The sequence below is a fragment of the Crotalus tigris genome, unplaced genomic scaffold, assembly GCF_016545835.1.
Source record: "Crotalus tigris isolate CLP2741 ecotype Arizona unplaced genomic scaffold, ASM1654583v1 scf7180000018057.1800818, whole genome shotgun sequence".
NCBI classification, from domain to species: Eukaryota; Metazoa; Chordata; class Lepidosauria; order Squamata; family Viperidae; genus Crotalus; species Crotalus tigris.
In genome coordinates, this window is record NW_024096800.1 from 390,323 (window position 1) to 532,055 (window position 141,733).

The following is a 141,733-nucleotide window of genomic DNA, read 5'->3' on the forward strand; positions in this document are numbered from 1 at the left end:
GCCAATGTGGAGTAGTAATTAAGGAGCAGGGATGCCCCATTTTTAGGTTTCTCTCTCAACATGGAGGATCCACTCAATGTGACACCCAGTATAAACTAAATAATACATTACAAGGTATGTAAACAATAACCTTTCAGAAATAATTGAACTGCAACTCCCAGCAGAGTCAACAACAAACTATGGCAGTTGAGGGTGTTTGAAGTGGTTATTCAGCAACTTCTGAAAGGATGCCGGTTCTTTATCTTCTAGTATGCAACAAGGAAGGAAGGAAGGAAGGAAGGAAGGAAGGAAGGAAGGAAGGAAGGAAGGAAGGAAGGAAGGAAGGAAGGAAGGAAAGAAGGAAGGAAGGAAGGAAGGAAGGAAGGAAGGATTTTATGAACAAATTCAATGTTAAAAGGGGGTGTTTTTTTAAAAAAAATGTTTATTATATTTTTAAAAGAAATATGAAAACACATCTTGTTCACCTTTCTCACAGCCAGAAAAGCTAGGTGAAGGCCTACTTTTTAAAATAAATCTTAAAAAGTAGATTGAAAATTACATCATCGTATTACTTTGATTCTCTGCCCCCTGTCTATAAAGACATGATAGCTGAGTAGAAGCTATCCGTAAACAGGAGCAGTCTATCTCTAGATTCCAAATGCTGGTAATAGGCAGCTGGCATGAGGACTGATTGTTGGGGAACTTCCACAGAGTTCCCAACCTGTTCTTTGCATGTTTGTTCTAAATTAGATGGTAATTCTATCGGATCCGGCTGCCCTTCTTTTACTTTCTCAAATTATATTAATTGGCATTTCACAAGTTAAGGAAATGAAACTTAAATATCAGACACCGTGGACAACAAACAGAATAAGGCTATTGCAATGGTGACCTATTTATGGACTTTTCCAGAGATCTTTGAATGGTAATCATTATGAAGAGTGTGTTGGATGGCATATAGCTGTGGTGGTGAACCTATGGCACGCGTGCCACAGGTGGCATGCAGAGCCCTCTCTGTGGGCACGCACGCCATTGCCCCAGTCATAGGCCTTCAGCTGGGTTTTATAAAACCTTTTCACTTTAGGCCTCCACAAAAAAAAAGGTTCAATCAATCAATTTCAACTTCTGACAGGAAAAAAAAGATCCCGCAAAGTTGGAATTGATTGATTGAACTTTTTAGTCTCACCCAGTCTGCCGTTACCACCGTAGCCACGCCCACTCAATGGGCCACACCCACCCAATGGACCACGCCCACCCAGCACCCGACGATACATAAGTGGGTTTTGGGTTGCCGTTTGGGCACTTGGTCTCTAAAAGGTTCGCCATCACTGGCATATAGGCTTTTCTCTGATTTGGGAGAGAAACTTTCTTTTTGGCACAGCGATACTTGGCCTTGACCTTGTAAACCAATTCAACTGTTCAGGCTCATATATCAGAAACACTACATGTGACCATGAGAGACATGGTGACTGAGGAATTCTGGGAGTTGAAGTTCAACCCTCTTAAAGTTATTGCAGGCCTTTCTCCCGGCATTCACTATCTGCCCTTTCCATAACTGGAATTTGGAAGACCTCCAGCCTGAAATGGTGGCTTTCTGCAAGCAAGGATTTTCTCATTTATCAGGAGCTACCCTGCACAGTTCAGAGGCTTTTAAGGCCACCTAGAGGCAAGAACCTCAGACTGAGATCTGCAAAGCCTTCCAGATTTGAAACCAGAGCAAACACTGTTTTGTTAGGATGGCACAGGCCAGTACCAGTAGACACTGACTATGTAAACATAGTCTCTATGTAAACTAGCCAAGATGGGTTATCACTCGCGAGAATATTGCACAGACTAGAAGTAAACTTTCGGATATGGCAGAAAAAAAGAACGAGAAGATCTGAAGTCTGAGTCAGATGTCTCTAAGGTTCGAACTCAGAATTTCATGAATGACAGACAGACACTGTCCGTGGAAAGCTTCTGCCAAGTGCAATCCTCAGTCTCAGGAAAAATTGTAGCATTCAGGCAAAAGTCACCCTTGTGCAGGACAGGGAATACAGGCCCAGCGATGGCCCTTCCTGTTGTCAGTAATAGACTCTGTCTCCTTCAACTGAGTTGGGCTTTCTGCTCAGCAGAAACTTCTTTAGGGTCAGCGTTGATCTGAGTTAGCAGTGGGCTCTCTTTTCCAGGGCTGTGGGTGCTGTGGAAGTCGTTCAGTTGGCTACGGATAGGGACACCCTTGCTCCGCAGACTGGCTCCCTTGGAGATGAGATGGGCGTATCCTTCCTTGTGGGAAAAGGCATAGCTGGAATGCCTCAGGAGCGAATTCCTACTGTTGTGAGATGTCAGCTCCACCGTGGATTGCTTCTTCTGGATCTCCTGGACTTGAAACATCTGAAAGGAAAAAAAGAAGGAAGGTGGATCGGCATAAAACTTATGTACCAGTCTTCCTGATTCTGCGATCCTCCCTCTGGGATGAACTATAGCACCCATACGCCCTCAAAACTGAGCATCTCACTCCGTCAGGACATTTCCAAGTTGGAAAGGGTCTACTTATTAATGTTAGTACTTTCTGGGAATGCAGATTTTGATGTGGCCAAAATAGAACATTCTCTCTACAACAAAGTTATGAGCAGGTTTTTGGGGGAACCCAAAGATTTATCCTAGCAAATAAATTTTCCTTGGAGTCCAGATCAGCCTAGTAACCAGGGATGTCTGCAAGCAGGGGCTCAAAGTAAATCAGATAGCAGTCATAACTACGTGGCCAAAGCCCCACCCTTTTGTATATGTGTCACATGGTGTCAGGTGCAAGCAACCAGAGCCGCTGGTAATTAGCTAAAGTAAGCAACTCTATTCTCTCTGCATAACTTACAAGAATCTCCCAAGAGTGCTTGCCTCCCCCTAGGAATGACCAGATAAGGCTTCATGGATCTTGGTGGATGTCAAACTTATGTCTTTTGTGGCTGCACAAGGATGCTAAGCTAAGCCCACATTTGACCCCTCTCCTTCCAACCTAGTTGGCAGCTTCCCAACATATGGATGTGGTTATCACCTTGACTTTTTTTTGAGCCCCTCCCTGCAAACACATCTCCTGTTGACTTTCTGGACTGTGACAATTTCTCTGTAATAGTATCATAGTGGTTTTCCATTGATGTCTTCCAAATGTTTTCAAACTCCCCAGTCTAATGTACAACTCTGGGGTTTCCTTGTATTATTACTCAGATCAACCTATCTCCAGAAGCGGTGAATGCTCCAACACTGGAAGTTTTTAAGAAAAGATTGGACAGCCATTTGTCTGAAATGGTATAGGGTTTCCTGCCTGAGCAGGAGGTTGGACTAGATGACCTCCAAGGTCCCTTCCAACTTTATTATTATTATTATTATCGAGCATCGCACAGTCAGCCAGATGTTCAGACTGGATTTGGCATTTTGTCTACCTATCGAGTCCTTACCCAGGACCTGGGATAGGCAGATGTGGATGTTTGACGGTATTACAGATATCGTCGCAGGATGGAAGCAGTTCCTAGTAAGGCCGCCTTTTGCAGTTGACTAATAGCGAATTTGTCAATGCCAATGGTGTTCAAGTGGTGCTCCAGTTGTTTTGGGATTGCACCCAAAGAGCCTATTACTATTGGTACTACCCTTGCTTGCTTCTGCCACAGTCTTTCTATTTCTATTTGTAGGTCTTTGTATTTTGTTATCTTCTCCAGTTCTTTCTCGTCTATTCTGCTGTCTCCAGGCACTGTCACATCCACTATCCAGACTTTTTTGTCTTTCTTATCGACAGTTGTTAAGTCTGGGGTGTTATGTTGCAGGTGCTTGTCTGTTTGAATTCTGAAGTCCCAGAGCAGTTTAATTTTATAATTTTCTATGACTTTCTCTATTTTATAATCCCACCATTTTTTGCTTACAGGCAAATGATATTTTTTGCAGACCTTACAATGCACCATTGTTGCTACTTTGTCATGATGATGATGATGATGATGATGATCCGACTTTGCATAGAGTTTTGAGATCAGTCAAAGTTTATTTGATGCTGCTACTTCCTGCACCTTACAGATAACCCTTAACTTACAATCACAATTGGAACCAGAATTTTGTTGCTAAGCAATGTGGTTGTTACATGAGTGTTTCCTGATATTACAACTCTTCTTGCTCTACAGATAGTCCCCGACTTACAACATTTATTTAGCGATTGTTCAAAGTTACAATGATAATGAAAAAAAGTGACTTATGACCGTTTTTCATACTACAACTATTGCAGCACCCCTCTGGTCCCATGATCAAACTTCAGATGCTTGGCAACTGGCACGTACTTATGACTGTTGCAGTGTCCCCGGGGTTATGTAATCACCTTTTCTGAACTTCTGACAAGCAAAGTTAATGGGGAAGCTAGATTCACTTAACAACCTGTTACTAACTTAACAACTGCAGTGATTCACTTAAGAACTGTGGCAAGTAAGGTCGTAAAATGGGGCAAAACTCACTAAACTTGCTTCTTGCTTAGAAATGGAAATTCTGGGCTCAACTCTGGTTGTAAGTTGAGGACTATCTATAGTCGCTAAGTGACTTCCCCTATTAACTTTGCTTGTTGGAAGCCTCCCTGAGAAGCTCATAAATGGTGACCATATGACTCTAGGATGTGGCAACCATTTTATATACATGCCGGTTGCCAAGCAACCAAATTCTGATCATGTGACTATAAGGCTGCTGCAATGGTTGTAAATGCACTGGTCACAAGTCACTTTTTTCAGCACTGTCAAATGGTTAAGATAAGAGATAAGATAACCTTTATTGTCATTTTTTTTTTTACTGTGGGCACAACGGCACACATCAAAAATGAAATTTAGTTGCCCGCTCTCAAAGTGAAATATACATGACACACACCTAAACATGCTATGAACAACATATGTATAGACCCACACCCCTACATATATGTAGCAAATAAATATTAAATACTGTCCATCTTGAATATATAACGGAAGGAGGAAGCTTGAGGGAGCTTGAGAGTTGTTAAACAAATGGTTGTAAGTCAAGAACTACCGTACCTATGCAGTAGTACAAAAGTACAAAAGTATAAAACACACAGCAGGGAAGGCTGGGGAACCTCTAAAAATGGGAACACCAAAATCTTTGTGGATTGGAAAGAAAGAATTTTTCTTGTCCAATGTAGGTTGGGATGTAGGTGAATGAAAAAAGGGAATAGGGATGCAAAGGAATATTTACATTTTATTTATTATGTCTGTCTGTCTGTCTGTCTGTCTGTCTGTCTGTCTATCTATCTATCTATCTATCTATCTATCTATCTATCTATCTATCTATCTATCTATCTATCTATCTATCTATCTATCTATCTTCCATCACATTTATACGGCTGCCCATCTTGCCAGAAATGATACTGGGCAGCATACAATAATCAAATAAAACAACAATACATAAAAAACCTCATTATAAAAAATATAAAACAAGTATGATTAAAAGTGAAACATATTATTAAAGATTAAAACTTATTCTGTCAAGGCAGTGGTGGGATTCAGTCAGTTTGCACCACTTCAGCAGAACCGGGTAGCTAATTTTTGTGTTGCCCAGGCCCAGAATGGACTTCCGGAAGCACCATCCACACAGAAGGTTATCTGATTTTCTCTACTACTAAAACAATGTTTCTCACTTTGGCAACTTTAAGATGTGTGGACTTCAATTTCCAGAATTCCCCAGCCAGCTGGGGAACTCTGGGAGTTGAAGTCCACACATCTTAAAGTTACTACAGCTGAGAAATGCTGCACCAAAGTGAAAAGACCTCCAACTTTTACCCAATTAGCCAACTTTTGCCTAAAATCCAGAAAAATCAAGGCTAGATTTGCACAGTGTCCCTAACTGGTTACTGACATTATCTAGCTTCTGAGTTCACATAATACACAAAATCAGAATCAAACCAGAACAGCATCATCCAACACACTAATCATTAAAAAGCCTGCCTTTTAAGCCAATTCATCAAGCCAAAGTCCCTCATCTGTGACTCTCCTTCCATCATTCCTGGCAACTGGACCAGTCTCTTCTGATGCTTGCTGAACTTGCAAGGGTGGACTCACCTCTGACATAGTTGGAGGGCTGATGGTACTATACACAAAACGGACTGCAAGAGAGGGGATGATGTTCACCACAATACATAGCAAGATGACAAGCACAGCAGTTGGGTCAGTCAGAGCATTCCTGGTGGCCCCTGGAAGAGAAAGGAGGATGCTGTGAGGAGGCCAATTCACACAACTTGCTAAACCTTCAACTTGAGTTTGCATAACAGTGTGCTGTGCAAATGAAGAGGTAGTCCTCGGCTTACAACTATAATTGAGCCCAAAATTTCCATTGTCAAGCCAGAACAATTATCAGTTTTGCCTCACTGAGTGACCTTTCCTGCTACAGTTGTTAAGTGAATCATTGCAGTTGTTAAGATAGTAAAGCATTTGTTAAGTGAATCTGGCTTCCTCATTGATTTTGCTGGTCAGAAGGTTCCCAAAGGGGATCACATAACTGTAACTGTCATAAACACATCCCAGTTGCCAAGCATCTGAATTTTGATCATGTGACCATGGGGATGCTGCAATGGATATTAAGTGGGAAAATCAGCCATGTCACTTTTTTCAGTGTCCTTGTAACTTCAAATGGTCATAGAACAAATGGTTGTGAGTTAAGGACTACCTGCATGCTGTTTTAGGGACCAATCTGATGACAATAAGACAGAGAATAGATTAATCACAATAGACCACAAAGGGTCCAGCATTTGTTCTGGCTTCTAGAATGAACCAACCAACCTCTTTCTTAGGTTGCCATCCCTTTTTAATAGGAACATTATGGTTTTAAGGCAGGAGAAGTTGGGAGAAAGTAAATAAGGGATCCAATTTATTTTACTCATTCTCTTTCTTTTAACATCTTGGGACCAGATTGTAAATATGGCCCAAGACCTCCCAGGAGTCAATCAAGCTTACAGCTTAGATCTGCATATGCAAGAGAAGACTCCTAATAGTTACATCTGGAGTTAACTTACCAGGATAGGGGAACATCTGGGGAGAGATATTGAAGGCTTGGAAGCTTTGAGTGATGTACGTGAGAAGACAATAAAGCCCCAGACTGATCAAGATGGCCAGGAAAGAGACGAGGGTCCAGAATTTCATCTCCAGCATCATCTATGCAAGGAAGGAAGGAAGGAAGGAAGGAAGGAAGGAAGGAAGGAAGGAAGGAAGGAAGGAAGGAAGGAAGGAAGGAAGGAAGAAAAAAAGACACTGTCAGAATTGCGCTGCGGCTAGGACAAATGATGGATTTGGGGGGAAGAGGGGTAAAGCCTGGACCAATCACCCTCTCTCACCCCAACCCACCTCACAGGGTGGTTGTTGTGGGGAAAATAGGAGGAGGAAGTGTGTTGGATACATTCGCCTCCTTGAGTTATTTGTAAAAATGATAAAGGCAGGAAACAAACAAACAAACAAACAAATAAACAAACTAGTAGAGGAGAATGGAAAGACCCAAAAGTGTTTTTTCCACCTCTCTCAGGAGGCAACTGGACTTTCTTGTGTTTCTTTTGAAGACGTTTCGCTTCTCATCTAAGAAGCTTCTTCAGCTCTGACTGGCTGGCTGAGGAATTCTGGGAGTTGAAGTCCACAAATCATAAAAGGGCCAAGTTTGAAGACCCCTGCTTTAGAGATTCCTTGAAACTAGGGTCACCTGAGTAGTGCCAATGTGTGTGGAGCCTTCTTGGCTCTAGTTAGAGCTGAAGAAGTTTCTTGGATGAGAAGCGAAACATCTTCAAAAGAAACACAAGAAAGTTCAGTTGCCTCCTGAGAGAGAGGGGGGGAGGGGTACATTGCACTAATAATGTTACTTAGTTGGGTAATGAAGTCTGTGCAAGAAAACAACCAAGCACCAAATTTGAGCTACAAATATTCTCTTCTATTGATATGTAAAACTTGCCATCAGTAAAATGGCTAGGAGCCACTTCCTGTGGGCATAGAAAATAGGACTAGAAATCATAGGTACATCTATCTAGATTTTGTATAAATACAGTGATACCTTGGTACTCATCATTCATTGGTTCTGGGAGGCACAATGAGTACCAAACAAATTTTTCCCATAAGGAATGATGTAGTGAGTCATAAAGCAGCTAACACCGACAGGTTTGATCATCTTAGTTGCTCTTCTCTGAACTTTTTCCAAAATTTCAACATATTTTTTGTAGAGATTTTGGAAAAAGTTCAGAGAAGAGCAACTAAGATGCTCAGAAGCTTGGAGATTAAAACATATGAAGAACGGCTGCGGGACTTGGGTTTGGCTAGTCTTAAAAAAAAGAAGAAATAGGGGCAACATGATAGCAGTAGTCCAGTATTTAAGGGGCTGCCACATAGAAGAGGGGGTTAAATTATTCTCCAAAGCAATAGAGGGCAGGACAAGAAACAATGGTTGGAAACTAATCAAAGAGAGAAGAAACCTGGAATTAAGGAGAAGCTTCCTAACAGTGAGAACAATTAACTGGTGGAACAGCTTGCAGTCATTTATCTGAAATGGTATACTGTAGGTTCTCCTGCTTGAGCAGGGAGCTGGACTAGAAGACCTCCAAGGTCCCTTCCAGCTCTGTTCTATTCTAAAGTTCTAGCTGCTGCATTGAGTACCAAACAAACAACGTGTACCAGCACATTCATATCAGAATGTGTTGAATATCAAATCTGATGAGTTTCAAAGCAGTGGAATATCAAGATACCACTGTATATAGAAAAACTTCCTGATAAGAATTGTAGAACAATGGAATTCTCTGAAGAATTTTAAAAAGAGGCTGGACATCTCAAGGATGCTTCAGTTGATTTTCTGATAGATTTCAGAGGGTTGGAGTAGATGATTCGTGTAGTCCCTTCCAACTCCAAAATTCTACGCTTCTATGGATTATCAAACATCAGCTTTGCCTTAGCGTCCATATTGCCAGGACTGTATACTTTTTAAGCTAGAGAATGGGCAGGTACACATTTTTTCTTTAAAAAATTGGAAGACAAACATAAGATCCAGAATAAAAATTTTTGGGAAAAAGCAAATTGGATAAGATTGAACAAAGGGGATTAAATTTTTTTTAAAGCTTTCTTAACTTTATGTTTTTTAAAAAAGCACCCTGATGTGCTTATAGTAGAGACAGGATATTTCTAGAAGGGTTTCTTCCCTTTCTCAGCACTTCCTGGAATGACCATGCACAATCCTGAGCCAGCTCTTTATTCATCTGATTTTGTGCCAACTCTGGGCTATCTCTGGGCAGTATCTTTAGGGATGCTTATGGAGGCATCAGCTCCTAAATCTACTCCCAGAGGAATTCATGGAGAAATTCTACTGCACTCAACCTTCCCACCACCACACAAACCTACTCACCTCGGCCATAACTGTCAAGATGGCAGAGGTTGCAACGATCATGCCAAAGGACTGATAATCACCAGTGACCCGGGTGCCTGATCTGTCCCCCATGGCCCACATGGTGATGTAGAAGTTGGCCAAAGAGACAAAGGATCCATGGATGAACGACACAAAGAATATTCCAAAATTGAAGAAGAGGTCTTTTTGACCTGCCTTGTACAGCTCAGGGAACTGCAGACTTTTCTTGTCATTCATATCCTAATGGGAGAAAGAGCAAAGGCAATCAGGAACCAGGGAAAAGGCTACTTGGAACAGTGGAACTAACTGTGCTATTTGAGGTTCTGGCTAAGTGGGATATTTCTTGGTTGTCTTTAAATCAGGGATGCACATTTTCATTTTTATTTTGCATTAGGGAAGTAAAAGATATTTACAAACATATCAGTGAGCATTGATTTAATTTACAGTGTAAAACAGGGGTCCCCAACCCTCAGTCCATGGACCAGTACTGGGCTGCAGCATGCCAGCAACCGGGCCACACAAACAAGCAAAGCCGCATCCGCAAGATGCAGGCAGCACACAAAACCATGCCCCTTCTGGTCCGCGGACAAACCTCTCTCCACAGAACCGGTCCCTGGTGCCCAAAAGGTTGGGGACCTCTGGTGTAAAACACTGCACAATGCAAAGATACTTACCTGTTCAAAAAAGCCCAAACATAGGACTGGGATCGAGGTGTAGACAACATTATAAAGAGCGAGGAACCAGCTCTCCAACAGAGGCTGAATGGAAAGAGAAAAAAAGAGAGAGAACATTAAAGAGATATCTTGAAATCCATGCCCAGGACTATCATTTTCTTTCTCAGCACATTCTATATGAAAGCATTATCCAGAATCAGAACAGAAAAAAAAATCTTTAAAATCTGAACACAGCTACAATTACGCTTCTAAAGTGAACCAGTTTTATTTGCACTTTGTTCTTCTTCCATTCTTTCAACCATTCTGAAATATCTATTTATTTAGCACACTCCCTGGGCTAAAATATTTCAGTGCAGTGCACAGAAAATATATTTTAAAAGAAAAAGGGAAATTCATATCTTATCATATCCTAAATACGATATTTGAGAGTGGACACCTAAATTCTTAACTTAGGACCCTAATGGATTCTGCCCATAATGGTTGTAAATCTTGAGGGTTGTGCAGTAGATCATCATTTGATCAACCTGATTTTATGACTTTTCTGTGGCAATTGTTAAGTGAGTCACCATAGTTATTAAGTGAAACCTTGGTCATTAAATGAACCTATTGTTTGCTATGAGGCATTTTTTCCAAAAACTGGAACTAAACATAAGTTTTTGGCAAAAAGGTCGTAAACCACGGTCACATGATTGTGGGACACGGCAAACAGGCTGGTTGCTGAACACCTGAAATGTGTTCATGTGACACTGAGGGCCATCAGAACTTTGGAACCAGGTTGCAAGAACCTTTTGTGGGATCCCCTGTAACTTTGAATGGTCACTAAGCAACCAGTTTTAAGTCAGGGAGCACCTGTAAGCTGTCGAGAGTCATGAATGTAAGATGGGCTGCTAATAAATTAAAAGCATCCCATATATAGTCCCCAACTTTTCCGGCTCAGCAGACCAGCAATGGTAGCAGCTGAGGGGGGGGGGGGAGAAGCTGGTTTTGTACGGGCATCCACTGCTTGCACAAATGGATTTTCGTGTGCTTGCTCACTCGCCTGATGCTTGTACAGACCAGTTCCCAATGGGCCGAGGACCGGTTCCCAACGCACTGTGGACCGTTACCAGGCCACAGACTGGGGGTTGGGGACCCCTGCTATATATGATACGTGCAAAGATATAAATGGGAAAAGGAAGTCTAAGGACCTTGATTTCAAGAAATGCCTCTCCTAATCGGAATGGATCTGCATCCTAGGACAAATTGCTGGGTGTCTTCAGCTTTTGTGCAATTGGGAGGCAGCTTTTCAATTGCTGTGCTTATCTTGTGGAACAACCTCTCTGTGGAAATTATGCTTGAAGATGCTAAAATGTGAATTATCTTGGAGGGCTTAGATGAAGGAGTGGACATCATACATCACTGGTAGATGTTTTGCTTTTAGGAGCTCTTGCTGATTCACTTTAACCAAACTGGGGCTGTTTGCACTGGATTATTAATGTATGCTTATAAACTGCAGAGAGTCTGTTAGATTGTATGTGTGTGTGTGTGTGTGGGGGGGGGGTTATCAATAGAAGGAAGGAGAATGAAAAAACCCACATCGGTGCATTGTATTCACAAAAATTCCTAAAGTTGGGTGGCTTTTCTGGGAAGGCAATATGCCAGGAAACACCAATTATTTCAGAGAAAGCCCACAGTCCTTGTGAATAATCACTAGTAGTCAATCTACAAATTACAGGATAAACAGATAAGATTCCCTGTGTTGATTTTCATGGCCAACTAATCAAGGCAAGGGCTTTGTAGGTATGTGTGAGTAACAACAACAATTCAGCTACTAGTGAAGATGTAGCTATGTTTGCATCTGCATAAGGAGACAATCTGAAAAAAATCCTGCCAGAAGCCCTGCAAACCATGGTTGCCTCTGGGCATCAAGGAGGAAGCTGTTTTTATGCCAGCACACTTTGCAGTGTATCTTTAAATGCTTTGCCCAGCCTTGCTCTCCAGTGCAGCTGATCCATCATTACAATATGCACCATGCTTTGTACACACAAATGCCACAATGTTTCCTTCCTTCTGTTTAACTGTGCCTCTGCCTTGCCCTTTCCCCATAATAGTGACTGATATAAGCATGCACAGCATCAGGCCCCAAGAACCAAGAAATACACACGGAATTACTTCTGAGCAGTTTTGTTTATTGTTCCTCTCCTATAGACATACCCCTTGCCAAACTAAAGCAACTATTTGCAGTACAAAAAATATACTCTGAGAATTTCTAGGCAGGAGCTTTCTTAACTCTCTTTCTCCTAACCAAACTGTCTAAGTCAAACATGTCAAACTTGCGATGTCACGTGACATCGCGCAACGTATCGGGACGGTTTTGCCATTGCTGGCAATGGGATGGGCACGGCTTCCAGATGACGCGTCTGGCCCGTGGGCCGGCAGTTTGACACCCCTGATCTAAGCTTTGCTGCCTCTTTGAAGCAAAGGTAAAATACATTCGTGTATCATGGTTGTTTTAAGGCCATGGTGTGAGTTCAGAAGAAATTTATGCTGAGAACCTTGTCACATCACCAGGACCAGATGGATTACACCCCAAGGTTCTCAAGGAACAGGCAGATGTGATCTCAGAACAACCAAACCATATTTTTCAAAGACCCTGGAACACTGGAGAACTACCAGGGGACTGGAAAAGGGCTGATGTGGTTCCCATCTTCAAAAAAAAAAAAGGGGGGGGGGAATGGATCCAGGAAACTACAGACTTATCAGCCTGACATCAATACCCGGGAAGATTCTGGAAAAGATAATCAAGCAACGAATCTGTGAGCACCTAGAGACAAGCAAAGTCACAAGCCGAAGCCAACATAGGTTTGTCAAGAACAGATCGTGCTAGGCCAGTGGTTCTCAACCTGTGGGTTGGGACCCCATTTGGGGTTGAACGACCATTTCACGGGGGTCACCAAACAATGCAGTCTGCCATTTCCCCCCCCCCCCCTTTTCCTTAGCTGTGGTACTCCCTTTTATTCTACTGGCTTTTGAAAGCCAATAGAATAGACTCTCTTGAATAGAGTCTAATTCTATTGGCTTTCAAAAGCCACTAGGAATTGTCCAGGCTGTCTCTGCCCTGTTGAGCCCGCCAAAAGTCCCATTCTGCAAACGGTGCTGCACCAGTTGAGTAGTCCTCGACTTACGACCGGTTGAGTAGTCCTCGACTTACAACCGGTTGGGGGTCGCAGCATTAGAAAGGTTGAGAACCACTGTGCTAGACAAATCTTACTGCATTCTTTGCAATGTGACAAAATTACTAAACCAGAGAAATGCTATGGATGGACATGTCCGGTATAAAACAAGCAACCGGATCCACTCGTGAATGGTTCATGTCAGCAACTTTATTGTGTTCTACCTATATTACAAGAATCTCCCCAGGTTGCTTGTTTTCCCTTGGGAACAAACTGATGAGTTTTCATGGAAATTAAGGGAGGGTTAGGCTTATGCCTCTTGTAGCTGTGCAAGGATTCATGCCTACCTCCCTGCTTGACTCCTCCTCCCTGCCTGGCTGGGAGCTTCCCAACATCGCATGAGCTCAGAAATGAAAGTCAGACTGAAAATATTAGAATTGGGGATTTGGGGTGGGGTAGGGAAATTAACACCCACCTGTGCCGTGAAGCCTGTATAGAAAGCAAACCAGATTTGCACCATCATGCCAGCAAATGTCTTGAAGAAGAAGTAGCGGAGAAATTTGGCGATCCGGAGGTAGGACCACTTGCCATGGACAAAGAGGAGCCTCTGAAGGTAGTGGAACTGAGCCAGTGCATAATCACTGCATTGCACTGCTTGCATGCCTTCTTGCCCACTGATTCCAACCCCTATGTCCGCAGCTGGAGAGATTGCGAGGAAGGGCTAATATTAGATCACATTTCAATTTTGACCAGCAATTATTTGTTATTTAACAGAATAACAGAGTTGGAAGGGACCTTGGAGACCTTCTAGTCCAACCCCCTGCTCAGGCAGGAAATCCTACACCATTTCAAACAAATGGTTGTTCAATCTCTTTAAAACTTCCAGTGTTGGAGCATTCACAACTTCTGGAGGCAGTTTGTTCCACTGATTAATTGTTCTAACTGTCAGGAAATTACTCCTTAGTTCTAGATTGCTTCTCCCTTTGATTAATTTCCATCCATTGCTTCCTGTTCTTCTGTCAGGTGCTTTGGAGAATAGGTTGACCCCCCTCTTCTTTGTGGCAACCCCTGAGATATTAGAAGACTGCTATCATGTCACCCCCTCGTCATTCTCTTCATTAAACTAGACATACCAAATTCCACCACCATCTGTCCCAATGAAGCAGGTAGATAACCCTGTGAGGGTGACGTTGAAGTCAACTTTGGCCAACTCTTAACCATCCTCAGCAAGAAATCTGTTTAGATTTCTTGTAAGGGATAGTTCTCCCTTTCTTGATGCTTGGAAATTTTAAAAAAAAAAGAGCTAAAGATAGTGTCAATCAAATTCAAGTTGAAGGAGTCCCAACTTCCAAACCTAACCTATAAGCCAGGGATTTCTTTAGTCTTCCATCCAAATACTAACCAAAATTATGTATGGCTTTTCAAGACTGGTCCTGAGGACTTTAAAAGAAAAGCAGGAGGTATACAAAAATAAAAAAGGATTGTTAGAAAAAGAGGGGAAAGGGGGGGACCTTCCATGATCTCACACTCTCTTGCTTTGGCTCCATTTATTATGTGACTTCTGAAAGGTAAAAGTCTTTATCATCATCATCATCATCATCATCATCATAGAAGAGAAAGAACTGGAGAAGATAACAAAATACAAAGACCTACAAATAGAAATAGAAAGACTGTGGCAAAAGCAAGCGAGGGTAGTACCAATAGTGATAGGCTCCTTGGGTGCAATCCCAAAACAACTGGAGCACCACTTGAACACCATTGGCATTGACAAATTCATTATTAGTCAATTGCAAAAGGCGGCCTAAACTAGGAACTGCTTCCATCCTGCGATGATATCTGTAATACCATCAAACATCCACATCTGCCTATCCCAGGTCCTGGGTAAGGACTTGATAGGTAGACAAAATGCCAAATCCAGTCTGAACATCTGGCTCACTGTGTGATGATCCATAATAATAATAATAATAAAGTTGGAAGGGACTTTTGAGGTCATCTAGTTCAACCCTCCTGCTCAGGCAGGAAACCCTATACCATTTCAGACAAATGGCTGTCCAGTCTCTTCTTAAAAACTTCCAGTGTTGGAGCATTCACTACTTCTGGAGGCAGCTAAGGAAAAGGGGGAAAAAATGGTGGACTGCATTGTTTGGCGACCCCCGTGAAATGGTCATTCAACCTCAAATGGGGTCCCGACCCACAGGTTGAGAACCACTGTTTTAAAGAAACTTAGTTGCGTGGAATTCATCCACCTTAGAAGCTTTTCTAAAGAAAAAATCTCTCTCAATGTACCAAAAGGTAATAGTTACAAAAAGGTTGCTAAAATATCCTAAATCTAACATGTCCTCAACCCCAAATGTCCAAACTCTCTCTAGCACACTTTCTTTTCTTTCCCACCTGTAAGACCAATCTAGCTCTTCCTCCACAGGAACGGAAGTCCCTGTGTGTATAAAAGTTAAACTTATATTTCCATGGTGACAGTTCTACTGTGCCCTGGACAAGCTCCAAGCCCTCTGCTTTACCCAGACAAATCTAATCAACTGCAAATTTAAGCCCACCTTCTCCACTGTGGCAGCATTCAAATGTTTTGGACTATAATTTTGTGAGCTATAATTAGCATAGACAACAGTCTGTGGCTAGTCCTGAGGAAAGCCAGTTTAAGATCATAACCTGGCTACTCAAGGCTATATCTCTGAGACCAAAAAGGGCAGGAGACTCACTTTTAATCATGTTGACATCATTGGCCCCATCTCCAATGGCCAAGGAGATAGCGTTCTTGTGTCTCTTCACCATTTGCACAATGAGGGCTTTCTGCTTGGGTGTGACCCTGCAGCAGATCACAGCTTGGCAGGTGGTGGCCAGTTCCACAAACGCTTTTTCAATGAGTCTCCTGTGGTCCTTGCTGGTGTCCGCAGTCCGAAAGCACAGGTACTCCAAAAGGCCTTCCTTCTTCTTTGCTTTCTTGTCCTCCTCCGTGTGAAAGATTTTCTCCTGGGGACAGATGAAGCCCAGACTTACAACCCAGGGGTCTGATTTCCTTAACAAGGATTATAGGTGTCCTACCTTACTCATTAGAGCACTCAATGAACCCTTAATTAAAAAATAGGCTTTTGCCCACCTTGATAGAAACCTCTTCTTCTGAATGTCTCCTATCAATGTGCAGGAAAGTATCCCATATTCTATAAACAAAAACTGGGTACAGGTAGTCCTCGACTTACCACAGTTCATTCAGGGACTGTTCAAAGTTACAACCGCCCTGAAAAAAATGACTTTTCAATTACCGTTTTTCACACTTAACAACCATTGCAGCATCACCATGGTCACGTGATCCGAATTAGAACACATGGCAACTGACTCATATGTATGACGGTTGCAGTGTCCCAGTGTCCTGTGACCAGCTCACTAACAGTCAATGGGGAAGCCAGACTCGCTTAACAACCGTGTGTGTTTACCTTAACAGTTGCATCGATTCACTTAACAACTGTGACAGGAAAGGTCAGCAAATGGGGCAAAAGTCACTTAACAAAGCTCTGAGTTAGCCACCTAAATTTGGGGCTCAGTTTTGGTCGTAAGTCAAGGACTACCTGTACTACAGAGGAGAGGGACCCATTAAAAAATGTTATCTTACCAGGAAATCCCCAGTGACCACCAAGGCTTTTTTGCCGTGCATTGCAGATGCTTGATAAGAAAGAAAAGAGTTGACGTCGCAAAGGGCTTCACCACTGCCAGTCAAACTGTTGCTGCTGCACCAGGCTGGTTCAAGAATCTCACTGCAAAATAAGATGGGGGAAGAAACGAGAGCAGGTCTCTTTTAACCCAGAAGCACAAGGCCTCAGACAGCTTGAAATCACAAGCGTTGACCCACTTCCCCAAGTTGCACCTGCAACATCTAAGCCTCCCATTCCACAGTTGGGAAAGCTACAGGATGAGGGCAAAGATTCGTTCTCCGAGTTTGTGGGTTGGTTTCCAAACGTGTCGTTACCAGGCTAGGTAACATCTTCAGCGGTGTTTAGGGGGTGTCGGTGTTCTGTTTACAAGGGCTTCAGGTTGAGTAAGGGTCTCGTGATGGGTCTTGTGATGGGTCAGGTATGAGTTATCAGTGAGGGGCTTGTGATGAGTCTTGTGATGGGGGAGGTTACATTAGGTCAGGGTCATTGGGTGGTGAACTGCTAGTGGGAGGGGGCCTTGCATGGGTTGGTTGAGGGTCGGTGCTGCCTCTGGTTGGCTGTGTGGTTCATTTGGATTCTGAGGGGTTCCTAGGCTGGTTGTAGGTCAGTGATGGCAAACCTATGGCACGCGTGCCAGAAGCGGCATTCAGAGCCCTCTCTGTTGGCACGCACACCACCGCTGCCAGCAGCAGGTCCATTAGGGCGCCATCGCTGCCCAGAGCAGGAGCCCTGCCCAGCACAAAGGAGGCGAAGTGGCCAACTAGAAGCTTGAGTAGAGGTGGTAGAGCAGAGGTCACCAACCATTGTCGATTGGTGGACTGAAAGAAAAGGGAGGGGAAGCATTTTACGCACTGCAAATGGGGTTGGGCTAGTGCCCGCGTAATACTCATTAGCCCTATCCCGTTCTTGCATGGTGCAGCGCCTTGTATCTGCACCTCGTGGCGTGGCGGCGGCCGTTTTTGTGCCTTGCAGCACGGTGGCCCATTTTTGCGCCCTGGTTTTTGCATGCCAGAGGCAGCACTCAGAGGCACCTCCCTGCCCCCCCCCCGAGGGCACCACAATGCTGATGCGGGCCTGGCACTTTGCGATAAATAAGTGGGTTTTGGGTTGTGGTTTGGGCGCTCGGTCTCTAAAAGATTCGCCATCATTGTTGTAGGTCAATGTGTCTGTTGAAACAGAACAACACGGACACTGACATCCCCTAAATACTGAAGAGGTTACTAGCCTGGTAACGAAACGTTCAGAAACCAAACCACAAGCTCGGAGAACGAACCTTCACCCTCATCCTACACCTGAGCTACAGATATTCGGCACTATTGCAAATCTACAGGATGTTCATGGAAAGTTTAATTTCTGAGTCCGAGATAAAGACAAAGGAAAGCTGAAGTTCAGGAACAGAGTCTGCATTTGCTCTGTACGCAGACATCCTTCCTACAAGATAGAGAGATGGACTATGAAAAGCTAGTGGGCCCCACAAAGAATTTCATAGCAAAAGAACAAATGAAATACAGGTAGTCCTTGACTTACAACAGTTCATTTGATGACCATTCAAAGTTACAATGGCACTGAAAAAAAGTGACTTATTTTTTCCACACTGACGACTGTTATAGTATCTCCATAGTCACGTGATCAAAATTCGGACTTTTGGCAAACAGATCATATTTATTTATTTATTTATTTAATTTTATTTATATGCCGCCCAATCCCAAAGGACTCAGGGCGGCGTACAAAATTAAAACAATCATCTAACAATAAAACAATAAAATAATACAATCATACCGCGAGTCCGATCATATCCCGCCCCCCCCCCCCCGGGGACATCAGCCCCAGGCCTGCCGGAACAGGAGAGTTTTAACGGCTTTCTTAAAGGCCGGCAGGGTGGGAGTAGTTCGAACTTCGGGGGGAAGTTGATTCCACCAGGTCGGAGCCACCACAGAAAAGGCCCTTCCCCGAGGGCCCGCCAGCCGACATTGTCTGGCCGACAGGACCTGAAGGAGGCCCAATCTATGGGACCTCACCGGTCTCTGGGAACTGTGCAGCAGTATGCGGTCCTGTAAGTATTTATGACTTTTGCAGTATCCCGGGGTCGTGTGATTACCTTTTGTGACCTTCTGACAAGAAAAGTCGACGAGGAAGCCAGATTTATTTAACAACTGTGTTACTAACTTAACAACTGCAGTGATTCCCTTAACAACTGTGGCACGAGAGGTCGTAAAATGGAGCAAAAATCACTTAACAAATGTTTCACTTAGCAACAAAAATTTAGTGCTCAATTGTGGTTGTAATCGAGAACTACCTGTACTGTATTAGGCAGTTGAAGTTGCCTCTCCAGATGTCAATGTTATTTGGGTGAATGTGATGATAGAACGAAAGGGAAGGTTCAAGATCAGTCCCTGATATTTTCAGATATAGTTGGTCTCAGCTTATAACCATTCAGTGACTATTTGAAGTTACAAAGCACAGAAAAAAAGTGACTTACACCTGATTCTCGCACTTACAACCATCACAGCGGTTAACAAAGCAGCATGTATTTATGATGGGATGCAGGGTTACAGGGTCATGTGTTCACCTTTGCCAACCTTCCCAGCCAGCTTCTGACATGCAAGGTCAATGAGGTAAGCTGCATTTGCTTAATGACCGCTTGGTTCACTTAACAACTAGTGATTTGCTTAACAACACTGGCAAAAAAAGTAGTAAAATTGGGCTTCACTCAGTTAACAACTGCCTTGCTTAGCAATGGAAACTCTGGCCCCAGTTATAATAATAATAATAAAGTTGGAAAAAACCTTGGAGGTCATCTAGTCCAACCCCCTGCTTAGGCAGGACACCCTATACCACTTCAGACAAATGGCAATCCAGTCTCTTCTTAAAAACTTCCAGTGTTGGAGCATTCACAGCTTCTGGAGGCAGGTGGTTCCACTGATTAATTGTCATAAGTTGAGGGTTACCTGTATTATGGGATCATGCAGTTTTGGCGGGAAAACTTCTGCATGAACTATTCAACAAACACAGTAATATGGGTGACAGGGATTAAGTACCCAATGATTTGAGCATAAGGGAGAGCTAGTTTGGTGTGATGGGCTAGAAACAGGGCTACTACAAGTTTTAGTTCTCCCCTTGACTCCAATTGGCTTCAGTGGACTTAGATCTAAACTTGATCTGGGGGTTTCAAACAACACCTGATTATTTTTCAATTTGAGTCACTTCCTTTCCCTTGCCCAACCACAGACAACCAAAGACACCTGTCGTATCTCCTTACCTGATTTCGCTCTCCTCCAGAATGGTCATGTCCTCGGAAAGGAGGTGGCAAGCAAACCCAATATTGACAGCAGTTTCTGCAAATCAATAACGAAGACCAGAAATGGGATTAAAAGCTGGAGTGTGACACATTCTCTTCTATTTTTACTTCCATCCCTGAGATAAGTTTTTTTTAAAGACTGTAGGTAGTCCTCAACTTATGACCACAATGGAGTCTATTGCTCCATTTCTATTGCTAAGGAAGACTGTTGTTAGGTGAGTTTTGGCCCACTTTACGACCTATCTTGCCACAGTTGTTAAATGAATCACTGCAGTTGTTAAGTTAATAACACAATTGTTAAATGAATCTGGCTTCCCCATTGACTTTGCTTGTCAGAAAGCTACGAAAGGGAATCACATGACTCCGGGGACACTGCAACCGTCATAAATATATGCCAGTTGCCAAGCTCCCGAATTCTGATCACGTGTCCACGGGGATGCAAGTGTGAAAAATGTTCTTAAGTCACTTTTTTCAGTGCTGTTGTAACTTTGAATGATCTCTAAATGAATGGTTGTTAGTCAAGGACTACCTGTAACTTAAAACAAATGATTTTGCAATACACATACTTGCCTAATATCAAGTCTCTCATACTATTAAACGAGATCAGGAAAGCTGCACAGAATTCCACAAAAACAGCAATAACTTCTTTGCATCGATTTAAAGCTCTTCAGAAGTACATAAAGAGTCTTGGGATCTAACAGGAGTTTCCTGACTCCGAGTTAGTGGTTGGTTCACTATCTAATCTCTTTCAAAGATCTGAAATTCTTCTTCCCAGATTTCTCTCCACCTGGGCTAAGTTGCTGTTTATGAAGTAAGCTGTTAATGGCCTCACTCCGAGTGTCTCAATTATTGAGGCCTCTCTCTCTTTTCCACTCCTTTCCCAGCCTCCACAACCTTTCATATATGAATTGTTTGCTTCTTAAACATCTTTTTTTTTTGCAGTCCAATTTATTCAGAAAAGATGAACATACAAGTAATCCTTGACTTACGACCACAACTGAACCCAAAATTTAGGTTGCTAAGCAAGACAGTTTTTAAGTGAATTTTGCCCTATATTAGATCTTTCTTTCCACAGTTGCTAAGTGAATCAGTGCAGTCGTTAAGTTAGTAACAAGGTTGTTAAGTGATTCCAGCTCCCCCGTTGAGTTTGCTCGCCAAAGGTGATCACATGATCCCGGGAACACAGCGACTGTCATAAATATGATTTAGTTGCTTAGTGTCTGAATTTTGATCCCATGACCATGGGGATGCTGCAACGGTCGTAAGTGTGAAAAATGGTTATAAGTCACTTTTTTCAGTGCTGTTCTAAGTTTGGATGGTCACTAAATGAACCGTTGTGAGTCAAGGCCTACCTGTATATCTGAAAATATGGATATCTCTATCAAAATGTGTTAAGGGCACAATGAGTAATGCCTTTCAGTTTGTTTATACCAGGGGTCTTCAAACTTGGCCCTTTTATGACTTGTGGACTTGTGGACACGTGCCTGGCTGAGGAATTCTGGAAGTTGAAGTCCACAAATCATAAAAGGGCCAAGTTTGAAGACCCCTGGTTTATACAGTTAATTTTTCAGATTCTGTGGGCATGTCTCTTGAAGCAGAATGAAATCATCTGGATGCCTGGAAATAATTTTTTCCCCAGAAAAGAATGTCATTTCTGAAGGATTCTCCAGGACTAAAAAAAATGCATGAGTTGGCTGATGTACCTTGCTTATCTCCAGTTAGCACCCACACTTTGATGTCCCCCCTTTTGAGAAGATGAATGGTCTCAGGGACTCCATCTTGTAATTTGTCCTCTATGGCTGTAGCACCCAGAAGCTGAAAGAACAAAACAAGAGTCGATTGAAAACTTCACAATCCAAACGTAACAGTACAAATTTCATAGTACAGTACAGGTAGGCTTTGCCTTATGACCCCCACTGAGCCCAACATTTCAAAATACAGCCATCGGTGTAGTGATTGTTCAAAGTTACAACATGACTGAAAAAAGCAACTGATGACCATTATTCACACTTACAACCATGGCAGCACCCCTGTGGTCATGTGATCCAAATTTGGATGCTTGGCATCTGACATGCATTTATGATAGTTGCACTGTTGATCCCCTTTTGCAAACTCCTGAGAAGCAAAGTCAATGGGGAAGCCAGATTCACTTAACAACCATATTACTGACCTAACAACTGCAGTGATTCACTTAACAGCTATGGCAAGAAAGGCTGTAAAATGGAGGAAAAACTCAGTGAACAACTGTCTTGCTTAGCATTGGAAATTTTGGGGTCAGTTGTGGACGTAAGTTGAGGACAACCTGTAAAGCTCTTTTCAGCCCAATCAATATCAGATAATGTCAACTCTCAGGAATGGAACAATATCCAAGATCTCATGTTGACTCGGCTGTCAGTCCAGACCAAAACCAACATTTACCTTGAGATTCTGCTCAATTTCCTCATATACTGTGTCCAACCCTTGGGCCCGGCCCTGTAATAAGATGCTCGCTGCATGGTGTTTCTTCTTCCACAGAGTGTACTCCTTTTTATCCAACTCTTTCATAGCCAGGCATAAAGTCCTTAAGGTTTCTGCTGCAAAGCTCTGAGGGAGAGGACAAGTGTGGGTTTCTAAGGAGGTAGCATTTGCTATGAATTTGTGTGTCCATTTATGGCATAATAATAATAATAATAATAATAATAATAATAATAATAATAATAATGATAACAACAACAACAACAGTAGTAGTAGTAGTAGTAATAATAATAATAATAATAATAATAATAATAATAATAAGTGCTGCCTATGCAAAGAAGCTGAAGAAACAGTGGACCACCTGGTAAACTGTTGCAAGAAGATTGCACAGACTGACTACAAGCAGCGGCATGACAAAGAAGCAACAATGGTGCATTGGAAGATCTGCAAAAAATATCATTTGCCTGTAAGCAAAAACTGGTGGGATCATAAAATAGAGAAAGTCATAGAAAATGATAAAATTAAACTGCTCTGGGACTTCAGAATTCAAACAGACAAGCACCTGCAACATAACACCCCTTTTTTGTCGATAAGAAAGACAAAAAAGTCTGGATAGTGGACGTGGCAGTGCCTGGAGACAGCAGAATAGACGAGAAAGAACTGGAGAAGATAAAAAAATACAAAGACCTACAAATAGAAATAGAAAGACCGTGGCAAAAGCAAGCAAGGGTAGTACCAATAGTGATAGGCTCCTTGGGTGCAATCCCAAAACAACTGGAGCACCACTTGAACACCATTGGCATTGACAAATTCACTATTAGTCAATTGCAAAAGGCTGCCTTACTAGGAACTGCTTCCATCCTGCGACGATATCTGTAATACCATCAAACATCCACATCTGCCTATCCCAGGTTCTGGGTAAGGACTCGATAGGTAGACAAAATGCCAAATCCAGTCTGAACATCTGGCTGACTGTGCGATGATCAATAATAATAATAATAATAAAGTTGGAAGGGACCTTGGAGGTCATCAAGTCCAACCCCCTGCTCAGGCAAGTAACCCTATACCATTTCGGACAAATGGCTGTCCAGTCTCTTCTTAAAAACTTCCAGTGTTGGAGCATTCACCGCTTCTGGAGGCAGGTTGTTCCACTGGTTAATCAGGAAGCTTCTCCTTAGTTCTAGGTTGCTTCTCTCTTTGGTTAGTTTCCATCCATTGCTTCTTGTCCTGCCTTGACTCCCTCTTCTTTGTGGCAGCCCCTGAGATATTGGAATACTGCTATCACGTCACCCCCTCGTCTTTCTCTTCATTAAACTAAACATATCCAATTCCAGCAACCGTTCCTTATATGTTTTAGCCTCCAGTCCCCTAATCATTTTCTCATCCAAACTCTCCTCCAGGAACTTCAGCAGTGTACATTGCAGAAGAACAAAATAACAGAGTTGGAAGGGACCTTGGAGGTCTTCTAGTCCAACCCCCTACTCAAGCAGGAAACCCTATATCATTTCAGACAAATGGTTGTCCAATCTCCTCTTAGCTCAGGATTTTCCCACAAGGTCCCTGGGCGAAGAGTGATTGGCTCAAAATTAAATAGAGATGTTAGGTGGTGTTGATTGTAATTAAAGCCATCAAGATGACAGCTGAACAGCAAGACGGAAGCCCCACCCCCTTTAACACACGCCGATACACCTAAAAATGGGGTGGAGCTTCAGCTAGATCAGTTGTCTTCAAACTTGGTCCTTTTATGACATGTGGACTTCCACTCCCGGAATTCCTCAGTCAGGCATGCTGGCTGAGGAATTCTGGGAGTTGAAGTCCACAAGTCATAAAAGGGCCAAGTTTGAAGACCCCTGAGCTAGATAACCATGACCCCCATCCTGGCTTTTCTACAATACAAAACTTACATCCAGTGCCTTGATGGTGGAACCTTTGTTGGTCTGGTCACTGTGGAGTCTTTCTAGGATCACAGAATCTGCCCCTTTGGTATAAAGCTTGATGCAGCCTTCAGGGTCTTGCACTGAGAAAAAGTGATAAGGATATTTATGCAACCCTGCATTTATCTGTTAGTTGGTTTGCTTGCTTGCTTGTTAGATTCACATTCCAGCTTCCCTCCAAGAAAGCACTTGGTTCTTAGGATAGGTTGACCCAAGTTATACATAAGCTTTCATGGTTGAAGTCAAACCTGGGTCTTTCTGCTCCTAGACCACTGATGGTAAACATTTTGGGCTCAATGTGTCAAAAATTCAAAAAATGCTTAACTTGATTCTGCTGGGATGTCACACAACCTGCCCATCTCCAACAAAAAAGCAACAATTCTCTATCTCCCCACCAGTCAGTTAGAACTGAAGAAGCTTCTGGGATGAGAAGCGAAATGTTTTCAAAGCAAAAACCAAGGAAGTCCATTTGCCTATTGGAAAAAAAGCTGGAATATCTCCCAGCTTATTTTGTCTTAAAACGATTAAGTTAAATTTAATTTTAATTTATCCCAATTCAGCAGCAGGTAAGGAGTGAATATGGAAGCACAGACAAAAAAAAAACAACAATCCTTATCTGCTGCCTTCACTTTTCCTCTGCCAATTTTGGCTCTGATTTTAAGGCAGTTTTGTTTCTCACCAGATTTACTTAGTTGCATTAATTTATACACCACCACTTCCTATGGTTCGAAGCTGCTTTCAATAAAATAGATGGGTCTGCCTAATCCTCCTTAAGAAGAAATTCTCCACTTTTTTTTTTTTTAAAAAAAATTCTTTCCAATCCTGCACATTTGCCCAAATCCCCATTAGAGAAACTACCTTGCAGCTCAACAAATATGCACAGAAATAGTATCAGAAGAGTTCATACTTACCTAAAATAGACATTCGTTTTCTTACACTGTTGAAATCTAGCAATGCCAACACCTTGTAAGTCCGTTGTATGCCCAGCTCACTTATTGTGATGCTATCTTGACTGCGGGAGAGAAAGACATATCCCAGATTTCTGGCAGCTGTTACCAGGGCTTCTTCATCTGGCGAAGCAGCTTGGTAAACAAGCTCACCTTAGAACAAAAAGATTAGACCATAATCAAAAGAGTGTCCCAGAAGTTTAATGAAAAGGACGAGGGGGGAATGTGATAGCAGTGTTCCAATATCTCAGGAGTTGCCACAAAGAAGAGGGAGTCAAGCTATTCTCCAAAGCACCTGAAGGCAGGACAAGAAGCAACGGATGGAAACTAATCAAGGAGAGAAGCAACCTAGAACTAAGGAGAAACTTCCTGACAGTTAGAAAAATTAACCAGTGGAACAACCTGCCTCTAGAAGCGGTGAATGCTCCAACACTGGACATTTTTAAGAAGAGACTGGACAGCCATTTGTACGAAATGGTATAGGGTTTCCTGCCTGAGCAGGGGGTTGGACTAGATGACCTCAAAGGTCCCTTCCAACTCTGTTATTTTGTTCTTTTGCAATGTACACTGCTGAAGTTCCTGGAAGAGAGTTTGGATGAGAAGATGATTAGGGGACTGGAGGCTAAAATATATAAGGAATGGTTGCTGGAATTGGGTATGTCTAGTTTAACCAAGAGAAGGACAATGGGGGGACATGATAGCGATCTTCCAATATCTCAGGGGCTGCCACAAAGAAGAGAAAGAATCAAGCTATTCTCCAAAGCACCTGGAGGCAGGACAAGAAGCAACGGATGGAAACTAATCAAGGAGAGAACCAACCTAGATCTAAGGAGAAATTTCCTAACAGTGAGAAAAATTAGAAAAATTACAAAAAAAAAATTACAATTAAAATAACAGAAAAATCTTGTCTTCAGAAGTTGTGGATACTCCATCACTGGAGGTTTTTAAGAAAAGATTGGACAACACTTTGTCTGGAATGGTATTAGGGTTTCCTGCTTGAGCAGGGGCTGGACTAGAAGACCTCCAAGATCCCTTCCAACTCCCTTGTTCTATTACTCTGTTATTCTGTTAAATGCAGTGCAGATTAGGAATCTGAACATTTTTTTTCCAAACATCTTAAGTTCAATTTTGGGAACTTCTGCACAGAAAAAAGTCTTTGTGTTAACATTTGTACAGATTTTAATGTAAATGATGGATTTAAAACAAAGACATTTTTGTTGGCAAACACACCAAAATCTATCATTACAAGTAGTCCTCGAATTACAACTGCAATTGGGATCAGAATTTATGTTGCTAAACAAGGGACAGTTGTTAAGTGAGTTATGCCCAGTTTTATGTTATTTTTTTTGGCATGGTTGTTAAGCAAATCTCTGCAGTTGTGAATTGAATCATGTGGTCATTAAGCAAACCTAGCTTTCCCCATCGACTTTATTTATTGGAAGAGAGCTGGGAAAGTCGCAAATGGCAATCACATGGACCCTGAGATCCTACAATGATCATAAATATATTCATGTTGCCAAGCATCCGAATTTTGATCATGGGGGTGCTGCAAAATAGTCATAAATGCAAGGACCAGTCGTAAGTCACTGTTTTCAGCACTGTGATTAACTTTGAACAGTCTGTTGTAATTGAGAATTGTCTGTACTGCATTCCAATTACATTTGCCTAATGTAAGTTTTGCAAATCTATAGGCAATCCATTCCCAATGGTTTCGGAGCAGCTTATAAACCAGATAAACTTATGAAACGCAGGTATTAAAAGCATATCACTGTTACTGACCAATGGAGCTGGCTGGAGCGCTTGAGAACTGGAGCCCAAACCACATTGAAGGTCTCTTCTGAATCTTATGTGAAATGCCAAAAACTGCTCCATGGATTAATGCAAATATTTGCGCTGGTGATATAACACCGTTAGATGCTCTCCACAGCTGTTTTTTTTTTTTTTTGCGTTGAAAATGGATGACAGTGCAAATCATTAGTGATGCTTCTAGAGCAGACACAGATGTTGAACCCAAATGTTTAAGAGAATTCCATTTTGGAATTTTTCACGCTTATGTTCGCTGCAGCATCCCCATGGCCATGTGATCCAAATTCAGTCACTTGGCAACTGACCTATCTTTATCCCAGAGTCATGTGATCACCTTTTGCAACCTTCTGACGAGCAAAGTCAATGAGGAAGCCAGATTCACTTAACAGCCCTGTTACTAATTTAACAATTGCAGTGATTCACTTAACAACCGTGGCAAGTAAGGTCATAAAACGGGGCAAAAATCACTTAACAAATATCTCACTTAGAAACAAAAATCTGGGGCTCAATTGTGGTCATAAGTCAAGGACTACCTGTATTATCCTGGCACACGTATATTTGCCTTCCTTCGTGAAATCAATCAATCAGTCATCCTACTGCTTCCTGGGGGATCTTGGGTAATCTTCTGCTTTAGATGGGTATAAGCAAGAGAGCTGATTTCACCAGCACCTATTTACTACACCTCCCCTTTCTGTGCTCACTACAATACAGCAGAAAATATGGAGAAACTATTGGCTTGCCATTGTAACAAATGAAGTGTACTTGAAATATTTTGACCTTGTAAAACATTTTAAGTCTTAGAGCAGTGGTTCTCAACCTTTTTAATGCCGTGACCCCCAACCGGTCGTAAGTCGAGGACTACTCAACCAGTCGTAAGTCGAGGACTACTCAACTGGTGCAGCACCTTTTGCAGACTGGGACTTTTGGCGGGCTCAGCAGGGCAGAGACAGCCTGGACAATTCCTACTGGCTTTTGAAAGCCAATAGAATAGACTCTCTTCAAAAGCCAATAGAATAAAAGGGAGTAGCACAGCTAAGGAAAAGGGGGAAAAAAATGGCAGACTGCATTGTTTGGCAACCCCTGTGAAATGGTCGTTCGACCCCAAATGGGGTCCCGACCCACAGGTTGAGAACCACTGTCTTAGAGGGAAAAGAGGTCTGGGCTAGCAACCTCTTTTCAAGGAAACCCACTTGAAGTTTATACTAGCATCTTTAGATATCCTAGCTTTTATTCTTCCTGACTTTCAAAAACTCGAGTGTATTTTTTTATTATTATTATTTCTGCCGTGGCTGTTCTTAGGCTATTAACGATCGCCAGGAATAGTTGTTTTTATTATTGCTCCTTTATAGTGTCTTGTAAACCATTTCACAAATGTTTAGTTGAAAGGCAATAAAAACCCTCACAGGATTAGACCGAACATAAAAAGTGTGTATGTGTTGTGGGGGGTGATCAGGAAGCCATCTATGCTTCTCTTGGAGCCTTTGATAATAGAATAAATAAATAGAAGCCACCTATGATTCTTCAGATGCTGTGATGTGTCCATAACGACTCTGATCAGAATGTGCAAGCCTTAGTATCCTCTGCAATGTTTCATGAAAGTGAAAGTTGGACTTTGAAGAAGCAGGATAGGAAGAGTATTGACGCTTTTGAACTTTGGTGTTGTGTAAGGCTCCTGAGAATTTTGTGGACAGCCAAGAAAATAAACAAATGCTCGTTGAATGAATCTCTCTCAAGACACGAATGGCCAGGTTCAAATGATCCTACTTGGAATACATTATGTGAAGGCTCAGCTGTCTGTAGAAGGCTTTAATGCTGAGATAGGTGGACCGTGAATATTACATCTACATCAGTGTTTCTCAACCTTGACAATTTTAAGGCATGTGGACTTCAACTCCCAGAATTCCACAGCCAGCAATGCTGGCTGTGGAATTCTGGGAGTTGAAGTCCACATGGCTTAAAATTGTCAAGGTTGAGAAACACTGATCTACATGGAGGGAAGCATGCAGTGGGGTACTCCAAGACTCTGTCATAGGTCCTATCCTCTTCAACATCTTCATAAACACCCAAAAAGTGTGTTTTCAAAAGGAAACTGGGCTTTATTTTTCCTTGAGGACATTTTGCTTCTCATCCAAGAAGCTTCTTCCGTTCAGAACTGAAGCAGTTTTGGGACAACCATGACCTGGGTGACTGAGAATCTCATTCATAAATGACTTAGATGAGGGGATACAACTCATCAAATTTGCAGATGACACCAAGCTGTGGAGAATAGTTAACACTTTAAGATAGGCTTAAGATTCAGAAAGATCTTGACAGAGTTGAACACTGGACCCTGTCTAACAAAATGTAATTCAGAGGTGAGAAAAATAATGTTTTAAACTTAGACAAGAAAAACCAAATGCACAGGTATAGAATAGGTGATGCCTTGCTCAACAGTAATAACTGGAGAAGGATTTAGAGGTCCTGGTGGATAATAACTTAAGTTGCAGGAATTGGGTGTGTCTATTTATTGAAAAGGAGGACTAGAGATGACATGATAGTAATATTCTAATATTTAAGGGGCTGCCACAAAGAAGAGGGTGGGGTCAAGCTATTCTCCAAAGCACCTGAAGGCAGGACAAGAAGCAATGGATGGAAAATAATCAAGGAGAGAAGCAATCTAGAATTAAGGAGAACTTTTCTGACAGTTAGAACAAATAATCAGTGGAACAACCTGCTTCCAGAAGTTGTGGATGCTCCAGCACTTGAGGTTTTAAAGAAGAGATTGGACAACCACTTTCTGAAATGGTATAGGGCCTCCTGCTTGAGCAGGGGGTTGGACTAGAAGACCTCCAAGGTCGCTTCCAACTCTGTTATTCTGTTACATATGAGTCAGCAGTATGTTGCAACCACTAAAAAAGCCAATGGAGTCCTAGGCTGCATGAACAGCGATACAGCATCAAGATCATGGAAGTGTTAATCCTTGAAGGCAAGGCAAGAACCACTGGATGGAAGATCAAAACTTGAACGAAGGAAGAATTTCCTGATTGTGAGAGTTATTAAGCTTTGGCTCCTGAAGTTGAGGGGGTTCCATCACTGGAGGTTTTCAAGAAAAGATTGGACAACCATTTATCCAAAATGGTAGGAGGACTCTGGGCTGGGAGTTGGACAAGAAGACCTTCATGATCCCTTCCAACCCTTTGATTCTAAACTTCACAATAGCATATTCTGTTACTTTGAAGTTTGATTTCTGCTGGTGCAGAGGTGTTATAATGACATGCCATAAATACTGTTTTGACACAGGTACAATAACCATATCTGTTGCCAACACTTGTTTTGTTTCTCAAAAATTGTATTTTTTTCAGCATTGATGATGGGATGTCAGATTAGCACCAGCATTGTTTGTAACTTGGGGAGGCACCCTCTTTTGTCATCCTTCAGCTGCACAGGTAATCAGATTAGAAAGAAAAAGGGAGGCTCAAGTGTCATTGAATTAATTGAAGTTCAAAAGAAGATTTTAATATCTTCATATCTAATGTCAAGCAATACCAGCAGTGGCAATGAAATGCTTCAAGCAAATCAGATGGTTCAGATGCCAACACAACAACCAAAACAGGGGATATCTTTTTCAGTGAAATGGGTTCTGCCTCTCGCCAGTATGCTCAAAAGACCTACAGCTGGCCTGTCTGAGTAATGTTAGAAAGATTAGGCATTGCATTGGTTATCAGAGGCAATTGGCATCTTGGAAAAGTGGCAAATATATGTCCGAAGTCTTTCTGGGACGTAGTTTAGATCAGGGGTCTTCAAACTTGGCACGCTGGCTGAGGAATTCTGGGAGCTGAAGTTCACAAGTCAGAAAAGGGCCAAGTTTGAAGACCCCTGGCTGAGACATTCCAGTCCTTCCAGTTTCCATCTGAACTTTCTGTTTGAGTGCAGGCTGTCTCTCTGCTGAGGTCAACTTAAACCTTTTCCTGAAGATCACAGCAGAACCTGAAGCCCACATAAACTCTATTCTTTGGGGTGCAAGAGGACTCAGTATCCAAAGACGAGAGCCAGTTTGGTCTAGTGCAGCGGTTCTCAACCTATGGGTCACAACCCCATTTGGGGTCGAACGACCATTTTACGGGGGTCGCCAAACAACGTGATCCGCATTTTTCCCCCTCAGGGGGCGCCGCCGTGCACGCGCACCACGCATGGGGGGGCCGCCGCACATGCGCACCGCGCCGGCATGCACGGCGCGTCCGTGTGATGGGGGTCGCCGTCACACAAAGGTTGAGAACTGCTGGTCTAGTGGTTAAGGCACCAGGCTAGAAAGCGAGAGACCATGAGTTCAAGTCCTGCCTTAGCCATGAAAACAAGCTGGGTGATTTTGGCTCAGTCTCTTCCTTTGAGCCCAACCCACTTCACAAGATCGTTGTTGTGGGGAAAATAAGAGGAGGAAGGTGTGTTGGATATGTTCGCCTCTTTGAGTTATTTGTAAAAACAGTAAAGGCGGGATACAAATTTTAACCCCCCCCACAAGTGCTAGAGATAAGCTTTTCTGTTACCTCCAGTCCCAGCCTGGTCTAGCTTCGTTCATGATCAATTCCTACAAAACTGAGATGACTAAAAGTAGAATCAACTATTAAGTCTACTCACTTTCTTTCTCCTCCACCATGACGGTGTGACACAGGGCAAGTAACCGCATGTATTCCCTCAGAATCGGGTCCTGGTCACGCCGGATGGTATCCAAAAGCAACTGATCACGAAATTCCAGTTTCTTGTCTATGTATTTGTTCCAGCTCAAATCCTTGGGGAAAAGACAAACAAGGATTAGCAATGAGCTTGGAAACCACCAGGATAATTTCCCCATTTATAATGGTTGGCTCTGACTGTGTAAATCAGGGGTAGTCAACCTTGGCTCTTTTATGACTCGTGGACTTCAACTCCTAGAATTCCTAAGCCAGCCACGCTGAGGGAAAAGGGAGAGGTTTCCATGCTGGCTCAGGAATTCTGGGAGTTAAAGTCCACGAGTCATAAAAGAGCCAAGGTTGCCTACCCCTGGTGTAAACCCACATCTTGGGAGTGTCTATGGAGATTTTCAATCATCCAGGTCATCATGGTTGTCCCAAAGATGCTTTTTCCAAAAGACAACTGGACTTTCTTGGTGTTTTTTTTTCCTTTGAAAACATTTCACTTCTCATCCAAGAAGCTTCTTCAGTTCAGAACTTCAGAAGAAGAACTGGAGAAGCTTCTTGGATGAGAAGTGAAACATTTTCAAAGAAAAAGCCAAGAAAGTCCAGTTGCCTCTTGGAAAAAGGACCTTTGGAACCACATCTTGGGAAGGAGGGAAAAATCATAGAGTACAGGGATGGGTGGGGCACTTTCTTTGCCTGAAGCTCACTTACTTGTCAGAGGTTCCCAGAACATAGGAACAGCACTGGACGGATTTTATCAAAAACTATATACAAAAATATTAGATCTAAACTTTCAAATTCTTTGTATAATGGGAGACTTTAATGCAATAGTAAACTATAAAATTTTGGACTATAAAAGTGCTCAGTTTTGAAAGCTTTCACTTCCTATAGCCTTTTGTTTACACCAGGGGTAGGCAACCTTGGCTCTTTTATGACTCGTGGACTTCAACTCCCAGAATTCCTGAGGCAGCATGGCTCAGCTTGGAAATCTCTCCCTTTCCCCTCAGCATGGCTGGCTCAGGAATTCTGGGAGTTGAAGTCCACAAGTCATAAAAGAGCCAAGATTGCCTACCTCTGGTTTACACCCTTATTCTGGGGCGCGGAGGGATATAAACTGAACAATAATTGTAAAGGTGAAATTTTGCCACTGAGCTTTAGGAATGTCAAATTGGGCTTTACAGGATAGGAGAGAGCACAAACAGGGCTTGGGAAATCACAGGTGACCCACAATCACAGGTTGCCTGCTTATGTTTTATTGGCCACCACTGCTGCACCCTGGTTCAATAAGCTCCATCTCATATTTAAAGCTCACTCTCAAAGCTGGGAATGGGGAACTGTCACTTTCCAGATGTTGCTGAATTACAGGTAATTCTGGACTTACGACTATAACTGAGGCCAGAATTTCTGTGGGTAAGCAAGGTGATAACTGAGACATACCCAATTTTATGATCTTTGTTTGTCATGTCATTTATTAAGCAAATTCCTGGAGTTATTCAGTGAATCGTGGTCTTTAAGCAAATCGGGCTTCCCCCATCAACTTTGCTTGTCAGAAACCATCAGGAAGGTTGCAGATAATGATCACATGACCTTGGGAGGCTGCAACCATTATAAATACATGTTGGTTGCCAAGTGCCCGAATTTTGATCACGTGACTGTGGGGATGCTGAGATGATTGTAAGTGCAAGGTCCAGTTGTAAGTTGCTGTTTTCACTGCCACTGAAACTTTGAATGCTCACTAAACAAATGGTTGTAAGTCAAGGACTACCTGTATTATTATTAATAATATTATTATTAATAATAATATTATTAATAATAATAATATTAATAAAGTTGGGAGGGACCTTGGAGGTCTTCTAGTCTAACCCCCCTGCTCAGGCAGGAAACCCTATACCATTTCAGAGAATTCCGTACTCAATATCCATGGTTCTTCATTTCATAGACTCCTGGTCAGGAACTGTAGTTCAACAATATCTCCAGGATACAGAATTTTTTTCTCCAACGCTCATAAAAGCAGACGGATCAATTTAAAATCATAAATCACTAACCTATACTGGGTTATCTAATGTCATTCTTTTAAAGGGGGATTAATGAACATTTTGAAGAAAAATGATTTCTATTATTATGTTTATCCCTGCAAATTCTTTACACAAGTCTCTACCAGATGTTAATTCAACCCCACTGATCTCAAAAGAACAGTATGAGCTTGTGCACAGAGGTTTCTCAGGTGAACTGCAACTCCCAGAATTCCCTGACTGGCTAGGGAATTCTGGGAGTTGAAGTTCACAAGTCTTAAAGTTTTCAGGGTTGTGAAACCCTGTTGTGCATCCACAATAAAGAATCTTCAGCCTGGTACATCCAATTTCCTTGTAATGCTTAAATGACTGGGAATGATGAGTTTCTGGAAGACATTTGATTGAGAAAATTCTTTTTCTTCTATAAATGCAGTGGTACAATCCTGCCACCAGCTGGTGGGAGATTCATTTGATTCCTAGTGTGCAATCCCCTTTCATATGGCCACAAGAACAGGCAGATCTACAGCAGGAACATGCGACGTACCATTGAGCTGCATTCACTCTTGTTGCTTGATCCTACAAATTGTTGAAAAGAGAATATTAAGGAAACAATGCTTGGAAGTTAAGCACATGCACAACCCTAGGATAGCTAATGTGCATGTAGTTCAAGGAACCCTGATTTCTAAGGGAGATTGTAAATTGCGCATTGCCAGTTCAAACCTGATGTTTCTACTAAATTCCTTCATAGACAAAATATTCCTCGTGGTAGAAAATGTGGAAGGAGCGAGTTTATATTTGCCTGGGAACAGCTACCTTTCCATCTCCTTTGTGTGTCATGCAAAACATGCTTCTTTAAAGCTTTTGCTTTGTTTTGGCTTTCAGGTAGTTTCTCTTAATAAATATTTTTATTTTGCAAGTTAGCAAAAATGTATTTCGCAAGTTAAACTGAATTTAAATATTCAGATTTAAACTGCTAAGTATGGGCCCCCTTGCTGTATTGGCAGTAGCTCCTTTAAGGAATCACTCCTTTTTCTGCATGCACATGATAGCTGGGTGGTTTGAGGTTTTTCAGGGAATCTACACCAACCATAATAAACCCTGTGAAAAGAATAACTGCTTTAGGGATTTGTCAACAGTTATAGCCAAATACGATACATAGGAGATCAAGCAATCAAACCAGCCACTTGATGGGTTCCATCCCACTCTGGGTTCCCCAAGCCTGTTGGCAAAATCAGGTCTTCAGAGCCTTGCAAAAGAGTATCAAAGTGGGCACCGGTCTCATTTGCAAAATTGTGCTCAATTTTATGACATTTTTTGCCACAATTGTTAAGTGAATCACCCTGATTGTTAAGTAAATCACACTTAAATTAAGCCACGAACTTTGCTTGTCATAAGCCAGCTGGTAAGGGTTCAAATAGTGATCACGTGACCCTGGGATGCTGCAACCATCAAAAATACTTATATGCTAGTTGCCAAGCACCCAAATTTTGATCACAGGATTGTGGGAATGTTCATTGGTCGTAAGTCTGAGGACCTATTATAAGTCAGTTTTTCACTGTCATGGGACCTTCGAACACTCACTAAAATGAATGATTGTAAGTCAAGGACTACTCGTTCATGTAAACAAGAATCTATCGGCAAGATACATTTTCATTTGAATTCTCCAACTAATTCAAGTGTTTGCAAATTTCAGCCTCCTAAAATGACTGGTGCATTTGCCTGTGTTCATTTCCAAGTCAACCTTACCATAGATGGCTCCATTGATACAACATTTTTTGAAAGTCATGATGTTCTGAGTCAAAGTGCCTGTTTTGTCTGAGAAGATATATTCGATCTGCCCCAACTGGTCATTCAGACTTGTGCTCCGAGCTTTGGCAGGTGTGTCTTTCTCTGCATAATACATCTCGGTGTCCCAGTTGATGAAACAGCTGTTGACCAGATAGATAAATTCAAACCTAGGGAAGAAGGACATGGATGATCAGGAAGGCTGATGAGATGCCCCACTCTTTTTTCCCTGGACAAGGAAATCTAGCCAGCAGATTTGGGTGCAAAGAGTCCTGATTCAACCCTTCAAATCTCCAGGAATGCTGGGGAAGATTCGCATTTCAAACCCTGGAGAACTAAGGCTAGTCACAATGAATCAAAGCTGAGAAACTTTAGCTATAGGGCTGTCCATATGGCTTGTCAGCCTCTTCAAGTTCACACGTCCCAGTTATTTATCTATTTCCACAATTTAATTGGGCAGTTTGGGAATGGGAGACCACAAGATGTCAAGTTTCAATCTCCCTTCTGGGATTTTCAAGGTAGTGGGACACCCATTAAGTAGAAGTGTTGGAAATAAACAATAGGCATGGCTAATGTTATTGCGTATCTTGTGTAGAGATGGGAGACAGAGAGTGAAGATTCAGATGTTCTCAGGCTGTATAATTCTCTTGTTAATCTTCTCCCACTCTTACCTGGTGTCAATTATTAATTTCAAAACACATCTGTTTACACTACTGTATAACAATAAAAGAAAATATTCCTTAATTGTGGAGGTTAAAATTTTATATTAACTATATAATTATATAGTAAATATATATTATTACTTTAAAATGGTTGTGCTGACTAAGTAAACTTCTAGTTTAAACCACAGCATATGCTTCTTCATTACAATCAGAAATAAATCGCCTCTTAGAGTGTGCAGAAATGGATAGATTGACTTTAAAGATAAAAGAGAAAGAAGCCAGTGTATTTTAGAACATGGATAATTTTTACCAATGGCTAGAAAAAACGAGTTAGAGAGAAAGGAATGTGATATGTAATTTTGAATATATACTAGCAAGAAGAAGACCATCGAGTGATTAACATATTGTTTATTATAATTAACTATTACTCATTGTTTTTAAACACATGAACCCAGACATTATGCTGTTTGCTAAATATTGAGAATGTTATTTGAAAAAACCCCAACTCCAATCCCAACCCTAATCCCAACCCCAATCCCGACCCCACTTTATTCCTAATCCTATAAAAACTATATATATGAAATTACCTTTGCAGGCAAAATTTTATGAGCTTATTATGTTCTTACCTGAGATCCCACAGAACCCAAACTTTCATGATATTTGGCCCATTGAGAGATTTGGACAATTAAGAATGTATTTATATTTGTGGGATCTTTGTAACTGCCATTTAGGACAATCTTGTTATTTTGGGGTACCATGTGACTGCCTCTTCCATAAACTGAATGTCTCCAGAAGTTGTGAGTGTTCCATCACTGGAGTTTTTTTAAAGAAGAGATTGCACGACGATTTGTCTGAAATGGTATTACGGTTTCCTGCTTAAGCAAGAGGTTGGACTAGAAGACCTCCAGAGTCCCTTCCAACTTTATTACTCTGTTGTTTTGTTAAATCATTGAATCAAAGGAATATAAAGGTAGTCCTTGACTTATACTCATTTGTTTGGCAACCATTCAAAGTTACAGTGGCACTGAAAAAGGTGACTTAGAACTGATCTTCGCACATACAATTGTCACACCATCCCCATGGTCATGTGATCAAAATTCAGGTGCTTGGCAGCCGGCAAATATTGATGATGGTTGCTGCATCCTGATGTCATATGAATGCCATTTGTAACTTTCCCAGGGGGCTTCTGACAATGTGAGAAGCAGGATTCGTTTAACAACAATGTGATTCGCTTAACAACCGCAGTGACGCACTCAATAATTATGGCAAAAAAGGTTATAAAATTGGGTAAGACTCATTTAACAACTGCCTTGCTTAGCAATGGAAATTCTCATCCCAATTGTGGTGGTAAGTCAAGGACTACCTGTATACTATTATCAGAAACATTTTCAACTACAAATCAATTCTGCAGCACAAAGTCCAGCCCCACCACTTTCCAGCTGAGGTGGACCTCAATGCCACTGCCCAGCAGAAATAGAACCTCAGCCAATAAGATACTGCAGTTTTCCACGAAAAGGATTTCCATGAAAGATCCCATTATCTGACTAAAAATCAAAGCCAATCCATTGCTCCACAGTGGACCAATCAAATTCAAGCAGGAAACAGGTGGGAACTTATGGATTTTTAGGATGGCTGAGCTGCAGTTGTTCGCAACAATTCCACCAAGAGATGCATCTCTGTATCATTCAGAGGATTAAAGGCGCTCTAGAGCAGAGTTGGGGAACATTGGCCCTTTTATGACTTGTAGACTTCAACTCCCAGGAATCCTGGGAGTTGAAGTCCACAAGTCATAAAAGGGCCATGTTCCCCACTCCTGCTCTAGAGTAAGAAAAGATAAGAGTTGAAACCTACGTGATGAGCATGGACATGGGGATGACCAGGCTGAGGAGGATAAGGAATCCCCAAAATGCAAAAAAGGCATAACTGAGTGCACCGGTATGGCTGTAGAAGGCAGAAAGGTAGCTGTGTTCCTGGAAGAACTTGGTGGCCCATAACCCTGAGCCAATGGCAAGGCCGAAGGAGGTCAGAAGAAGAGTGACTGTGATCTATGGAAACAAGGAACAATAAGGATGGAATTAGCTTAGTTTGAAGAAGGGTTGTGAAGGAAAAAATCAGGACCCAGCTTCACATCTCCAAGGAAAAGTGGGGGGAAATTCCTCCTAAATCAAAAAAGCGGATGCCAGGCCCTTCTCAATCTAATGCTCTCGATGCATTCAGTACAATGCAAAGTCCACAGAAAGTGGCTGGTGTAGAATCTGATCTACACAAGTAATCCTTAACTTAAAACCATCCCTTAATTTAAAGAAACTACTGTCACTTATAATGTTCTAAGATAGGTAGGTCTGTTAAACTTAGTTTAATCTAGATTTAATCAAGCTTGGGAATTCCTTACGCCTTGGGTAGGCAACCTTGGCTCTTTTATGACTCGTGGACTTCAACTCCCAGAATTCCTGAGCCAGCGTGGCTCAGCTTGGAAACCTCTCCCTTTCCCCTCAGCATGGCTGGCTCAGGAATTCTGGGAGTTGAAGTCCACGAGTCATAAAAGAGCCAAGGTTGCCTACCCCTGCATTTAGGGGTAATTTGAAGTTGCAATGACACTGAAAAAAGTGATTTATGACCAGTCCTCACACTTAACAATTGTTGCAGTGTCCCCACAGTCATGTGATCAAAATGTGGGCACTTGGCAACCCAGCATGTACTTAATGACAGTTGCAGCATCCCGGGGTCACGTGATCACCTCTTGCAACTTTCCCAGGGAGCTTCCCACAAGCAAACTCGATGCAGAGATCAGATTTGCTTAACAGCTGCAGCAATTCATTTAACAACCGTGGGAAAAAAGGTCGTAAGATCAGGTGCAACTCACTTAACAACTGCCTTCCTTGGCAATGGAAAAATCTAACCCCAATTGTGCTTGTGAATCAAGGACTACCATGAAGAACCTCAAGGCTTGTGAAAATAGTTTTGTAGATTCAGTTCTCAGGGAAGTGACAAGCAGATGTTGCATAACAAAACTGAATGTTTCTAACCTGTGAGAAAGTAGCATGGCATTTGCAGGAGTGGGGGGGGGGTGTGTGTCAAATAAAGCAAAATGGTGGCTTTGGCCATACAATTGGAACCCTATCCCTTCTATACAGGTATCAATGTCACACTCATGTGCAAAGCAGTGAAGCTTTGCTGCTGCCACCTTGCTATTTTTGACCCCAGCCCAGCCCGTATGTTTGCTGCTCCAAGTAGAATCATCTCCCCTTTCTTATATCCCTCTTGTTCCTCCTGGCCTTAGAAACCTTGAACAGTAGAGAGCTTTTACCAGGAGCACGAGACGATCCATCAGATGGCAGAGTTTTGTTTTTTTTAACTTGATCTTTCCACAGTTTTTCATGATTTTGGTATCGAAACCTGGAAAAGAGACATTTGAGATGGTTGGATTTTAAAGCAAAATAAGCACAGCTGCCACTGTGGGAGAAACCAGTCACCAAATGCCTGTAGGTTTGAAATGCAAACTGGGTTGGCTCAGCGTTCTGGGTCACCTCAGATTAAGGTTTGATGTTTGAGGGCAGATGGGCATAGGCGGAAACAGGCTGCCTTCAATTTCCATTATGAAATAATGCTGAGAGCTGGCATATTATTTGATCTTGAGTGCTTGGTGCTTGGTTCCTTTACTTATCTAGCTGTTTTTAATTTAAAAACTCTTAAAACAGTTTCAAACCTGGTCGCAAGCCTCGCATCTCAACCTCAGGTGTGGGCACAGCTGTTTCAAGTGAAGCAAAACAGATCCTATTTATGATTATCCTGAGCCTGAAAAAGCATGAACTGGTATGGTCAGTTTCTCTTAAGGTTTCCTGCCTGAGTTCATTTGGAAGAATGGTTAAAAGATTATGGAGAAATCTAGATTGGAGAAGAAAGGATTAGGGCAATGTTTCCCAACGTTGAGAAGTTTAAGACAGTGGTGGGATTCAAATGTGTGAACAACCGGTTCTCTGTGTGGATGCCGCTTCCGGAAGTGCATTCTGGGCCTGGGCAACAAAAAATTAGCTACCGATTCTGCCGAAGTGGTGCGAACTGGCTGAATCCCACCACTGGTTTAAGATGTATGGACTTCAACTCCCAGAATTCCCCAGCCAGCATGGCTGGCTGGGGAATTCTGGGAATTGAAGTCCATGCTTCATAAAATGCCCAAGGTTGAAAAACCCTGGATTAGAGACAATAGAACAACCTGCCTCCAGAAGCGGTGAATGCTCCAACACTGGAAGTTTTTAAGAAGACATTTGTCTGAAATGGTTTAGGGTTTCCTGCCTGAGCAGGGGGTTGGACTAGATGACCTCCAAGGTCCCTTCCAACTTTATTATTATTATTACATAAATCTGGGCAATCCATCTCCAGTTAAGATGGCAAGTGGCTTCTGTGGCACCTGATTCTCCCTTCAGATGTCTCTGACCAGATGCTGAAGAGAAGAGAATTTTGTTTCCTGTTTCTCTAGATAGCAGGAAAAGAGATATTTACAGAGAAGCAGGAAATACTTCTTAATGGATGATTGAATACTCTGCCTTGGGAGGGAGGGAGATGATAGATAGATAGATAGATAGATAGATAGATAGATAGATAGATAGATAGGTAGGTAGGTAGGTAGGTAGGTAGGTAGGTAGGTAGGTAGGTAGGTAGGTAGGTAGGTAGATAGATAGATAGATAGATAGATAGATAGATAGATAGATAGATAGATAGATAGATAGATAATAGATAATAGATAGAGATAGATAGATAGATAGATAGATAGATAGATAATAGATAGATAGATAGATAGATAGAGATAGATAGATAGATAGATAATAGATAGATAGATAATAGATAGATAGATAGATAGATACATAGATAGATAGATAAATAGATAGATAGATAAATAGATAGATAGATAGACAGACAGACAGACAGACAGACGGATGGTTGCCATGCACAGCAGGGTTGGCCTAGATGACCTCAGAGGTCCTTTCCAACCCTGATTCCATGGAAGGCAAGTTTGATCTTTCTCACTCACCTGCATAAATAACAAGGCCGTAGCAAACCTCTGTGTTACGTATTCTGCAGCCACGCAACAGGATTTTCTCATAGTCAAGAGGGTATTTCTCTCCCTGCCATTCTAAGATGCCGACAAAGTTGTGCAACCGGCTGTTTGGCTCTTCGCAGACCACCTCACCTGGACAATTGAAAGAAGAGATGGGAACCTGGTTCACCTATTTCTCCTCTCCTCCCCCCCCAAAATATCCTTTTTTCCCTGCAACCTCACATCTCTTTTAGCATTTATCTTAAAATGGTGCTTTTATTCCAACCGGAGTTATATATCAATATATATATTTATATACTTATATACTTATTTATGTACTTATTTATGTAATTTTTATTTTTATTATTTTTATTTTTATTTATCAAGCACATTTCCTTCCATGAAATGTATCTCTAAAGATATGTAGGGTCAAGAATACGCATATAGTTAGAGAAAATGACTAAAAAACATATAGATTTTAAGCCAGAATTATTTTTGCTAGGCATAATCGTAGGAAATTATGAGAAAGAGTGTATATATCTAATTTTACATGATCACACATTGCTCCTAGAAGCACGAAGCCAAAAACACCAGCCTGAAGATGACGAATGGGACTTCGTCGAAACGTCGCCAAGACACTTCCAATTTTATGCGGGAGAAAACCCGAATAACCAAAGACCTACATACAAACACCCGTGAAAACATCAGAAAACAAATATATATATAGATATTTATATATATAATATAAATATATATATAAAAATATAAATATATTAATATAAATATATTAAGATATGTATAAAATCAAAACTTAAATAGCAAAGGAAAGAGGATTCAATTACAGCATTCTTCAAATCATGTAAAACCCCAGTAGAACCAGGCTAATAATAAATGAAATTACCAATCCTGTGGAACCATTTCTGAAAACGAAAAGAAAGGATTGTGAGAAACACTCACCGTCAAAGGCAGCCATGTTCTCCATGCAGGTCAGCTGCTGATGTGTTATCAGGAGAGCTTGTCTGTATTTCAGATTGGTCTCTCTGAAAAAAGCAAAGTGGAATCAGCTTCAAAACTGGAAAATGAGTGACGCTTTTTTATTGTACTTTGGTACAGGTAGTCCTCGACTTAAGCAGTTTGTTTAGTGATGGTTCGAAGTTACCACAGCACTGAAAATAGTGCCATATGACCATTTTTCACACTTATGAACGTTGCAGCATTCCCATGGTCATGTGATTTACATTCAGATGCTTGGCAACTGACTCACATTTATGACGGTTGCAGTGTCCCAGCGTCATGTGACCCCCTTTCGCGACCTTCTGACAAGCAAAGTCAATGGGGAAGCCAGATTCACTTAACAACTGTGTTACTAGTTGAACAACTGCAGTGATCCGCTTAACAAATGTGGCAAGAAAAGTTGTAAAATGGGGCAAAACTCAGTTAACAAATTTCTCACTTAGCAACATAAATGTTGGGCTCCGTCATGGTCGTAAGTTGAGGACTACCTTTATTGTATTGTATTGTTTCAATTTAAATTGAATGGAGAACATTTCTTAAAGGAAAGCTGGGACGGGAATAGGAGCTACTTTCTTTGGATTCCTATAAGTAGTCCTTGACTTACAACCATTTATTTAGTGCTCAGAGTTATCATGGCACTGAAAAAAGGAACTTACAACCAGTGGTGGGATTCAAATATGCGAACAACCAGTTTTCTGTGTTGATGCCGCTTGTGGAAGACCGCTCTTGGCCTGGGCAACAAAAAATTAGCTACCGGTTCTGCCGAACTGATGCAAACCGGCTGAATCCCACCACTGCTTACAACCAGTCATCACACTTTTGACAGTTGCAGCATCCCCACAATCACATGATGAAAAGATGGCCACTTGGCAACCAGCATGGATTTGTGATACATGGGATTGGGTCATGGGATGGCCATTTTTGGCCCTCCCAGCCAGTGTCTGAGAAGGAAAGTCAATGGGAGGAGCTGGAATCACTTAAAGATTGAGTGATTCACTTAACAACTGCACTAATTCACTTAACAACCATGATGAAACAGGTCATAAAATTAGACATGACTCACTCAACAGCCACCTTGCATAGCAGTGGAAATGTTGGCCTCAACTGTGCTTTAAGTCAAGGACTACCTGTATTCATGTTTCACAAATAAACCAATGCCATTTCATCAAAATTAATTTATTTAAATTAATAAATTGAACGTGTTGCTCTACTGGGACTTAACCGGAGCATGACTCCTGCCAAAATTATTTCCTACATTGTCTTCATTTATCCCTATGCCAGGAATGAAATAAGACTAAGCTAGGCTAGGCTAGGCTAGGCTAGGCTAGGCTAGGCTAGACTAGACTAGACTAGACTAGACTAGAATAGAATAGAATAGAATAGAATAGAATAGAATAGAATAGAATAGAATAGAATAGAATAGAATAGAAATTGGAATGAAAGAACAGAACAGAACTGAACAGAATAGAATAGAATAGAAATTGGAATGAAAGAGTAGAATAGAATAGAATAGAATAGAATAGAATAGAATAGAATAGAATAGAATAGAATAGAATAGAATAGAATAGGAAGGGACCTTGGAGGTCTGCTAGTCCAGCCCCCCATTTAAGCAGGAGAATCTACACCATCTCAGACAGGTGATTGTCCAGTCTCTTCTTAAAGATCTCCAGTGATGGGGTGCCCACAATTTCTGGGGGTAGGCTGTTCCACTAGTTGATATACAGCCCTGATATCAAAATATTTTTTTTTTGCCCTTATTCTACCACTATTCAAGAGCACCTTTGACATGTGAAAAACCTATATCAGTGTTTCCTATATCAGGAACTTTAAGATGTATGGACTTCAATTCCCAGAATTCCCCAGCCAGTATTTGAGGAAAGTTCATGTTCTATGTATAATGACAGAGCAAATAATAACAATAACAATAATAATAACAAGCAAAGACATTACCCATCGATGTCCATAGTCTCCACGTAGCAGAGGCTATTTGGTTCTGAACTGGAGAGTAAGAGGAGGTCAGCCTGGGGAAAAAAGCAGAGAGCTTTATTGATAGATCCAGATATAGCCAGCAACTACCAATCCATCTTTTGAAAATGTTGGTGTTTGTCACACAATCACATTTATACAGTATTATCCAGTACTTTGTTTCAAAGCTTAGTAAATATAAGACTTTGTAAAAACATGTTTTATAGAAGCATCGTCTTTATTACATCTCCAGCAAAATGCTGTCCTTGACCATCCTTTTTCTATATGGGCATGATGGAGTCTAATAAAGCTTTAAAAAAGTTCTCTTAAATTACATACCTAGTACAGGTAGTCTCGACTTACAACATTGCTTAGTGACTGTTTAAAGTTATGACGGATTCCCCCAGAAGTACTTATGACACAGTTACAAAGTTTTGATGCAACCCACTCCCCGCTCCCTTATGGATGTAAGTCGAGAGCTACCTATTCATGGAATATGACAACTGGACAATGTAAATGGATTCACCACGCCCTTAACCACATGATTCACTTAACGACTGCAATGATTCACTTAATGACTCTACTAAAACTTGTAATAAAATCAGGTCTCACTTAACTAAATTCCAGTTTCAGTTGTGATCGTAAGTCGAGGATTACCATCAGTTCAATTGTCCACAATTCTCCAAAGACAGAGATTTTAATTTTGTAATTTTGCATAATGCAGTTTTAAGAAGCCATTTCCCCCAATGCAGGGGTGGGCAACCTTGGCTCTTTTATGACTCGTGGACTTCAACTCCCAGAATTCCTGAGCCAGCATGGCTCAGCTTGGAAACCTCCCTTTCCCCTCAGCATGGCTGGCTCAGGAATTCTGGGAGTTGAAGTCCACGAGTCATAAAAGAGCCAAGGCTGCCTACCCCTGGCCTAATGCTTGTGATATGTTGGTGTGAGTTACCTTGAGATCAGATGGGCAGCCTATACTTTTTATAAATAAATAAATGGCTTCCATACAATTTTTCGCTCATATACTTTTTTAAAACAAGGGTGAACTGCAGGACAAGGGTGAAATTCAGAAAAGTGAGAATATTAAATGATTCCAAAATTATAGTTCATGAATTTGTAGAAAATAAAAAATTTGGTAAATTGAGATTGAAATACGAGAGCCACTTTGGTGTGATGGTTAAGATGCTGGCCTAGAAACTGGAAAACTGTGACTTCTAGTCCCATTTTAGGCATGAAAACTGACCGGGTGACCCTGGGCCAATTACCAGGAGACAGGAAGTTCTAGTCCTACTTGAGGCATAAAAGCCAGCTACATGGCTTTGAGCCAATTCCTCTCTCTCAGCCCAACCCACCTCATACTGTTGTTGGGGGGATAATAGGAGGAGGAAGGAATATTAATGTCATGGTTCCGACAGATGAAACTCTTCAAAAGAACTTTGAGGCATTGTTTACCTTAAAGAATCTTTTATTCGAGTAGCATAATATTGGCATTACATAATCAAAGCCAAAAACTTAATTCCCCTCACCTGGGCACATAGTATCAAAGCACAATTCCCTCCTCCAATTAACAGTCATAAATCACATTCCTCAATTATGACCAACCATCCTCCTTTAGGGAGGACAGTCCTCCTTTTCTAAGTTCTGTCCTCCCTCAAAAAGTGTCCTCCTACATGTCCTCCTTTTCGATATTTGAAGACTAATCTGCAGGGCATTTTTTTTCCCTCATAGAACGCTCAGAACGACGTTCCGGCACCTTTTTTTGATGTTTTTTTTTCAACTTTTGCATGAGCTGTGCTACTCCCACTATTGGCTTTCGAAAGCCAATAGGAATTGCTGCTGAGTGCGCCAAAACACCCGGCTGGCAAACTTTGCACATGCAAGTTGTCTGTATTATTGTTGCAATGAATAAAATGTTTCTTTTATTTACGATATTTTTTCTTCAATTTATTTGTGTCCTCCTTTTCATTGTAAAAAGGTTGGTCACCTTATCAATTAGCTTGAAGCATGGGCTTCCTCTCCAGTCCCCCAATTCTTTATCAGCTCTGGGCTCAATAACCTTGATTATCATGCTGAGTTTAGTGTTGTTATGTCTAGCCAGACTCTCATTCACATCCCCCCCCCCCAGCATCATCTAACTCTAAAAGCGAAAGGGGAAAAAATGGCTACATTTCCACCTGTTGTCAATACAAAACATCCAATGTTAGCAGCGTTGACAATTACAATATGTAATTCACTGTGAATTACTAATAAAATAATAGGCAAACAAAACTCAAATAAATAAAATAAATATTGTTTTCCATTGCCTTCTTTGGGGAAGTTTTTTTTTTTTCAAAGTAGATTATAGCTATCTAGAATGCAGCCCTGGGTGGAGTTCATGATTCCAGGTCTAGTTATACACGAAACAGCATCACTGTGCAAATGAAGGGGAAGCATGTTAAAACCTGCCCTTTTCCACCAACAATTTCACATAAGCCTCTGCATGACAAAAAGACATTCACTTCCAACCCTTAGATCCAATCTAAAGAGGGAGATCTGCAAACACAAAAGTTTTCAAAACTCTGGCCTTCTGTTCTGAACTGAAAGGGAGCTGTCAAAATTAGAAGAGGCAGAAGCTTCTTTTAGGATCGCAATATTTTGACTGCGCTTGAAATAATCTGGCCAAAAACATTTCATTTGTTCAGTATGTAAAGGAAATTTGGCACCTGCTTCTAATCCTCATCTTTCATTTCAACCTAGATAACTTGCTGGAAAAGGAAAAAAAAAAAAAAGTCCTGATAGAAGCTGAACCATGATTATGTCTCTTGAGAATTTAAATTTTATTCAGTGGCAGCCTTGATTAAGACAAGAAAAGACAAATTCTTACCGGTACAATGCTATCCTTGTGAAGGCAAACAATATCACCCACTTGAATATCAGACCATTTCTTTTTGCAGAAACTAGGAATATGGGAAAAACAATAGTTAAGAAAAGTTTGGTCTAGTGGTAAAATCACCAGTTCAAGTCCTCCCTTAGCCATGAAAATCAGCTGGGTGACTTTGGGCCAATCTCAACCCCAGCCCACCCCACAGGGTTGTTGTGGGGAAAATAGGAGGAGGAAGCTATGTTGGATATGTTCGCCACTTTGAGTTATTTGTGAAAAGGTGGGATACAAGTTAATAAATAAATAAAAATAAAATAAATAAATCCACTTTGTGGGACCAATGGAAAGGCTGGAGCACTTGTGTCAATAAACTAAAAAGCTCAGGAAAGAAAGAAGGTGAATTTGTAGTGAATTCCATCACTCTCAAGAACGACTGGAGAAATGGCAAAATTGATTGCTTTGATTAAAGAAAAGTCTTTATCCAGCTTCATTTCTACCTGGAAGCCTGGATTTTTTGACTGAACCTGAAAAAAAATGAGACATGGGTCTTGATGATTAAATATGTTTATGATGATAGACATACTCTTTGTTATGGTTTATTGTAGTTCAAAGGGTCCTTGATTTACAGGTTTTTATCTGTATCAAAGAAAGTCAGAAGATCCTTTTTTATAGCTTTTTGTTGTTGCTTGCACACTGCAATTTTTTTTGTTATTCCTTTCCCCCTTTTTGACTTTTTTTCCTTTGTATTTTATATATTTTTTAATTTAATAAAGTTTTAAAACTGGGAAAAGTTTGAAAAGTGTTGTTGGAGAATGTTTCCCCCCCCCAGAAGAAATTTATTCCAAGTTGCCCTCATGTGAGCTTTCCTTAGTTTAGTTGCAAATAAATGAAGTGACAGATGTTCTTTGCACACGCCTCTAGACACTGTAGGTCAACATTCGACACCAAGTTCATTTTTTGCAAGCAAGCATTTTGAGCATGAATTGTGATATTGTGGGAGATAAATGCTCACAGATTTCCATTCTCCCTGTTTCTTGTGGTTTCCTTGGGCATTTGCTGCCTGATGATTCAGCGCCATTGGAAAAAATAATAATAATCAAATCAGTCAAGCCATCTACCCTATGAGCCCTGCTGGTGCAGTGATTAGAATGCAGTATTGCAGGCTAACTCTGCCCACTGCCAGGAGTTCGATTCTGACCGGCTCTAGTTTGACTCAGCTTTCCATTCTTCCGAGGTCAATAAAATGAAGACCCAGATTGTTGGGGGCAATATGTTGACTTTGTAAATCACTTAGAAATGGTTGTAAAACACTGTGAAATGGTAGATAAGTCTAAGTGCTATTGTTAATGCTATCTTCTTTGGGTGATTCCAGCCAATTGCCAGTCGAGTAGAAGATGACATCCCAAATTTATCATGGCTACCTGTTCTAATATGGATCTTTTGGCAATGCCATAAAGGTCTCCATATTTGTCCAAGAGTTGATATTCCATTCTAGGGAGCCCATTACTATTAATAACTTTCAGGAAGAATATATGTATTTAGAAAGCGTGAGTTATCCCCCTGTTCTCCAACTTTATTCTCTTACTTAAAAACATAGTACTTTTCAAAAGAAGTAAACAAGTTTCTGAAAACATCTTCCAGGCTGGCTTACCTTCCACCTGTCAAGATCTCACAAGGTCGGTTGTTGATTTCCCCATCACTTCGGTGTCGTGCCTGAGAAACAAAAAGGAATGAATGAAAAGCATTGATACACTGAGCTTCTGTTCATCTAATCCAGGATTTCTCAAACTCATCCAAGAATCCATGCCAAGTTTGAGAAATGCTGCTTTAATCCAATATTAAAAATTGCCAGCCCTCTGACCAGAAATTCTTATCTCACATTCCATCAAATCTGGAATGTGAAATATTAAATGTGGAATGTGAAATACTTCCATCAAATCATGAAAAATTTATACAAACCATGCATACAGGAAATGGGCTTTTGCAATGCTAGGTAAGTCCCTGGTCTTCTTTTGCCTTTTCTGGATGAAAATAATTCTGTGCTGTAAGATGTGGTTCATTTGGCTTTGGTCAACCCAAGAATCCCAGGGCATAAAGAATAGAGTTAACTGCTATATTTTAATACTGGAGTTCTCCAGCTGAGCAAGGATAAAATAATTGTAAAGCATCCTGCTTGCTTTGCTTTGCTCTTTTCTTGCCCTGGGCTTCTTTAAACACAGGTGACACCTAACTATATGGTGCAACACCAAAAATGCAGGTAGACTCTTCTGAAGGTAGGCCGTCCTTATTGCATACAGTCAAAAACTGTAAGGCTATGGCAGGGGTAAGCAACCTTGGCTCTTTTATGACTCATGGACTTCAACTCCCAGAATTCCATGTTGGCTCAGGAATTCTGGGAGTTGAAGTCCATGAGTCATAAAAGAGCCAAGGTTGCCTACCCCTGGGCTATGAGAAGGAGCCCTTAAAACCTTCAGTCTGAATCCTGGTGACTTAGGGGCTTAAAACAAATTTCTCCTGTTCTAGTTATGCTCAAATAAGAAGTAAAGAGAAATGAACCAGAATCCTTGCCTTCACCCAGGCAGTTTATTACAGTAGTTTCCTCTATAGTTCCACTTCAAAATAACACACAGCAGGCCTTAAGGCAGGGGTGTCAAACTGCCGCCCCGCGGGCCGGTTTCATCATACCAGAGCCACACCCACCCCACTGCCGGCAATGGAGAAAAAGCTCCGATATGTTGCGCGACATCACGTGACGTCACGAGTTTGACATGTCTGCCTTAGGGGTTTGTCATTGATTAAAAACACCAACAACCTTAATTTCCCTGGATGATATAGAGCCAATGAGGGATCTTAGAATAAAGAATGACCTGTTTGCTACTTCAGTGTTTTTCAATCTTGGCAACTTTAAGACGTGTGGACCTTAACTCCCAGAATTTGGCAGCCCACGCATTGTCCCAAAGGTGCTTTTTCAAAAGGCAACTGGACTTTGTGTTTCCTTGACGATGTTTCGCTTCTCATCTTATCATTCTGAGTGCTAACGACCAGATGACTGCAAGGAATATAAATCCTTCCATCCTCACCAGTCAGAACTGAAGAAGCTTCTTGATGAGAAGCAAAATGTCTTCAAGGAAAAACAAAGTCCAGTTGCCTTTGGGAAAACCATGACCTGAGTGACTGAGAATCTCCATAGACATTCAGCCCCTGTGTTGAAGCTGGAGTTGAAGATGAAGTCCATAGATCTTAAAGTTGTCAAACTGGAAGAACACCGGTCTAGACTGCTGAGTTGTCTTCCCCCATCCCCCAAGTGACTCTGATAAACTCATCTGCTACAGAGTCATCCTCTTATCCTCCTCTAGGAGATTACAGCCAGTCATCCAGTTAGACTGATGCCTTTGCAGGTGCTGAAAACAAATACTTACAACATCATCAATTAAATCACGGATGCCTCTGATGGAGAGCAGGATAGCGAGGGGAAAGAGAAGTGAAAACCAAGGCAGTGTGGAGATCTGTGGGAAGGTCTGTAATAGAAGGCAAAGCAGAAACTTTTCTTATTACAAAGGAGGCTTAAAGAGAGAACTTTGCATTAGTATCTTCAGTGGGAACAAGGCATCCCTGCCCCTTTGGGGAAAGCAGAACCAAAACAGGGCATATGCACAACAGCTCATTTAGCAACCGTTCAGAGTTACAACAGCATTGAAAAAAGTAACTTGTGACCATTTTTCACACTTATGACTGTTGCCGCGTCTCCATGGTCATGTGATCAACATTCAGATGCTTGACAACTGGTTCACATTTATGACAGTTGCAGTGTATCGGGGTCATGTGATCCTCTTTTGCAACCTTCTGAGAAGCAAAGTCAATGGGAAAACCAGATTCACTTAACTATCTTGTTACTAACTTAACAATTTCAGTGATTCGCTTAAGAGCTGTGGCAGGAAAGATCATAAAATGGGGCAAAATTCATTTAACAAACGTTTTGCTTAGCAACAGAAATTTTGCGCTCAACTGAGGTCGTAAATCGAGGACTACCTGTTATCTTGTTGTACAAGCAGGGCCAGACAATTAGGCAAAGCAGAGGCCTTGAAGTTCCCAAGCACAGTAGACTCTTAGCCCAAAGTAGATCTGAAGGTAGATCTGATAAGATTAATTAGAATCCTACCCACATTGATGTAGAAGTTTGTTCTACTTAGATCTATATATTATGGTACCCAAGCAGGGTAGGGAGGCGGGCAAGGAACAGGAAACAAGGAAGTTTGAAAAAGTTACCACTACAAGGATCCTTTGTCTTCAAAATTAAATATACAAACTCTTTATGCCAGCTTCTATTTTGTTTGCTCTGTAATTTACAAGCCGTAATACATTATAAGAATCTTTATTTCCAAGAAACAAAGTTGAGTCACCCTTGAAAAATACCTTGGCAACTCATGAGACATGACAAAACAATAAATGCAATTTTCCTTGTATCCTGATAGAATAGGATTAATTAAAGGTGAGGAAAAAATAGAAGCCAATTTTAGTAACAGAATAACAGAGTTGGAACGGGTCTTGGAGGTCTTCTAGTCCAACCCCCTGCTCAAGCAATGGACCCTATACCATTTCAGACAAATGCTTGTCCAATCTCTTCTTAAAAACCTCCAATGATGGAATATTGTTAGACAGTGTCAAGCTTCAGAGTTTAGTGACCATGGTCTAGACAACAATCCTAATTACTAAACTCTGAAGCTCAATCCTGCCCAATAAATATAAGCCATGAAAGCCTACACAAGAATATTGTTCATCTTCTTCAAACCCCCATTAACCTCAAATTTCAGTCTGGTGAGCATCAATGCCATCAAGCCACACGGAAGCCTTACTTCCAGCTTCCAGATCTTCAAGTTCATACTCCTCAGTTTTGGTGGCAAAATGGCCAAATTTGAATGGTGTAATGTCTCATGGGTTTTTTTATCTCCTACCAGGAGTGCTGTGGAAAATGTACCCAAAAAGTCAGGATGGCAAGTTTGCCCATGAGATTGAAGCTTTTGTAATGTTATGTGGAAATGTATCATGGTTCTGACAGATGAAACTCTTCAAATAACTTTGAGATACTTTTTACCTTAAAGGATCTTTATTTGAGTAGCATAATATTGGTACTTAGATAATCAAAGCCAAAAACTGAATTCCCCTCCCCTGGAAACAAAGTATCAAAGCAAATTCCCTCCTCCAATTTACAGTCATAAATCACATTACCCAATTAGCTTGAAGTGTGGGCTTCCTCTCCAGCCTCCAATTCTTTATCAGCTCTGATTTCAATAACCTTGATTCTCACACTAAGCTCAGTGTTTGTATGTCTAGCTGGATTCTCGTTCACATCCTCCCTCCCCAGCATCATCTAACTCTAAAAGGGAAAGGTAAAAAATGGCTACATTTCCATCTGTTGTCAATGCAAAAACATCCGGTGTTAGAAGACATCCAACCTTGGAAGACAGAGCAAAGAGGTACCACCAAGGGAATGTCAAGTAAAAGGCAACTTAGCCCTCAGCACAAATCTGGGTGGGGCAAGAAGCTCAGAAGAGACTCTCCCTAGTTTCGGGGTTGTAGAAGAGACAGGGGAAAAAATGTACCTGTAGACTTGTAAAATACACTTTTATACCTTTACTTAATTCTAATTAGACTTAGCTCATCTAGTTGTGTTTTCTGACTGGCCTACCTCATAAAGTTGACAGGTCTACCTCTTGTTCACATGCGTGATGCATGCTAACACAGGACAGGTCTTCAATCGTGTGATTGCAGCATCCATCTTGATTCTTTTGCCCCACCCCAAAGGATGCCATGTCAAAAAAAAAAAAAATAGGCAGGGAATAGAATCTCTTTAGAGAGCTGACAGGCTTTGGTACCTCAGAACAAATTATGTACATTTCTCTATAAAAAAGTAGAAAGGTCCTAATTTTGTTGCTAATCGAAAATGGAATAAAGACCCCTCTTACCTGCAAAAGTATTATTAACAAGAAATATACATTAGCCAACCGGTGAAATTGTTCATACAAGTTGAGAGGGAGAAAAGTGAAAACGTTGTATTTAGCCGTCTTAATGGCATTGTCCTGCAAATGATAAATCAGCAAAGATTCACATGAAACTTAATTTATTATCACATATAAATTTTCATAAATCAAAATCTACTTTGTGAAATCTGAAAAATGGAATATAATACATGTAGGCAGGTATTCTCGACCAAAACCAAGATATGTGATATTGTTGCTGTTTTTCCAGCAATAAACAGCAAAACAGTTTAAAAATGTGAAAAGGAAAGGAAAGGAAAGGAAAGGAAAGGAAAGGAAAAAAAACTAGCTAGTTTCTGGGAGGCTCACTAAACTTAAAACACAAACACAGAGACACACAAATACAGATGCAGAATATAAAGAGGATTTTAAATCCATGACATTTTGATTCTTCCCTCCCTCCTTCCTTTCCATGGCCTCCAATAAGACTTACTGCATATTTTCTCTTCTTCAAACACCATAAATGCTTCTTTTGAATTTGTGCGTGATAAGCCCGGTTATTAGCCTTAACCACCCAGGTAAAATCTGGAAGAAAAGGACAGAAAATACTGGCGACTGGTGGTACTCGGATGTTGCCATATCCTAAAGTGGTACAATGGGTGAAAAGGTTGAAAAGCCCTGGTATAAAGCTCCTACTTTGAGTAGGGGGTTGGACTAGAAGACCTCCAAGGTCCCTTCCCATCCCTATGATTCTATAATTCCATAGCTCTGGTCCACAGATGGGAGCTTATGTGAGGAACAGATCCACACACACCTTTCAGAGAGATAGCAACTCTCTGGGACAGTGTTTCCCAAACTTGACAATTTTAAGGCATGTGGACTTCAACTCCCAGAATTCCACAGCCAGCAATGCTGGCTATGGAATTCTGGGAGTTGAAGTCCACATGCCTTAAAATTGTCAAGGTTGAGAAACACTGCTCTAGGATCTTAGATGGGTGAGTGAGTCACATAAAATGAGACAGAACACAAAGGATTCCTTGTTATTGTTCACAGTACAAAAATGTTTGCCAATAAAGTCTGCCACCTCAAGTCCAGGGAGGAAATACCAAGGTTGCTAAAACCATATCTCAAAACACAATCAAGATTTTCAAGTTTCTGAGGTGTTTTCCCTCCACTTTGGATTAAATCAGCTGGAGATTAAACTAAAGCTGGGGACAAGCTTTAGCCTGGAAAATACAATTGCTTCAGTTATACACATTTCACGGTTCAAAAATCTTTATTTCCCCCCTCCCCCCCCAATATTCCCACCTGTGATTGGCCAAAGGTGATTCTACAAAACCCCACATGTACTTACCTGTTTTAGTCTCATCCTGGTAACCCCCGAGAGAATCCTGGCTTGGCATTTTGAAATCTAGAAAGCAAAAAGATCAAGTCATTTAACCTTCCTGCAATTTGCTAGCTTAGCCCTTGCTGGCTATGATCCCAAGAGAGTTTGGAAATGCTCCCAGGAGGATCTGTAGCATTTATGATTATGGTTCTAACTGATAGATGCACCTGTCCAGGATAATCTGCTCACTTCTTGTATATTCCATTGCAGCTGCAGTGCTTGTTTAGCCATTTTGTAATTTGCACTTATTTTCCAGGGACGGTGTAGCACTTACATCTTTCCCAACCTTGGTGCCTCCTAGATGTGTGGACTTCAACCCCCAGAATTCTCATCAAGGCCCAGGTTGCTGGGGAATTCTGGGGGTTGGAGTCCACAGATCAGAAATATGCCAGACCTGGAAAGGTTGAGCTGGAATGAATGAAGATAAAGTGAAGAGAGGAGGAAAGTGCATTGAATGAGGGGAGAGCTGGGTTCAGAGCCCCATTTACTCTTGACTCTCTCTGTGTGTGGTGGACACAGTCCTTATCGTTCAGCCTGATTGCTCTGGCTGAGAAAGCAGGGGAATCACATGCTTTGATTTCCTGGAGGTTGTTTATTTGTTTTTCCACAGGGATTGTCAAATGGCTTAGAGCAGTGGTGGCGAACCTATGCCACGGATGCCAGAGGGGGCAATCAGAGCCCTCTCTGTGGGCACGTGCACTGTCGCTCCAGTCCTAGGCCTTCAGCTGGGTTTTATAAAACCTTTTTGCTTGAGGCCTCCGCCGCAATGTACAAAAAAAAAGGTTCAATCAATCAGTCAATTTCAACTTCTCGCGGGAAAAAAAAAGATCTTGCAAAGTTGGAATTGATTGATTGAACTTTTTAGTCCCATCCAGTCTGCCCTTACCACCGCAGCCACGCCCACCCAATGGGCCACACCCACTCAATAGGCCACACCCAGCCAATGGGCCATACCCACCCGGCATCCGACAATGCATAAGTGGGCTTTGGGTTGCAGTTTGGGCACTCGGTCTCTAAAAGGTTCGCCCTCACTGGCTTAGAGGAATGAAGACTGGGTAAAGGCTTCTTAAGTAACACCAGATTTCAGGGTAAGAGGCAGTGGGGAACCAAGGATCAGTGGACAAGAAAACAGTTCACTTCCAAACTTTCTAGAGTTGCAAAAGTGTTGCAGCCTGGCCAGAGGAAAATCAGAGGGGTTTACCTGAGGATGTGTGATCATGAGGACAAACTATCAATGCAAGAGACTCTTTGGAAATACCCCCAGTCCTTCCCACATCAAAGGGTAGATTAGGAGTATAAAATGCACCAGCCTTCCTTCCCATGGGCTTAAACAGGCTCACCCTTCTTCTTATCTCTTTTCCACATCAGGAAACTTAGAAAAAGAAACCAGCACGCCAGTTCACCACAAGCATAGGAACGGCGTCAATGGCTAGTTTAATCCTGACTGCGCAATTGTCCTCGTTGGATGGAATAAGCTGCTGGCAGCATCACAAGCCTGCAAGGAGCTGGCCACCTGCCTGGGAAATTTGTATACAAAATAACCAGGCCTGCCTGGTTTGCTAGGATGCATTCAGACAACCCATAAGCTTCAAAGATGTGTTTGGAATATTATCTGTTCAGCTGCCTTCCCATCTGAACATGGCATTCATCCTTCTGGCCGGGATCTTGATTTAAGGAATGCTACCAGTGGTGCCATTCACGTGCTTACAAATGCCTGCAGGAAGTATTATGCTTGCCATAGTAGTAATGTGGTCATCCTTCATCTCAACATTTCTCAACCTTGGCAACTTGCAGATGTGTGGACTTCAACTCCCAGAATTTTAAATCAACTTGCTATTTAGGAGCATGTGCATGGAAAAATGTTTGTGAAGTAGGCCCTTAGAAACCTGAGTGGACTGGGAATTATCACTCCCAAAGCTAGAATAATAAGACCAAACAATGCAGAACAAAACCAGTTATGCAAACGATGTAAATATGCCTCATTATTACAGGACCCAAAAGTCAGCTATCTGAACAATTTAGCTTTATCACAACAGCCCAAGCTTCTAATTCTTATTGGCTGCCAAAGGGGGGGGGGAAGCAAAATTAAAAGCAATGCCACTGTTAAAAGCAGCACACACAGAAAAATAGCTGTTGTTTATAAAACTTCCTAGTTGTCATAAAGGCTTTTCTTAAGGTGACCAACTTTTTTACAATGAAAAGGAGGACACAAATAAATTGAAGAAAAAATATCGTAAATAAAAGAAACATTTTATTCATTGCAACAATAATACAGAATACACTATACTATGATAAGTGCGTAATAAAAAAACATTTGTAACAATAACATTTTATATTGTAATTATGCTTACATGCTGCGCCCCCGCCCGGAGCCATCCCGCCAGCACTGCTGCCCCACTGTTTAGAGCGGGCCCCGCAGCTCCCAAAGCACAGCTGTGCCGGCTCCAGCCCTGGGGGCAGCCCGCTATCAACACATCCCACCTGCAGCTGCTCTGCCAGCACCACCACCCACCCTGTGCAACCCCATGTAGAGCAGGCCCCACAGCTCCCACAGCACGGAGGGCAGCTGGCCACCGCTGCCCTTCACACCCCACCTGCAGCAGCCCTGCCGCCCCTGACTCTTGTGCCCGCAGCCATTATTGCCCTAGCAGGGCCGAAGATCAAGAGAAAGTTACCGTGGCGTCACCACTCCAGTCTCCTCCAGGTATCTTCGGAACTAACTAGGAGATGCTGTAGTTGGGTAGCAGGGAGGGGTGCAAAGTTCCTGCCAATTCGCCTTCGCTGCAGACAACTTACATGTGCAGGCTGGGTGTTTTGGCGTGCTCAGCAGCAATTCCTATTGGCTTTCAAAAGCCAATAGGAGTAGCATAGCTCATGCAAAAGTTGAAAAAAAAACATCAAAAAAAGGTGCCGGAACACCGTTCTGAGCGTTCTATGAGAAAAAAAAAGCCCTGCAGATTAGTCTTCAAATATTGAAAAGGAGGACATGTAGGAGGACACTTTTCGAGGGAGGACAGGGTCACCTTACTTTTCTGAGTACAGCAGGGAAACAGCTATAGTCTTGAAATCTTTAATCTGTGGCCTCTATTTCTATAGTCACTAGCAAAAAAAGATGCATGGCTGAAACAAAGGAGGAGGAGCAGATAAATGGGTTATAGATCATAGAATCATTGGGCTGGAAGGGACTTTAGAGGTCATTTAGTCCAACCCCCTGCTCAGGCAGGAGACTCTATACCAGATATGTCAAACTTGTGACATCACATGATGTCACGCAACGTATCTGGACTGTTTTGCCATTGCCGACAAAGGGATGGGCGCGGCTTCTATGTGACGCATCCAGCCCACGGGCTGGCAGTTTGACACCCCTGCTCTATACCATTCCAGACAAGTGGTTGTCCAATCTCCTCTTAAAAACCTCCAGTGTTGGAGCACCCACAAGTTCTGGAGGCAGATTGTTCCATTGATTAATTGTTCTCACTGTCAGGAAATTCCTCCTTAGTTCCAGGTTGCTTCTCTCTCCTTGCTTAAATTCCATCTATTGCTTCTTGACCTGCCCTCAGAAGCTCTGGAGAAGAGATTCGCCCCTCTCTTCTCTGTGACAACCTGAGGCCTACAACCGTTACGGAGCCTGCTCATCATCGGTCTCCTGCTCAAGCAGGGGGTTGGACTAGAAGACCTCTGAGGTCCCTTCCAGGTCTATTATTCTATGTTCTATAATCATGACTAATGACAGTCATGTGACTGATCAGCTTTTACAACCTTTTTTTGCAGTGGCTATTAAATGAATCCATGTCATTAAATGAACTAAAGGTTTGCTATAGGCAAAGTTTTTCTGAAAACCAGAAGCAAATGCCAGTTTTCAGCAAAATCATCATAAAACACAGTCACATGACTGCCAATTGATGTAAATGTGGTCTGGTTGCTGAGTGCTGCAAAGAGTGGGGGGTCTGGCTGCTGGAACTTTGAATCTGGGTCACAGGTACCCCCAGGTGAGTTATACTGTAAGTACCCTCAGGTAAGTCAGAACTTCAAAGAGTTGCTAAGCAACTGGTCTTTAAGTCAAAGTCTACCTGTAAGTATGCATCATATAAGTTTAACTCCTTTTAGCCTGTGGAACTCATTACCACAAGACCATGAAGATGGCTTCTTAGATGGCTTTAAACCAGAGCTGCCAATGTATGTTATGATGAGTGATTTTGCTGATTGGTCAGTTTGTTGCAGAGCCTGATGATGATCAGAGCTGAGAGGTCACCCAGTCCAAGGCAGGATTAGGACCTGGGTCTTCTCATTTCTATTCCAGGACTTTCACCTCTTCGCCATGGTGGCTTTCTCTGGAAGACCACAGTGAGAAATAAAATGCTGGATTAAGATGGGGTTGATAGGAGCATTCTTTGATTCTCGTGGAGAAAACCTATCATCTATGAGACCGTTAGGAATCAAAACCGACTCATTGGTAGATCATCATAATTGCCATCTTTAGGTTTCCATGAATAAGCTTGTGTCAATGCAAAAACATCCCATGTTAGAAGAAGGAAGAGAAGAAGGCAAGCAAAGTAATCCCTTATTTCTTCCTCCTGCACTTTCCTGCATAGCTTTCACTCATCAGCCAGTTAATTAAACCAACAAAAACAGATAATATTACAAACAGGCAGATACAAGTCTTTAAACTGTTAGCAAAAAAAAAAAAAAAAAGCACCTTTCAGCGCAGGATTTGCTGGAGACAAATCCAAGCCACATACCCAAAGCAGGCTTACCTACACATGCAACCCATGTGGAGGTTCCTAAACAATCAATTACAATGATCTTTCCATTAAAAAAAAATGCTGGTCTATTCGTCCATCAAACTGAAAGTCAGTAGTGAGGTTCATGATTCTGGATATTCCAAGAATCCTTGGAAGTTTGGCATTGAGACAAATCAGCCATCAATAGTCACATAGAGATAAACCACATTTACATACCATTCAAAACTAAGAAGGAAACAAAAAGACCAGAACGTATCTTCTCCAGCAAACAACATCCAGATAAGCAGAGATTAACACCGGACAAACAATCAAGCAGAAAACAATCAAGAAATCACCAAGAAGAAAACCACACTTGCACGGCAAGCTACTGAATGTAACAAGACCCACATTCATTGGCCCTGAAACATCTGAAAGCAAACAACCAAGCCCAGAGAGCATCAAGGGCTCCAAAGTTCAACCCTGAATTACATATATTCTCTTCTATTAAAAGCCAAATTTGGATTTTGGCACATGTTACTCTCACCCCTTTTTAAAGGGTGCCACATTGGGGAGAGTTCAGCTGGAGCAGTGGTTCTCAACCTTTCTAATGCCGCGACCCCATAATACAGTTCCCCATGTTGTGGTGACCCCCAACCACTTATACATCACCGGGTGCCAGGGGTGTGGCCAAAGAAAAGGGGGAAAACATGGCGGACAGCCTTGTTTGGCGACCCCCGTGAAATGGTCGTTCGACCCCAAATGGGGTCCCAACCCACAGGCTGAGAACCACTGAGCTGGAGGCTCATTCATGGGGAGCCTCTTGAGATCTGGATAGATTTTTTTATATATAAAAGATCAATATTATTTTGATTTTAATCTCAGGGATGAGACATTTCCCTTTTTTTTCTTATATCTATGTGCTTCTCTAAAGTTTGGATACAATTTGTCTTAATCATTGGCTGTTATCTTCAGGTTTTCTCCATCCTTGTTCTTCATTGCTATTACTGTTTTGTTTATTAATGTTATTCTTTGCATCAATTTATATGCCATCTTTTCTCTAAAGCCACCTGGAAATTAAGCCATATTTTTTTTTAAAAAAAAACAAACCCTTCTTTCAGTGATCTTATTATTCTGAAATAACACCAACAACTAAAGGTCAGTGGTTCTGAGATGTGGGAGGGAGAAGACCATGTTCTACAAAGAGTTCCATATCCTTAGAGTCCAGCATATGCATTTTAAGAAAGCAAAGTACAGACACTTCAAAAAAAAACAAGCACCCACACACACACTGGCACACCGTGACTTCTATCACGACAACATGCCTAATTCCATGCCAAGGAAATAAGGCATTTAAAAATTTGCCTTTGCAAAGCACCGGATGGATATCAAAGTAAATTATCAGGAAGAAACAGTTTGTGAACTTTCTCTGCCTACCAGAATGAACTGAGATCTTTTTGTAGTGGACTCTTGAAAGTCACTTTGTACCCCCAGCTGTCCCTGGAAAATCCTCAAAGTGCTGCTGCTTTTAGCCTTTGGATGGCCTTGCTCAAAGGACGATCGTTCTCACGCCATTTTATCAAACTGTCCAAGTGTATGTACTGTCTAAAGGGTGTAAACCCTTCGGGATATGGACTGGTCCTCTTGTACTTTCTAAAAGACCATTGCTATGGTGATACTTAAACAATAACAATTATTCAATTCATTATAACATCGAGATCTAAGCTCTGTAAATGAGAAACCAAGTAAGTAATATAATAATATCAACAGAAGCAAGAGCAATAAAACCACAAGGAATAACCTTGCTTCCTTCTTCCTTCCCTTCTCTTTCTTTTTTCCTTTCCTTTCCTTTTCCTTTCCTTTTTTTCCCAACCCCAGGAGTGAGTAGCTTCAAGGTACATAACTAATGCTATAAAAACATTGTGCACAGCCTCAAGTGGATGCTCATGAATGAAATGGTTCTGTTAGTGCGTAACTCAGTTTATAGGTATGAAAGCAGGATGCTTTGTGTTCTGCAGCTGCCCTTTTCATGCAGTTCTTGTCTACTGCACTTTCCAGCTTTGAAATGGGAAGCAACTCCTTGGAGACTGTTGCCTCCAGCAATGATTAACCAGGGGATGTAGAGGGAGACTACAAACAGTTTTAAGGAGACAGTTCTCTCTTCTGTTGTCCTAACACTTGATCCTCAGAGATCAACTGCCTCTGGACAGGGAGGCATATATACACATATAATGTTTTAATAATCACGAATAAATATGGAAATGAAGATTGCTTTTCTTAAATTTATGAGAAGTCCTGCTGAGCCATTATCCATCTAAAGTCCGAACCTGTTTCCAACAGGTGGCCTTTGTGAAGCTCACAAATAAAGCATCAAAACTAATTTGTCTTTATAGAAGGCTGTTTCTGCATGTGGAAGCTGCATGTGGTTATCAATGTGGTTATCAAAAACTCCACCGGATTAGACCAGGAACCCTTTCCTGAGCCAGCATGGCTCAGCTTGGAAATCTCTCCCTTTCCCCTCAGCATGGTTGGCTCAGGAATTCTGGGAGTTGAAGTTCACGAGTCATAAAAGAGCCAAGGTTGCCTACCCCTGACCTAGGAAAAAAGCCTGGTCTTGACGCCTATGGAGATTCTCAGTCATCCAGATGACGGTTGTCCCAAAGCTGGTTTTTCAAAAGACAAATGGACTTTTTTTGTTTTTGCTTGAAGTCATTTCACTTCTCATCCGAGAAGATTCTTCAGTACTGGTCTTGATGGCCTTCTGGTAAGCTAAAAGTTGAAGGGGGGGGGAGGCTGCTGGCTGATGTAGGGGGGAGGCTTTCAAGCTCCCACTCTGTGCAACATTTCTTTATAAAACCCTAGTAAGGCCACACCTTGAATACTGCAACCAATTTCGGTCACCATACTACAAAAAAGATGTTGAGACCTTGGAAAAAGTTCAGAGAAGAGCAACTAAAATGGTCAAAGGCCTGGAGATTAAAACATATGAAGAATGGCTGCAGGACTTGGGTTTAGCTAGTCTAAAGGAAAGAAGAAATAGGGGTGACATGATAGCAGTGTTCCAATATTTGAGGGGCTGCCACAAAGAAGAGGGCGTCAAACTATTCTCCAAAGCACCAGAGGGAAGGATGAGAAACAATGGTTGGAAACTGATCAAAGAGAAAAGCAATCTGGAATTAAGGAGAAACTTTCTAACAGTGAGGACAATCAACCAGTGGAACAGCTTGCCCTCAGAAATTGTGGCTGCTCCATCACTGGAGGTTTTTAAGAAGAGATTAGACAGTCATTTGTCTGAAATGGTATAGGTTCTCCTGCTTGAGCAGGGGGCTGGACTAGAAGACCTCCAAGGTACCTTCCAGATTCTATTCTATTCTATTCTATTCTATTCTATTCTATTCAAGGGAAGGGACCTGAACTTGCCTAATTTATCTAATCTGGTGGGGTGGGATAGGCATTTCAGGGAGAAATGTCCCTGCAAATAACCTGACCATGTCCTTCGTAGGGCTTTAAAGGTGATAATCAACATGTTGATTTGCACCTGGAAGTTAAAATTGGGAGCCAGTGTGGCTCATGCCACAAAGGTGCAACATGGGCAAACCTGGAAACACCCAATGCTGTGCACGCTGCTGCATTCTAGACCAGTTGTAGTTTCTGGGTAATCGTCAAGAGCAGCCCTGCCCAAAGCACTCTGCAGTAATCCAAATGTGAAGTGACCAAAGCATATGCAACTATTAATGGTTGATTTTTTTTTCCAAAAGAAAACCAGTGTGTTGGAGTAGTTGAGGTGTTGAAATAGAAATGGAGAATCGCAGGTTGTATCCTTTCTCGGCCATAAATGTTCATTGGGTGAATTCAGGTCAGTCACTCTGCCCCAACCCAACCAGTTAGAAATATAGAAATATTGACAACTGGTGGAAGAAAAAGATCTAGCAGTCTGCCTTTTGAATTTGTTTTTTGTTTTTTTTAATCTGTTTATTTTTGGTTCGGTTATTGGTTTTCATTTAGTTATTATTTTTAATTATTGTTTTTGTTTTATTTACTTTTATTCATTTTGGACACTAAGAACAGCTGATGGAAGAAGAATTGATGCCTCTGAACTGTGGTGCTGGGGTAAATTATTGCATATGCCACAGACAGCCAGAGCATCCAACAGCTGAATGATATAAAACCAGAAACATCACTAGAAGCCAAATTCACAAGACTACGTCTGATTTACTTTGGCCATGTCATGCGTGCAAATTCGTGGGAGAAGTCAGTGATGCTAGGAATGGTTAGTGCAACAAGAAGAAGGGGCAGGCAAAGAACTCGCTGGCTTGATACTGTCATAGCTGATGCAAAGATGAACATCCAGCCACTGAAAGACGCTGTGTTTGATAGAGTAGCATGGAGAGCATTTACCTAGAAAGTCATCAGACTTGGACATGACTGAACCATTAAAACTATTACTAATTTTTTAAATGTATTTTTAACTTTTTTAGAAGATGGGTATGTGTTTATCCCAAGCAAGTTTAAACTCCTATTAGTTCTAGTAATCTGTTAGACATCATATACATCATAGAATAACAGAGTTAGAAGGGACCTTGGAGGTCATCTAGTCCAATCTTCTGCTCAAGCAGGAGACCTTATACCATTTCAGACAAATGACTGCCCAGTCTCTTCTTGAAAGCCTCCAGTGATAGAGCATCTACAACCTTTGAAGGCAAGCATTTCCACTGGTTGATTGTTCTCACCATTAGGAAATTTCTCCTTGGTTCTAAGTTGCTTCTCTCTTTAATTACTTTCCATCCATTGTTTCTTGTCTTGTCTTCATGTGCTTTGGAGAATAGGTTGACCCCTTCTTCTTTATGGCAGCCCCTCAAATATTGGGACACTGTTCTCATGTCACCCCTAGTCCTTCTCCTTACTAGACTAGATATTCCCAATTCCTGCAACTGTTTTTCATTTGTTTTAGCCTCCAGCAACATACTTGTTGCTTTTCTTTGCACTCTTTCTAGACGAATCTCAACATCTTTTTTACATTGTGATGATCAAAACTGGATACAGTATATTAAGTGTGGTCTTACTAAGGCAGAGGTGTCAAACTACCAGCTTGCGGGCCGGATGCATCATAGCGAAACCGCGCCCACCCCATTGCCGGCAATGGTGAAAAAATCACGATACATCGCAACATGTCACGTGATGTGAGTTTGACACCCCTGTGCTAAGGCTTTGTAAGGGGGTACTAGTACTTCACGTGAGCCTGATTCTATTTCTCTATTAATGCAGCCTAGGCTTGTACTGGTAGTCCTCAACGTATGACCACAATTGACCCCAAAGTTTATGTTGCTGAGAAATTTAAGTGAGTTTTGCTCCATTTTGCGACTTTTCTTACCACATTTGTTAAGTGAACCACTGCAGTTGTTAAGTTAGTAACAAGGTTGTTAAGTGAATCTGGCTTCCCCATTGACTTTGCTTCTCAGAAGGTTGTAAAAGGCGATCACGTGACCTGCAACCGTCATAAATATGAAGCAGTTGTCAAACATCCAAATGTAAATCATGTGACCGTAGGGATTCAGCAATGGTCATAAGTGTGAAAAATGGTCAAGTATGAGACATTATATTTCTTTCTTGGACTCAAATTTCCTTTTCCTGACCATTACCTTGATTATACTTCCTGAAAGTGAGGACAATCAACCAGTAAAACAACCTACCCCCAGAAATCATGGGTGCTCCATCACTGCAGATTTTTAAGAAGAGACTAGACATTCACCTGTCTGAGATGGTATAGGTTTTCCTGTTCAAGCAGGGGGCTGGACTAGAAGACCTCCAAGGTCCCTTTCTATTCTATTCTATTCTATTCTATTCTATTCTATTCTATTCTATTCTATTCTATTCTATTCTATACACCTGTTCCTCCTGCTCCTTTAAGAGTATTATCAGAGCCCAGTGCATAGATTGTACCTGGTCTGGGAGTGTGACCATCAGATGAAATGATGATATCTTGTCACTACTCATATTTATCCAAAACCTCATATGTCCCCACCCCCCAGAGGTGAGGACATCTGCATTATGCAATTCTTCTTCAACAGAGGAAGAATGGATTAAATCCAATCATTTGCTCAATTCATTCTCCCTATTTTTCCACAGTGGGCAAAAGGATATTTCTGAAATGTTCATAATGAATGAATGAATGAATGAATGAATGAATGAATGAATGAATGAATGAATGAAGCATCTTTCTTCCTAGCATCTCCCAAGAACCTTTAATAGACTTTATCTTCATCCTCAGCATCTCAAAATGTTAAGACTCTACAAAGTGTGCAGAGAAGAACAACAAGAATGATTAGGAAGCTAAAACATATGAAAAACATTTGCAGGAATTGGGCATGTCTAATTTAATGAAAAACAGCCAAAAAAAGCTAATACAATCCTGGGTTGTATAAACAGTGGCATAGAATCAAGATCACGTGAAGTATTAGTACCACTTTATAAAACCTTAGTAAGACCACACGTGGAATACATATGAAGAACAGCTGTAGGACTTGGGTTTGGCTAGTCTAAAGAAAAGAAGAAATAGGGATGACATGATAGCAGTATTCCAGTATTTGAGGAGCTGCCACAAAGAAGAGGGCATCAAACTATTCTCCAAAGCACCAGAGGGAAAGAAAAGAAATAATGGTTGGAAACTGATCAAAGAAAGAAGCAACCTGGAATTAAGGAGAAACTTCCTAATAGTGAGGACAATTAACCAGTGGAACAGCTTGCCTTCAGAAATCATGAAAGAGACAATGATAAAATGGACAATGAATTTTGGATACACAATTGAATTAGATAGATGGCAGCAACTATGGGAAAGAAACTATAAATTGACAATGGCGACTGTGTATAAAGAAAATATGTACAAAATATTTTACTGATGGCACAGGTCTCCAGAAAGATTAGCTAAAATGTTTAAGGACAGGTCTATGAAATGTTGGAAATGTCATCAGATACCAGGTTCCTTCTACCATATGTGGTGGACGTATGTAGAAGCTACAACTTATTGGAATATAATTAGAACATGGATAGAAAAGATGATACAACAACGTATAGAACTAAGACCAGAAATATTCCTGTTGGGTATTCTACCAGGGAAATACAATAAAGAGAAAACATATTTAATTATTCATATAATTACAGCAGCCAGGATTGTGTTAGCACAAAATTGGAAAGCACTGAAAGCCCCCCCCCCCCAGAGGGAGAGGTGATTGGGAAAATACTGGAATGTGCAGAAATGAATAGACTAACAATGACAATTAAAGATAAGACAGAGTCAGACTACTATGAAATCTGGGGAACTTTTTATGATTGGCTGAAAAGAGAATATGGTTAAAAGATAGTTAACATCAATTTAGATGGAAGAAGAAGGAGCAGATAAGGAGGGAGACCCAGGCAACACAGTATTGAATAACTGGAGGTTGTATAAATATTTATAGAAGTATATACCAAGAAGGTTAGATAAATAGAAGTATTAATGTAAGAGAAAATTAATTTTATTGTATATAATACAGATAGGGAAATTTGGAGAGAGGAGTTGCTCGGACATTACCCCTGAATTGTATCTGAAGAGGGATGAGAGGGAAGAAAGGAGAGGAGAGAGAAAAGAGTAAAGGAGGGGAGAAGGAAGTAGGAAGGTTGGAGGAGAAAAGGAGAAGTGGGGAGAAAGGGGAGGAGAGTGGTGAAAGAAAGAGAAGAGGAAGAAGAGGGAAGTAGGGAAGAGAAGAAAGGGAGAAAGAAGGAGTGTGGATGCAGTGAAAGGGGAAATGGGCGAGCAACACCAAAAGTCATGTGTATGTATTTATTTCATTTTATTAAAAGTATCTTATATATGAATGTAAAAAGAATGTATGTTAACATCTGATAAATATCATGGTATATGTATGGGGAGAGTTTGGAAAAATAAAAAATAATTTAAAAAAAATCGTGGGTGCTCCATCACTAGAGGTTTTTAAGAGACTGGACAGTCACTTGTCTGAAATAGTATAGGTTCTCCTGCTTGAGCAGGGTGCTGGACTAGAAGACCTCCAAGGTCCCTTTCAGGTCTATTCTATTCTATTCTATTATACATGACATGACATGACATGACATGACATGACAGCAGTGTTCCAATATTGAGGGGCTGCCACAAAGAAGAGGGTGTCAATCTATTCTTCAAAGCCCCTGAAGACAAGACCAGAAGCAATGGATGGAAACTAATGAAGGAGAGAAGCTACCTAGAACTAACAAGAAATTTCCTGACAGAATGATTAACCAGTGGAACAACTTGCCTCCAGAACTTGTGGATGCTCCAACATTGGAGGTTTTTGTGAAGAGATTGGACAACCATTTGTCTGAAATGGTATAGGGTTTCTTCCTTGAGCAGGGGGTTGGACGAGAAGACCCTCAGAGTCCCTTCCAACTCTATTCTTCTGTTCTCTATGAACCTTTCAAATTACTTTTTCAAATGAGCTAAAAACAGTACGATAGTCAGTTCCCTGGGTCTATGATGCATTGTGTAAACAGGATCCCTTTCTCTTGCAGGCCATTCCTCTCATCAAATTGAACTATATACTTGTCTTTTCTCTCTCTTTCACCCCGAAAGAAAAGCCACTAAGCCTGAAACCTTACTCTAACTTCATAATCATTCAAACTGACTTCTTCAGCACTTTCTTCTCTTCTGCACCAGCTAACAGACTCCCTGGGCACAGCCTGCTTTCTATCTCTAAGATACCTTTAATGACAGCACCTCTGCATCTTCCTGTAGCACAACATGTTTCCCCTGTTACATCTTCAGCTGCCATTGAATTCTTAGGTAGAAGAAGCTTGGAGTCACCCAAACTGCTCTTCTCTTTCCCCTTGGGGCTCATTAGGGATAACAAGACAAATAGATAACATGCTGTGTGCATTGCTGGCAAGAAAAGGTCTCATGGCTTACCTGCCTATCTCCTTCCCTTCCTGCCAAGGGGAACGCTGTTGCCGTTCTCCAGATCTCCAGGATGCTTCTGATGACCTCAAGTGGCTTCCAAGCTGTGGCACAGAAGACCAGCTTTGCCAAGGCATAGAGGCTTTTAAAAAGCAGCACGAAGGGAGCAGGAAGTAACTCACTCCACCCAGTCTCCTGTTCTTGCTCTCTCTCTCTCTCTCTCTCTCCTGAAACCTGTCCCATGACAATACCTGCGAGTCTTGCTCACCTGTACCTGAGAAGCAAAATCTTTCCAACTCATGGCAAGCTTTTATGATATCCCCTTTCACTTCTTCCATGCTCAGCAGGCATTTTGCCAAGAAGAGGCTAAACACATCACTGTCATCCAACACCTTTTCTCCTCCCCCTCCCCTTTCTAGCTTTTCTTTGGCCCAAACCCAGTTTGATCAGTGGGTTGTACCCAAGGCAGAAGAACTGCATCATCTTAGTCATGCTTGACCTATCAGGCTCTTCACCACATTGTTGGCTTCTGTCCCGGACCAGTTCTGCTAAGAATCGTTTCTTCCCCTCCTCTGCAGGTGGATGGATGTCATCTGATTTTATATCATAATCTTCAAAGACTCCCAGGTAGGGCTAAACTTAATCTGGATCTGAATACAAACTATTTAATTTCACATATCTAAACCAAAGAAAAGATAAGAGCGTTTCAAGTTGGGAGTGATTCCTTAGAACTTCACAGGCTTCATGTAATTATTTTGACAATGGTTCAGAAGTGGTGGTGGGGGGGTTCCATTATCTTATTTTAGAAAGTTGCTTCAATTTCCCAATCTAAACTATTAGCGGTAATCCTTTTAGTGGTCTCCGAACAACTAATCAGGTCTGCACAAACTGGATTTGAGGTATCATTCAAAATTTGCAGTTTTCCAAAATTCATATTGCAGTTTTTATCTTTTTTTATTTTAAAATATGCTAGAGAAAAGACACCCCACCGATGCATATATCGAATGAAATACATGGATGAAAAGAATGTGCAAAGGTGGATTATATTGGGGGTACTGTTTGCAAAAAATCACATTTTGCATACTAGGCAAATTGACCCACAAAACTGCATGTATTTGAAAAAAACCATGTATCAACATACGTATCACCCTTTGCAAATTCTTGAATGCATTTGATCTATCCGCAAAAAATGAATTTAGAATGCAGTTCTGCCATGCCACTTTTGATCACTCCATGAAATTGTGGAGAGAAGGAATGCAGTGATTTATAACAGGAAAGTCATAAATACATGAGCAGCATGTAATTTCACCTTGTTTCTATTTTTTTTCATGGTGTGGAGGTGGGTGGAAACTTGAAAATCTAGAAGTTGAAGTTCAATTCATCCCAGAGAGAGTTGCTTTACGATACAGATTTTTTTTAAAAAAGAAGAAGCCACTCAGTTTACAGATGATTTTAGAATTTCTTTTATATGTGGGTGTGGTTTTATATGCAGCCCTCATGGATACAACAGTTAAAACAATCTTGGCAATGTTTTCTCGAGTTCCAGAATCCTCTGAGCCTCAGGCCTTTAGCTCCTGCCAGCCTGTTCACTGGGCAACTTGAAATAAGAACAGCAATTACACCGTAATCTTGCGTTTCCGGGTATTTCTTTGCGTGCACAGCATGCTTTCTAATTAGGAGGCAGCCTAAATCTAACTTATGTAAGCTGTCAATCATTCAATCTAAAGGTAGGAAAACCTGTTTGCATTAGCAGTTGAGTCATCACTTTTGGAGACACAGATAGTCTTCGAACGTACGACCGAAATTGGGAGCAAAATTTAAACTGCTAAGCAAGGTGACTGTTGCAGTTGTGCCCAGTTTTTACAACCTTTTTTTTGCCATGGTTGTTAAGTGAATTACTGTAGTTATTAAGTGAATCATATGATCATTTAATGAATCCAGCTTCGTCCATTGACTTTGCTTGTCAGAAGCAGATTGGGAAGATCACAGAGGGCAATCATAGGATCCCAGGATGCTGCGACCATTGTAAACACTTATTGGTTGCCAAATGCTCAAGTTTTGATCTCATGAGTGTAAGGATGCTGTGGCAATCATAATAATAATAATAGTAAAGTTGGAAGGGACCTTGGAGGTCATCTAGTCCAATCCCCTGCTTAGGGAGGAAACCCTATACCATTTCAGACAAATGGCTGTCCAGTGTGAGGACTGGTTGTAAATCACTTTTTTCAGCAGCATTGTACCTTGAAATGTTTGCTAAATGAATCATTGTAACGCAAGTTCTACTTGTATGTTTTTACCACCAATGGCAACAAGGAAACCCGACAGAACCACAACAGCTGAAAAGAAGCTTGTTCAATTCTACTTTCCCTAAAACATTCTGAAAAACACAGGCCTTTTTTTTAAAAAAAAAAAAAAAAGTACATTGTTCTTGGCAATATATCCATAATGTTAAAATACAAGAATAATGTTGATATGAACATCGATGTACATAGATTGAATTGTGAGAGTCGGAGAAGATCTCTTTGAGCGTTTAGTCCCAGTGCAATTATCAACAACAGATGTCTCCCTAGCTTTCCCTGAGTGACCAGAAGTTTAGTAAAATAACTCAGCAAACCCCCCTTGCCCCATGCAAAATATGTAGACTTTGAATTAAAATAATACATTCAGTGGAACTTGAGCCCATTCAAGCATAATCTGACTTATACTATTCTATCAACTTTACTAGGCATCCATAATGATTTTTCAATATTTCTGAGTTTGTTTGTTATTGGCCCAGAGGCCAGCCAAAACAGAGAAAATGAAAATTAGACTATAATCTTCTTCTAAAACAAATTGTGACAGAAACTGAGGATGAAGATGTTATGTCTGTCCTGAAATGTAACTGAACCAAACAAACAAAACAAAAAAAACCCCAATGATTTAAGCCACCATTCTCTTCAAATATCTCTCAATAGCATTTTCACCTGAACAGAATCTGTGAGAACAGGATATTTCAGCTGGAAGATCAAGATGGAGGTTCTATTGTCACAAAAGCTTCAGAAAATCCTACAACCTATAATGGTGGGGCCCAAGAAGGAATTTAGAATAGAATAGAGCTGGAAGGGACTTTGGAGGTCTTCTAGTCCAACCCTCTACTCAAGCAGGAGACAAATGGTTGTCCAATCTCTTCTTAAAAACCTCCAGTGTTAAACTACCTACAACTTCTGGAGGCAAGTCTTTCCATTGGTTAATTGTTCTCAGTGTTAGGAAGTTTCTCCTTAATTCCAGGTTGCTTCTCTCCTTGATTAGTTAGTTTCCAACCATTGTTTCTTGTCCTGCCCTCTGGTCCTTTGGAAAATAATTTGACCCCCCTCTTCTTTGTGGCAGCCCCTCATATCTATCGTGTCACCCCCTAGTCCTTCTTTTCTCTAGACTAGCAAAACCCAAATCCTCGAAAGTTCTTCATATGTTTTCATCTCCAGGCTTTTAATCATCTTTGTTGCTCTTCTCTACACTTTTTCCAAAGTCTCAACATCTTTTTTGTAGTGTGGTTACCAAAACTGTATGTAGTATTCCAGATATGGTTTTACTAAGGTTTTATAAAGTGGTACTAACACTTCACGTGATTTTTATTCTATGCCTCTGTTTATACAGCCAAGGATTTTATTGGCTTTTTTGGCTGCTGCCACACACTGCTGGCTCATATTTAAGTGATTGTCCACTAGGACTCCAAGGTCTCTCTCACAGTTACTGTTTTTGAGCCAAGCTAGACCCCACTGTCATTCCCAGTAGGATTAAAGCAAGAAGGGTCCCTTTTGCTTTAAAAAGTAAGATTGACACTGAATTAGACAAACTAATCCAACAGGGAATCCTAGAAACTGTTGATTCCAGCCCGTGGGAGACCCCCATTGTCACGCCTCTAAAGGCAAATGGGGACATTCGCATTTGTGCTGATTACAAATGCACACTCAATAAGGCATTGCAGCAACATGCCTATCCTGTTCCTGTGGTCAGTCACATCCTGGCATCTCTCAAGGGGGGGCGTGTTTTTGCAAAGCTTGACCTAGCTCAAGCATATCAACAGCTGCCTGTGATGATGATGCTGCTATAGCTCAGACCATTGTGACCCACAGGGGAGCCTTTAAGGTAAAAAGGCTACAGTTTGGAGTGAATGTCGCTCCTGGGATTTTCCAAAGCGTAATGGAAAACACACTACGGGGCATACCGGGGGTTTGCCCCTACTTTGATGATGTCTTAATTGCAGGAGACTCCACACACATTCTAGCAGAAAGGCTAAGGGCTGTTCTGTTAAGATTCAGGAAAACAGGCCTCAAGCTCAAAAAAGACAAATGCAAAATTGGGGTGCCTTCTACTGAATTTCTGGGATTCAAAATTGATGCTGCTGGAATTCACCCTGCTGAATCCAAACTAACTGCCATTTTAGATGCACCTAGGCCAAAGTCCAAGGCCGAACTTCAGGCCTTCCTGGGTCTCCTGAATTTCTACAATTCTTTTCTTCCACATAAAGCTAGTGTAGCTGAGCCTCTTCACAGGCTACTAGACAAACAGGCTGTTTTGGCTGTGTCACAAGCGCATTGAGGCTGCTTTAAAGAAGTCAAGGCCTTGCTCACTTCTAACAGTGTTCTTGCACATTTCAAACGAGTCTCTCCTTGTGTGCATGCTTGTTGATGCGTCCCCCTACGGGGTTGGAGCTGTCCGAGTCACCTCAGGTCTGATGGAACTCAGGTTCCTATTGCATACTACTCCAGAACACTGTCTTCTGGCGAGCGAACTACGCTCAGGATAGCACAGGGAGGACTCATGGCTGTGTTGCTGGATATTAAAAAATTCCACGATTTTCTATATGGCAAGGCATTTCACGGTCTTCACTGACATTAAGCCTCTCTGGGAATGTTACCACATGTAAGGCAGACTCCCCACATCATTTCCCCGAGAATGCTTAGGTGGTCTATTTTCTTGTCGGCATATGATTTTTCATTACTCCACAAGCCTGGGAAAGAAATGGGCCATGCTGATGGCCTCAGTAGATTGCCTCTGCCAGTAGTAGAAGCTGACCCTGCGCCAGCTGTCAACATTCTATCAATCCAAGCCTTGCCCGAGCTCCCTCTTTGTGCCAGGGATGTTGCCGCTGAAACAGGTACAGATCACACACTTTCAAGTGTCCGTTCCTGGGTTTTGTCCGGTTGGCCTGAGCACTGCCCTAGTCCTGAGTTTCAGAGTTTCTGGTCCAAACAGGAAGAACTGTCCCTTTCTCGGGTTGTCTGCTTGAGGGAAAAAAAAGAGTTGCATTCCCACTCAAGGGGGGGAAGTGACTAGGGTCTTAGAACTCCTTCCACGAGGGTCATTCTCGGCCTGTGTCGTATGAAGGCTCTTGCACCCCTCGCAGCCACTTGTGGTGGCCTGGTTGAGATAAAGATATTGAGGCTAAGGTGCACGCATGCCACCTGTGCCAACGATCTCGCCCAGAGATGCCCAAAGCTCCTGTGCATAGATGGGAGGAAACACAGTCCCCATGGTCTAGGGTGCACATTGACTACGCTGGGCCCTTTCAGGGCCAGTTCTTCTTGGTCCTTGTTGACAGCCATTCAAAATGGCTTGAGGTTGTGCCTGTCTCATCCACCACCACTGCAAAGACTATTCAGGTACTGAGGGGGATTTTTGCTGCACACGGGCTGCCAGATGTCATTGTGTCCGACAACGGCCCTCAATTCACCTCCTCCGAATTCCAAGCTTTCTTACAGGCAAACCTGATTCGTCATGCCACGTCTGCGCCTTTTCACCCGTCCACCAACGGTATGGCTGAACGCATGGTGCGCATCGCAAAGGACGCCTTGAAGAGACTCACCTACGGGGACTGGCATCACAGGTTGGCTGACTTTCTCCTTTCTTATCGCACCACACCGTCCACTTCTACAGGGAGAAGTCCAGCTGAACTTCGTTGGGGGCGCCAACTTACTATAGACTTGACCGGTTGCATCCGGACAGACTGCCTTCATCTACCTCACATCCTAGGGCACCTAGACAACTACTTGTGGGTGCCCCGGTTTGGGCTCGCAATTACGGGCCTGGTCATACATGGGTCCCCGCTTCTGTGTCCAGGATCACAGGTCCTCTCTCCTACGAGGTTGCCCTGGACAACGGTCGTGTCCTGCGTCGGCACATCGACCAACTTCGCTCTAGGCGAGACTTTTCTGCTGAGACTCCTGGGTCTTTTCCAGGGGGGGAGGGGGACCCTTTGAGCAAAGGAAGGGCAAGAGCTACGCCATCTCCACTGAGGGAGCCACAAACGGCTCGTCCCAAGGTTCTGCAATTGCTCCGAAAAGAAAGTCATGGAGCTTACCCACACAACAGGCACTCACGCCTACTCCAGCCAGGGAGTCACCCCGGGGGCATACTCACTTCCCACACACATCACACAGCACTCCAGCAACGGAGGATACCCGGGGGCATCCCAACAAATCATTCCCCGCAAGAGAACTGGCACACAATTCCCAAGGTTGGCCTGACCTTACCCCAAATCCTACAGGGGGTCAAACATACACAGAGTTAGTCGAGGAACCAAGTCCCGACTACAACAACCCTAGCACAAATCAGGGAACACCTGAGTTTTGGGAAAGTACAGAAACCCACACGAGCCCGAACACAGAATGGGGTTCAGGGAATGGACAGCCTCCTGACAGGTCTTGGACTGACCTAGGAGGTTCTACAGAGACGCCCAGCAGCGGCTATCACTTCAGGGGCCTGAGGGTCTACAGCTAGGTAGGTCAACCAGGTCACAAAGTAACAGAAGCCCTGGCCTGACGAGCCCGGTGGGCAAGCAAGCAGGCCAGGCATCGGGGCACAGTCCTTGGAAGACACCAGGGCACAATAGAGAGAACAGGCTCACGCCTCCCTCCAGTCAGGGGACTTATGCCAGTAACCCAGAGCTAAGAAGGTCACAGAGAGCAAAGAAATCTCCTAAGTATCTAGAAGATTACATAACATTGCTGGCAAGGCAAAAGCCAGTAATCAGTGGGAGCACTGGGGAGCAAAATGTCATATAAAATAAATGTTGTATGTTGGTAGTAGTTTTAGCCCGGGGGAAAGGGGTGTTATGTCCCGAGCCTTTGCAAACGGCTCGGGCGTTTGCAGGCAGTCCCGGGCAGGTGCAAAGCTGCCCGGGACCAGACAGGCTGTCGCCAGCGCCGTGCGCATGCGCGGGTGCTGGCGCGGGAAAAGTAACCCATTTACCCGGGAGTTGCCTATATAAGAGGCTGCGAGGCGTTTGGGCGAGGCTGAAGCCATCTTCCTGTAAGCTGAACGCTGAATAAATGAAACTGAGAACTCCAGCTGCTTCTCGTGTCTGTTTTCCCGCCACGGACTCAACATTAACCACTTTCACTGGATGTGTTATCCAAACTGAAGATCCATAATCCCTCCAGGGAGATAATTCAAGAGTAGCTAGGAAGCAGATGATATAGCAGCATCTTTGCTATAATGGTTTTGCTTTCATTTACGCAGGTATATTTGGGAGATAATCAGGGCTCACAAACTCTATATGGGAGAGACTTACTTCTTCCAATCCTGCATAATTGCTCCAGTCTTAGTCATGCTAGAATAGGTTTCTGGTTTTGTGCTAAAATATTGACTATTGAGGAAAATGAATAGAAAACCTTGACTGTCTGTGGCTTTCTGTACAGTTGGGCCCACATTCACTGGGTAAGCATCTAATCCATTCTTAACACTAAGCCATACTCTCACTGACACGATTCATATTGTACTGTAGGTATTATAATAAATGTATCAGAATAGCCACTTGCATTTTTATTCTCTTCTTGAATCATAATTATCTGTAAATGCATCTCCAGTGCTAGCATCTTTACATCACCACAGGAACATTTTAACTCAAAATAATAAGAATTGAATCTGGGACCATTTATATTCAAAGCATGTGTGCTACCTCTAGACTAAATCCATTCAGACAATGGTAATTCCAGAGAGATTCCAAGTGAATGTATCTCACAAATCTGAAAAGAATTTTGAAGGGGAGAATTTTATGATCTGTTTTTGCCCAGCCAGGTGATTAGTAGAAGCAAACTAACAAGTAAAAAATGATAAATAATTAATCTTTGTAGAAATGTAAAATTCAGTTTCATTGTCACAAAATTTGGATTACCTTGGTGCAGAATTTTTAAATGCTTGTTTCTTCAAATAAAAGAAAGTTAAGTACGCCTCTAAGTATCTATATTCCATATAATATCTGGCTAGCTACTAGCATAGAGGCATCCATGGGGGGCAGACCCAAGATGGTGTCCAGAACTATGCATCCTAAGCCTGTTGTTTTTTAACATCATAGTTGCTGATGCTACCTTTATATTTTTGATATCTCTTCCCTTAGGCACCCCTGCTCTGGTAATATATGAATGATAACGAAACATATTGCAAACCCACTAAAAGAACTCCTGGTCACGAAACCTAAAAAAAAAAAAAAAAAGTTCTGAAAGATAGAAGCAATATCATTACTACCTCACATTTCATGGCATGGAGATATTTTTTTTCTAGATAAGTACTTCTAGTGACAGCACATCATGGGTTTTGTAGTTTTGAGACTGTAGTAAGCATCATTTGTGTCTTGGTAAGAAGATGTCCTGTGAGATACAGCAAAAAGTCACAGAGGCAAGCTACAAAACCTAAGAATTGCTCCACTTAGACATTCTTTGTGCAAACCAGGCAATCTATTGGTACTGTGGAAAAAAATATACAGGCAGTAAAGCAGAAAAAAGATATCTAAATCAGCTCTAAATAGAATGACTACTCCAGCACTTTTCCCATTTATTGTCTACAATTAATTGGCATTGCCCTAAAAAAATAGTAAATGTCAGTACCTATTCCAGTAAAAGTTTATTTGGGTTTGAATCAATATTTTTTGGTACATTCACTGGATTGAGATTGACATTAAAGCATTAAAACCTAATTAGATCAATTGGCTTGATCTTGCATTTGCATATAACTGTTATGAAAATATGTAAGATTTGGCAGAGAATTCAATAACATGCAGTTTTCCTAAAATGTATAATTTCTATTTAGCCATTTCTTGCTTATTTTAATTTTTGTTTCTAGTTTGTCTCTTGCAGTAATATTTTTGGTATGTTGGACTATAATTTCTTTTTGTGTGAAGACTGATGCAAAGAATGAGTTAAGCAGCTCCGCTTTCTCCCTACTGCCTGTTACTTTCTTACCATCTTCTCTCTTTAGTGGACCTATACTTTCCTTTTTTCTTGTTATTAAAATGTTTAAAGAAACTTTTTTTTATTATCCTTGATTTCTGCTGCAAGTCTTCATTCATTCTGAGCCTTTGCTTTGCTGACTTCATCTTTGCATATTCTGGCTGTCTGCTGATAATCAGACTTAGTTATGTGTCCCTTTTTCAATTTTTTGTACTTGTCCTTTTTATCTTTCTGTTTGTCTGAGAGATTTTTGTGCAGCCATGCTGGCTTCTTCTTGAATTTCTTGTTTTACTTTTTCAGTGGAATAATAATAATAATAATAATAATAATAATAATAATAATAATAATAATAATAATAATAAATCAGTAGATATGAAGCTCGAATTGCAAACTATAGGCAGAACCTCCAATTTCAATCCAATCAGAAACGTTTCTACCAATCCATCAATGGAGAAACTGCAAAGAATCAGTCAGTACCTGACAAGGAAGAAACAGTGCAGTTCTGGAAGCAGATATGGGATAACCCAAAGAAATACAACAAGGATGCGGCTTGGTTAAAAGAGGTGGATGCAAATAAAACAGAAGTTGAAATGAAAGAACTAGTAATAACAACAAAAATGGTAGAAAAAAGAGCAAAGAAAATCAAAAATTGGTCAGCACCAGGTGAAGATGAACTGCATGGGTTTTGGTTGAAACATCTAACTGTTATACACCCACTCATTGCCAAACAGTTCAACAATATACTACAAGGAGGAGAAATTGAAAAGTGGCTAACAACTGGAAAAACCTACCTAATAATGAAAAATCCAGCAAAAGGGGCAACACCAGGTAACTACAGGCCAATTACCTGCTTACCAACAACTTTCAAATTACTAACTGGTGTAGTAGCTGATGCAGTGCAACAGCATCTAGTTGAAAACAATCTCTTTCCACCTGAGCAGAAAGGAAACCGCCCCAATAGCAGAGGAACAAAAGATCAACTCCTAATAGACAAAATGATCTTGGAAAACTGCAAGAGAAGGAAGACCAACCTGAATGTGGCATGGATTGACTACAAAAAGGCATTTGACTCTCTGCCACATGATTGGATAATAAAGTGCCTAGAAATAACAGGAGTCAGTAGAAACATCAGAAAATTTGTGCAAAGATCGATGGCACAATGGAAGACACAGTTGCAGATCAATGGTGAGAGGCTGGGAGAGGTTAATATTAAGAGAGGAATATTTCAAGGAGATTCATTGTCACCATTACTATTTGTTATTGCACTGTTTCCTCTGTCAACAATACTGAATAACTCAGGACATGGCTATCAAACATCAAAAACATCTGCTAGACTATCCCACCTCCTTTACATGGATGATCTGAAGCTGTATGGAAAAACATCATCTGAAATAGAATCGCTGCTCAACACTGTCCGTATATATAGCCAAGATATTGTAATGGAGTTTGGCTTGGACAAATGTGCCACACTTACTATCAAACAAGGAAAAATAGTGAAAACTGAAGGAATCAAGATGCCCCACGAAAATAACATTAAGAGTCTGGATGAGGAAGAGTACTACAAATACTTGGGTATCCTTCAAGCTGACAACATCAAGCACACTGAAGTCAAGAAAAAGATTAGAGGTGAATACATCAAGAGAGTGAAGAAGATCTTAAAATCCAAACTCAATGGAGGAAATACCATAAAGGCAATCAACACCTGGGCAATCCCAGTCATTAGGTACACAGCTGGAATAGTGGACTGGACTCAAGCAGAACTAAAAGCAATGGATAGGCAGACCAGAAAAATAATGACAATGAATCATGCCCTTCATCCACGCAGTGACATTGATAGACTTTATCTACCAAGGCAAATAGGTGGGCGTGGAATGCTACAAGTACATCAGATGGTTGAAGAAGAAAAAATGGCTTTGGAAGAATATCTGAAGAACAATGATGAAGATGCACTGAAATTAGTATATCAGGAAGGCTTACTAACTACTGGAGAGACCAAACTGGCCTACAAGAAAGACCAAATGAAGAACAGAATAGAGGCATGGGAAGACAAAGCACTACATGGCCAATACATGAAAAAAATAGCTGGGAAAGCAGATAATAATAAAACCTGGCAATGGCTAAGAGCAGGAAAATTGAAGAAAGAGACCGAGGGACTAATTCTGGCTGCACAAGACCAAGCCTTAAGGACAAATGCATACAAAGTCAAAATTGAGAAGACAGCAACAGACAGTAAGTGCCGCCTATGCAAAGAAGCTGAAGAAACAGTGGACCACCTTGGTAAGCTGTTGCAAGAAGATTGCACAGACTGATTACAAGCAGCGGCATGACAAAGTAGCAACAATGGTGCATTGGAAGATCTGCAAAAAATATCATTTGCCTGTAAGCAAAAACTGGTGGGATCATAAAATAGAGAAAGTCATAGAAAATGATAAAATTAAACTGCTCTGGGACTTCAGAATTCAAACAGACAAGCACCTGCAACATAACACCCCAGACTTAACAATTGTCGATAAGAAAGACAAAAAAGTCTGGATAGTGGATGTGGCAGTGCCTGGAGACAGCAGAATAGAAGAGAAAGAACTGGAGAAGATAACAAAATACAAAGACCTACAAATAGAAATAGAAAGACTGTGGCAAAAGCAAGCAAGGGTAGTACCAATAGTCATAGGCTCCTTGGGTGCAATCCCAAAACAACTGGAGCACCACTTGAACACCATTGGCATTGACAAATTCGCTATTAGTCAATTGCAAAAGGCGGCCTTATTAGGAACTGCTTCCATCCTGCGACGATATCTGTAATACCATCAAACATCCACATCTGCCTATCCCAGGTCCTGGGTAAGGACTCGATAGGTAGACAAAATGCCAAATCCAGTCTGAACATCTGGCTGACTGTGCGATGATCGATAATAATAATAATAATAATAATAATAATAATAATAATAATAATAATAATAATAATAATAATAATATAACAACAACAACCTGGATTTAACAATTGTCGATAAGAAAGACAAAAAAGTTTGGATAGTGGACGTGGCAGTGCCTGGAGACAGCAGAATAGACAAGAAAGAACTGGAGAAGATAACAAAATACAAAGACCTACAAATAGAAATAGAAAGACTGTAGCAAAGGTAAGCAAGGGTAGTACCAATAGTAATAGGTGCCTTGGGTGCAATCCCAAAACAACTGAAGCAACACTTGAACACCATTGGCATTAACAAATTCGCCATTAGTCAATTGCAAAAGGCGGCCTTACTAGTAATTGCTTCCATCCAGCAACGATATCTGTAATACCATCAAACATCCACATCTGCCTATCCCAGATCCTTGGAGGACTCGATAGGTAGACAAAAATGCCAAATCCAGTCTGAACATCCGGCAGATTGTGCGATTATTATTATTATTATTATTATTAATAATAATAATAATAATAGTGGTGGTGGTGGTGGTGGTGATGATGATGACGATGTTGGAAGGGACCTTGGCGGTCATCTAGTCCAACCTCCTGCTCAGGCAGGAAACCCTATACCATTTCAGAAATGGCTGTTCAGTCTTTTCTTAAAAACTTCCAGTGTTGGAGCATTCACAGCTTCTGGAGGCAGGTTGTTTCATTGATTAGTTGTTCTAACTGTCATGAAATTTTTCCTTACTTCTAGGTTGCTTCTCTCTTTGGTTAGTTTCCATCCATTGCTTCTTGTCTTGCCTTCAGGTGCTTTGGGGAATAGCTTGACTATCTCTTCTTTGTGGCAACCTCTGAGATATTTGAACACAGCTATCATATCACCCCTAGTCCTTCTCTTCATTAAACTAGGCATACCAATTCCAGCAATCGTTCCCTATATGTTTTAGCCTCCAGTCCCCTGATCATCTTTGTTGTTCTTCTCTGTACTCTTTCTAGAGTCTCAATATCTTTTTTACATCATGGTGACCAAAACAGTATTTCAAGTGTGGCCTTACCAAGGCATTATAAAGTGGTATTAACACTTCACATGATCTTGCTTTTATTCCTCTGTTAATGCAGCCTAGCACTGTGTTGGCTTTTTTGGCAGCTGCAGCACATTGCTGGCTCATATTTAAGTAATTTTCCACTAGGACAAACTGTCCCTCTCACAGTTACTACTATTGAGCAAGGTACCACCTATGGTACCTGTGCATTTGGTTTTTCTTACCTAAATGTAGAATCTTACTTTTTTTAACACTGAATTTCATTTTGTTAGATAGTACCCAATGTTCAAGTCTGTCAAGATCCTTCTGTATCTTAAGCCTATCTTCTGGAGCGTTGGCTATTCCTGCCAACTTGGTGTCATTTGCAAATTTGATGAGTTCCCCATCTATCCACTTATCCAAATCCCTGGGCCCAGGACAAAGCCCTGGGGCACTCCACTACACACTTCCCTCCATGTAGATGCAGTTCCATTGAAGACCACACGCTGAGTATGCTGGGTCATCCAGCTACAAATCCATCTAGTGGTGATGCTGTCTAACCTACATTTTTCTATCTTATCAAATAGTAGGTTGTGATCTACTTTATCAAATTCTTACTGAAAGTAAATTATATCCACATCATTTCTCTGGTCTACTAATTTGGTCAAAGAATGCAGTAAGATTTGTCTGGCATGATCTGTTTTTGACAAACCCATGTTAGCTTTTGGTAATGACTTTGTTTGCCTCTATGTGTTTATTGATTTATTGCTTGATTATCTTTTCCAGAATCTTCCCAGGTATTGAGGTCAGGCTGATAAGTCTGCAGTTTCCTTGATCCATTTTTTTTTCCTTTTTTGAAGATGGGAACTACATCAGCTCTTTTCCATTCCTCCAGTAGTTTCGCAGTGCTATTTGAAAGATATAGTTCAGTGGTTCTGAGATCACATCTACCAGTTCCTTCAGAACCTTGGGGTGTAATCCATCTGGTCCTGGTGATTTAAACTCATCTAGGGTGGACAGGTGCTCACTTACCTTTTTCTTGCCTATCTTAACTTGTGTTTCTAATCTGTTTTTTATGGTACTATTTTTGATAGTTGGACTGTTTTTTTCCCTTTGTGTAAAGATGAATGCAAAAAATGACTTAAATCATTCTGCTTTTTCCCTGTTGCTTGTCACCTTCTTACCACTTTCTCCCACTAATAGACCAATCATTTCCTTAACCTTTTTCTTGTTTTTTACATGTTGAAAGAAGCTTTTTTTGTTATTTTTGACATTTGTCGCAAACCTTAGTTCATTTTGAGCCTTAGCTTTCCTCATTTCATCTTTGCAGGCTTGGGCTATTTGCTGATATTCTGCCTTAGTTATGTGCCCCTCTTTCCACTTTCTATACTTGTCCTTTTTGTCTTTCAATTTATCAAAGAGTTCTTTATGCAACCATGCTGGTTTCTTTTGAGAGCTGTTATTTTTCCTCTTTGTTGGTATTGTGCTAGACTGGGCTTTTATTAACTCATTTTTCAAAATTTTCTCAAGCTTCTTGTTTTCCCTTTGAGGATTCTCATCCAGGAATCCTTCCCAAGCTCTCTCTAAGTTTATTGAAATTAGTTCTCGTAAAGTCTAAGACTCTAGTTTGACTGTGTTCTATTGCTTGTACTTGCATAATATTGAATTCCAATATTGCATGATCACTCCTGCCCAAGGTTCCTGTGACTTTAACACCTTCTCTCATTTCATCTCTGTTAGTGACAATTAGGTCCAATATGGCTGATCTCCTAGTTCCCTTTTCTACTTTTTGGCAGACAAAGGTGTCTGCTAGGTTCATCAGGAATCTGTTTGATCTTCCACTTGGTGTAGAGTTTGTCTCCCAGTTGATGTCAGGGTAGTTAAAGTCCACCATTACTATTGTGATGTGCTTCCTACATACCTTAGTTAGCTGACTAGCAAAAAATTCATCTATTTCCTCTATTTGGTTAGGTGGCCTATAGTATACATCTATGTCAATGTCATTTTTTTCCCCTTTTATATTGATCCAAATGCATTCAAGACAGTTTTCATCATTGTTATGCTCTATTTCTGTAGATATGTAGTTATTTCTTATATAGAGAGCAATTCCACATCCTCTTTTATTTGGTCTGTTTCTTTAAAATAATTTAAATCCCTCTAGCTGTATGTTCCATTTGTGGGTTCCATCCCACCAAGTTTCCATTATGGCAACAATATCATATCTGCCCTCATTTACCTGAATTTCTAGTTCATCCTGCTTATTGCTCATACTCTGTTTGTTGATGTATAGGCATTTGAGTCCTTTATGACTGACTCTGTGTTTACTTTCTACATAACTTGTGTGGTGCCTGAGTTCCCCTATTTTCTTACCACCTGTTTCATTAGTGTATTTGATGTGGCACTCACTATTAAAAGCTTGATTTTGCTTGACAGCTAGGTTGATATTCTTATCCACACACCCCTCTAGGTTACATGCACTGATAACTTTATAATTTTAAGATTGCTGGGGACAGGGATGTTCTGTAGCAATTAACTCATTGTCTCCGTTGTTCAGTTAAATATTTCTTCAGTAAATCTGTGAATTTATTGCCAAGTAACTCAGTCCCTTCCTTTGATGGATGCAAACTGTCTCTTTTGTATACTTTTTCATTGGACCAGCTACAGACATCATGATTAATATAACCAGTCTTCCTCTTTACACCATTCCTTTAGCCACATATTGAATTCTGCTATATGCTGGCCTTTTCCACTTTGTTCCTTATGGTAAAACCTCTGAAAAAGAAGCCTAAAGCCTATCCTGCTAAGTTCCTGCCCCAAGCTCTGGAAATCATTGTGCACAGAGAGTACATCTTTTTGGGACAGATCGTTAGTGCCAAGATGTACAATAGCATCCACATCACAGTCCTTGCTGGTATTCTTGACTATCTTAAAAATACACTTCTTGTCTCTACTGGCAGTAGCACCCAGAAGACACCTGACCTCTTTCAAAACTTCTGAATCGTTTCCTAAATTTACATCCCTTACTTCCCATTAGCCAGGATTTTTAGTTGACTAGCTATCATGCTTACTTTTACCTGAGACTTTTAGAAGATTATACACCAGTGAAGTTTAACATTATCTCCTTTTCCATGTCATAATGACAGGACCAAATTAGACCTGAACCAGAATGCTTCTGATAGGTGATATTTTCTGAATCTACTTGAGGTTCTCCTCATTGTCTCATAGATTTATCTTGCTTAGAATCCCATGGACCTTTAAATTACTAACATTCTTATCCCCAGTTGAAGCAAGAGAATTTCAAAAATTCTAGAGTTGAAAAAACAGAGCTTGCAGGGAATCAGAGGCAACATGCTTTATATATCAGCTGTTAGGAAGCGACAACGAAAAAGGTTGGCATTTTCCTGGCCATATATGTAAGCTTCTAAAATGTATTTGTTTGGCCACTCTTCTTCTTCTTCTTGCGCCATATCCGTTATCGGATGTTGGTGATCATGTTGGCAATCCTGTTTTTATCAGCAGCCGCACAAAAAAGTGCTGCTGAGTTTTGTCCAAACTAGTCCCTTAGATTTTGAAGCCACAATGTTCTTCTACCAAATATTAGATCAGTTTAACAAATCGCAAGCTGATTTAACAGGTCGCTTCTTATGGATTCTGTTTCCTTGCCATTAATTTGCATTTCTCTTCTTTGTCAGTTATGATTGTGTGTGCATAACCTTACAAAAAAGCAACCTTGGCATAATGCCATATGTGCATTAATAGATAAATTGCATGCCTTAGCCATAAAGGTATGTCATATTCAGCCTTGTTAACAGAAGGACTCCATGAATTAGACTACTAAACTGTTAATTGTATTTTTGGATCCTGCTTGGTTAAGTTACTTTTGTACTGGTCTTGTACATGCCTTATAATTGAATCACCAACCAGAAGATGGCTTCTCTTTTTGGATGCCTTGCTCTTCTTACATGACTGATGTGTAATACCTGATTCGCACTTTCCCCTGTCCAACACAAGTTCTTCATCTCGGACCACGATCCCCTGCTTACTTGAGTTATCATCATCACAACTACCTTGACCTATCTCCTTAGTGTCCCTCTTAAGGTCAGCAAGGGCTCTGTATCTGTTATGTAGGGACACAGTGAAAGCTTTGTGTTTATAGTTCACAGCTCTCAATCTGCCAGATCCCACGGTTGTCCATACTGTCCTTCTCCTGCAGGATCTATTATGCTGGACTGGTCTTTTATGATCACATTTTTCAGAGTTTCCCACGCTTCTTGAGTTATTTTCCCCTTTAGGATTTTGTAAAGATAATCATACCCATACCACAAAATGAAAACAGATGATAAGCCAATAGAGCATATCAGTTCCTACATCTATTTTAGTCAAGGAATCAATACACACACACACACACACACACACACACACAAAACCAAAAGATATTACACCAAACAGCACTGGCATGGCTCAGCTTCAATTGCAGGAAACCAAAACAACAGACGAAAAACACCAGAGTGAGAGCAGATACCATCAACACCATTTATATTAACGATGACCTATGGTTGTAAAGAGTGATGCCAAAGAAAATCAGAAGTAGAGAAGGTTTTAGTAACATTTAATATATGGTCACTCAATACCAAATCTGGAATGCAGAAATTTCCTGCAGAACCAATATTAAAGCAAAAATATGAATGTACAGGACATGTCATTCCCATGACAGGAGACAGATTGGCCTGAAAGAGGATATACTAGTAACCCTACAATGTTATACACTTACCTGGTCAACTACCCATGAGATGAAATACAGAAAAACCTTAGACTACAGCACTGGAACATGCCCAATGCTTAATATTGTCACTTCGGGCAGTAAACTTATCCAAATGAATATGGTGCAGAAGTACCAAATAAAAGGAATGAACCACGAGTGGAGGAAAATTGAGGGTGTATTATCAGAAGGATTCTCCCTAAAGGTGATGATGGTGTTATTCATTATGTTGTGTCTGACTCTTGGTGATTCTATGGCCCAGTTTTTCTATACTCTGCCTGGTGTCAGCTTTGATAGTGTCTAGCCACCATATTCTTTGATGGTCTGGTTTCCTTTTACTGCTAACTCTTCCAAACATAATTGCTTTCTCCAGTGCCTCCATAAAGAAGATATGGTTAACTATCTGGAATATTAATACTGGAAAATAGCACACAGTACCAAGGAACATTTTATTGTAACTTCCTATACAGCCTTCAGATGTTTCCATGGAAGATAACGCTGAATTAGACTTGATTTCAATTTTACTCTCTCTTTGACATGGGCTTCAGCTTTTATGGTTGAATAGGATTTGAACTGCAATCCTTTGATTCCTTCAAAGGCTCCTCTAGCTTTTATAGCAGACTGCTTTGGTTGTAAGGGGTAAAGCATTACCAATATGAAACATGGCATGTGGTAGCTGAAATCTTTTGCATCTTCATTCCTTTACAGCAGTTTGCATGCAAATTTATTAAAAAATGTCAAAATCAACATTTCTAACCTTATAAAACTGTTAGCATGATTTTTTTTTCTAATCATGGAGCATTTCTGAAAAATATTTTTAGATTTTTTTTTTTTTTGGTCTCTTTATTCTCAGCAGGCACTTGAAAGCCATGTTTAAGTTGATAGTTTGTGTCAGTTATAGTGACTCAGGAAGGCAACGGAATGTCTGCTAAATGCTCTAGAGCTATGGCTTTGCTTCAAGCAGATGCAGGAACTGTGCAATGCACTCTATGAATAAATAATTCAGAGTTTAAGAAACAGAAATTGCTGTATTGCTCCAACTCAGCAATCTGGCTTCTGACATTGGAAAAGCAGATACTTACATGAGGCTTGATGGATGGTTCACCACTTGTAAAATATTAGCACCTGATAATTGGAAGGCTATGAAATTTAAAATCTTAACTCTATGGCCTAAGACTCAAACCTCAGCATTGAGATGGAGAACCTACAGCTTCCTAAATTTCATTAAATAATAATGAAATTTCTGACTATTGGCCATTCTGTGTCTGAATGCAATCTATAATAATAAAAAAAAAGCATGTAAGAAGCCACAATTCTCCATACTTACAGCCCTTAAGACAGGCATGTCAAACTGCCAGCCTGTGGGCCGGATGCATCACATCGAAACCTCACCCACCCCATTGCCAACAATGGGGGAAAAGTTGCCTTAAGACCTGTGGATTTTTTTTTTAACTTTCCAGAAATAAAAACTACTCAGCCCTGGAACAGAATATTATTAATTTACTACAAATGTTGTAATCTGGCAATATTCTAATTTTTATTATTATTTTCCATCAGGACTATTTTATAATTATGTTTTTCCTTTGTATTTTTGCAAAGTAGTTTTAAAGTTTAATGAAGTATTTAAAATTATAGGAGTCTAGCAGCTATATTATATTCCTGCATTTTCCTATACTTTGTTTTTTCCTAATTTAATCAGAAATACTTATGCCTTGCCATTTTTTCCTATAAATATATTACAAAATTGCCTTCTATTCATGTCAGTGACTGTTACAAAGATGCTCCATTTATGTAGATTTATACTTCACCCTACCATCTCATGTTGGTCAGGGTGTTTTTCAACTATAAAAAGACATTCAAAATTTAAACATTACATATTTTGTTAACAATATAAAACAATACAAATATTTAAAATCATATTTGCTTTTAAAGAAATGCCAGGATAAACAGGTTGGTCTTCTAATGTCTTTTAAGAATTCAAAGGCACCTGCTTCAGGATTGCTGGAAATTTATTCCAAAGCTCTAATGCGGTTACTAACAGCCCTGCTATCAAGGTCTTGTGGAAGCATGAACATCAGCAGGCCTTCCCAGTTCTTGGATTGTGATGTGAACTTGATGTGAAGTTGCTTGAAAAAATAACTCTGCAATCCCAGTTCTGAACTATTTGTAGGGAAGTACCAAAACCATGCAGTATATTGGCTGATAACCTATTATACCACTACCACTTTTTTTACAGTTGACTAAACCTGAGCATAATCTACCTTACTTTTGGTCTTCTAGTCTTCATCTTTCCTCCCCTATTTCCAAGTATTAAGACTTTCTCCAGAGAGATACTGTAGGTCTTTGCATAATATGTCTGAAGCAAGATAATTTGAGTCTGGTTATTTATGCCTTGAATGAAAACTTGGAGTTGATTTTTTTTCAGTGATCCATTTGTTTGTTTTCTTGCCTATCTAGGTACTCTCAGGAATCCTCTCTAAAATCATAATTCAAAAATGTCAACATTTTTGCTATTTTCTTCATTAAAGTACAACTCTCACTTCCATAAAGTGTCATAGGGAATGCCGTAGCTTGCATAATTCTGATCTTTGTAGATATAGATACATCTCAGTATTTGAATACCTTTTCCAAAGCTTTCATGGCTGCTCTACCAAGTGCTAATTCATATTATATTTATGGACTGTTTGTTCCTTTACAGTTGATGGTTGTTATTAGAAAGCAGAAGCTAGCTGCCATTTCAATATCTTATCAACTTTAAAACTGGTTGTTGTCATTAGTTTTGCTTTCTTTATATTTCATTTTAGTTCTGTTTTTTTTACTTAGCTCCTTAATATTTATTAGTAGATTTTGCAGATCAGACAGTATTAGTTTCAATAAATCATTGATTGGTAAGTCAGTTTCTGCCTCGTTTTAATTTCTTTAGCCATACTATCCAACCACACTCACCCTTTTAAATGTTTTCAGCTTTGGTATTCCAGTCTCCAATCACAAACAAATCTTGCTTTCATGTTCTGTTGATTTCAAAATAAATTTGACCACAGAATTAATCAACCTCTTCTTCTGTGTTGGTGACTGGAACATACACTTGAATGAATGGTACATTAAAGGGGTATCCACAAGGCTAACTGCTCTATGTTGCTTAATAAATAAACTAAACAACTCTGAGGAGAACAAATGGAAAGATATAATTTTCTTGCTATCCCAGGTCATCCTACTAATTCATAGCAAGGCTAAGGTTTAGCAGATGCACCAATCATATCATTTAAAAAAATCTTTAAAATGTTCAGGAATCAATCTGAAACTTATGTTTTGGGGTCTGGGCTCCCCTCAGTCTTGCAGAAGGGAATGGCAATAAACAAGTTGAGCATTTGGCCTATGCAGTAGATACATATGCTTTATTATAGCCAAAGGCCAGCAAATAAAAATAACACACGGACAAAGTGTAGTAATATGGTACTAAATAAAACACACCAGTTTATACATACATAAGGATAGGACAGGACAGGACAGGACAGGACAGGACATTCTTCATTGGCTAAGTGTGATTGGACACAAGGAATGTGTTTCACATATACATATATGCAAATACATGTACATACACACACAAACACACACATACGCTCACACACATAACACACACATACATACACATACACTCACACACATATTCCTTGTGTTATTTTCATCACAACTCTGTGAAATGGATTGGGCCGAAACAGAGTGACTGGCCCAAAGTCACCCAGCTGGTTTTCACGGCTAAGTTGGGACTTGAATTCACATTTTCCCACTTTCTAGTCTGTTTTCTTAACCAATAGATCAAACTAGCTTAAAAGAGGAAGGAAAAAAGAAGAGTGAAAATTGAGTAAAAGAAGTGAAAAACACAATACATTACACATTTTACAGCATGTAAATTAACTCTAGTAGCTTCCAACAGCAATAACAATAGTGCAAAATTTTGTCATTTTCCTAGAAGCTTCACTGAACTGAGAGTTTTGTAAATGGTGTACTGTTCTCAGATGATGCCCATTTAAATATTTTGGAATTAGAAGGCTTATCAGTTCTGCTTTTCAGAGATGATAGATTAAGAAAGCCAGATATATATGAGTATCATATATATATATATAGGCCAGATATATATGAGTAACAATATCAGTGTTAGTATCAGAACAAATGGACAGTTGATATTTTTCCTTACAGTACTAACACTATTAAGAGGAAGGTATCTAGATGTGCCAGAGTTAAGAATCCCTTTTGGTGCAATGGTACTAAAATTTGGAACAATTATTTTTGGGTGGTGAAGTTGGATAGATAAAATAAAAATAAAAACAATGTGAAATAGTAGTTCTATTCCCTTGTACACAGAAGACTTGAATTCTTGTGTAATATTGCTTAGGCTCTTTCCAGGTCCAACATGCACTGAGCTTGGCAAGGGAGTCCACAATAAGGTCATTTTTAGTATATTTAGGTGTTTTGTTAATTATTTTCTTGTAATTTGTAAATCAAATTTGGGGGGGAAACACTGTGAGATAGGTCTAATGAAATGAGAGTGATATGTGAACTAGTTTGATATAGGGATTGAGATGCTGGTGTAGAAATGAGGAGAATCTGAGTTCAAGACCTCTCTTAAGCATGAAACCAGCTGGTGGACTTTGGGTGAGTCACCTGTTTTAGCCCAACCTACCACACTGAGTTGTTGTGAGGAGAATTATCTTGACTAATCCTTTTATTTCAGCAATTTTCTGTTCACTTTTAACTTGCTGGAACTGATCTCTCAAAACATCTGAAAATATTTTGAGCATTTTTGCTTTTACTAACTGCCCAGATGGGGAAAAAAGAAAAAATATGCATGCTTGAAGTTGGGACATCCAAGCTCTAGCAAAACTACAAAACACTTGAAGAATGATAACATAATCCCATCTCTGGGTAACAGCACAGGAAGTGGGGATGTTCCCTATATTCTAAGTAACTGTTAGAACCCTTTGAATTGAATTGAATCTGACACTAAACCAATTGCAACGGACACTGAGCTAACTCTTTGTTCTCCCCTAAAAGAAATGTCTCCCTCAAACAGATCTTTGAACAATCATAAACAATACAAGGCTTACAATACTCCTAATAGTTCACTATCTTCAAAAACTATTGGCAAAGTACTTGTCTAATATATTTGAATTTATTTCTCTATGAATTAAACATTTGATATAGTTAACTTTTAGAATATGATTCTACCATTCTATCTGCTGAAGAACATAAACCTTTGAATTCAATGAAAGCCATTTCATTATTTCCTGGGAAATTTTATTGGCCTTGTTCCACAAAAGAATGGAAGTGTTTCTTGCATTTCCTGATGGGTGTAGTTTTTTCATATGTTTTTCAAATAGCCTGAATTATGCTCATTATTAACACCAATAGAGCAAACAGGCATCAGTGGACTTGTCCTATATTAACTCTTTTTTTCTGAGCAACTCCTATACATGCCCATCTTACAAATGGACTTGAAGCAATGACTTGCCTTTACCACAGGACACTTGCAAACTCATGATTAGGTGTAAAAACCTTGACCAATTCTGTCAGTGCTGTTTAAGATGAAGAATTATTTGTCCTTTTTGGAAGTCTATCCCAGGTGTATTTTTTTCTCAATATAAGTATTAAGCTTTTGCTCTCTTATTCTGAGTCCAAGCTTAATGCTTAAATATATCATAGTAAAATGAAAATAGCTGCAATTACTCTCCCTTCAACTGAGACAACAGTATTGAACAATAGCTAAACTCTAGCTAGAGAATATTTAACTCTTCACTTTCCAATTATTCTACCTGAAGAAACTAAGATATTGAGTAGATCAGTGTTGGCGAACCTTTTAGAGACCGAGTGCCCAAAAACTGGCCCCGCCCCTGCTCTACCCCCCTGCCCCACCCCTGCTCTGCCCCCCGCCCCACCCCTGCTCTGCCCCCCCCACTCTGCCCCCTGCCCCGCCCGCCTGCCCACAGGACCATTCACCACCTCCAGGGCCCGCCAATCATCCAGGCAGCCAAGCAGCACTATGGCGACCATACCCTCTGCCCATGCCCTGCAGCATCAACTGCATGATGGGGTGTGAGGGCAGAGTTTTGTCTACGCTGCCTGGCTGCGCTGCTCCATGTGGGCCATGCTCGGGGGCGACTCTCCTTTAGGGGGGTTGCTGGAGAGAAGGGGGTTGCGAGGGGGGAGGCAAGGCTGGAGCAGAGAGGGCTCCAAGTGCCACCTCTGGCACCCATGCCATAGTTTCGCCACCACTGGAATAGATGATGATGATGATGATGATGATGATGATGATAATAACAACAACAACAACCTCCAATGAGGCACTACCTTGATGTGGTTGTGGGGCTTGTGTACTCTGAGGAAGATGAGAGCTATGCCAGAGGTTCAACAATATTGGACAGGTCTCATCAGAGGAGTCAGACAAAGAGTGTCTCTCCCATAAAAAATATGGTGAGACATAAATTTCAGAATGCCATACTGGCTCGGATGTTGCCCGGGTTAACAAGGTCCGCACTAGATGTTGGAGTTCCTGGATATCTGGTGAAAAATGGGTTACAGGACTCAGGACTGTTGGCTAAGCAACCAGGGCCAGCAGCTGCAGAACTACTGGAAGAAAAGGTGTTTACCCGTTGTAAATACACAGTGATTGAAAACAAAGAAATAATGATTATTTATTATTACAGATCAAGTCCAACAAGAAGAGGATATCTAAAACAAATGCATCAGTTCTGGAAAGAACAACATCCAGAATCAGAAATAACAGAACAGAGGCTAGCAGATCAACGCCAATTTATAATACGAAATAAAGTATTCACAGAAACAGAATTGGACGAACTGCAAAGGTTTACCCAGGGCAAAGAAATCAAAGCCTTGCCAGAAGTAATTCAGAATGTAGAGGCAAACCAGGGGGAGTTGGTAGTGAAGGAATCCAGCAGAGATATACAACTGTTCTCATTTGGAAACCAGACACCTCTTCCTCAGGAAGAACAAAGCCCTCTAGTTAAAGAAATAAAAGAATTGAAACAAAGAATAACTGAACATCTAGAATAGCACAAAAACAACAGAATAAGGCTGCCTGCATTGAAGCTGGTTCCAAAGAAACAGCTAGCACAAGCATTAAAAGATGCAAATACTGCAATATCAAGTATAAGCACCAATTTGCTGCAAGAAACAAACCAACTAATATACAACACAGCTGCAGTTATAACTGAATACCTGGGATGCAAAATCAACAAAGAAGAAAAACAAACAAACAATTCACCACAAAAATGGAAGGTTAGGCTAGAAAATAAGATCAGCAAATTAAGATCATATGCAAGCAAGCTAGAACAGATGAAAGAAAAGAAGCTGAAGAACGAGAAGACCAAAGAATACTAATCAAGAAATACCATTTAGAAACAAGGAAGATCAAGGAAGCACTGGAAATAATAAACAGCAAATAACAGCTATAGCCAGAAAAATCAGTAGATACGAAGCTCGAATTGCAAATTATAGGCAGAACCTCCAATTTCAATCCAATTAGAAACATTTCTACCATTCCATCAATGGAGAAACTGCAATGAATCAGTCAGTACCTGACAAGGAAGAAACAGTGCAGTTCTGGAAGCAGATATGGGATAACCCAAAGAAATACAACAAGGATGCGGCTTGGTTAAAAGAGGTGGATGCAAATAAAACAGAAGTTGAAATGAAAGAACTAGTAATAACAACAAAAATGGTAGAAAAAAGAGCAAGGAAGATAAAAAATTGGTCAGCACCAAGTGAAGATGAACTGCATGGGTTTTGGTTGAAACATCTAGCTGTTCTATGCCCACTCATTGCCAAGCAGTTCAACAATATACTACAAAGAGGAGAAATTGAAAAGTGGCTAACAATTGGGTAAACCTACCTAATAATGAAAAATCCAGCAAAGGGGGCAACACCAGGCAACTACAGGCCAATTACCTGCTTACCAACAACTTTCAAATTACTAACTGGTGTGGTAGCTGATGCAGTACAACAGCATCTAGTTGAAAACAATCTCTTTCCACCAGAGCAGAAAGGAAACCACCCCAATAGCAGAGGAACAAAAGATAAACTCCTAATAGATAAAATTATCTTGGAAAACTGCAAGAAAAGGAAGACCAACCCGAATGTGGCATGGATTGAATACAAAAAGGCATTTGACTCTCTGCCACATGACTGGGTAATCAAATGCCTAGAAATAACAGGAGTCAATAGAAACATCAGAAAATTTGTGCAAAGATCGATGGCACAATGGAAGACACAGTTGCAGGTCAATGGTAAGAGACTGGGAGAGGTTAACATCAAGGAGATTCATTATCACCATTACTATTTGTTATTGCACTATTTCCTCTGTCAACAATACTGAATAACTCAGGACATGGCTATCAACATCAAAAACATCTGCCAGACTATCCCATGGATGATCTGAAGCTGTATGGAAAAACATCATCTGAAATAGAATCGCTGCTCAACACTGTCTGTATATATAGCCAAGATATTGCAATGGAGTTTGGCTTGGACAAATGTGCCACACTTACTATCAAGCAGGAAAAATAGTGAAAACTGAAGGAATCAAGATGCCCCCCAAAAATATCAATGATCAAATAATAATAATATAAAGTTGGAAGGGACCTTGGAGTCATCTAGTCCAACCCCCTGCTCAGGCGGGAAACCCTATACCTGTGGTGGCGAACCTATGGCATGCGTGCCATAGGTGGCATGCAGAGCCATCCCTGTGGGCATGTGTGCCAGCGCCCTGGAGGGAAGCAGGGCCAGACTGCTCCCTTCTTCCTCTCCACGTGCACTTGTGCTCTCGGCTCTCTTTCTCTCTGCACTGAGAGCCAGGGAGCAACTGCAAGAGCTGGGCAGATCCGGGCTGGATGGTGGAGGCAGCTGCCAGCATGAGTCCAGGTAAGCCTCCAGAGCGATTTTTGCAGCACCCCAGCAGCCAAATCCGTGCTCCGGAGGCATGGCAAAGGACTCTGCTGCCTGGATCAGCTGTGGGGGGGACATAAAATCCCCCACCCGCCGCCGCCACTTTCCCCCCAACAGCCATGCAGATCGCATACCGCTGCCCCCCACCCGCCATGCAAATTGTGCTGCCGCCACCACCATTCCCACCCACCCACCCCGCGGATCACGCTACTGCGCTGTTTCCCACACCCGCCATGCAGATCACGCTGCTGCTGTTCCCCCCACCACATTTTCCAGGCCTCTGGTGCCTGGATTGGGCTGCTGGCACATCATAAAATTGCTCTGCAGCCACGGATGTAAGCTCCAGAGTCTTTGAAAATGCTTCTGCCACCCGGATCGGCCATGGGGGGAGCAAAATTGCTCTGCAGCCCTAGATCCAGGCAGCAGAAGCATTTTTCAGGCCTTCAGCACCTGGATCGGGGCCCTGGCACACCACACAATCGCCCCGCGGCCATGGATGCAAGCTCCGGAGCTTGGAAAAGGTGTTTTCCAAGTGGCAGCGGCAGCAGTGTAATCGGTGCAGCGGATGGGGGAAACATCGGTGGCCAGTTTCAGTGTGGTGTGGCTGTTTTCCTCCGGTCAGATGCAAACAGCCACTTCATGCATTGCAGCAAATATCTGGTTTCAGCTACAGCTTTGGTGGCTCTGTAGGCAGAGTTGCGAAGTTCTCTGACAACTGTGCCTACAGAGCCACCAAGGCAGTAGGTGTTGGGGCCGAGCAGGGGAGAGACAAAATTTGCCCCCCTGAGGCTGTCCCGGAAATGGCAATGGACCGGCCCCCTCTGCCCCAGCCCTGGCCCATCCCAACCCGGTTGGGCACCCTCCCGGTGCATGCACAGGAAATAGCAAGTGGTCGGGGGGGCTGGTGGTTTGCAGCAACAGCTGCAGCTCATTTGCCTTACCCCGCCCCACCCCTCCCAGCATTGCATGTCATGCCCGGCCATTCCCCGCTTTGCTGGGCCTCTCCTCATCTGGCTCTGCTGCACCACGCCTTTCCTCACTTGGGCCTTGGTGTTCTGTAAGCCTAGCACCCCAGGGCATGCCTAACCTGTGGGATGAAAGGCGTGGAAATGGGAGAGCACAGTGGCACAAGCCAAGCATCAGCCAACTCTCATTCACCCTCTCCGCCATGTTGTAGGGGTGGAGAGGGGAATAGAGTAATCATGCAGAGCTGCACCTGGAACTGCTAGTGGCTAGCAACATATGGTGGCTGGAAAGAAAGGAGGAGGAGGAGAAAGCAGGAAGGGTGTGTGTGTATGTGTGTGTGTGTGTGTCTGTGTGTGTATTTAAACATTTGTTTCTTCTGTCTAATTTATTAAATCAACATCTAATTTGAAATTAAATGTTTCTGAGAAATCCAGCGTGGTTTACAAAAAAACTCTCAAGACAGCTATTGTAAAGCATCACCAGCACTGCTTAAAACAATATTAAAAGTATGTATTTTAAGAAAGAAAAATATTAGTAGTAATTTATTTAGTGCTGTTTGACCATAAAATGTGATGTTGTTCTACATATGCCTGGCTGAACAGTGTTTGGAGTTGCCTCTAAACGGATGAGAGATGCACTGTTCATATTTTCCTTGGAAGAAAGTTCTATAATTGGGGTGCTGTCTCTGAGAAGGCTCTGCTCGTGGCTACTGTTCTATAAACCAAACCAGGGGGGCCATCTGGTCTAAATAGATGGTAAATATAGATGATTAAGGGGATGGAGGCTAAAACATGTAACAAATGTTTGTGGGAATTGGGTATGTCTAGCTTAGTGAAAAGGACTAGGGATGGTGACATTAGCAATATTCTAATATTGATGGCTGCCACAGAGAAGAAGGGGTCAACCTATTTTCCAAAGCATCAGAAGGCAGTAAGAGATGGAAACTAATCAAGAAGAAAACCAGCCTAGAACAAGGACTTGTGAAAACAATTAACCAGTGAAAAGGATTGCCTTCAGAAGTTGTGGATGCTCCATCACTGCAGGCTTTTAAGTAGAGATTGGATACTCCATTGTCTGGAATGGTATACATCCCCTGCTTGAGCAGGGGCTTGGACAAAAGACCTCAAAGGTCTCTTCTAACTCTCTTACTCTTTGAGAGAAGCACTGCCAACCTCTCCTCCTCCCTCGTCCCTTCCTGGGCACAGAGGGAGGGAGGGGAGGAAAACAGGAAGAAAGAAAGAGGAGGAAAGAAGGAAAGATGGGAATGAAAAGGAGGGAGGCAGGGAAGGAGGGGAGGGAGGGAGGGAGGGAGGGAGGGAGGAAGGAAGGAAGGAAGGAAGGAAGGAAGGAAGGAAGGAAGGAAGGAAGGAAGGAAGGAAGATTGAAATAAGAGGGAGGGAGGGTCTGAGGAAAGTCCTGCCTTAGCACTTGGCCACCAGCAGCCCTGTTGCCCTTTTGCCATCCCCTAGTGGTCTCCCATCCTATTGCTGAGGATGCTTTGGTTACAAAGCCAAGTCTCCTCATATGGAGAGGGAGTGGGCCTCCCTCTGACCCATGCACTTTGCCCTCCTGCACCCACCATGAGCAACCTGGCCAAGGAGAGCGAGCACAGAAGCAGTAGCCTTGAGGAGGAGGTAAACGCAGCTGGGCACCCCCTCAGGGAAGTGCGGCTAGGGTAGGCAGGGCTATGGGGTCCTGGTGCTGTGGAAGCTCAAGGGCCGAGCTGGCAGTCCATGCTACCGTCCAGGGCTCCAGGCAGTCCGTGCCACAATCCAGGGACCCCCTGCATGGTCTGAGGCTCAGTGAGGTTCCTCCAGTGGACCACGCCCCGGCGCTTGGCCCAGTCCCACCCCCCTTCGCCGGAGATCCTCAGATCCTTCCCAGTCCTGCGCAGACCCGCACAAGTGATGCCGAGCTGCCATACCCATCCAGTAGGCCACACTAATGCCAGCCATGCCCACCCAGTGGGCCATGCCCGTCCGGCACCCGACGATAAATGTGGGTTTTGGATTGCAATTTGGGCACTCAGTCTCTAAAAGGTTTGCCATCACTGACCTATACTATACCTGTGGATTTGGTTTTTCTTGCCTAAATGTAGAACCTTACTTTTTTCACCATTGAATTTCATTTTGTTAGATAGCGCCCAATGTTCAAGTCTGTCACGGTCCTTCTGTATCTTAAGCCTATCTTCTGGAGTGTTGGCTATTCCTGCCAGTTTGGTGTCATCTGCAAATATAATGAGTTCCCCATTTATCTCCTCATCCAAATCATTGATGAAGATATTGAAGAGCACTGGGCCCAGGACAAAGCCCTGGGGCACCCCACTACACACTTCCCTCCATGTAGATGCAGTTCCATTGAAGACCACACCGAGTATGGCCAATCAGCCAGCTACGAATCCATCTGGTGGTGATGCTGTCTAACCCACATTTTTCTATCTTATCAAGTAGTAGGTTGTGATCTACTAATTTACTTATCCAAGTAAATTATATTCACAGCATTCCTCTGGTCCACTAATTTTGTTACCTGGTCAAAGGATGCAATAAGATTTATCTGGCATGATCTGTTTTTGCAAACCCATGCTGGCTTTGGTAATGACTTTGTTAGCCTCTAGGTGTTTGCTGATTCGTTGCTTGATTATCTTTTCCAGAATCTTCCCAGTCATTGAGGTCAGGCTGATAGGTCTGTAGTTTTCTGGATCCATTTTTTTTTTCCTTTTTTGAAGGAAAGTTTTACCAAATGCCTATGAATGAGCAAGATCCCATTCTGAAAAAGCTGGAAAAAGCATTTTATAATTTAACCTTTAGTACCTACTGCTAATAATAAAGATTCTGGGAAATTGTTTTCTCTCCCAGCAGCTGTTACACTTTTTCTCGTCATATGTTATACTTTTTCTCATCATATTAGTGTACTCTGTCCTAAAAATTAATACCTCAATGCTCTTTTAATCCTCTAGACATCTGCAGGAAAAGAAATGAGATGCAAGAAAGATACAGGAAGCATAGAATGTGTTTCAAAACATAATAAGTTCATTTCAAAACCTTCTATTCCTGGACTAGTCTCAAATATCCACATCTGTGACTATGCCAAAATTTTAGTGATCAATCCATCAATCTCACATTGATGCTAAAATCATTAGAATCAACAACAATCCTTATTCCTAGGAAACATGTTTCTCTCTGACGATGCACTGCTTTGATTATATTATCTAATACATCACACCTAAGACACACTCACTCTCGGCAATTTTATCCTCTCCCTATTTGTTCTTAGATACTTTAATGTAATTCCTGTTTAAGAAATTTAATTTTGAGTAAGACCAAAATGTCATTCTCCCAGGCTAAGGAGGAAGAGCCATGTTCTTCTTCTTCCTTAAAGTGACTCCTCAGAGGGATAACACTCTCTGTAGATATACCGAATATGTATATGTATATGGGTAATGTTTTATTATTGATGTTTTAACTTTTGATTAGGGACCTTCCCCATTTGATATGATATGGGTGAATAAATGTATGTTTTAAATAAATAAACAAACAAATATTAAGACTTGTTCTCTCCACACACCCCAAGTAATTTTTCTTCCTAAGAAGAAACAGTCAATGCATACAGAATTGCATTGTGTAGTCCGTTTCCTGGTTTGATTTACTTGTAACAGTGTAATCATAAAAACAAACATAAATGTATAGATCATACAAACTATGATAAATTGTGATTTTGTTAAGCTGTCTTTGCTAATGATAGCTCTATCTTCTATGAATATATCTAAAAGCTTTCTAAAGCTAGCTATCCCTATTACATTTAAGTTAATTATGTGTGAAGAAGTATTTTATTTTGTCAGTCCAAAAATTACTGTCAGTTTCACAATTGATCGTGAATGCTGATATTATGAGAGGAAGACAAATGCATGTATCTGTGTACTGCTCTCACATTACTCATTCAATATAGTACATTAAAAAACTTGCTTTCTCTTTTACTCAATAACTGAAAAACTGATATGAGATTTCAACATAGCTGAGAGACCAGGAATTTTATATATATTTAATTCACCATATCTTACCCATGAGGCAATGCCCACATTGGAAATCAGTAGGGCCAAAGAACTGAGACCTCAAAAATGTACCCTCACCTAAAAGGATTCTTTGAATTATGTCCTATTTTGATACATTTTGCCCACAAGAGAAATTGACCCAAGATATCCTAGAATTTATTTATTTATTTATGAGACTTATATACCGCTTTAAGTGCAAGCACTCTCTAAGCGGTGTACACCAGTAAGCAATGTATATATATTTTTACATTGCCCCCAACAATCTGGGTCCTCATTTTACCTACCCTGGAAGGATGGAAGGCTGAGTCAACCTTGAGCCGGTGAGATTTGAACCGCTGACCTGCTGAACATAGTCAGCTAAAGTGGCCTGCAGTACTGCACTCTAACTGCTGCGCCACCTCGGCTCATAGAATGACCTGAATTAGGGTTTCTACACCTTTCTTTCTAAAAGCACAATCACACATTTACCACCAAACAATTGTTATATTCACAATTTATTTGAAAAATTGATATGTGGCACATTAGTAGTCATAATAGACTAACTGTGGTCTCCAATGTGGTGCCTCGAGAAAAACTTTTTGAATGCAAAAACTTACTGAGATTAACAGGTAATTTTTCTCTTTCACTGTGAAGAAGAATACCACCAACCCCCCAAAAAATGACACTGGTGCTGGAATCCTACCTTTCAATAAGAACCCTTGCAGTATCATACATTTTAACAATGTGTGGATATTTTTCTAATTCAACTATTTTTCAAATCATCTGGAGATAGGTGGCAGCTATAACCTGAAAGATACTCTGAGAGTAATAAAATCCTTAGAATGAGGTGATCAGAAGAGAAGAGTTTCTCGTCATATTCTGGATTTTAGCAAAGCATTGGCTACAGTTCAGCATAATGAGTATATAAAAAAAGTTCTACAGCTAGAACTTAACCACTGATGGATCAGTGGATAGGAAGTTGGCTCAGGGATAATTCCCAGCGTGTTAATGGGGCACTGTCAAAGGGCAGATCACTAGGCCTTTTTCTGCTATTAGTTTTCTACTTTTCTGTTCAAATGAACTAATCCATTAACTAAGAAGGTGAAATAAACTTCCTTTTTTTTTTCTTCTCTTTTTCTTGTCCTAATTCTGTTTACTTTTCTACTTTCCTTTTTTGCTGAAAGGAAAAAGTACAGTACCAACTCTTGAGAGATATGACACATAGCACATCCTTTAAGTTTAGATTAGGGAAAATAGAGGATGGTGTTTTCCAGATAAATGAGAAATATCTATGTTCAGTTAAATGCATGCTCCATTTATTAATTATTTTTTCATCTCCATGTTATCTCTCACACTGAGTAAGAAATATAAATGTAGAAGTTGTAGAGCAGTAAGACTAGCTGTCAAAAACACCACTTCTTTCCAAGATTGAATGAAACTGAAGAAAACAGTTGAACAACTGTGAGCAAAAAGCAAGTATAAATAGTTTAACATTTCCACACAAGCAGTTCTGTATTTTAAAAAAATATATTGAAAGATATGCTGTGCATGTCAGTTTTGGAGGGTTCTGGTAAACAGATCTTGAGAAATTAGTGAAATTCTCCTCTGCAAAGTAGATACCACAAACCTGAAGTCTGCCATTATCTAATATATATATTGTATGTATCATGTGAATTGAAAACAAGAAATAGTTGGACTCAAACTGCTGGTAAAGAAAGACTCAACTTTAAATATAATGTCTGTTTTCATTCTATGCCTTAGTAAGCCTAGCATCACTACTGCCTAATGTATATATTTTGCATGAACAGGGTTTAATTATATTTCCTGGTTCACTTAGTGCAACACAAAGTAATGATGAATGCCAAACAGCTTTCTGCTTATAGAACTGCTTTCAGACATCTTGGCGAGACAGAAATAATCAATAGCATTCCCTTTAAAATCAGGTTTGGAAAATATTATGTGCAGCACAAATGTGATTAGTTTGCTTATGAAAGAGCTTGCAAGATTAGTTAAATCATCATGGAAGGCATTAAAGAAGAAAAAAATATGAAAGAACATCTGGCACATAAGGGAGGCTTAAGAGCAACAGCAAGCTTGGTCTTCTTTAAAGAGATGAAGCAGAACGATGGGAAAGCTCCAGGTGATTGAATTGCTATAGAGAGAAAAAAACCATCTGAACTCTGTGCATTTAGGGAAACATATAGCTCAGGTACTGAAATCTGAAGCTACAACCCAGAATTAATTAAAATTATCCAAACAATTGGGATCTGGTTTGAAAAGGAGTCATGGAATAAAGATGATATTGTCATATTTAGATAAAAAAGTGTAGGGAGGGGGGTGTTCAAAAAAGCTTTTTAATATCCTTTTTAAGAAAAAGCTTATTGGAAGGCATATACTGAAAAAAGTGTTTAAGTGTAATGTTCTGTCTTAAATGTTGACAAGAGACAGTTTTGTAATATTTCTGCTTATAACATACTGTTAGGAATATGATTTGAATCAAAATATCTAACAGATAGTCATGTCCACAAAATGGGGATAAGAGGCAGATTTCAAAGAAGAGAAATAATTTTCCTCTTATGAATGTTTCAAAGTTAGCAACCAAGCACATATTTTGGTTGCTAAGAAACCACCAAGATCCCTTATCCTGGAATGAGACAAACAGGTGGTTATAAAACTAAGGTCATCTGGGATAAAGAATGGGAGGGGAAAATCTGCTATTGGCAACAGGGTTCTCTTTAAATGCTTGCCATGTTAGGTAAATTTCTGTGATTCCCAATGACTAGCCAAAAGCAATGTACTGAATTGCTTGCTCTCCCTTGATGCTAATCAAGGCCTTATTAAGAGTCAGTCCTTTCACTGCATCTCTTATTTTAGAAGATTAATTTTTGTTCAAACACTATCTGTTCTGTGTCTTCATTATGAACAAAATGGCTATTCTGTGGGTCCCCTCTCAATTATATTAAGCCTCAGGTAATGTTAGTTAATGGCCCACTGACCAAGAGAAAATCAATAGAACATAAATATCTGGAAGAAAGAATGGAAGACAGCAGATGCTGAAATTCAGAGAATTGAGAAGAGATTGGTAAATGAAAAATTCAATGACTAGCAAAAGGTTCCTGATCCTTCACTATCAAATGCACACATGCATACACAAACAAAAGGCTTTGATGGAATTTGACAAGCAAAAATTGATTGGATGTCTATTAAATGAATATAAACTTTAAAAAAACTTTAAAGTCAAGGCTAATGAAATTTAATTTAATTCCTATCAGTGATGCATTTTTAAAGAAATATTTCTCTGTGTTCTAACCAGGTTCATATCAAGAAACAAAATCCTAGGCAGATCCAAGCAGGTTCAAATACAAAGTCAAGTCTTAGCAGCTACCGTTCATTTCTATGGTCAGAGTACAGATGGGCAGGTCCTGATCTATATAATGTGATAAAAGTTAACGGTTTGTGTCCGACTCTAGGGCATGGTGTTCATCTCCATTTCTTAGCTAAGGGAGCCAGCATTGCCCGAAGACATTTTCCATAGTCCTGTGGCCAGCATTGCTGTATGCCAAAGGAACATGGAATGCTGTTACCTTCCCATTGAAGTGGTATGTATTCATCTACTCACATTTGCATGCTCTTGAACTGCTAGGTGGGCAGGAACTGGGTCAGGAATGGGAAATCACATGGTGCTCGGTTCTTGAACCTGGGCTTTCAGCTTTCCAGCTGACAAGCTCAATGTCTTTTACTGCTGAGCCATCAGGACCCCTATATAATAGGATATGATATAGGCATTTATTTATTTATTTAGCATATGGCATCTACAGAGATCATGCAATCACTGATATACAAATATAAGTTTAAATAAAGCATCTATCTATCTATCTATCTATCTACAATATAAGATATAAAATATTAAAGTAAGATAAACCATAATAAAATTGCCATAATGACACCAAGAATCTCAATGAGAAAGATGTTATAATTTGATATCTCAGGATCTAACTACTTCTAATGTGGCTGCAATGAGATCCTCACAGCTGCCTTGAAATTTCCTTTTTTTTAAAAAAAATTAAAGGACAGCTAAAATACAAAACTCCAAAAATGTTTAAGAAACACACACACACACAAACAAAAGAAATAAGACATTGCCTTGAAATTTCCTGAGGAGACAGGGATACAGGATAAAAGATAAATTCATGTCTGGTCTCCTGATGCTCTCTTTTGTGTTCTCCCATACTATAAATAAAGGAGTTAAGAATTCAGTCAAAACAATGAGATCTATTCACCTCAATGATCTTCAATGACAGTTATTCTGATAAAAATTAGAGTCTCATTCAGCTTAGCAGTCCCATATGCGGCAGAAATTTTCCAAGAACCCAATATGGCAGAGGTAGAAAGAAATGTTTAATGTAACACCGAAACTGAAGACTTTCTCAACAACTGATTGCCTCTAATAATAGATACAGTTAGAATTTATTTTCAGTCAGACAGCTGCAGAAAAGACATGGAAAAGGATAATGTGAAGTGGAATTTGATGATAAGGGGCGTTATCTTACCTGAATGCGTTTTCTCAGCATGATGATGGAGAATCCACAAATGGGTGGCCTTAATCTTCCTGCTCCAATAAGACTAAGTCTGAAGTGTAGCTACGCCTCTGCTGTGCAAGAGCACCTCAGTTTGAGACTAAGGAGAGACACAGACATTAGTCCAACATGTGTGCTTCCCTTACACTGGAACCAGGGCCAAAACTGCCCCTAAAAGGTAAGACAATGCCCCTTCTCCAGCAAGATTGGATGGAGAATCCACAAATGGGATGTACCAAAGCCCTGTTGTCCCTAAGGGGGGGAAATAGTTTGGGCCTGGGTCCCACTGGTTGATAGTACATGCGACCAAATGAGGCATCTGAGGAGACATATTTATCAATCTTATAGTGTCTGACAAAGGATGAAGGTGAGGACCATATTGCCGCCCTACAGATTTCCCTGATAGGTGCCTGGGTCACCCAGGCTGCCGATGTAGCGGCACCATAGGTGGAATGGGCCATGATGTGCCCAGGAACAGTCAATGACTGTGACCAGTATGCGAGGGCGATGCAAGCCCTAATCCATCTTCCTATCGTTGAGGAAGAGACCTTCTGACCCATGGAGGAAGGTTGAAATGACACAAACAATGCTTCAGATTTACAGAACTCCGAAGTCTGTTTGATATAATGTCACAGGGCCCTGCGAATGTCCAGAGTACGCCACCGTTTCTCGAGATCATGGGAAGGGTTAGGACAGAAATTTGGTAGAACCACCTCCTGGGACCTATGGCACAATGAATTGATCTTGGGAATAAAGGAAGGATCTAGTCTGAAGGTCACCTTGTCAGCATGGAAGATGCACAGGTCCTCTCTGAAGGACAGAGTGGCCAGTTCTGAAATTTGCCTGGCCGACATGACTGCCACGAGAAAGGCCACCTTCATGGACAACAGTTTAAGAGAACTTGTGGTAATGTGTTCGAAGGGTGGTGAGATGAGGGCCTGCAAAACCCAGTGTAGGTCTCAAGAAGGATATCAGTGGACTGCCGGTGGCCTGGCATTAGTCGCTCCCTTTAAAAAGGAACGCACCACAGGGTGGTGTGCCAGGGGAGCGGAATTGTCACACAGGAGCACCGTGGATAGAGCTGTGACTTGTCTGCAGATGGTGTTCGGGGATAGCCCCTTGTCCAACCCATCCATCAGGAATTCCGAAACAATCAGAAATGTCCGAAAGTTCCACCTTACAACCAGAGCACCAGGTACAGAAACTCCTCCATGTGGCATCATAGATTCTATTCGTTGAGGGGCGCCTGGATTGCTAAATCATGGAAATCACCCTCGACAAATATGAGTCTCGGGTCAAAGCCCGCCTCTCAAGTGCCAAATGGTTAGTTGGAGCCACTGTGGGTCTGGATGCTGCAACACTCCCTGAGTAAGGGTAATACGATCTGTGGGGATCTTCCACGGGGGAGGGAGATGGAGAGCTCTACCAGGTCGGTGAACCACGGACATTTCGGCCAATGTGGTACAATCAGAATGACCCACACCCGTTCATGTAGGATCTTGCAGGTCGTCTCAGGAAGGAGTGGCAAGGGAGGAAAGGCATAAAGCAGTTCCCTGGGCCAGGGACTGCAGAGGGCATCCGTCCCTTCTGCTGTCGGAGATGGGAACCTGGAAAAGAATATCGGGAGTTGGGAATTGACTGGGGAGGCAAAGAGGTCTAAGGTTGGGGGGCCAAACCTGTCAACGATCTCCCTGAATAATCCCGTGTCCAGGCGCCATTCGGCATGGTCCACAATTGATCTGCTCAAAGAGTCCGCCTGCTGGTTGGCCACTCCAAATATATGCTCTGCCCTGATGGAGGCAAAATTGTTTTCTGCCCAAGACCCCAATTGGGCTCCTCCATGAGAAGCCTGGACCTGGTCCCCCTCCCTGTCTGTTCAGGTGGGCCTTTGCAGCAATGTTGTCTGTAAGCACCAGGACATGTTGTCCCGCTACCCTGCTGCTGAAGTATAATAAGGCCAGCCATATGGCCCTGAGTTCCAGCCAGTTTATGTTGTTTTTCAACTCCTCTTGGTACTACCGACCCTGAGCCCATTGAGACTGGAGATGTGCTCCCCAGCCGAAGAGGCTGGTGTCTGTGGTTAGAGTAATTCTGGCTGGTTCCTTGAACTCTGTTCCTCTTGACATTGCTGGGGAGGCCCACCATCAAAGGGAGTTCAACGCTGGATGCGGAACTCGAACCTTCTGGTTGGAAGTGCTGATACGTAGCCTCTGGAATGGAAGTAGAAGCCACTGCAGCTCCCTGGCGTGAAGACGTGCCCATGGGACAATTTGTATACAGGACACCATCTTCCGCAGGAGTTGTGACAACAAGGCTAAGGTCACCACCCTGTCTCTCCAGATTCGATGAATTAGGGCTTGTATGCTGTCCCGTCGGTCGTGTGACAGATAGACTGTGCAATTGTTTGTGTCTATGACTGCCCCTAGATGCAGGAGATGGGTTGAGGGCACTGTATGGCTTTTCTGAAAGTTGACAGAAAACCCGTGCTCCTGAAAAGTCCTAACAGCGAGGGCAAGATCCGACCGAGCTATCTGGATGGAGGGGGACTGTATCAGTATGTCGTCCAGATAGCACTGAACCCTGATCAAAATCTGTCTCAGATGGGCAGCCACCACTGTCAGTATCTTTGTAAACACTCTGGGTGCTGAGGAGAGGCCGAATGGAAGGGCCCTGTACGGATACTTCTGGTGGGCATAACAAAATCTGAGAAATTTGCGATGCCCAGGGAGAATAGAGATGTGTAAGTATGCCTCTGTCAGTTCTATTGATGTCAGGAAGTCCCCTTTTCTGATGCTGGCTAGGATTGATTGCAGTGACTGCATCTTGAATTTCCTGTACATCAGATAGTAATTTAGACCTTTTAAATCTAAAATTGCCCTCCAGCCCCCCGAGGACTTCAGAACGACAAAAAGAGTGGAGTAAAACCCCTATCCCCTCTGGTCTTCTGGTACTGGCTCTATTGCCCGTATCTGGGAGATGGCCTCTGACATGAGGTCTGCTCTGTTCTTGTTCATGGGGGTGGGGCAAGACAGGAAATGTTCCGGTGGACTGGACCAAAATTCCAGCATTAGACCTTGAGCTATGGTGTTCAACACCCATGGGTCCGTGGTGGTGGCTGTCCATACCTTGGAGTAAAGGGACAGTTGACCACCTATGGATGGAGTGCCCTTTGAGTCCTTAGCTCGCTTGAAAGGGTGTCATCCTGAGCCTCGAAAGGGCCGCTTGGACTGGAATTGTGGCCTGGGTCTGGATGTGGGACGATCCTGCTGGCGCTCTGATCTCTGGTAGAAAGGATGAGAGGTCTGGGGCCAGTCCCAGTTTAAGGCTGCCCAAAAGGACTGCCTACAATAATAATTTTGTGAAGCCCCACCACCCGGTCGCTTATCCCCCTTCTTACTGGTGTTGATAAGAGTCTTGCGTTTGTCCTTGCCCTCCACCAAGTAAGGGTTGAGGGCTTCGCCAAAGAGGTGTCCCCCAGCATAAGGCTTAGTAGCCAGGTGCCACTTAGCCTTTAGGTCCACCCGCCAGTTCTTGAGCCACAAAAGTCTATGGGCTGAAATGTCTGCTGCTATGGCTTGCGAAGAGTATCTGGCAGCATGGAGGAAGGTGTCAGCCATATACTGGGATGTGGCCACCAACTTACCCAGGTTCTGATGCACACGAACCTGGTCAGGAGGGATCATGTCCTGGAGTTCACAGAGCCACAGTACAGAAGCCCGAGTGAAGAAGGCCATGGATGTGAAGGCCTTGATTGCCCTGGCCGATGCCTGATGTGATTTGCGCAAGGCAGCCTCAAATTTTTTGTCCTCTGCCTTAAGCGCTTTGGTCATGTCCCCTGGAATATTGGTGTTGGAAAAAAGAGAGTTAAGTGGTTCATCAATTTGAGGGACCTCCAGTAAAGAGGCAAAAGAGGGAGCCACATTAAATAAACTTTTCTCTGAAGTCCCCAGATTGGTGATAGATCTCAGGTTACCCCACTGCTTCTGCACTGTGTTGTGGAAGAAGGAAGGACAGGGAACTTGCTTTTGTGGTACCACCAGTTCAGCATAAAGCGGATTGGGATCTTTAGATGTAGACGGAGTTGATTGGGCCTCCTGCTCCAGGGTGATGTTGGCTGTCGTGCAAGCCTTGAGCAGCAAGGAGCTGAAGAGGGATTGATCAAAAAGACCAGCAGGGGGAGCTGGGTCCGGAGTTGAGATATCCTCGACATCTGACAGGAGCAGGCCTAAAGGGTCGAATTCCGCAGAATCTGATTCTGAGGAACCCTCTTGTGTGAAGTTTGGCGTTCCAGAGTGAAGGAGTGACCATGGAGGTGCTGCGGGAGTTTGTGGAGGTCATTGGGAGAATGATGAGGCCATGAACTGGGCGAAGGCCTGAGTTATCATAGCCTGAAACTGTTCAGGCCCTAGTGCCTGTGGTTCAGGGGGGCGAAGTCCTGCTGCAGTTGGTGTAAAGGTAGCCTGCGGTCCCGATAGAGATATGCCTTGGGCGGTACCCCTCTGTGCCTCTAGGGCTAGCCCTGAAATGACAGATTCTACTTGTGCCACCTCCCTGGGAGGAGACCAGGCCCCTGGGGCTAAATTACAGTGTACCAACTTGGGCTCAAATAGAGACCCCCAAAGTGGAGTAGTGTTATGTGCTTCACCTGGAGCCAGTGACCTTGCCCTGGAGATTTCCCCTTCTAAGGCCTGATGATACCTGTTGACCTCCCTGCCAGCTGTTCTAGGCTTTTTGGAGGGCTGGACCTTGGCCTTTGAAGTGATCTTCCCCACCACCTCTGTAGTAGAGGCTTTGTGTTTCTTTCTGGCGGGTAGTCAGTAATGTCCTGTGAAGGCTGAGGAAAGGAATTATCTGCCATCCTAACAGGTAAATTCCCCTTTCAAATATGATTTTTGGGTAATGGAATCCTCTGGCTAATACTCCCAGTGAGGCTGAGGCAGCAGGCACTCTGACAGGGCCGATTCCGGTACTGAAGCACCCCCCCAAGTGCTGTAAGGGACCTCCGAAGGGAGTCACCTCCCTCTAGGAATAACAATTCCGAGGGGTAGCTAGGAAATTAGATGAGGGAGGGATGGTAGGGTAGACTAGTAAGGCAATGCATCCTTGTGGGGACGAGCTTGCCGTCCCCAAGATCAAGGAGAACGTTAAGGCAGCAAGGGTATCCAGAGAGGTGTGGCTAAACAAAATGGTGGCCGCAACTCAAGCGCGCCAAAAATAACTGACAGAAGATCTCTGAGGCTGGATTAAGAGCCTAGCTGAGAACCTCTCTCAAAATGGCAGCCGCGCTTCAGTAATTTAATTTTTGCTCCTGACAAGAGCTCCTGAAGCTATTACTGGCAAAAAAACGGCGGCCGCACGATTTCCATGCCTAGAACGCTGCCTGTCTTGCAGGAAACTCGCCCAGAACTCTGTTCTTGTTCCTGCGCCGATCAGCAGGCTGTCCTTGCCACGGAGTTCTCCTAATCGCCCTCTCCTTAACCGGGACCCAGCCGAGTCAGCAAAGTTAAGAAACAGTAAGGGAGGCATTTGGAAAGGTCGCGCTGACTCTTCTTCAGCCTGACGTAGCCGACTGAAAAATGCAAGCTTTTAAGGCTCCGCGCCGGTCAGCTGAGTGATTGATGCTTTGGCCGTTAATGGCCTCCGAATTGCTTAATTAAACATAGAACGGCTCGTGTGAAGGGCGAGCAGTTCAAATTCAGGCAGGCAGAAGCCTGCAGGGAAGTCCTAAGGCAGGATCTTCCTGGTCAGGAAAAGTCCAATAAATTTTCTTACTATGTGAATAAATCTAATGCCCAGGATGAAAGGAAGGAAATTCCACAGGGGTATACACCCTGTCTTTCTGCTCCTGGAAGTCCGGAGTAACAAATACGCGTTTGTTGAGGAAGAGACTAAGTCTAAAACTGGGGTGCTCTTGCACAGCAGAGGCATAGCTACACTTCAGACTTAGTTGTATTGGAGCAGGAAGATTAAGTCAACCCATTTGTGGAGTCTCCATCCAATCATGCTGGAGAATATGCTGAGATGTATATAATCCAAAAATATGATGTACCAACTATTTATTTATTATTTATTCATTTGTGTACTTGTGTGTTTGTTTGTTTAAAATAAAATGTATTGACTGCCCGTCTTACCTCAAGGTAACTCTAGGCAGCTTACAATTATAAAGGATAAAAACTATATAAACTAAAAACAAATAAGCTAATCCAAAAAGTCAAACACTCTGGCTCAATTAAGAGATGGAGAGGGTGGGAGCAGGATGAGGGGGTGGGATCTGTTGTTAATCTACCAACCACCTCCACTGTGATGCTCCCCAATAGGAGCAATAGCACTTAGACTTATATATCACTTCACAGCACTCTCTGAGCAGTTTACAATGTCAGCATTTTGCCCCCAACAATCTGGGTCCCCATTTTACTGATCTTGAAACAATGGAAGGCTGAGGCAACTTTGAGCTAGTCAGGATTGAACTTCTCATGCCCCCAACTAACTGGCAAAACCAGATCTTAAGGCTCTTATGGAAGGTAGGAGGGTTACTGCCAATTTCACTCCAGGGGGCAAGATGTTCCAGAAGGCAGAGAAGACCCTTTTCCTGGACCCTGCCAGTCAGATTAATCAGGACCACAGGGTCTGCAGCATGCCTCCTCTGCCGGTATGGGTATGATGAGACAATCACAATGGGATGATATGGTTCCTCAAATAGCCTGAACCCATGGCATGAAAGGCTTTAAAAGTGATTATCAATATTTTGAATTGCACCTGGAAGCAGACCAGCAGCTAATGTGGCTCACAGAGCAGTGGTGTTATATGAACATTATTGGGACCCCAAGAACTGCCCATCATTCTGCACCAACTATAGCTTCCAAATGCTCTTCAAAGCCAGTCTCATGTAGAATGCATTGTAGTAATCCAACTATAAGATGACTAAGCCTGAATGACTGAACACAGGGACTCCTGATCCAGGAAAGGCCACTACTGGCACACAACCTGAAGTTGCGTAAAAGCTCTCCTCGTCACAACTGCCACCTGTTCTTTGAGGAGGAGTCCAGGAGACCCTCCAAGTTGCAGACTGGATCCATCTGGCATAGTGCCACTTTTGTGTATATAATACTATTGCTGCAATTATAATATATAAAAACAAAGTGCCATGACTTTTTTGACAGATGTTTGTTCATCAATTTCAAAAGAAAAATCTCTGGTTTCAAATAATCTTTAAGATCCTCTGAAATGGTATACAGTATATTTACTGTATCTACTCACATTTGCACGCTCTTGAACTGTGTTTTATCTTTTTCTCAATTGTAAAATTCATTTCATTTATCAATTCTATTTGATTTTGCATTTTCATATTTTTTGTTAACATTTTTGTATTCTGTTTATTAATCTTAAAACTTGCTAATGCATCACATTCTTTTAATTTAGCTATTAATATTTCAATTCCCCTTAAAGGATCTTCTAGAGCAGGGTTTTTCAGCTGGTGGTGAACGTACCATTTGTGGTACTTTGCCACATGGCAGGTGGTACACGATTGCTAGCCAAGTGTAGCACCGGAGGGGAATGAGCCGAAGTGAGCCAAGCCTGAGGGAGAGGCAGCTGCAGGACTATCTGGGTTCAGCAGAAGTCCAGGAGCCAGGTAATTAGTTTTACCCCTTTTAATTGAATCTGTCTGTGGCTTTTAGAAAGTTTTCTTTGAAGGTAAACAGGCTTAATTTAAAGCTAAAGCTTTTTGCAATTGCGGGAGCCTTTCAATCTAGAATTGCAACATTGTGACACATGACACGCCTGAGGAAGCTTAAAGAGAAAAAAAAACGAAGTTTGTGTTTCTTTATTTTCTTGCTTTGCACCTGATTCCTGTGTCTTTAAGGGTACAGGGAAGGGATGGGAGGGGTACATTCTTACTACACTGTGGAAAAGCTCAGAAGGGCAAACCAGCTAGCTCAGGAATCTTAGCAACTTTAAGACCTGTGGACTTCAACTCCCAGAATTCCTCAACCAGCCATGAGGGCTGAGGAATTTTGGGAGTTGAAGTCCACAAGTCTTAAAAGTGCCAAGTCTGAAGACCCCTGAACTACCTGGTAGTGATGCATATTAATAAACATGGATAAATTCATCATACATTTGTCAGTGCAAAGGGAAAGTGATTCAGCAAAGGAACAGCCATCGAAGAAATTAAAACTGGCACTTTTTTCTACAGTTTGTAATATTTTATTAGATTATAGAATAAAATACAAAAGCAAATAGTAGGACACAGTGGGGAGGAAAAAGGGGGGAAAGTGAGGGGGAGAAGGGAAAAAGAACAGACTTCCTCTGTTGCAGTAGAAGGAAGCATTAACATTGAACCTCAACTTTTTACTTTTCCATAATATTATAAACTAGCCATTTCCATAACAACAAATGAATCTAATCAGTAAAATTTCAAATCCCCCCCTTTTTTAGTCATCAAGTTTTCGACACCTTGCTAAGCACTGGTGGTACTCAAATATTGTCATGTCCTAACAGTGGTACAATCTGTGAAAAGGTTGAAAAGCCCTGTTCTAGAGCCAGCACTAAATCATCTGTGAAAACTCTTAATTTATAAGATTCTGCAGGAGAAAGATTGGCAGTACCAGAGAGCAGAATTAAAGACAATCAGCCTAGAATACAGCCACCAATGCATTAAGTTCAGCTCCACTCAATTTCCACTGAAACCCTTATTTAGCTCCAAGCAAATGCTGACCATTAGTTGAGATGATTCCTGTACATAGGTTTTTATTAATAAATCAGTTTAATTGAACCTTCATATATGGACCTAGTATCCTCTCTTCTTGTCTTATGTCTCTATTCATTAGTTGAAGAACCAAAATAAACAGGAGAAGGGACAATGGACAGCTTTATGTTACTCCTTTTTGTATTGCACATAGTTTTGTTAGATCTCTGTTGACAATTACAGATAGCCCTCAACTTACAACCGCAATTGAGCTCTGAATTTATATTGCTAAGTGAGAAATTAGTTGAGTTTTGCCCAATTTTACGACTTTCCTTGCCACATTTGTTAAGTGAATCACTACAGTTGTTAAATTATTAACACAGTTGATAAGTGAAACTGACTTCCCCATTGACTTTGCTTGTCAGAATGTCACAAAAGATAATCACATGACCCCAGGACACTGCAACCTTCATTAATATGAACCAGTTGTCAAGCCTCCAAATGTAAAACATGTGAATATGGGGATGCTACAAATGTAAGTGTGAAAAACGGCCATAAGTCACTTTTTTCAATGCTGTTGTAACTTTGAACAGTTACTAAATGAACTTTTAAAAGTCAGGGACTATCTGTATTTATGATTTCTGTGAAGTATAAATCAATTTATTTAAATTGAATGTCACCAACATCATTGTAAGCTGTTTTTATAGGATTTTATATGAATGTATTGTGTGATTTTATATTATTATTTTACATGTATTTTAGTAATGTGAGATTCTTGAAGAACAGACAATAGGTTAAGGACAATGAAATATATTGTCCTTTAGGACTTCCAGTTTCCCGATGCGGATGCTGCGGATGCTGGAAGACGAGTTGCGTCTTCCATGTCCGATTTCGCACTGTTGGGGGACCCTGGAAAGGGTCAAAAGTCACCATGTAGGGGCAACAAGCAAGGAGGGCAGTAGCCCTTCCACTTGATCTGTGGTAGCCTTCCAAACCAGCAGATGAAAGACTGGCCATAGAAATATGGCCCATCACTAGGCTACAGACAGCCGAAGTCAAACTTACCACCAGGCACTTATAAAGCAGCACGGATGAGACTGGGTGAGATCTGAACCTCTCTTCGATTCTAATTATTTTTTTTACCTATAAAAGCTGCCCAAAGTATTTTCCCCCCAGTGGAGAGAGGGAAGGGAAATTCTATCCCACCCTCTAAAAATAGTGGTGACTGACTATCCAGGGGAGTTTAAAATGCTAAAATAACTTGATTTTAACTGGATTTTTATCTTTCTAAAATTTGAGGACTAAAAGATTTCTTATTCTTATTGAAGATTTGGGTTTTTACTTATAAAAAAGAAGTAAAATTGAAAAAGGATTATAAAAATTTTGGACTTAAAAAAACAAAAATCTTAAACAATGTGGGTGACATCTTGTGGCTAAACCTGCTACTAAAACTTGTTATTGTCTAAAAGAGACTTGCCTTGAAGCCCAAACTATAGAAAAGACTTTTGCAACCTTGGCAGATATCAGCTGTGAAAAGCCCAGCTGTGTTCTATACTATGTGACAAAATTATTTTCATTCTCTGATTGCAAAGCTTTTAATTTAACACACCACTAAGAGAACATGGATGAAGATTAGGAACAGATTATTTTTATGTTGAAAGCAATTTAAGAAACTATTCTGATAGCTACTGATGAAATAAGAACTACAGAAAAGAACAAGATGTCAGCCTAGATATATGAACCCAAATTTTGATTACAACTAAAGAATCAACTACACAGAATATAATAGAAGAAATGGAACAATTAAATACTATGATAGAAGATTAACTGACCAACAAACACAGTTAACGGAAAACCCAGAAAAGGGACTGACAACACTGAAAATGGAAAAGACTTTCTATGTAAACCAGAAGAAACCTGAGGATCATGAAGAAGAACAGACTGAAGAGAAGATAAACATTTCAGGACAACTACGTCGAGATGGAAAAATAGAAAGATAATTTGTTAGCCCTTCCAAAAAAATGCCAACTGGATGGCCTCTTTTATCTCAAACAATATATATAATAACAGGGGGAGAACTATTTAATGACTTAAAAGCATAGATATGGAAGGCAAGTTGGCAAAGAAAGAAAGCTAGAACGAGACTGAAGAAAATTGGGATTTTGACTTATTAGTGAGGATTAAAATAAAATATACTCAAATACACAAGATGTGAACTCTGAATACTACATTTTGTTATGAACTGAGATAAAGAAAACTTTGGTCATTTAAAATTTAGAAGTATAAATATTAAAAGTTAAATTTGAATATTGATTTGTTTATAAAGGTTGAATGTAAAAGTAATTAAGATATATATGCTAAAAATCTATTGATAAATGTAATAAACATGTTTTTACTTAGCCGATATAATAAGAACTGTACCAGCTTAAATATGAGATAGTAGACATTAAGAGAAAAAGAGAAGAAGTATTTGATGTTGAAACAAGATAAATTTTGGTTATTAAATTTAAGACATTTGGCAATTAATAGAAAATAAGTATATTATACTGTATTATTAATTAGATGATGTAAGATGGAGAAATAGAATATATACAAATAGATAAGATGTGAATCCTGAATATTAGACTTTGTGATGAATTGTGATAAAGGGAACTTTGATCACTTAAAACTTGGAAATTATAAATATTAAATGTTAAATTTAAATATTAATGGGAAACTAAAAATTGGGAAAAACTAATTAGGACATTGATTATCTATAAAGACTGAATGTTAAAATAACCAGGATATGTATAAGCTAAAAATTATTGATAAATGTAAGAAAGTTATTTTTATTTAATTGATATAATAAGAATTGTATTAGTTTAAACATGAGACAGTAAATACTAAAGGGAAAAGAGAGGAAATATTTAATGTGGTAGTTTGAGACTTGTACTAAAGATACCTGTATGTCATTGAATTCTCAATTAACTCAACCGCCACATTGCTTTTTAAATACTGAAATGTAAAATTAGAAAATCAATAAAACATTTTTAAAAAAAGAAATATATTGTCCTTTATTATCTGGACCTGCCGATGCAAATAAGAAGAAAGAGACTTTTGATTTCTTCTCAAAGACCTGTCAGGCATATTGTGGAGCTTAACATCCCTCTATTGATCCATAAACACAAAGTCAAATGAAGTCCTGACTATATTGAGTTGTGCTCCTTTTGGAGCAAAAACAAATGCCTCATCTTGTCTTTAAACTAACATTTGTCTCTATAGAAATTAGACACAACAGTCATCCAAACACCAAAGTCCCTACTGTTTTTTTTTCTTTTTATTTTTTTAAGGCTCTATGTTGCTTCCTCTTTTAAAATGAAGCAAATTCTGTCAGATATTTGGAGGAGGAGGAAAAGAAGAGAGCAGCAATTCACAGTTTCTCCCATTTCTCTGTCTTGATGAAAGAAACTGAGATGAGACATCCTGATTTGACAGCTGCTGTAATGATAATTAGTTAATGTGTCTTAAGTGCTTCAAAGATCTAAACTAGGGGTGTCAAGCAGCCGGCCGGTGGGCCAGTTGCATCTTGAGGAGACCGCACCCACCCCAGCTCTGGCAATGTGAAAAAAGTCATGATACATTGCGACACGTCATGTGACGAGGCAAGTTTGACACCCGTGATCTAAACTATCACACTAAGAAGTCCTTACTAGTTTAGGAAAGATGTGAGAAAAACACTGTTTACAAATATTTGCAATATTTTTATGAGGAAGCAGGAAAGAAGAACAACTAAAATGGGATGGCACCTTAAAAGATAATTGCTATACAGAGAATGTCCTAGTACTGAGGACCGAGAAATCAAAAATCTGACAAGACAGTTCCACACCAGTTGAATGCCTCATCATGATGACAAAAAATACAGCTTCACTTATCAGAGGGGGCAATGCTGGATATGCCCATGTTCCTTATCTCATCATACAACTATCAGCTAGGGATCTTGAGGCTTTCTTTCACATCAACCCTTTCTCTCACATCAACCTAAAACTTCTAACAACTTCTGTTAATATCTGTTTCCCATATCAATAAGCCATTGTGTGTTTAACCATGGTTTCTTAAACATGCCACTGTTTGTAGGGTCTTCACAATGTTCTAAACCAAACCAATCGCATCATTACTTACAATCTTAGATACTTGTGTATTTTCAAGCAATAATACAAGCAAACAGGAGAGTTTTTATATCAGAAATGTTCCAATTAAATTATACCTTTCTTAGAGAAACCCAGTTGATGGTTACATTATTGTGTCCTAGGCACAGATATAACATTTTTATTCATTTTGGCATTTTAAATTAACATGATGTTTTAGACCTGGGAGAAAAGGAAGCTAGATTTTAAATATTTAAATGGGAAGAATTAATTATAAGCCTTTATTAGTTAATCCTACTTTTTAAATTAATCTTACTGCAGGGGATCTGGAGGGAGAGCTTTAAAACTTAATAATGAGTTCATTTTTTAAAAAAGCCAGACACTCTTTTTTGAGCCACATCCACTTTTTGTACCTTGCTCCATCACATTTGGAATGCAGCTCCATATCTTTAAAAGTTGCATGCAGTCTAAGCCACGCAGAAGCTGAACACTCTGTTTTAAACACTATAATGCATTTTAGCTCAGGTATCCCCTTAATTTATTAAAACAATGTTTGAATGAATTATCTTGTTTTTCAGTGTATGATATTTCAATTATACAGCTGTATCATATTGCAACATACTAAAATTTTCTTATTAATACAAAGAAATCAAAGGAAATAAACAAACATCCAAGCAAAATGTCAAGCAGGATGGTCTGCAGATGTCTGGAATTCAAGCTTTAGCAAAGCTGAATAATTTTTTTTTTCAGTCCTGCACTTCTATAAGCTTGTTCTGCCATGCTATTTAACTTTAAATGTATATATTTACATGCAGTGCCAAGTAGGTAGAAAAGCATATAGGTACACATACTGATTTTGGATATTGGAATGATCTTTGAGCAGAAACCTCACTGTACAGTATAAGCATAAGAAAGTTGAAATTTATAGGAAAATAAGAGTTGTTTATATTTGCTATGGATACAATGCAGTGACATGCAGTACAACCTGGTATATAGAACAGTAAACATTAGAAATTGATTAAGGTATTTTTTCTAAAATGTAATATAACATCCATGCATGCATCTTATCATGAATTCATCTGAAGCTGAATATGGAGTTGCTTGGCACCTACTTGTATCTTGTAACCAATAATTTGTTTGCACTTTGAGTCTGTAAAGTAGATATACCCTGTATTTGATGATTGGAGGTGGTCTTTAATCTTGGGAATATTGCTAATGTATCCTTTGTGTGACTGATAGGCTTTTCAGACTATTACAAATAAACTATCTGGAGACTGAGTATTGATTTCATAACCTTGACTGAGTAGACAAATAGATTGGGATCAACTTTACTATATTCATTGAGAAAGAAGAATTGCAGATTATTCCCAACTTTTCTCTCCAACAAGATCAATATGAAGTTAGTCCTGAAAGTCATCTCTGAACTTTTTGTTTAAAATATAGACCAAATAAAATCCTTGATTATATCTAGCTGAATCTAAAAGGAGAAGAAAAACAGTACAAACCCTGCATTTCCTCCCCAATTCCTCTAAATCCCAGCCATATATCTTCTTTTAAAAATATTGAGAGCTTCAACTGGCATATGCTATTGTCATTTATGTACTTGCTACCTATAACTTTGTCCTTTCAAAAGTGACAAGGAGGGCAGAGAGGGTGTTTGCTTGTATCTAAGAGCTGAGATAGGATTTTCCTTCTAAATAAAGTTGGAGGCAAACTCAGTTTTTGCATCCCAATAAGCTGATTACTGCCACAACATAAATATAATCTGTCCTCATCGCCCCTAAACACTTCTGAGTAAGATAACCACTCAACTCCTTAGCTGGGAAAAGACAATCATGTTGAAATGTAATAAGCTGTTTCTTCTTGTGATTTAAAAAAAAATGCAGCTTTTCAGATTTAATTTACTTCATGTAGCACATTAGTAACTAGCAACTAATAGGAAACTATTTGTATCAAGATACATAACATTGGAAACTATTGACTAAATAACTTACTAACAAAAGAGAAATTCACAATAAAGCTATTTTGAAAAAAAAATTGACTCTCCTGGCTTGGGGAGATCTATTCCTGAAGTGATCATTTAATAGTAAAGAATATATTTATAATTTATATATTTATACTTTCAATTTATAAGGTCGCCCTAATTCATAACTGACTCTGGACAATATATAATTAAAAACCAATATACTATCTCAAAAAGCAAAAAAGGGGGGGGGGACAAACATAGGTTAATGGGGGGGAATATATATCACAACTAAAACAAACAATTCTTATCAAACGAGCCCATCACTGAACTATTCTTCTTGCATTTGAAGGAAGAGAAGCTGACAGAAAAGGTGAAAAAAGTACTCCTTAATATTTTCTGAAGGAAGGAGAGTCTGAAGGGTTTGGGATCTCAAAAGGATTAAAAACATTCTATTGAGCTTCAGGTGCTGAACAAGCAGTTTGCTTTGAATTCTCTTGCAAACCTACACTACCATTTTTCTTGCTGAAATTGGTCTCTAGGGTTTGTTACAATCTTATTGGCAACTGCATGTTATCAAACAGGGCATGCATAGATCATATTCCTCCTGAACAGGGTTACCATATATGTGACAAAGGGAGGAATGTCCTCCATTCAGCAAGCAAAGTCTTAAAATCAAATAATATCTGGCTTTTGAGGATTTTTTTTTTTTACTATTTTCACTACAATCGTCATTGAAACTTTCATGTATTGTGACTTTGTAAATTATGTGCTTCATTCTTTCCCTTATCTCTTGACAGACTCAACACCCTAGATTTACATTATTTACATTACATTATTTATTTCCTGATTCTAGCAATTGATTTCAATCTAGTCCCTTTAGATTTATGATCTATGTATTCTGTAGACCCCATGATTCATCATACATTTCTGGGATGAAATTTGAAAAGCATTGTTGATTCTCTGTTATCACTAGCATATGTTCTTAAAAATAAAGATTTGTTGGAAAAATATGATGGAAGGGGTGTTGTCTTACCTGAATGCCTTTTCTCAGCACGGAGATGGAGAATCCACCAATGGGTTTAGACTGTATTCCTACCCAATCAGATCAAGTCAGCCAAAGTTGCCACACCCGTCCTGGACCATAGAGATCCCAGTCTTGACGCGAGCGTAGCCATTGACTGACAGCAAGACATAGTGGCTCATCAACTAAGCTAACCCTAGGCACAATGACCTACAAGGGTGGGAGTGGATTCTCCATCTCCGTGCTGAGAAAAGGCGTTCAGGTAAGACAATACCCCTTCTCCAGCACTGGAGATGGAGAATTCACCAATGGGACATACCAAAACCTACTGTACCTGAGGGTGGGAAGCAAACTGGTCCGGTGTGGCACTTTGGTGTATAACCTGTTGGAGAACCCTCCTACCAAAAGAAGCCTCGGCAGAGGCAAACTTATCAATTTTGTAGTACTGAATGAAAGGAGATGGTGAAGTCCATGTGGCTGCCCTGCACACTTCCTCAATTGGCACCTGAGTGGCCCAGGCCGTGTTAGTAGCTGCACTTTGCATAGAATGTGCTGTAACCCGTCTTGGAACTGGCAATGCTTCAGCTAGATACACCCTGGCGATACACGCCCTGATCCACCTGCCAATTGTGGAAGAGGAAACCTTCCGCCCTTTGGAGAAATGGTGGAAGGATACAAAAAGGCCCTTGGATCTGCGGAATTCCGCTGTCCTTGAAATATAATGCCGAAGAGCTCTACAGACATCTAAGGTATGCCATTGCCGTTCCAGGTCATGTGATGGGTTAGGGCAAAAATCGGGTAGCACTATCTCCTGTGACCTATGGAATATAGAATTGACTTTTGGAACGAAGGTAGGGTCGAGTCGTAGGATCACTCGATCCCTACGGAATATGCACAAGTCATCCCTGACAGAGAGTGCTGCCAATTCGGAGATGCAACATGCGGACATGATTGCTACCAGGAATGCCACCTTGTGGGACAGGTAGCGAATGTCGCACGTTCTCAGGGGCTCGAATGGTGGCCTGGTGAGGGCGCAAAGGACCATGGTAAGTCCCATGTAGGATACCTATATACGGTAGGGAGTCTGCTGTTAGAAGCTCCCTTAAGGAATGATCGGATTAAGGGGTTATGACTCAAGGCCTCTGCTGATTCACAGGAGAGGACCGTGGAGAGGGCTGCGACCTGCCTACATAGTGTATTTGGGGCCAAGCCCTTTTCCAGGCCACCTAACAAGTATTCTAAGATATGGGGAATTGTGAGTTCCAAAAGTGACAATTGTCGATCAGAACACCATAGTCGGAAGTTTTTCCATATAGCCTCATAAATGCGGTTGGTGGAAGGGTGGTGGGAGGCCTGAATTATTGAGATGACCCCTGGGGAACAAAGTTCTCTTGATAAGATTGAGTGCTCAAGTGCCAAATGGCTAACTGGAGCCACTGGGGTTCTGGATGGAGAATCACCCCCTGGCTGAGGGAGATCCGGTCCGGAGGAATCCTCCAAGGATCTGTGAGGGAGAGGCGCATCAGATCAGTGAACCAGAGTCCCCTTGGCCAATAGGGAGCCACCAGGAGGATCTCCGCTCATTCCTGGAGGAGCTTGCATATTACCGCCGGGAGAAAAGGTAGAGGGGGAAAGGCATAGAGCAGTCCCTGTGGCCATGGGTTCCTGAGAGCATCCATCTGTTCCGCTCCTGTGGCTGGGAACCAGGAGAACAAATGAGGCAGTTGGGTATTGGACGGGGAAGCGAAGAGGTCCACAAGTGGGAGGCCGAAACGGTGACAAATTTCTCTGAAGATCCTCAGGTATAGACGCCACTCCGAGTGATCTACCATTGTCCTGCTCAAGAAGTCGGCCTGGGTGTTCACTTCCCCTGAAATGTGATCGGCCTTGATGGAGGCCAGATTGTGTTCTGCCCAGGTTCCCAGTAAGAGGGACTCAGACAGGAGGCTCTGGGAGTGGGTGCCTCCCTGGCAATTTATGTGAGCCTTGGCCACCACGTTGTCCATGAGGATCAGAACGTGCTGACGTGCCACCCGGCTGTGAAAGTGCTGAAGGTCTAGATGGATAGCTCATAGCTCAAACCAATTTATATTGTGTTGGGGGTCCGAATTGGACCATCGGCCCTGTGCCCAGTGAGATTGAAGGTGTGCTCCCCAGCCGAACAGGCTGGCATCTGTTGTGAGCACTATCCGGTCCGCCTCCTTGAAATATGACTCTCTGCGCGTGGCTGGTGATAGCCACCACCTGAGAGAGCGCAATACCTGTTGAGGGAGTTTCACTCTCTGTTGGGAAGCGCTGAGGTTCTGCCTCTGGAACGGCAACATGAACCATTGTAACTCCCTGGTGTGGAGTCTGGACCATGGCACGATTGCTATGTCTGAGATCATCTTCCTTAACAGTTGGGAGAGACTGGCCAATGTTACAGATCGAGTTTTGTGAATTTGTAGGACTGACTCCCTTATGCTGTCTCGGTGTTCTGGAAATAGGTACACCCGGCACTCCACGGGTGTACCTATGATAGCCCCGAGGTGCAGCAGCCTCGTTGTGGGCACTAAATGGCTCTTTAGAAAGTTTACCGAGAACCTGTGACTCTGAAGCAGCTTTACCACCAGATCCAGATCCGACATGGCGGACTGATTGGACATTGACTGGCTCAATATGTCATCGAAGTAGCATTGAACCCTGACTGGAATCATTCTTAAGTATGCTGCTAGAACTGCCAGGATCTTGGTAAACACTCTGGGAGCCGATGACAGGCCAAATGGGAGCGCCCTGTACTGAAAGTGGTGCCCCTTGTATGCGAACTGTAGAAATCGTCAGTGGGTCAGAGAGATAGGGATGTGGGGGTATGCCTCCATGAGATCAATGGACGTGAGGAGATCCCCCTTCCTTATGCTTCCCAAGATGGAGCGGAGCGTTTGCATCTTAAATTTGCAGTATGCAAGATGAAAGTTCAAGTCCTTGAGGTCTAGGATGGCTCTCCATCCCCCTGATGCTTTCGGAACAATGAAGAGGATGGAGTAAAATCCCTGACCCCTCTGACCCAGCGGCACCGGTTCTATGGCCCATATTTGAAGAAGGTAACGAATGGCTTCGTTCATCAACCTCTTCTTTGTTCGGTTCCGGAGGTATGGACAAGAGAGGAACTGATTTGGGGGGTTGGTGACAAATTCTAGGAAAAGACCATGACGGATGGTGTTGAGCACCCATGCATCTGTGGTGGTGGTCTCCCACTGGTGGATAAACAAGAAGAGTCTGCCTCCTATTGGAGGTGCTGATGGAGAGTCACCTGGAGCATCGGAACGGTCTGTTGTTTCCACGAAAGGAGCGTTTTCCCTGAGGTTGTTTTCTGGGTCTGGAAGGTTGCCTATCAGCCTGTCTGTCCTGTCAATCTTGTCTGGCCAGAAAGGAATGGAAAGGCTGAGTGTAAGTGTATCTGGCTCCTGCACAAAAGGATTGTTTTTGTGGATAGTATCTGGAGCCCTTGTTTGGTTTTTTGAGGATATGTTTAAGGACCTTATGCTTGTCCTTTTCTCAGTAATGTATGAATTTAGGGCCTCACCAAATAGCTTATTCCCCTGATACGGGGCTGCCGCTAACTTCCACTTGGATTTTGCATTGGCTTGCCAGTGCTTAAACCAGAGCATACGGCGACCAGTGATACTGGACGCCATAGCCCTGGACGAAAACCTGGCTGCCTGGAGAGTTGCATCAGATGCATATTCGGTGGCTGCCACCATCTTACTGAGATCTTGGTGTGTGCATATGTCCTCTGCTGGAATCCGGGCTTGAAGCTGTCAGAGCCAGCAGAGAGTGGCCCTACTGAAGAAGGATGCGGAGGTTGTGGTCCTGATCGCCCAAGCAGCCGCTTGGTGTGTTCTGCGGTAACTGGATTTGCACTTGCGGTCGTCAGCCTTCAGGGACTCTGCAAAATCCCCAGATATGGCGGTGGCCGATACTATGGGGCCCAAGGGCTCGTCTATGGTTGGAACCTCCAGAGCTTCCTCCAGATCCTTGGCAACATTGTACAACTTCTTGTTGGTGTTGCCTGGATAGGGAAGAGAAGCTGGAGAGGCCCATTGTTTCCGAATTGCATTCAGAAACAGGGAGGGGCAAGGAATGCGGTGCTGAGCCGTGACCAGTTCAACGAAGTTTGGGTCTGCTTCCGAGTCCGGGGGAGCAGAAGCTCTTGCCAATGAAGGTTCTGGGCCAAGATGGGCAGTGGATGTGGCCTTACGTAACAAGGTGATAAAGAAAGACAGATTAAAGAGGCCACTGAAGGAAGGGGTCTCCGGAGGAGCTTCCTCCTCCTCAGACATTGGGATATCCTGTTCTGTAGCAGGATGGTGAAGGTAAGATTCCTCAGACACTGATGATCCAGATGGAGAGGAAGGATTGTAATAGGTCTCAGTCCCCGGTTGTTGGATAGGGCGGGGAATGGAAGCTATCGGTTTGGAAGCCTGTGCCCTTGCATCGAGGGCCCAGTCTACTGCTTGCGTGATCAATAACGCAAGGTGGTCCTCTGAAAGGAAGGAGGTCAGTTCAGTAGGAGGGAGCCCAGCAGCAGTGGGGGTAAATGTGGCCTCAGGAGTTCCATGAGGAACCCGTGAAGTAGGAATTTGGGGACCAGAAGAAATCTCACCCATCCCACCCTGTCCAGGAGGATGAGATGATTCTCCTGTTGACCAGATACCCAACGGGGAGGATTGCGCCCCTAGGGTAGTTCAAGGGCTAACCCTTCGTCAGTTGTCTCTAACCTGGCTCTTTTTTGTGCCTTGGAGAACTCCCTTTCTAAGGCCTGGTGCCTCTGGTTGGCCTGCTTATCCGTCCTTTTGGAACTTTTGGTGGCAGATCTAACCATAGATTTGGCTGCCATCTGGTCAGTGCCTCCAAGACCAGGCTGACCTGATGAGGGTGGCAAGGCTCCTTTTGAGGCAAACGTGGCCTCCTCCATTCTCCAATAACGCTGGAACACTATAGGGGGTTCCTGGTATCTGGAGAGTAATTTACTTTGGGTAAGGATAGACGTACTACAGGGGATGTCTGGAACCCAGGTACAGCCTTACGTAGATAAGGTCAGACGTACTGCTGGGGGCATCTGAAATCCAATAATAGCTGAGCACGGATAAGGACGGACACACTGTTGGGGGTGTCTGGAATCCGGCCTGAAGTATCTTGGATGAGAACAGGCACACTGATGGGGGCGCCTAGAATCCAAGTACAGATGATACTCAGATAAGAACAGACACACTGTTTGGGGGTGTCTGGAATCTGAGTGGAGCCAAGTGTTGTAGGCACTGACAAGCAGGGACCAGGAGACACCAAGTCCTGAAAGTGAGTGAAGAAAGCTTCTTTCAGTGAGGTTTAGACTGCTATGAAATGTAGTCTCTGACTTCTGACAGCAGGGTCGGATCAAGGTAGTTTGTTTTAATGTCAAAATGGCGGCCGTTTACAAAATGGCAACTTGTCAGAATGTACAAAATGGTGGCCGCCCACAGCAGTCGGCCTAACTGAAGGTTCTGGCCTACTCCGATTGTTTGTTAAGAAATCCTCCCACAGTAATTCTCAGTTGGTGCTGATCTGTAATGAGGGAAAAGAGCCCTTTCCCCTACAATCAAAGTGAAAAAGGTCGTTGTCACAGGGGAAGTTTGATCACGCTGCCAAATGGTGGCAGCGCGTGAGGAGAAGCTTTGAGGATGATCAGGGAAGCCTCCGAAGGGAAAGGACCAGCTCTGACTGTGCCTGCTGCTTTACTACATCTCGCTACGGCGAGAGCCCCGGTTGTTAATGCAAATTTGGGTGGTGGAAGGAAAGATCCCTTTCCCTAGAATCCACCGAGAATGAGGGACTGTTCTTCTTGGGGAGGCTGCCACGTGGCCAAAATGGCGGCCGCGCATGAGGGCAAACTCTGCAGAGCAATTCCGATCGAAAAAGGCAACTATATTTGGACCTCTTTTTTAACCAGCTGTATTTGGAACTCTTTTTTTTTTTTTTTACTCTTTTAGTCTTTCAACAGCCAATGAACAAATTGGTTTTTATGTCTTTAATATTTTGAGGCAAAGACAAACTGATCACATCAAGAGATAATGATTAGACACAATATCTTGCAAGGATGACCTCCACTATTTACTAACACATATGTAGCCAATCTCATTCTTTGTTACATCATCAGGTGATATTTATGTCTTCTTATGAAAGTTCTCTATCATCTTGTGATAGAGATATTTCAAGTCATCTCAATCTCAACCAATCTGAGCAGTAAATCTCTAAGTACTGGTAATCCTTGAGTTATGAATGTAATGGAGCCTGCCAATTACATTTGTAACCTAAGGATTGATTTGAGTGAATCACGTGAAGTGAATGTAAAAACTCCCTGCTTTCGCCCATGCATTTGCTAATCAAATGTGTGAGGTATCTCAGGGTGGGGAAGGCCGGGGGGAGAACTAGTGATGGAACAGGCCACTCAAGGATTCCACCAACCCACTGAGATACCTCATGCTCCCTACAATTGCTCCCCCCCATCCTGCCGCACCAGGTCTCACTTAATTGCGAAGATTTAGTCAGCTGTCTCCTCTCTGCTGCAGTTTGCCTGCTCCCAGCACTCCAAAAGCAGAGCGGGGAGAGCTGGATGAGTTGGGCCTGCTCAGCTTACAATCTCCAATTAGGCTCAAATCATCTTTGAAAAAGCCCTTCCTGCCAAAAATGGAGCCCAGGAGCAACGTGCCAGCCCCTACTGAGCTCCATTCTTGCTGGCAAAGGATTTTGCAAAGGCTTGCCGAAGCTTACAGGGAGATTGCATCCCTCTAGGCTCCAATCGTCTTTGCAAAAAACAGGCTCCCGGCTCCATTTTCGGCAGCAAGGGCTTTTTGCAAAGACCACCGGAGCCTACAGGGACACAATCTCTCTGTAGGCTTCAGCAAAGAAACAGCAAATAGAGGGAAGGCCTGAAGGACAGAAGCCATTCTTCCATTTGCAAAGCCTTTTGCAGCATATCTCATCCAGGCCTCAATTTGCAGAGAACAGAGGTCTAAAGTAGTGTGAGATCACATGAGATCAGTAGTACATGATTTCATACTACTGATCTCATGTGATCTTGTGGTACTTTAGGCCTCTGTTCTCTGCAAATGCACCGAAGCCCTGAAGCAACAAAGCAGGCAAAGAAACTGCAATAGAGAGGAGACAACTCACTAGATCTTTGCAAGGTACGTGAGTGTCCACAGGCCCATTGCCTATTGAGACCTGGCAAGGGGGGAAGAATAGGCAATCATTCGTAAGGGTGAATGGTTGCATGGTGTTGCAACATTCGTAACTTTAGGACCATATTGTAACTTCAAATAGTTGCTATGTGAACTGTCATAACCTGAGGATTACCTGTAGTAGTTTCAGATCATAGCCTGAGATTTCTTTTATTGTGTCTCTGCATCACCTTTTTCTTCACTTGGTGCGTAGGCTTGGATAATAACATTCCTTGATTGAAACCTGCCTATGATTATATGTGAGGGAGGGGCTAATAACTTTCTAGCCTATCAATGTTTTGCTTGCTTGCTTGCTTGCTTAGTAACAAAGTCACTCCATATTCATAAGGCCACAGTACATCCAGTTTTGGTCACCACGATGTAAAAAAGATGTTGAGATTCTAGAAAGAATGCAGAAGAAAGCAACAAAGATGATCAGGGAGAAGCTAAAACATATAAACAATGGTTGCTGGAATTGGGTATGTCTAGTTTAACGGAAAGAAGGATTAGTGGTGACATGATAGCAGTGTTGCCACAAAGAAGAGGGAGTCAAGCTATTCTCCAAAGCACCTGAGGGCAGGACAAAAAGCAATGGATGGAAACTAATCAAGGAGAGAAGCAACCTAGAACTAAGAAAATTTTTTCCCAAGCTTAAAAATACAACTTCACTTTTCATTTTTTTCCCCAGTCCTGGTTAAAGGAAGAAGCCCTCTCTATTTCTCTTAATCCTGTCTTAGCCTTGACTTTCTGCTGCTCAAGTTCCATGATCGAATGGAAACTAAGTCCCTTTATAGCCTTCAGCTGCTGTAAGGAATTCATATTAAAGGGGGTTAATTAGAATCATTTTTCATTGCAAGAGAAAGTGACCTCTATCAACAACAGATTTGCATCTTACACTCTATCTCAGTCTATCCTCATTTAGCCTCCTAGCTTGTCTACCTGTGGGTATTCTGTGGTGGAGAGAAAAACATAATGGGAAATAAAAGAACAGCTAGGAACAGATGAGCCTTTTCCATTCCAAAGTCAAAGCCTAGTTATGAACCCCACAGAATTCCTCCATCCTCACTAGCTATAGCACAATAATAGAAGCATAAATATGGGTTTATAAAAGACCCATAAATAAATACACAAACCCTAATAATACATTTATTTTTCTGTTTCAAGACTAATTGCTAAATCATCTCTGATCCTTCTTGGGTGAGCAACATATTTTAATGAATTTCTGTTTCTCTAAGATTAATAATTAAAATCAGTGGCTATTTTTTCTTAAGAAAAGAGGATGGCCATCCCTGAAGGGAATGAAAGTTAGCAGGGAGCAAATATCAGATATAAAGGAGACATTTAAAAGATTTAGCTCCTCTCCTTCCACCAATTTTGGAACCAGATCTCAAGGGCAGCCCTGCTTTTTGACAATTGCTGGGCTGGGAAACAGAGTTTGGATATAGTTTAGGCTTGTTGTGGACAACTAAAAGAGAAATGAATATAAGACTAGATATGTGTACCAATTATTTATTTAGAAAGTTATAGATCACAATTATTTGTGATGTCCCAATGACATTCAGTAGCAAAGAATAAATATAACCAAGAACATTCCACAAAAACATCATATTCCAATTAGAGAATCAAAACACTTCACTGAGTCTACAGTTACACTTGCTAAAGTTCCTTCCATCTTAGCTCAATGTCTGGGTGTAGAGACAGGCCATCTTCACACTCTTTCAGAAGGCCAAGCTAAATCCATAATGAGAATTGTTGGCTTAGGACTTTTTTTGTGGTGCCATGGTGTATAAACCACAAATGAGGGGTTTTTTTATATATAAACCTCATTTGTGGTTTATACACCATAGTATGTAGCACAGTAGAATTCTGGAGTTTTGAAAGAGTTTTGAAATTTTACAATTTATTTTAAGCTCAAAAGAAAAAGAAGGTAAGAGAACTGGCAGGAATGAAAGGTTGTTGTTTTTTCCCTACCAATTCTTATTTCCAAATGACTTTTACTGGGCTGCTTTCTGTCATAACAGATACAGGGGAAGCTTGAAAAGTCTGATGGATTTCAAATGAAGTAAAGTTGGGTGAAGGACAAACTAACTAAACTAGTTTCTTCCTCTTCTCCAGCTCCTGATGGCAGCCACATCTGCTCTATTTCAGCTAACAAAGAAAGTCAGAAAGTTTTATCTGCTCTTGAGGGTTTTACCATTACGCTGTTTGTTTTCATAATTTCTCTACTCTAAGGGAGACATTTATAGGAACTAAAAGATCAAGATAGTGTCATGGTTCTGATAGATGAAACCAGTTAAAGCAGAACTCCGAGGCTTGAGTTTTCCTCTAAGAACATGTTTATTGGCTACAAAGTATCAGCACAGTCAAAAGTGAAACCAAGGCTAAAATTCCCTCCAAAGAGTTACAATATTGCCAAGTTAAACTTCCCACCCCAGAAACTATGAGATCAACTATGTTTTCCAATAGAATAGTTTGGTGGGCTTTCTAACATTAGGCTCAACCCACAGTCTAACCAACAGAAATGACCTTGGTTCCCATGGGACAGAGAATTGTTTAGACTAGCATTCTTCCCCCCCCTCATTCTTGTGGCAACCGAAAACAAGCAAGATGGCTTCAGTCAGATTTGTTGCAGAGTTGACAGAGAGATTGAAAGCAGCACTGATAGGCTTTATTTACTCTTTAAATTATTTATTTTAATAAGGAACTCAGGGCAGCATTTCTGCTTCAGAACAATGTTTGTGTCACTTTGAGCAGCAAAATGGGTGGCACATAAAATAAACAAACAAACAAATAATTCTTGCAAAGAAAGCTCTCTCAGGGTCTGTCAAACTGACCCCTAACTGTTGATTACACAGTGGAAAATACTGCATGGAGACCAAAGCTCATATACAGAGGTAATTGAAGCTTCAGTGATCACTTCAGGAGCCTGTATTAGAAAAACATACTGAAGACAAATCTGTATATTCATATAATATTTATTTATTAAGAAGGTGTGTGTGTGTGTGTGTGTGTGTGTGTGTGTGTGTGTGTGTTCTTTTTCTCTTTGCAACCTTTCATCTCAGGAACCTTTTTCCCAGACTATAAACTTGTTCTATAAACTAAAGCAAAGTGGCCCACGGAGATTTGTATGATTTCTTTATTACATACTTTACACAGGAATCACCAAAGAAATGTCATCAAAGAAATCTCATCTGAACCTCCAAGACTGATTTCCAACTTTTTTATTCAACACCAGTTGCTGAAGAAGGGTTATCTGCCAATTTCACTTCTAGACACATATGGAAGGATTGTCAAATGTTTTATTGAAATGTTTATTGAAATTACTTTAGTTACCTCATGGGAATGTTTATTCTCTAAGACAGACATGTCAAACACAAGGCCCGGGGGCCGGATGCAGCCCACGAAGTGGTTTCATGTCACCCACGAAGCCATCCTGGAAACAGTTGAGGGAACAGCCCCGCTGCCTTGGCCCTAGCCCAGGCCAGCCGGGAGCTAATGTACAATTTTGTGGTGACTATCTACACTGAAATGCATTCAGCCTTAGCTCCACAAGGCCGTCTGGAAACAATTAGGAACCATCCCCTGCCACATCGCCCCTGCCCCCTGGGTGCATGCTGGGGAGGTATCACCCTTTGTGAGGAATGAACAAATGCACGATCGCCTAAAAGTGGCCAGCACCTGGCCCTCACCTACTTCACTTGATGGGGTCTGGGGGAGGGGTTTCGGCAGACAGTGGGGCGCTCTCCTCACAGCACCAAGAGGCTGAGTCAGGCAGCACAGATCCAAAAAGAAGCACAACTTCAACCAGCCCCCAGTCTGCCTGGTTTTGGCAAGCAGCCAGGCAGTGTGAATCTGATGAGAAGTGCAATGCTGCCTAGCCCCCAGCCTGCCCAGAGGCTGAGCCAGGTGGCACAAATCCAAAAAGAAGTGCCTGTTTTTCTCCCTCCCTCATCTCAAATATTTTCCCACCCCTCTGTACTTAGGAAGGAAAGAAAGAAGGAAAGAAGGAAAGGGAGGGTCTGAGGGAAGTCCTGTCTTAGTCCTGCCCTGCTGCCTTTTACCATCCCCTCCTCCTGGCCTATTCTGGGATCTCTCATTCTATTGCTAAGGAAGCTTTGGATACAAAGCTGGGTCTTCTCCCATGGAGAGGAAATGGGCCTCCCTCTGACTTTGCCCTCGTACCCCTCATGAGCAACCTAGCTAAGAAGAGCAAGCACAACAGCAGCAGCCTTGAGGAGGGGGTAAGTGCAGCTGGGTGCCCCCTTGGGGAAATGGGGGTGGGCTTGGTGCCACAGGTGCTCGAGGGCCAGGCTGGGTGTTTGACCTCTGCTGCCCAGAGCGCCAGGCAGCCTGGCCATCATCCAGCCCCCCCCCCACATGGCCTGAGAGGAACAGTGAGGTTCCTCCAGTGGACCATTCCTTGGCACTTGCCCTGGTCCCACCCCCTTCTGCCAGAAACGTTCAGATCTTCCCACTCCTGCCCAGGTCCCACAGGCACCCTTGACGTGAACAATGTAGAGCTGGCCATGCCCACCCAGCAGGCCATGCCCACTCCATCCACACCACCCACTAGGCTGCACCCACCCTGGTCACACCACCCTGTTCCCCGAGGGCAACCGCAATGCTGATGCAGCCCTCAATGAAATTGAGTTTGACACCCCTGCTCTAGGACAACTTTTAAGATGCTCAGGGAGTACTATTCTATCACTTGGCATTTATATTACAAAATTCTACAGTCTTCTATTCATCCTCCTGTTGTTCAGCAATATCAACACAAAGCCACTAGTCATTGCTTACAGACATGGTGTGAAATACATGTAGGTGATATCTGAATTTTCTTGGTACCTATATAGTAATTAACCAGATAAGGGCTAGAAAACTGAGACTCAGCTCATACAAAATCATGACACAATCAGTGGTAGTTGTATACCAGTCAAGCATCATATACTGTAATTGGCAAAATCAAGGAAGCACAGACAATGCAGATTTCAGGAAGATGTTAAAATTTTGTTAATGCTAGTCTATGGTAAATACAAAATCCTGAAAACTGTTAGCCACAGTTATAGTGAGCTAATAAAGGAGGTCTCTTTGAAATGTCTCATATTTCTCAGCAGCTGAAATGCCTTTTCTAAAATCAACATTCAACACTTTATCCTCTACTTCCCCAAATCCCTCATGCTGGCTGGTAGATTGCAGTTCAACTGTTCCAGTGAGTTTGCACTCTGATCTGTTCATAGTCTCAGGATGCTTTTTTAATCCAGCATTGTCACAATTTAAACTGATCTGTTAAACTAGTCAAGGATAATCTAGCCACACTCTATTAATCTTTCATAAAGTACTGTACGATGGGATATCTATGTGGCATGTTTGAAATTAATCCAGAATCCTGAATTGGTTCAAAAGAGTGAGATTGAACATAATACAGATAGTCCTTGATTTATAACTGAACTCAGAATTATAGTTGTAATTCATGCCAGTCATTAAGCAGTTCACTGTGTGACTGTGCCCAATTTTATGACCTTTTATGCAACAATCATTAAGTGGTTGTTAAATGAAATGTTTTTTTTGTCAGAAACTGGATGTAAACATTGGTTTTTGGCAAAAAAATATCATACATTGCAGTCACGTGACCACAGGATACTGCAAACAGCTGTAAATGCAAGACAGTTGCTGAATACCCCAAAAGTGATATGATTGGGGGTGGACAGGCCATCAGAACTTCAAATCCAGGTCATAAACTGCCCTGTAACTCTGAGTCATCAGTAAATAACCAGTCATAAATCAAGGACTACTATATTGTTTTCACTGGTGATTTCAGACTATTGCCCAGTCTTGAGCCATCAAATTTCCATTCACTGCCACCTTCCCATAGACATTATTAGTACTTTGTCTTAACTTCATTCAGCATCTGCAACCACTTTTTGTCCCAATTTTTCGGAGCACTAAATGGCTTATATTATTATTATTATTAATTTCCTTTCCAAAGGCAGAATTGATCTGTATTGGTCTTACAAAGCAAATTGACTCAATGAGCAAATTTAGTAAATGGTGTCCAGTGAGGATAATGTCTATAAATTGAAGGAAAGAAGGAAACTGTTCCTTAGGCTTTGCTGCTTGATATCAATTAAGCTGATGGTCCATAGCACGAATAAAAGTCTCTGAACTAGGCAGCTTCATCATTTGTGCTTCAGGGTAACAACAAGCCAGCACTGTGAGGCAAGCAACTTTAGTTTAAAATGAATATGGGAGAATCATAATAAATAATTCATTCTAAGATGTTCAAAGGCTAGTGATGACTGCTTAGTGGTAAGGAAATTGCCTTCTGCACATGTTCAGCATTCCTTTCGTTCACTGTCTCATATGTAATAAAATCTGTACCATATTATGTTCTGCTCCTATATGTGCTCAACGCCTCATTCTCATTTGCAGATGAAAATAGATTCTTGAAAACAGTCCCTCAATGGTTCCAAGATCAAATGATGCTTATATTCAAGCAAAGTGAAAACCTTTCCCCCACTTTTTTTACAATCAGAATTAATTTCTCACACTGTCTCCTACCATATGTTTTTGTTGAATGCACACCAATATTCAATAAATTGTGTAAAGGAGCTGATAGTATGCATTGAGAATTACTATAGCCTATTGTACTGTGGGAAGTTAGCCCCAGAGAAGGAAATATTAAGAGGGAAGAAAAATATATTTTTTCTCAAAAGGATTTTTAAAAGCAGAAGCCAACTCTGCCCCCAAATCTCTCTATCCCAAACAGGAGCCAGCCCTATACAAATGCAAATGTAAAACCATCAGAAAACTGGAGCCAGAAGACAAGACCTAAAATCAGCATATGCCACCTGAGATGGGACATAATAGGACTAACCCATTACCATCAAGTATACCAGAGAGTCACACCTAGACTCAGGTCAGAATATGTGACACAGGAAATAGCCTCAAAGTTCATGCCACAGGAACAGGAAACTTCCAAGCAAAAGGCTAGAGGGTGTATAAAAACCTACTGCCCATGTGCTCAGGTCCTTCTTTCCTCTGCTCTTTCATGCAAGAACCATTTTTCTGCCTCTTCAATCAACTGTAACCATCTTCCCAAAGCAGTCACCATGTTGCTTATTTATTCCCGGCTTGGATGAACCAGGATGAAGACTTTACTTTCAACAGTACTGTGGGAACTTAGCCCCCCCCCCCGAGAAGGAAATATTGAAAGGGCAGAAAAAAATATATTTCCTCAGGATCTTGAAGAGGCAGGAAAGCATGCCCAGTTTTCTTAATAGCCCCAAGTCTGCCTCCCCCAAGCAGAAATCAGCTCTATAGAAATGCAGATGTAAACCATCAGAAAGGAGATCAAGAAGGCAAAGAGACCTAAAATCTGCATACCCCACCTGAGATAGGGCATGATAGGATTAACTCACAACTATCAAGAATACCAGAAAGGCACACCCAGACTCAGGTTAGAATACGGGACACAGGAAATACGAAGTCTGAAACAGGAACAGGAACCACTTCAAACAAAAGGCTAGAGAGGGTTTAAAAACCTACTACCCATGTGCTCAGCCCTTCTTTTCTCTGGTCTTTCCTGCAAGAAACATCTTTCTGGCTCTTCAATAAACTGCAACTTTCTTCCCAAAGCAGTCACCATGTTGTTTATTTATTCCTGGCTAGGATGAACCAGAAAGAAGACTTTTCTTTCAACAGTACTTTTGAAGGCAAACAGTTTGGAATAACTGTAAGAGTGAATGACGAAAACCCCTAAAAGAAGTCCAATACATAGGGTAGGATAGAAACTAGCAGATAACTATGAAGGAATTCACCTCCTAGCAGAGGGGGGGGGGAAGTTTCCCAACCCTAGTTTGCAAATAATTTATATTCTTACAGATAAAGCAAACCAGCAGTTCTCATTTTTCTTGGAACCAAACATTTCAAGAAGGAATACCACTTGATTATTTTTTACAAGCTGAAGCTTTTCATATTCCCCAAGGAATGTCCCTTCAATTACTAGTTCCACAGAAAGGTCATGTTTCCAGAAACTCTTCCTGCTAAGTGTGAAGTACAGCTGTTAAACAGTGCTTTGTATTCCATGCAGACACAAGTTTGTTCAAATGTTGGTGAGAAGAGAAGTGTTTGATCTCTGTGGAGGGCCCAGCAGGCAAGAAGCATCTAATTATAAAAGTAGTTGTTGCAGGCAATCCATGGAAAATTTGAGGGGGGGGAGAACGAGGAGGCAATCAAAGTTTATTAAGGTAACTCCTCCCAAGTTTTATTTTTCTTCTCAGTGTGAACTTTCTGCGGAACAGCTGTCCCATTGGGCTTGTTCTTCCTTTCAGAATATGAATCATTTACAAGATGAAATCTGTGAAATTTCTCTTTCAAGCACTGCATGGGGGAATCCCAAGATGTATAGAGTACAAGGCTGAAGGAAATTAACTTAAAAGCAATTTATCCATTTTCTTGACTAAAAGAGCCAAAGAATTAAAATGGGGAGTTTACAGTCCAGTTAAAATGGGCTATTAAACTATATGGATTCAAATTCCTATAGACTGCAATTATTTGAGCACATATTTAAATTTTACATACCAAATTCCATAGGATTTTAAAAAGCTTAGTTGTGATGGGAAACTAACCTTATTGATTCAGGGAATTTTTACCTTCGGTTTAGTGGTAGTGTCCCATAAAGCTATCAATTTATTTCATTCATAAAAGTTAATGGCAGCGACTTCCAGTGGATTAGTGTCGGTGATGGCGGCTAATTTGTAGCCGTCCTCCTGGGAAAGCGTTAGAACCGCAGAGAACAGCAGACACCAGCTGTTCCGCAGCTCAAAATCTCCCTCCCAGGCAAAGGGGGGGAGGGGAGTATCACCTGAATAGAGGTAGAGCCTCTGAGACCCCCCAGGAAGTTTTCTTTGGGGGGTGAAAAGAGTGCTCCCTCGGAGTTCGGGTTGCCTCCGCCTCCCAGCTGTCTTTGTCCCTTGGGGACAAAGCAAGACGCCGCTCCCACCTCCACGCTTAAAGAGACTGGGTGAGTTACTTTTAAAAGAGGACAGAGCTGGATAAAGGATTTTTTTATTGGATTTTATTTGGACTTTAGTTTGAAAGGTTGATTTTTATTTCCCTTCTTTTTTCTCTTTTTTTTGTGAGAGTGAAAGTAAAATGGCGATCGGAAAGTTTTTTTTTTAAAAAAAAAAAAAGCGAGTGGAACGGAATGTAATGGACTAGATTGTTCTTTTTTTAAAAAATTTTTTTCTTAAGGTGGATTTGTGTTTTAGGAATATTCTTTTTTGTTAAACTCTCTTTTGCTATTTTTTTTTCTATCAAGGGATTCTTTTTTTGTATTTTTTATTTCTTTTTTCAAAAAAGGAGGAAAGAAGAAACAAAACTTTTTTTTTTTTGAAAATGGCTTCAAAGCGGCAAGCAACATCTACAGTACCTAAGGTAGCTTCTTCTCCTGCGATTTTACCAGCACAACAACCTAAAGCTACACCACCACCCTCTCCCCCCTTGCCAGCAGTAACGGTAAAAGACATGCAAGATATAATGGGAAATGTTATATCTCAAATCAGAGGGGAAGTGAAAGAGCTTTTAGTGGAGAATAATATTATTTTGAGGCAAGATATAGTTATGGCTCTAACAAGACTTGCTTCTGTGGTTGAGAAGTTGGACTCTAGAGTGGAAGAAGTTGCAGATAAGGTGGAGGTTCTGGAAGATAGATTTGAAGGTATGGAAAAAAGGATGGAAACTTCACAAGATGATATTGTTATGTCTCAATATAGAGAAATGGAGTTCGCTTTAAGAATCAGGGGGCTGAGAGAAGACATGCAACAAGATTTGAGAGAGATTGTAGCAAATGACTTTGCTGTCATTTTGGACAGAGAGAAGGAGGAAATATTTAGAGAAATTGAAAAAATATTTAGAGTCAATTCTTGGATTGCAAAGCAAAGAAATCTGCCAAGAGATGTGGTAATCTATTTTGGGAAGAGATCTCTGCGTAATGAAATTATACAAGCTTTTTATAACAAGAGGTTTCAGATTGCTGCTCAAGATGTTATTATTTTAAAGGAGATTCCATCTAAAATTTTAAGAAGAAGAAAAGAGTTTGCTTTCTTAGCTGATGAACTTAAAAAAAGATTGATGCCATTCAGATGGGAGATTCCGATTGGCATCGTGGTGAGTCATGCGGGGATACGTTATAGACTTAATACTGTTTCTAAAGCAAAGGAGTTTTACAAGTCGGTCCTGGGAGCACACTCACTATCACCTATGATGCAGAAAGTTTCGGATGGCAAGGAGGCGGAACAGCAATCTGAAGAAGTAGTATTGATGGATAGTGGAAAATTACAGGCTGAGTGGTTGCAACAAGCAGAGATGAAAGAGCAAAGAATGACCCGGGCAGCCCATAGACGTAAGGAAAAGGAACAACAGAAGAAAGATGTTAAAGAGGTTCTACAAGAAATGGCTTTGGTGCCTGTGGGAGGAGCAAGACCTAAGAGCTCTGCAGTACATTCTTCAATGGCAGATCTTCAAGCAGTCTTCTCCAGGCTTTTGGTCAAGGGAGATGGACATGGAATGCTAATGGCCTCAACTCCCCTCAAAAGAGAAAGAAAATATTTCATTACTTAAAGCAACATAACAATGATATTATTTGTTTGCAGGAAACACATATTATTTCTAAGGATCAAAAATATCTAGTTAACGCTCGACTGGGATCTCATTTTGCATCTTCTGCTCCTGGGAAAAAAAGGGGAGTAGTTATTTATGTTAAGCAAAATTTATCAGCCTGTTTAGTAGAATCTGATTCTCAAGGGAGATATGTTATGATTGAAGTGGGTTTGTATGGTAAGAAAGTACTTATAGTGGGATTGTATGCACCAAATCAACAACAGGAACAATTTTATAGATTTTTACATCCAAAACTAATTTTGTTGGATTGTAGATCTGTTATATTAATGGGAGACTGGAATGGTGTTTTAGATATACAAAGAGACAAAAAAGGACCCTCTATTTCTTTTAAACAGGCTAAATTACCTAAAGCTTTTTTTTGACTTGAAAGAGGATTGGGAGCTGTGAGATTATTGGCGTGAACATAACTTGGAGGAGAGAGACTTTACCTTCTTTTCGGACAGACATCAGTCTTTTTCAAGAATTGACTTTTTCTTGATTACAACCGATTTATATTTTAGGGTAAAGAATGTTAAGATTTTCCCTAGGACATTGACGGATCATAGTCCAGTTTGGATAGAACTGGTTGATGAAAAAGAGGAGAGGAGATCTTGGAGGATGAATGAAAATTTATTTAGACAAGAAAAGAATGTTCAAAAATTAAAGGAGCAATTAAAGGATTATTTTGCTTTAAATATGTATAAGGGAACTTCAATGTCAATGGTCTGGGATGCAGGTAAAGCTTATATGCGGGGGATTTTGATACAAATGAATAAGGTTCATAGACAGAAGCAGGTGCAGAAACGTAAAGAGTTGGAAGATGAGATTAAATTAAAAGAAAAAGTTCTGATTTTAAATCCCACAGATGAGAAGATTAAGGATTCTATAAAATTGCTTAAATCACAATTTAATATGTTGATGGCTGATCAAACTGCAACTAATTTATTGTATATGAAACAAAATACATTTTGTAATGCTAATAAACCAGGGAGATGGTTGGCTTATCAATTGAGAAAGAAGCAGAGACAGAGAACTATAGATAAAATAAATTATAATGGTAAGTTGGTATATCAGAAGGAGTTGATTAAGAAATCTTTTTTAGATTATTACCAAAAATTATATATGAGTACTAAAGTACAGGTTTTAGATATAGACAATTATTTAAAAGATGCTAATTTTTCTAAACTAACAGAAGATCAGAAACAAGAAATTAACGGTCTGATTACTAGTGAGGAAATTGAGACAGTAATTAAAGAATTAAAATTAGGTAAAGCACCGAGTACGGATGGATTGACATCTATTTATTATAAAACTTTGGTACAAGAGATGATTCAACCTTTAAGGGAACTTTTTAATAATATATTACAGGGTTCAGAGATCCCCCCGTCATGGGGTGGAGCTTTTATATCCTTGATTCCAAAAGAAGATCAAGATCTCACTTTACCAAAGAATTATAGACCTATATCTCTTTTAAATGTAGATTATAAGATTTTTTTGAAAATTTTAGCTAATAGACTCATGAGGGTCCTGCATCATGTAATACATATGGATCAAACGGGTTTTATAACTGGAAGGTATATGAAGAATAATGTTAGACAAATTATTAATTTATTAGAATATTTAGATAAAAACAATGAAATTTCTGCAGGATTGATATTTTTAGATGCTGAAAAAGCTTTTGACCAGCTGAACTGGCAATTTATGTTAAGATTAATTGAGAAAATGAATTTTGGAGAAAAAATTTTACAAGCTCTTTGTGTTATTTATCAAAAGCAAACGGCACAACTTATAGTTAATGGGGGTTTGTCAGAGGTGTTTTCAATAGAGAAGGGGACTAGACAGGGTTGTCCATTGTCACCATTGCTGTTTGTTTTAACTTTGGAAATTTTGTTGATTAAAATTCGAGAATCACAGCAAATAAAAGGAATAGAAGTTAACAAAAAAGAATATAAATTAAGGGCTTTTGCAGATGATTTGGTTGTTACTTTATCTCAACCTACTTATTCTGTAATAGAGTTATTACAATTGATACATCAGTATGGACAGGTTTCGGGTTTTAAAATTAACAATAATAAGACTAAAATATTGCCTAAAATATGACTAATTTGGATAAGGAGACCTTGGTTAGGTTGACAGATTTTGAGGTTGTTAACAAGGTAAAATATCTGGGGGTTACTTTATCTGTTTCTAACGCCAAATTGTATAAAAATAATTATGAAAGGTTGTGGGTCAAAATACAAAGAGATTTGGAAAATTGGGAGAAGCTGCAATTATCTCTTTTGGGGAGAATTGCGGTGATTAAAATGAATGTTTTGCCAAAGTTTCTTTTTTTATTTCAAATGATACCCATTTTAAAGAATGAAGTTAATTTAAATGAATGGCAGAAAGGTATCAATAAATTTATCTGGGCAGGGAAAAAACCAAGAGTAAAACTTAAAATTATACAAGATATTCGTGAGAGGGGTGGACTCAAGGTACCAAATTTGAAATTGTATTATGATGCTGTGGCTTTAACATTAATTAGTGATTGGGTTAATTTAACAAATGTAGAAGTACTCCTCGTAGAGGGTTGGGATTTGCTTTTCAGATGGCATGCCTATTTAATTTTCAATAAAAAGGTTGACAGGGTTTTTAAATCTCATATTATAAGGACTTCTTTACTTTGGGCTTGGAAGAAATATTATAGAAATGATTTTAAAATTCCATTATGGGCTATACCGTGGCATGCGACAGAAGGGATAAGGAGAGGAGTCAAGATGGATAGTGTTTCTTATGCACAATTACTTAGATGGAATGGTAAAAATTGGCAATTAAAATCTCTGGAAGATTTAACACAAGAAAATATTATTTATTCATGGTTTCAATATAGACAAATAGTAGAGAGGTGGAAGATAGATCGTAATTTGGGTTTGCTTAGAGAAGATGAGAATTTGTTAAAACAAATAAAAGATCAAAGACGAACTCACATTAAGAGAATTTACGGGGTGTTAGTAGAGTTGGATTCAGAAGCAGAATTAGTTAAAGAATGTATGGTTAAATGGGCACAAAACTTTGAGGAACCGGTTTTATTAGATACCTGGGAGATTATTTGGGTGAGGAATGTTAAATTTACACAAGCCCAAAATTTAAGGGAAAACTTTTATAAAATGTTTTATAGATGGCACCTTGATCCACAAAAAATGTCTCGTATGTATCCTGACTTGCAGCCTAAATGTTGGACCCCACAATTGTTTATGTTAGGTATTGTTTCTGATTGTGACAGTAAAGAGATTATATTGATGTTAAATTTAATTACAGCGGCCAGGTTGTTAGTAGGGCAATGTTGGAAGAAGGAATCTTTGCCTACATTGCAAGAATGGTTTTTT

At 41.2% G+C, this 141,733-nt stretch overlaps 1 protein-coding gene across 1 annotated transcript; it reads right to left on the reverse strand.

Moving 5' to 3' along the window:
• Positions 1-1,188: 1,188 nt before the first annotated feature.
• Positions 1,189-68,866, reverse strand: ATP8B3 (ATPase phospholipid transporting 8B3). Its single transcript, XM_039347228.1, has 28 exons — positions 68,273-68,866; positions 54,590-54,646; positions 53,729-53,820; positions 53,224-53,337; positions 50,680-50,778; positions 48,912-48,973; positions 47,264-47,336; positions 44,386-44,456; positions 42,379-42,461; positions 41,416-41,574; positions 39,694-39,782; positions 38,238-38,431; positions 35,686-35,894; positions 34,484-34,515; positions 31,890-32,040; positions 25,434-25,622; positions 24,493-24,605; positions 22,553-22,717; positions 21,838-21,949; positions 20,096-20,171; positions 16,797-16,938; positions 15,889-16,159; positions 13,650-13,873; positions 10,023-10,106; positions 9,349-9,588; positions 6,995-7,133; positions 6,045-6,175; positions 1,189-2,349 (listed from the first exon to the last, which is right to left on the reverse strand). The coding sequence occupies exons 2-28, from the start codon at positions 54,636-54,638 to the stop codon at positions 2,062-2,064; spliced, it is 3,651 nt and encodes a 1,216-aa protein (XP_039203162.1). The 5' UTR covers positions 54,639-54,646; positions 68,273-68,866; the 3' UTR covers positions 1,189-2,061.
• Between the last annotated feature and the right edge of the window lie 72,867 nt (positions 68,867-141,733).

What these genes read in the sequence shown, in the direction of transcription:
- ATP8B3 (XM_039347228.1), bottom strand. Translation starts at nt 54,638, where the DNA reads ATGCCAAGCCAGGATTCTCTCGGGGGTTACCAGGATGAGACTAAAACA. An exon ending in CCCATGTCCATGCTCATCAC is followed by an intron (nt 35,895 to 38,237) that starts GTAGGTTTCAAC and finishes CTTCTTCCCTAG; the next exon opens with GTTTGAATTTATCTATCTGG. An exon ending in CTGGAGGAGAGCGAAATCAG is followed by an intron (nt 16,939 to 20,095) that starts GTAAGGAGATAC and finishes CTTATTTTGCAG; the next exon opens with TGAGATTCTTGAACCAGCCT.